Below are 144179 nucleotides of genomic sequence, written 5' to 3'. Positions count from 1 at the left end.
AAGGCTGCTGAAGGTGTTTGGAACTCATAAGTATGAAAACTAATTCCCACTGAGGCTCTGTTCATTTTGGAGGAGCTATGCAACATTGTGTCGAAAGAATTTCTCATGGATTTTATTCAGCATAAATTTCCTGGTCCCTCTAACGTCGCCTTGCTCTCTCCTGTAGGAAACTACAGTGACAGGTCAGCAGCTTGCTGGCCGCTCTCATTTCCCCCGGATATATCGGAGAGGTATCACAAGGTGCCGCAGATTTATGGCTCCCTAGACTTGCGGTGACCAATCTGATTCAGCAGATAATTGCTGGGTATGAGCCGTTATCAACTGGACAACCAAGGTACCTTGATTTATTACCCAGATTCTGAGGTTAACTTCATCAGGCGAGCTGTCGGAGCAGGAGGGGACAAGACGAGGAGAACAAGGGAGTTTAGTCCACAGCAGGTGGAGCTGACGGAATGTAAAAGTAAAACGTCTGGCAGCAGGCTGCTCAGCTCTCAGTGGCTGCATAGCTATTGATTGTAGGAACATGTGCCGGATAAAACGTACACATTGTGAATTCAGTGCGACAGCATATCGGCAACAAAGAATCTGGTCCTGAGAGTCTAAACAAATATGTAAATTAACTTAAAGTGCTCTAGAGAAGCAGATGTTTGATTGGCTGATGGTCACTAGGAGGGAAGGGAAACCATATAATGGCTCATTTAGGAAACCTTGACGTATAGAAAGAAATACATTTCATACAATGTAACCATTACTGCCCTCATACTGTACATCCATGCATCGTTTACGTTGGCATGGGTGTTTAACAATTCATCCAATTGAGCTACTGCTCCCCTTCAGCTGTTTCTTCTGTATCTGTGAGCTCTCAGAGGACATGCACAAATAAAAGCATGAATGCAAGTATGGACAAAAGGCTTTGTCCTTTTCTGCATCTAATGCTGAGCATGAATGAGCCAAGGTCGGCTGTCAAACATAGAAGAGAGGGAGAGAGAGATAATTTGAATGAGTACAACTTCCAGGCCCCTCTCTGCCTTCCTGCCAAGTCTTCAAAGCCCCTCCCTCGTACATGATATTTACCACAGTGACAGAAGAGGCCAGAAAAAACAACATGGAAAATTTACAAATGCAATAACACAACACTATAATCGAAAACTAGCTATCGTCAGCATGGGGTACATTTGATTTTGGATCAGAAGAGCCAGATTTGTTTGTTTTCACAAGGTTTTCTATTTTCATTACTTCTGTCAGATCATTTTCATGTATTCAATCAAGCTGCACTAAACTGAACACACCCAAAGATATCAGTTATATATATATGTCCTCTCACAATGTTAAAGAACGTAAAAATCCTGGATATGCACCAATATGCCTAAAGTCCTACCCTACCACCAATTGTAAAATTCAACAACTAAATGTTTCAGTGCCATTTAACTGTGAATGTTTATTGTTGCTGGTTGACGCTTGAGCAGAATGCATTATCACATTGTGTGGGAACTAATGCAACCGATTTGTGTGGGAGTAAAATGACATCAATGGTCTCAAGGATATCCCAGGGTAACCAGGGAGATCACACTCCTCTGTACCTCACTCCTCCGTTTGCCACAGGGCACAATGGAGTGCTCTCTCATCACTATCCTTCTCCCTTCCACTGTGACGACAGGCTCTTTAAAATGCCACCCACAAGGGCCAAAAGACGATTACCGCGATGTGATTGGCCCTGCTGCAGTGCTGTCTGGTTGCTATGGCGAGGCTAGGTTTTGAAAAAGCAGATATTCATACGTCTCGAGAGGATGTAGTGACGCCTATATGGCATGGCTGGTGGGTGATTTGTCATACGTCTCTTAAATCAGAGGCAGATCAGATTAATGTTTAATGAATTTTAATGATCGCTGTGAGGAAAATGGGTCACTCCGGCTTCGGCTGGGGAGCCATTGTTGCCGTCAGCGTTTGGAGAACTGAAAGACACCAGACTGAAACACTGCTCCATTTTGTCCCATTGTACTGGAAACTATAGGAACAGGTGTTCAGGAATGTCAACACTGACCTTCACGTTGTTTCCCGAAACTGCAACATAATACAATTAATATATCTGATTATAATGATCCAAACAAATTGTGTAAAGAAACTAAACTCCAGCTCTCACTGCAATCCGCTCCTACACCTTATAAAATCCATTGTGCTCTTGATTATCTATTAATTACTGAGTAAATGTTGCATTAGATACAGACGGTACATATGGACAGTGGTGCCATGCATGGGGAATTGATTTTCCTGCTCTCCGTTTCCAAAGGATAACCGAGAAGATGAATTATTTAGAAAGTTCACATCTCTCAATGGAGGGTTGACATTTAAGAAGGATTTTAGCCTCACTTGTTAGCATCTGACTGATAAACCCAGAGCTCTAGCTGCGCTCCGAAGATCGAGGGGGTGAAATGTCAAGTGCGATGGGGTTATTTTCTCAGGCCATATCGTCTGTTTTTGACTTGCGGATGCCTCAAACTGCCACGAAAAACTTCCAGACGCCTCACATTTGATCCGAGCGATTGTAAGCTCATTAATTGGCTGTAAATTGAAGCAAATGAAACTACTTCATCATCGCGGTTCCGCCTTGAGGTTCCGAACGCCAGAGTCTGTGCACAAATGAAAGGCTGCCGTCATGTAGTATTTAGGCCTTTGAGCACTGATCCAGTCGGAGAAGCTCAGGTGAATGTTCCTATAAATTACATTCACTTTCACGCTGCGGCCATGAAAACAAACTTGGCACTTGATTTTGACTCATTCGTGAGTTTTAAATCAGACAGACATGTTTTTTCCTCCATTGAAATCCCTAGAAATGTCTACATGGACTGTTTCATAGCTCTTCCATCACTGCTCTTATAGCATCCAGAATAATAACAAGAAGCTGAAGTATGTATCTCAAGATGGCTTGAATTGCAATATTCCCGCCATCAATTTGAAACAGAATAAAACATTTGCCCATTAAACATCATTTTCTTTTCAAGTATAATTCCCAGATTGCTGTATGTATAAAATTCACATCACCATACTTTCCGTTCATGCATTTTTGAGAAGAAAAGGATCCAAAGGCCGGTGATCCTTTGATCAGTCACTAGTTTGTTAGTTAGAGAATCAGGCTTCAGTTAAAAACAAACAAACATGCATTTCCTTCCCTCTTTCACTTTAAATTGATAAACCATCTGCTCCCGTGACAGTTCAGTGCAGAGTGTCGTTCTACTGCAGCGCTCAGATCCTGGCAGATGCTGCTGTCAGACTGCCAGCCGGAGGGCCGGAGACATGAACTGCTGGAGATGGTGTGTGTGTGTGTCTCCATTGCGACAACCTTCTCTGGGCCTCTTACTGCTGGAGCCTGATGGGGAGGAGTTTGGTTGACCCAGGTCTGGCCACACGATATAGGCATTTGGTTTTGCTGTGTTGTGATGTCTTTTCTTTCATTTCTTTAAGTTACAGCCCATTAGGGAACCCATTGTCACCACAGACTGTAAATACAACGCATCTCCACTAATGAGAAAATAAGCTAAAATATCTGGCACACGGAAGCTGCCATCTCTCCGCACTGGAGCAGCAGCAGGGCCGTACTGGGACAACAAACCAGCATTTTGGACCAGACTGACCAAATCCATTCTAAATCACTCCCATTTTTTTTTATACAATTATTTAATGATTCCGGCACATGGGGTGGTGTTTATCATGCGACACAGACAAAAAAGACAGCTGCGTCGGCGCGAAAGGCATATCAGCACAACGGGAAATTGCCTGCATGCCAGATGGCCAGTCCAGCTCAGCCCTGACCAGCGGTATCAAGGTCCCGTCGAAACATATACACTCGAACAATCACAAGTCATTCTGAACTGTCAGTCAAGAGTGTTTGACCAATTTTTCTATTATTAGCGCTTCATGGGAACATTTTGTGAATTAACTACTGATATTGAAGAGCAAACTCACATCTTTTGGGATATCTCAGTTTTTATTAACTTGAAGTTGAGTCTTTTTCTCTGGGCAAAAGCTGAATTTTGTTGGTTCACTGTCAATTAAGAAGTGTCCTGAGAGTATTTTCTACAGTCTGGATACTTAAAAGCATATTTTGAAAACGACTTGAATCCTAATTAAAGTAGTGTGGGAAAATCATGTCAATCATTTGTACCTCTTTAGCTGGTTTATACTTAATTTCTTCATGTAAAAGCAATCATAAAAATGTGAAACCCGAAGACAAGTTTAGGCCCTGCACTGAATGGATGACGCACCCTCAACTCCCACAATCAAGAAATGAGCAGCCATGATGCGCTGATGATGTAATTTTGTAACTGCCCTGGTAATCTAGGGATGGTTCGTGACCAATTGCAAGTTAGTCTCAGCTGTCAAATGTTCTAATGGTTCCGAGGTGAAAATCCCACATGTCACAAGGCAGACCTCTCAAACTGGGTTCATGAACCTGACGGTGATTTCAGTGAACTTCAGCAGCCTCCTCACACACCAGATCTTAATCCAATGGATACACCTTTAGGATGTGACAGAACAGGCGACTAGCAGCTGATTGTCTCTTTTAGTTTGGATATCAGTGGGGATTTTAGAAAACTAAAGCAGCCTTGATGGATTTTGACTGCAGACAGTTTGATTTCTCACAGAAGGAAAGTTGATGCCTTCCAATAGGATCATGTTTACTATGTTCACGAGTAAGCGGAAAGATGACTCCTGTAGTATTTACAACCTCAGACCTTCAATTGTGTCACAGAGTCGCAACTAAGCCATCCCACTTTAAAAGCCCCTTCAAAACCAATAAATCGGTTCCGAAGGCTCCAACCCAACCAAGGATGGAAGAGGTAAAGCGCAGCAAGCAAAGAAGCTTTCAACGCTTGTGTTTCATGCATATCACTCAACCAAACAGCAAATGGTACACAAACGAAAACCCAAGGGGCATTAAAACTTTCTCTTTGTATTCCCCTTCCTTCCTGTTGTTAGCCAACAGCAATAAAGGTGGGACAGACTGTAGAACGGACTGTTTCGGCCATCGCAGCCCACGAAAGAGACAGTCCCTGTGGGCTGGGTAGTTCACGTCCTCCGAAAGCAGCTACTGAATTGAGAAAAAGCTAATAAGTTTAGTATCAGCATCTCACGACTTAACTGCTTGAACACCAATTTGCCATGTTCCTCTCATTGAGTTCTATATGAAGAGAGTAAGTCTCAGTGATGAAGTTCATTATTAATTAGAGTGTCTGCTATTGAAAAGGCCTATGTAGTAAGAAATATAATAATTAAATACATGTTAAAGAGTTAATTCTTTGTCATGAGTAAAAAAAATCAAACTTTGTTTTTAGTATTAAAAAAACATATCTTTTAAACCAATTGAAGGTTTAATCAAGGTTGTCAGCTTTCTCTACACTTGATGTTTATTTAATTTGACTGGAGCTACAGTCTCCAGCTTGTCAGCTCATTATGCAGACTGACATGAAGGGGAGATATTCCAGAGAATAATAGCATATTTTCATTTGCCATACCGCCCTGTCTTTGGTCTGAGAAATGTAATTACCTCGGAGAAAACTAGATTTTCAAAGGACACATGCCCTGTGAAATATTCTGCAAAGAATTTCAGACATCCTGGTTGTTGGATTTCCTCCGTCCCGGAAAAAAAAAGTGAAAATGCAAAGAGACAAGTCAAAATCCAGCAAATACAAAGAGGAGCAGAGGAATAATCACAGCCCTCTGCGTTCTCTCTTGAAGTGTAAATAGGTCTTTTAAAGGCTGCTGAGATGCAACATGTTCCTTTTGATTTGAGAAACAGTTGTTTGGATGAAGGAGAGACAGACTTGCATGTTTGAGCATGCTGTGAGCTACTCTGTATGAGATGGCAACAGAATCCAGCGGCTGTTCGATTCTGGATAAACTCAGAACATCTCAAACACAAAGCTGCATAGTTATTTTTTATTTTGCTCAATAAAGGCCAAACCTCAGTCACACTGATGGACAGCACGATATGGCTGTGGCTGGTGAATGACGTGGTTAATATGCACTGTGCGAGGAGGAGGAGGAGCACACAGTGACTAATGCTGGAGCAACACAGAATAAAGCTCCAGGAGAAAAGATCAATCCGTCCCTCAGCATGTGTAAATATTCATGTCGATACAGTGAAACACAGAGGCTGTAATGCGTGCCGTAGCATGCAGGGAAATTAAAATGTCTCAACTCCACATGGGGACTGGTGACAGCTAAAGGTGTAGTGAAAACAAATCTCTATTTCTTCCAGTCTTATCTCACATGGGCAAAATGATGACCTTTTTAAATTGACACAATTCATAGATTTACCTTCCTTCAATCTTGTTTTGCCTTTTAGGTCGTGCACAGTGAGCCTCCACTGGATACAATGCTGGGTGGGTAGGGTTCGGAGTCAAGGTTCATCCTGGAGGAAGTTGTACATTTCAAACGGATCAGGCTGCATCACTTCTTCTCTCAGGGACAGTTTGAAATAAACTGACGGGCATCTTCCTCTCAGAAATAAATAACATATTCCCCTTCCAGATGCTGATTCCAATACCTGGACTGTGCACATCGACCAATTTACCAATCTGAAGCTTTTAAAAACAATAACTTATAAAGTATTTTAAAAGCCGTTTGCTTCTAACCCAATAAGTAAGTGATGCTTACAGTCATATATGATCTATTGGCAGTGCTGGCATCACTAATGCCACACCTAGAAACTAAAGTCTTGCACACAGTACTTGTGAGTTTATTTTTGTGAAATATTACCCAACTGCCATTTAACTAGCATTGGAAATCACTTATTTTTCTCTGTTCTAAAAATAGTAACTGTAAGTGGTGGTATAAGGTTTAAGATCATTTCAGTTTTATGTTGGTGAAACTGATGTACTATAAAGCCCTGGCTCTGGATTTTACTTTGAACAATAGTCCACTGTCAGTGTCTAGCATTGTTAATGGTCAGTTTGTGCTTCGAGATCCCGTTAGTTTTCTGCATCATGTTCCAATTCCTGTTTTTTTTTGTCATTTCTAACATTTCCTGACTTTTCACTTCCTGGAGCCTTTACGAAAGTCTAGTCGCTCCCCTTCAAATGCAACCCCTGAAGGTGGAGGCCCTCGAATTGGGACAAAGCTATTATCTAATGCAAGAATGTCAAGTTACCCTCATAAAACTGGAGAGCATTTACTTAACGCATTCTTTACTTGAATTGCCTGTCTCGCTGCATATAAAAACTAATTCTGCTTCAGACATCTGCATTTCCAAAAACTTCTTCCATCACTGTGATTCATGATTCCGAAACGCTTCTAATAGTACCTGCCGTATACAATATATCATTGAATAAGTAGATATTGAGTGGCTTCTACTCAGTCTATTTGTGTAAAATACCCTATCGTGGTGACCAGCATCAAGAGACAAGTGGTCCTCTTGCTTAATAATGTCTGAGAGACGTCACCATGATGCGCTCCGTTGTTGTGTTTCCCTCCATCATGCTGAGCGGAACATGACTCCAATCTTTGCTGCTTACCTCTGTATTGTTTGCATTTCTCTGTATGTCAGAGAGTTGATTGGTGTATAATTTCCTGGCTAAGAAAATAACCCACCATCAACTTCACCAAACACTCTGCATCTTTTCAGCCCTTAGTTAAAGCCGAGTCCAACACATCTGTATCCACTGCAGAGGTCTTTACTTAATGTTGCATGATAACCGTCCTACTATGTCTGTGTCTTTCCCCAAATATATACAGTGGATAATGTTCAAAACAGACTTCTACCTTATCACACTGTTATCCATGTGCTGCAAGGTGCAAACATCATGGTCAAAGTTGGTAATATCTTTAATTCACCCACAACATATACAGCACCTCGAAAGGGTATACAAAATGTCGCCCCCTGATTGCTGGCTTCAGTATTTATTATGAACAGCCCGTCCTCCGTGTTAGCCGATTGGACATGGACCAAACTAAAAAGTTTGGTTTGTGATTTTAGGAAGTTCGTATCACACTGCTCAAGTGTTCATGGTTCTGTTTGTTTACAATTAGTAATGTGACGATATAAAAAGGAGGTGAAGCATCATAATTGACAGATAGGACCTCAATATCACGTCTCCTTCCCCTGATTGCGTCTGCAAAGCCTGGTTCCAAATTATGTCCTAGACCCAAATTGCAAGGGTTTATATGTGAATAGTCAAAAGAATTGGAGATGCAACATCCATCTTTTGTTACAGTCTATGGATTCATTATTTTAATATAATGTGATAGTATATAAAATTCCTTTAGAGATGATGAAATTATTTTCCTATTCTTCAAATACTTTTCTAGCTAATGTAGAATATAAGTTAATACCAGAACTGTAGAAAGTACTCTCAGGACAGTTCTTGTTTGACAGTGAGCAAACAAAATACTGCTTTTGCTTGGAAATGCCAGTTAATAAAACTATAAAATATCCCAAATGTGTAGTTTGGTCTTAGATGTGAGATGTGCCCCTTGCAATAACCTGTTTAACTCACCCCCAGGATTTTATAAACAGTACATTTGATTGAATATATATCCGCTAAATTTAGTTAGATGTTCCCATGTAGCTCCAGCAGCTTCCATCCCTCTCTGGAGCAGAGCTTCCAGTGGCTGATTAAAACAAAAATTACCACAAATCTCTGTTAGATTCAACTTCTTGCAATTTTAACTGCTGGCAAACAAATACAAACTGAAACATTAAAATATGAAATCAGCAAGAAGTTAATTCCACTGTAATCTCATATCATCTTCCTATCAATAACATTACTCCTGCTGGAACGTTTCCTTTTTTGCTAGATAATTTGCAATCTAAGGGGAAAAGAAGTGGATTTAATGTCGTCATTGCTGGCCACAGGTTGGAAGTTTGTTTTTAGATAACTGCATGCAATATCTGCATTCAGCTCTGAACAACTTGAAAATTAGCCATTTTGATATCCAACTAGATTAAGTTTAGGCACAAAACTGCTCGGTTAGGTTTAGGTAAGATTGTTGTTTGGGTTTAGATATCGCATTTGTGCTAATATAAACAGATTTAAGTTGTGGAATGGTCATGGATAAAGAAACAAGCAGACTGTTGATTTAACACGGGAAACGAGAAGCAGTCCACTGTGATAAAGATCCATCAACTTACACCTAACCTAGACTTTGTTGCTCCTCATACGACTTCCTCCTTTGCTCCACTACAGGTCACCTAATGGTAAAAATGCAACTACGGGTTGTAATAATTTGTACTACAATAGCCTCTGTGGTTGTCTGTTATGATTAGACTGTCTTGAGAAGACAATCAAATTTGCAAAGGTTGTCGCGCTTTTTGAGAAAAGTGAACCCAAAAAATCTGGATCGCCCTCTGGTGGTCGGCTGCAGTATAGGTCAAAAACATGCGTAACATTAGAAGATGGTAAGCTGCAACGAGTGTTTAAGAACCATGGACTGTCTTCACTTATGGGGAGACATTATGTCATCCATCTACAAAGTGACTTGATTCCCCCTGGTGGCTGGCTGCAGTATAGGTCATAAACTCCACTCCTCCATGTTAGCAAATAGGACATAGAAAGTTGGTTTCTGTCATGTATCGCACTGATACTTGTTCAAGTGCCCATGTTTCTGATAAGTTTAGTCATTTGATATGGTATAGGTGGTCATGATAGACAGTTGAGTGACTCATAAGTGTATCGGTAGGATCTTTGATCTCAGCTCCTCATCACAATCCCAACGTCTCAGACTCTGGCTCAAATAACGTCGGAATGATGGGGGAATACGTATCTGTCACTTAGGCCACATTTTTTGAACAATGGAAGGAAGTGGAGATGAGTTATCCATCTTTAGATACAGTTTATGGTAGGAATTTCAAAAAACAAGAACTGATTTCTACTTTTCTTGTTTCCACAATGTCTAACCCTAAAGGGACGTCCCTGAGTCTGTGGGCTTCTATACCCTGCCCTTGATGAGGTGGCATATTCCCAGCTCTACCACATTCAGTATTGGTACGCTTGATAAGAGCTTATTTGATTGCTCTTCTTTTTAAACTCTTCAGTGAAGTAAGGACATTACGACACAATGATTTAATCAGAGGGTAAACACAATGCTCTGAGATCTCACCTGTTATCTTTAAATCCATCATCCAAAAGGGAACCACGGGAAGAAGAGTTTTCATTTTAGATAGTCATCTTCTGTCTATTTAACCGGGCCGATGATTGTCACCCTCATTCTGCAGCTGTCGTCCGTCAAACCTCTTCCCAGACGCAGCTCCCACTGGGAGCAAGATATGGGCGATGATGTGTGGAAAGAGACAAGTAACACGTGTGCACTCTCAAGAGCAGGACACTCGCTGTCTCTGAGATATTGCGTTTGCGTATATTTCTTCCATTTTGATATTTTTGGTAGAGTTTGTCGCGCTACCTCGACAAAACCTGCGCCCTCCACCCCTCCCCACAGAACGTTAAGGTGCTGGCATGTTGACAAGAGCAGCTGCCTCAGTCAACCCCGCACACTGATAAGAAGCAGCACATCTAAAGACTGAATAATGGCCTGCTGTCCTTACGCCTGCAGATCACTCCCAAGCTGCAGGAGGGCAGGGGACAGGCAATCAGAGCTCAATCTCGGAGCATAGGGGAGAAGAGGAAAAAATCCAAAAAGTGGTCAGTGCAGGCAACGGGAGACAGGAGAGGATATATATGTGTGTATCTGTGCGTATGTATAATATTCAGCTGTGGAACGTCTTGGATGATACTGTAGTTTCCTCACTGGTATCCACTGATACAACACACATATTGTACACATGTGAATCTCCAGTGAATTCTCCATCCTTAATCAAACCTGTACGTATAATATTCTTGCTCTTTCAGCACAATGTTTTCTGTTTTTGGCAAGAAAGCGTAAATCCCTTATCTCTTGTCCCGTATACAGGTTTTGATGGACCGAAGCTCCACGGTCCAGAAAGCAGAAGTGTGTGTGAGCACAGCTGAGCATCGTTCATCCTCTGAAACATGCTCTGCACAGAACCACACTCAGCTACTGTTTGTCTGCAAACTATCCAAGGATGACAGTTTTATAATTCGACAGGGATGATGAGATTACACCTCATGATCTAAATTATAGCTCGTGTGAATACTGCATTTGAATATTTGTACAAGTCATCAATGTTTATATTGTCTACTTCGGCTTTCTACAGTACAGGAATGAAGATATGATGTAACACATTGCTTTTGCATGTATCCCATTCAAAACATGCTCAGAGATAATTTTATAAGTTTTTCAATAAATGGTCTTTATTGTAATGTGGTTTTAGATAAACTGAATTTAATTTGTCACCTCAGCGCTGTCACCGTTTTAATACACCAGATAAATACTGCAGCTTTTTGTTTTTTATAGGCAACTGATACTAAAACAAGGACAGGAACAAAGCTTTTATCAAGAAATCTGCATAAAAGTTGTTTACTCAGCAAAATTTTAACTTAATGGTTTTAGAGAATAGAACATTTGGAGTCTATCTTGTGGGGAGGTTCATCCTGGGGAACATGATTTTACCATCAGCACATGTCATAAACATACAGTCCTAACAATATGATCTGAAACCGGAGGGAATGAAATACTATTTGGGTCCATCTTCTGAGGACCACATCAAATTTAACAGGAACCTAGTACATTTGCTTTAAGTCCCACACAAACAGTTTCTAGGTGTGGCATTAGTGATGAATCTTAATTGTCGGCAGAGGAGGATTTCTAAAGCTTTATTAATATGCTGATATTTTATCCTGCAACCTTATGGTCATAGCTGTTCCTTGACTACACTATGATTCTTTCTGAAGAGTCACAGCTGTCTGAACTGCTGAGGATGGCATCCTTATATTGATAAATCTGTTGAACTGTCCTGTAATTACATCTGGCCAAAATGTCCTATGGTTAAAAAAAATCAGCAAATCTTATCTGTAAATTCTATTGAGAGCACTCGCAACCCAGAGATAATCCCTTTAATTACTGTTATTATTTATCATCTGCCAATATTTTTTATATATCATTATCTATGCATGCATTCATATTCATGCTCACTAAATAAGGGGAATTGATTTGAGCCCCCCTTCCCATGTCCTTCCTTCAAGACAAATATTACATTTACATTTGAACCCCAACTGTGAAGCTTAAAACTGTGAGTATGTGCTCTTTTCAAAAGACGTAATAAACACAACCTCCAGGCACGGATGAGACACACAGCAGACCCCTGTATGTGTACATGCTGTAGGTTTGTGCACAGCAGGGAATAAAGCTTGGAAATGAATGGCAAATCCCGATTGTGTACACACATGGGCAGAGGAAAATTTGTACCAAGAAATATTAAGCAAGGCTCTGTCGGAATGACAGTATAACGTTTTTATGAGAAGTAATTGCAAGAAAATTGCTGAGTGATGGACTGAAGTCATCTCCTGCTGCTTTCTCTCATGGAAACAGGTGTATTATCGTAGAGACAAAATGTTACAGGAGGCCTTTCACACGCCCACACAAGCCAGCCAACCCCACCCTTCCTCTTCGCCATGATGCGTTTCCCTAGCAGCGCTTTCAATGAAGTGTCACCAAGTATCAATCGGGTGCAGTCGACACGATCAAACATGTACTTCGAAACGATTTGGTCTCTCTGATGATATGTAGCCAGCTGCTATGGACTCTGTTTATCCCTTATGCATAATTCATTTCGAACGTATGACCCACAATGCATTCTCTATTCCTTAATGAGACAATGCTCATTATTTTCCCTCTGCTTTTCACGCAGCCTCACAACAAAACAAAATCAATCTGCATCAATCTGTGTACGTCAGGGGGAAAAAAAGGGGCAAATATTGCTGAGGTCCGTGTTTTCCCTCAGTATTTAAAATTCACAGGCTCCCTTCTGTGTGAGGCAGGGGGGAAAATCCGAGTGATCAATCTGATTTTATAACAAAGCCAGCTTGTTGTTTGATAAGTATACCGGGGCACTGATCTTCTCCAAAGGCTGGGGTGAGGATTTAGATCAATAGCAGATACCAAGAGACGGCTGCAGCCAAGACAAATGTTGTTTCTTCTTGACATGCACGGATGAATAATGGAGCCTAAATAGCTGGGCTTATGTTTCATCTCCTGAAAACAAACAAAAAAGGAGAATATTCTTTTGAAATTAGGACCCAGCCATAACATCAAAGTCCTGCTGATACTGGAGTAAGTCGCCTGTGCTTTTTGTAAAGGAACACAGCTCATTATGTGAGAGCGAGGGCCGGCAAGACCATTTTGTTGGGCGACGCATGTTTTTTTGTTTTATAAAAGGGATTTATTGGGCTTAATGGCAACTGAGACACACACCAAAAATATCTAGCAGTTGTTTACTGAACGTAACCACACACTGGTTGCTGGTCCTTCTCCACATTCTGCCCCCGGCCATGCTGAATCTTTTCATGGCAGAACATACAGAGAATCAATAGACAATCAGGTTATCAAGTTGTTTTCGCTCAGTTTGGTAATTATTACCTTTAATGTCTTGCAGGGCTCAGACAATGGCTTTTGGGAATTATCTGCATCTCTGCAGACACAAAATGAAACACCAAGACTTTTTTTTTTTTTAAATTTAGCATCAACAAGGACGTTTCTTTCGATTCTTACTGAGATCTGACACCAAGTCCCCTTCCGTTCTCTCTCTGGTGGATAACTTTTAATCAGGGTTGCTGACACCTAAAAGGTTCTATTCGTACGTTTTTTCCCTCATCAAAGGTGGTTTGTCTCTAATGGTGATGTTTGCTTGCCAAAAGCTTAATCTAAGGCTACGTTTGAGACAAAGAAGGGCTACAGGGAGATAGATGGGGCTAGCTGGTTAGCGTGCTAACTTTAGTTGAAGAAAACAAGTGTCAGAAATAGCGCATAAAGGTAGTCAGCTATCAATCAATTAACTAATTAAAACAAAACCTATCAGAAACGTGAACACTTAAACATATATTTATGTGATTAAGACCTAACTAAAATGACTGAAATTATCTTTGAGAATTTGATGTGTATTTAGACCTTTTTAGTTTAGTCCATGTCCCATCCACAAACGTACAAGAGAGATATGACATGTGCTGTAGCCAGCCACCTTAACTACAGATTAACCCTTTCATCACATTTAAAAATGTTTGATTTTAGAAACCGTATGTCTTGGATAATTATTTTATTTGTGTTCAGTGACGTTTCATGATTGTTTTTTATTAGTAACACCATTACCAAGTTAATTTTTAACCTCACAAATGAAGATCTTCAAATTTATTTTATAAAGTGATTGACCACTGGATAACTGGGATTTTGTTTGTGGTCGGTCAAAAACACTACCAAGATGGGATATGTGCCCTGTCAGGTTTCAGATGATTGATAAACGTAAAATAAGCAAAGGGATGATATTTGACATTGTTATCATTTTCACCTGACCCGACAGAAAAACTCAAACTAACGTTGAATCACAGTGTTTTCTTCAGTTAACATAACTGTCCCCCGCTCTGAGTCCTTATGATAATCTTAACCCTGGAGTGATCTCTCTCTCTTTCTCTCCCTCTGCGGGCTGCGACATCTGCCATGCCCTGGGCCTGGTTAGGGAGGAGGGATGTTTTGTGGACTGATGGCTGATGCGGTAGGTTGATCATTTTCCGAACAGGATGTCCTTCCCAAAGTCAAGTCACACTCCAGTTTCCAATTTCCCACCTCGTAAACAAGAGTGTGTGTGTGTGAGGCCACCTCTGGCGAGGTGTGACCCGGGATGCAAATGTGGAGGGATGTGTTGGGTCACAGGGATGTTGAACTGAATATCAGACTCCTGCAATGATTCGAGACAGAAGGAACCTTCATGTTTCTGTTCAGCTTGACAACAGTCACTCAGCCTGACCTCAGTCTTTATCAGGTGACGATGGAGTGGAAAAAATGACCTCCCTCTACTGGGTAACCCCGATTCGACTCCCCCAAGAGTCTGGTTCAGAACCTTGGTCGCCCTCAAATACACCAGTGGATATTCCATAAATTAGTGTTTCTCCGGGTGATTAAATTGGTCAAAGGTCAAGGTTGACAAGAATATACCCTTCAGGAGAGCTCCACAAATCATCAACAATCTCAAACTCCTATTGATCGGAAAATTGTTCCCCATCATAAGGAATGATCGGTGAAGTCAGAAAATGATGTCATGCATGTTCAACAAGACCTTTTTCCAGCTCTCTCTGCATCTATATGACTAAAGACAGGACTTTAATAGATTAAATAGACAGAAAAATAATGATTATATAGTAGGAACGATGTCATCGCAATTCATTAACTTTTGTACCAATAAGATTAGAGATGTATGCATCACTCATATCATGCTTTTCATTGAGTCACAAAAATGATATCTTGTCTCACCTTTAAATTATAAATATGAAAGAATAATGGAGGCCTCAGAATTTAAATATACTTTACAAGTTAGAACCTGGCAGGGAGATGATTTCAATCTGTTTCCTATTAAATGTTTTAAATCAACAAGACTGGAGGGTTTTCATAATGGTGAACTGGTCATAACAGCTGATACCACTGTTGTTGTGAGTTTTTGTTCCTGTATCATGAATATTCTGTTGACACTGTTCACACTGGGGGTGTTGAAATCCTCTCATCACAGAATACAGTCATCTACATATTACACATACATAAGCTCTATAGGATTTATCCCACTGTGTAATGGATACAATGAATTAACATGTTGAATAAAAATGAATGCAAGACGAAAATCACTTCTGTACACCTGCCAATCACACCTCGTCCTTACTCCTCATTAATTTATTTATAAAAACATAATCCAGTTATAACATTACTACAGTCACTGTTTATTTGTACTATAATTTCTGTGAGAAATGTTTACATGCTGCTAACATCCAAAATGAAACCTGATCTTGACCTGCATCTTTTCTTGCTGTTTCACAAGAAAGAAACTCCTGCCTTTGAATTCAAGGCCACATATTGATTTCTGTTTTCTAAATGCCCTTGCTACAGTGACAGATCTTTTTCTGCTTACAAAACCAAGAATGCGCACTGGAGCCCCTTCCTCCACCAAGGCTAACGCCCTAACTCACCATTGTGAAAGAAATTTTGGTATAAAATTCTTGGATATGTTTGTTTTTATCTGTATCTGCAACAAAATTGAATCCTACTTGGAACATGCCTCACCTCTCCACAAGATGTCATGCAATGTGTTTTTGTAATTTTTGAGTAACCCTGCAGAAAGACAAAATCAACTTGATGAAAAGCTGATATTCTGCAGAAAACAAAGTGGACTCTCTGACAACAGCAGCCATCAAGAGCGAATCAGTCACTTCTGTCTCCCCTTCTTCCAGCAATGTGCAGCCTCAGCGGAGCCCTGAGCACAGCCACTCGCTCCTCTGGGGGGTGCTTCCTGGATTTGGGGTTTGATGAGCTGCAGGGCTGTAATGGCTGTCCCCAGGTGTTTCATGTAGATCTGCCTCGTATAGTGCTCCTCTGACGGTGCATGTTGCGCATGTGGCTCCGCTGATTGAGGCCTCAAATTCTGCTCGGGGATGATTATGTCTGAGGCAGAGAGGGACAGCTGCCAACTGACGGAGCTTTCAGCCGCAGAAAGGGGAAATGTGGGGAGGGACGATAAAGCTGCTTTCTTTTATACATCCACGCACAGCACTTACATTCATTTGGCAGACCTGCCCATGCGTTCAGTAACATATAACTGCTCTCTCACAGATGGCAGACAAAAGCCTTTTCTTTTAGGGAGAAAGTAATTTTTCCCCTCATTTGATAAACCTATTCGAACATCCATGTGTGGCAGGTAGCGTTGTTGATTAGTACCACTGATTCAGGGATTACCTCACAGGTGCTGAGAGTTCTGGCTGTGCAATATTAGAATATTCCTTCTTTATATTCAATAATTGCTTTCCGATATCCTTAAGGATAGAAAGTCTGTCGTCCTAAAACCCAGAAGCCGGTCTTCAATTCACTGCGGCTCAATTACTGCAGGTCATTTTTACAGTTTTCAGAAAGAAGGCTGCAACAAGCTAGCCTGAAGTTGTCATACTCATAATTCTAGTCAGAATATGAGTCTGATACCGCTCCATTGGGCTGTGATTATGGGGCGTGTTTCAACCGAACCAGGAAAAAAAATGCGCTCAATTGGATAGACCTACAACCAATCAGAGCAACGTAGTATGTGACGTATGTTAAATAAGCGACCATCGGGGCCAGCTGATAAATTAAACTTTTTCCGAATCCCGCAGGAAGGACGGCAAAAACATCTTTTCGATCTACAAATGCCTTGATCGCGTTTCTCTGTTCCTCTTTTCAAAATGAATTCGCTGTCGATGTCTCCTAAAACAGACTCAATGGCAGCATCTACACATCAGATGCTCGGCTCTCCAGCGGCAGGCATGTTTGTGGAAAACAAAATCAACCCAAGCGCTCTTTGATGACGTAGTTGATTACGTAACTGTTGATCATCTGTCCATCATCGTATATAGCCCGCCCTGAAAATTTGATTGGTCCGAACCGCTTCTGTTCGGAGATAATTTATCCCCAACGGAGCGACTCCAGACCGAACTTCCCGACAATAAATGTTGTGGGCGGGGCTAAGTTAGTCTGGCACCCAGGCTAGCAACCAGCATCACCACAGGACAAACAAACAGCCCTTTCCAATCAGGCAGGTTGAGAACAGACGCTGCTCTGGTGTTTAGAAAGCAAAATTATTGATGAGTCAAAACCTTGTATGACGCTGCAGCTGCTCTTGTATATTCAACAACAAAATCGAGAGAAAACTATAGTCCACACAGATTTGAGGATTCGGTGTGTGTGCGTGTGTCAAACGGCAGAAATCACAGAGTCAAAGTGTGGATTTTGATTCAAGGTTCGCCCCGACATCCTCTCAGCAGCTTGGAGCCAGTAGATGTGAAAGCAAAAGAAAGAAGAACACAAGATTATAGGAGCTTGTTCTTTTAGCCCTGGTGTCCTACTTTGAAATTTGCTGCTGGCACGGCTCTGTGTGCAGTCAGCTGGTGCCACCGATCTGGTGCCGGTGTGTCAAACACACACTGTGCTGGTCATTAGTGGAACAACGGCTGAGCCTGATGATGAAGCCGAGTTCCGTTTTCAAAGGAATTTATTTAACCAAGAGAGCAGAGAAACAGTTTTTCAGCTTTATGATTAGATAAGGAGCCAACTCTGTTTGAGTCTCTACACATCTAAAAGGTAATTAAACGGCTCCACTGATGAATGTCAAACACAGGGAGATGATTTCACTCTGAGATGTGTTTATAAATGCCACAAACTTGTTTATGTCTGTGATGAGGGCAGCAAACTGCTGGAGGGGATTATTGTAATGAATGTAATGAACTTGCAGCTCAGCCACTTTGAAAAGTCCTGTGTTAAACTGAGGAGGTGTTTTATACAGGGCTTGATATCCATTTGACATTGTTTCACAAAGTTGCTAAATTTTGACTGAATTAAGTTTGATGTGATCAATTATGTGAAGACATTGGGTAAATTCTGAGATTCCGTCCAGTCAACTTAAAATAACATTTTGATCATATTGCAGCAACATTTTTCACATGATGCAACACTAAACTGAACTGTCTGCATGTCATATTTAGCATAGACGTACATTTTAACTGAAAAAAAGCGTGAATGCAAAGATGGGTTTGGGGATTTTAAGAATTGATATTCATAATTTTCTTCATTACATTGCATCATGATGGCATTTGGAGAACTCGTGGATCTGAGTTTGACAAATTCTGAGATAAAAAGTAGATATGTTTCAGTATCACACTGTAAGAAAAACTGCATATAAGACTTAAAATTTAAATTGTTATTCATATTTATTTTAACAATGGGACTGGGTGTAAGGTGACTGGATTATTTATATAGTGCTCCCCCCCTCTGCGTTCTAGTGTTTTTTAGGGTGCTAGGTTTATAGCATTTTGGAATCTATGTCTTGACCTTCAAATGCTTTGTTGTTCCTGCAGTGATCAGCGCTGTAGGCTGCTCTGCTGGAGATCAGTCCTGCAAGAACTACCACTTGAAATCAAGCAGGTCTAAAGGAAGGACAATTTAGCAACAGATTGTCTATCATGAATGGTCAATAGCTAAACAAGTTTTAATTACTTGTGTGAAATGTTCATTCACTTTGTGATATTAAGAAACGAATGAAAAATGTACATGAAATTTACATTTGCGTGCTACCCAGTGTGGATACTGGCTATTTAAGTTGATTTTTTTGGACATATGGTTTAAGTGGCCTGTTCAAGAACTTTGAGCCATTTGAAACATGTAAAGGAACATTTACTTTTGTTTATAATATATTGAGTTTGTTTTTTGACATGCCAACAAATCCGTTCGATAATATGTGATGTCTTTTAACTGACTGGGGGAAGTGTGATGGCCATAGAGATCATATGGCAGGATGTAGGTCACGGGTTCCCCGGCTCATCCGAAGCAATGGGATGCACCTGGGATCTCCCCCAGCTGGTGGCACTCAGCTGAGGCTGGGAGTTCGCTGTCAGTCAACACCTTCAGTTGCTTCTCTGAGTTTGTGTTGTTGGTTTTGCTTATCCGAAGAATTTGTTGTTTGCCCATTGTCATTTTCAGCCCCTTCTCTGTGACTCCCTTCCTTTTGGTTTAGGTCCAATTTTCCTGTTGTGTTACTTTGATAGATTTAGTGGATGCCTTTGAGAACCCAACAAACCATTTTGTTAGTTTTGTGTTTAAGGTTTTGTGTTTCTTGGAAGGGGGGGATGTAACAATGATAAGAGATTTAATCAACCATTCAAATAAAAGAGATCCGAGTCACGTACAAAAGCTTTCTTCTGGCAGTGACCTCAGAGAGACATTATCTGCTCACCTCTTCTCCGAGACGCCGTACATCTTCGTTGCAATAATCACATGACATTTACAGCAGAGTTTCTTTCACCAGCACAAAGACGTACAGTTAATTACGGTAACAATGTCGAACGGAGAAGACTGACTCTTAAGGTCGACTGTCTGGGTTACTTCGCTACGCTGTGGACTCTTCACATTCTCAGACCTTTCTGTTAGAGACCCCCCCCCACCCCCCCTTCACAAAGTGTCAGAAGATTTCCCAACCGAGGTGCATTAAAATGGACAAAGTGCTCACCAACTCCCATTAACTGAAGAATTTCTTGGAATCCGTGACCCTCTGGGAGGCCTGTCTGAGGAAGAAATAGCACTCCTAATTAAGTGAAGGGATTGTACACCGAGTCAGGAGTAGCGGAGCGAGTGGACATAAACGTTGACTAAAAAATAAAAGATTTTGCTGGGGAGGCACTTTTCTTTTATGAACCCCAGGGGTGGAGGAGAACAGGAAAGTCATCTGGTGTAACGTCTTATCGTCCACTGGCCTCATCACAAAATGCACAGCGCAGGAGTGTACGTTCGACAACCGCGCGGAGGACCAAGGGGGGAATGCTGAGGCGGCCACTGCGGCGCCTGCAGCTGATTAACTCCAATTGAGGACTCATTAACATTCCTGCCGGATCATCACATGCTCAGTTGTTGATGAAAATCAGTAGTGACAAGTCTATAATTATGGGACACTTCTGAATTGCCTGGATGACCGACTCCTTTCAGGATGAGGGCACGAAGGATAAAACCGCCAACTCGGAGAGATGAGGACAAAAACGACACTCGCAGACTTGGGCCAGTTTGCATTGATTGCTGTGTCAACATGTAATCTCAGCGTGGCACCGCAAGGGGAAGGTCGTCCAGGCAGGGGACGGCCCCCGGGAGGTGAATCTGAATTCTCAGTTAATGTTAGTAAAACGTAACGACGGCGAAGAAGGGAGGGAGGGGACCGGCTGCTTTCCCTCGCCCATCTCTCCCTCTCCACCCCCTCTTTCTGGTCCTGCTCCAGTGCCCTTGTCGCCGTCTCCTTTTCCCTCTGTGCTTCAGCCTGTCCCACTTTCACAGTGGGCAAGATTTACCACTTTGCAGACGAGGCGAACACACGTTCACCGAGATGAAGGCTATTTATTTTCCCTCTTCAACGTGTGGCAGATTGAGAGCTTGATATACAGGTTATCACGTGTGTATCTAGGTTTCCTCCACTGAGGATCACACAGGCATCCACATGCCGTACTTCAGCCCAGTTCTATCAGGGGGTTGCACTGCTTTTAGTGCCGACATTCTGCTGCTCAGTGTGTGTGCAGATGTGAAGCTTCAGAGGAGAAACACGGCACTTTATAAAATATTAAATCTCAGTGATTAGAGACAGTGTCTGGAGCATTCTCGGTTCTTGCCGTTCGTGTTAAGTGGGAAGAAGAATTTGTTCATTTGGAGCTGGGTGATGAACAGATGTGCTCGCGCAGCTTCCCTGGCATCGGCTGCCGGAGTCGACAGATGCCCCGGACCTTGTTCCACCTTGGACATGGCCATCGACGCCACCTGTGTGATTCTCACTGCTAATTGAACATCTACAGCCCACTAATGGCCTCCACTGCCGCTGTTAAGCACCTCCTCATGTCAAACGAGCACGAACCAGCAGAAATGACTCATCTATGGAACCTTTCCAGAACAAGAAGTTGGTCGTGTTTTCACAGTCTGATGGCAGACTCCTTTTTGCTCTACACAAACAGTGATGACATTTTTCTGTCTGCCTCAGCACTTTGGAGCTGGAGTCTCCGTCTTGGGGCTCAGTACATAAAAATGCAGGTCCACAAAATAATTAAAGTTGGGAAAGAAGAAGACAAACATTTTTTCTTCAAAAAGTGTGTTTACTGTCTTCACCCTGACTATTCTCCAATCTTTTTCCAAAAAAACGTTTTTGTTAAATCCCTAGATGAGAAGGGAACAAGTTGTACAAGAAAACTTAAACTTAAGAAACACAGGCAGGACAGAACCAGGACTATCCTATGGCCAAAGGCCATCACACAAGCCTAAATGATAAAGAAGTCTTTCACTCAATTGACATTTGCCATTGAAATACATTTTGTGTCCAAATTATATTTTAACCAGAGTACATTTACATCTGGTATTACTACTTGTCTCCACATTGACATTTGATTGAGATGTTTGCTCTGTCCAGCTCACATCACATCCTCAATGCATCTTTGATGCATTACCTGTTCTTTCATCTGGACAAGCTCGATACCATCTCAATCAAATCCCCCAAAATGGTTTTAAAAGTAAACATGAAATGGCACTGGCCTCACGCAGTAACTTGTTTTCCACTGTTAAACTAGCAGAAGTGCATCTGGATATAAAAATCACTTTGCCATGCACTTAAGACCATGATTGTTTTAACACCTAGTCTTAATGGTCCTCATTTCAGTCACTTTTTGATCCTAGTTCCCTTGTGTGATAAAACTAAACAGTATATGAGAATGAGAATAGCTTCTCTGGGAGCTTTATTAAAAATACTGTTTATGAGCACAGACAAAAAGATAAGAAGCCACTGTGAAAGTGCCTAAAATTGAATTTCTCAAATGACCAGCAGGTAGGAAAATTGATGATGATTGATGTTTATTTAGCAAAGTTTGGTCCTATTTAGAGTCTAATACCATGATGGAAAATTGTGATCATGGTGGTGGATTGTTGAACCAATTGTTCCCACATCTCATGTCTTGGCCACAATGTGTCTGCAGCTAACAGCTTCATCCTCTCTGTTCTTCACTTTGAGGTTTCTTCATGTGTGAGTGTATTCAGTGAAGAGTCACTCCTTTGTTGCTTTTAATGAGTTTTTCCTTATCTATATCAAAGAATACAGGATGTATCGTATGTTGTACTGACTTGACCTTAAAGTTGTAGTGTGGCGCCTTGATACATCCAGAATTGAGTTTGGATACCCGACTCGAGCTTGTCAGGACCCAATGAGGTGAATTTCGGACAAAAGATTTGAAAGGATTTTTGGGTCCAGGCAAAGTAATCCAGGGAAACATTGTGCTCAGGTTTGGACACAAAAATAGAATGCCTGCCAGGTTCAGATCAATTTTGACAAATTGTGATCTCAAATATGTCACATTTCCCGCTAACAAGCTTCCTGTCTTCAACATCTGTTTGACAACTCAAAACATTTTTACTTTTAATTAGCGACTGTGAGGAAAATGGGCAGGAGCTGGATGTGGTTGGTCGTAGTTGGATGATTTGGTGGCCGTGAGCACAGCTTTTATGGAGCAACCAGCATGGTTTGACAGAAGCGATACCTTAGGGTGAACTTGTGCTTCTGCCAGATCGGCTCAGAGGCGGTAGGGCAGAAAAATGAATGTCGTTGTCGGTGGTTGTGCAGCATATCACGTTTATAAACCACCTCAATGCATCATTCTCCGGCCCCCCGGCCTGGACCACTGCCCAGAACAAAGAGATTGAAAGTCATTTGAATCAGGGGTGCACTGCAGAACTTACATGAAATGGAAGCTACCGGCTGCACGGCCACTGAATACCAATCGGGCAGAGGAAGCCATCAGAGTGATTGGTTAAGAGATGGGAGACACTCTGGAAACAGCAGATCCCAAATTCGTTCTGACTTCCTCACTCTATTTCTTGCACATTCTGTCAAACAGCTAGGTTGGTTTAGTGTGGAGTTTTGCTCTTGCTTTGGTTTTCTCTACTGAAGATTGGGAATCCGCCAAAAATGATACATAGTCTTTTCTGGAGAAGACGTGGTGTCATCCACCTGATACCACATGACCATACCAAACTCATCCAGGTTTGTGAATACCTTTTTCACTCTTATACATTTTTATGCACGTTTGTTTTCTGAAGGATTGCGCATGACTAATGACCAAACTTTGTGGAAGGACATGGTGTATGAGGTTATGTTGATTGTTGTATATTTTGGTTCACTTCGTTTTGTTTTGTGCTACTTATGTCTCTTCTCGTTTCAGTCACCTAAAGTCTGTTTCTTTGTCTCAGTCCGTCACCAGTTTTTCTTAATGCCCCAGTGTCTAGCTGTTCCTGACTGTGTTTCGACATCAGCCTGCCTTTTGTCTCTGCCTTGCCCCGTTTGGATTGTTTGCTGGATCTATGTTAGGACAGTTTTTGAATTAAAAGGACTTTGATCTAACTTATCGCCCTTGAAGTTGTGCATTTGAGTCTATACACAAGGGCCAAGAAAGAACCCATAAAATGTTCGTGAAGTTGGCCCATGTCCAATCTGCTAACAAAAAGGAAGTGGGGTTAATGACCTTTTTTCCAGCTAGCCACCAGGGGGCGATCAATAGGTTTCGGCTGTTCTTACCTCACGACTGCTGAAGTTTTTACAGTTCATCATTTCACTGTGAAATAAGTCACTTTATACTAATTGCCACAGAAGATTTAACTGACATTTCAATGTGGCTTTAAGAGTGAAAAAAATAGACTCAACAAATAATGGGAAATGTGCCAAAACAATATTTTCATCTGTGTAAGGTACAAATGTAAATATGCGTGACTATTGTACATGGACAGCAATAAGCTGAGTATTGACCATTGTATATAAGATATTACTGCAATTACAACATTCACATGGGTTCCTAATAAAATATTCTCTTCATATTCTTGTTAACATATTGCAAGGCAACAGTCTGATTATGACTCATGTCAACAATATGTCTTTACTAGTTTACACTCAAGGGGCATGCGTTGTCAATCATTTGTTAACCGTCAAATGTTGATGTCACAAAATGCTGTGAAAACTACAATTGAATGTTATAACGCGACAAAGAATTATACATGATGACTTGAAATACGCCACTTGTCTTGATTAAATTATTGCTTATTTTTAGTGGGACCTTATTCAGGTTAAGGTAATCAGACAGTGCTGTTATGTTAGTGTCTTACTCAGACTAAGGATCGGGTTCATATTGGAGTTGGTGTCTTTGAGTTCTAGTCTAATGTTTTATTCTCTAGTTTCTCATGTGATGATTGGAAATTTCTCACATTGTACAAGAATAAACCCTAAAAAAATAATGTGGAATATGAAGAGTATATATTTTCGGTCATGGTCATTTTAAATGCGTTTTGTATGAGGAGTTACTGTCTCTGTTGGCTTGAATTGACTTTATGTTGGTTATTAAATAGATCTACTGTTAATATACCAGAGCTGGTTAATTCCATTTCAGGCTTGGAGCAGAAATGTGGCTCAACTTATAAACAAAAAAAACAAGCCCCACTGTTGTTGTATCCATAAAGTTTGTTAAGTGCACTTCCCAAATGGCTGTTATCTTATCTATCACATCATTGACTTCCACAACAGCAGTTGAGACGATGAAGTGCACTGTTTTTAAATTCCACAAGAACACAGAAGAGTTACTAAATCCTGCAGAGCTAATTGCTCTGCGAGGTCCGAGGAATAATGACTGCTCCAGCACGGTGGAGTGCCTCACTGGCACTAATAGGCTCCTTTGACATGCATTAGAAGCAGAACACTACTAAACAATAGTGCTGCTGCATGTGGCCAATGATGAATGTGTATATTTTTTTTTTCTGACAAATTGCTTAATTATTTTTCTCTGATCTTTTCATTGCACAATCAGTCCTCATCCCAGTGTACATAACATTGTCCTGCCACTTTTTGATGACAGGAGCCTCATATTTAATTTAGCTGCAGAATGAAGATGGAGGTGTTTGTTTACACATACTGAGACTGAAACAGCTGTTTGTAGAGAAAGTGTCAGTAGATGCTGATGACCCAATTCAAATAAGAAAGAGGGAAATTAACCTGCTGTAACTTCAGCTGAACCGCCCCAGGTTTGCAATAAATTAACAACCCTGTTGAAATAATACGATTAAACAGAACCTCTATTATTCAACCTAAATTAGGCTTTTTGGAAAAGTCATTCATCTCGGAGGTAATTAGCAAACACTACATCGGCTTTCACTGTGCACAGAGCAGTTGGTCAACTATTTATTATAAAATGATTCAATCAAGTGAAATTAGTTCTAGGGATTTAAAAAGAGGCTCATGCTCTACCCCAGGGATTAGACATAAGTATCTTTTAAAAAAAGTCAGGATTAGTAGTGAAAAACCAAAGTGTTCTTTAAACTCTTTAATGTTTTGGGATTTCTTTCCACTTTATTTTTACATATGTTTTCCAAGCCTTCACCTTTATTGACAGGACAGCACAAGCATGAAATGGAGGCGGAGAGAGTAAGCGAGACGTTTAGTTAACCATTGACTGTAAATAAAGATGGGCGTCATGACAGCTTCCCAAAAGGGAAGCCAAACCATTATGATATCCTGATTGTCATGATTGAAAGCTGAGACTGACCCATGATTAGTCGTGCGCATCGATTGACTGGACCTCGGTAAAGCATCTCCATCCCCAGATCGCTCCTGCAGGGACTCTGGCTCCAAATGCGCAACATTGGCGACATCCGTTTCCGGGAAATTTTGCATAGTTTCTGGAAAGTGGGATGAAGTGGTGATATGTCGTCCATCTTTATTCTCTGATTGGAAACAAACCTGCAGGAGGGCTGAAGTATATTGTCTACAAATGCAAACCCACATGAGCCCAAAACCAAACTTACATGGGAGTATTTATATTCTGCACGCACACAACAGTATCAGTGGGCAGGTGTAAATGTAATACAGGCTTTTGTGTCGACAGCAGTGGTTTATATGATTCACCGAGTTAACCACAGCTCCACAGACTTTTCAATTGCTGAAGAAAAATAAAGGGGATGTTGGAAGTGAACAATGGAAGGAGGCGCGCATCAGCCACTGTCCTCATAATTCAACAAGACAAGCAGGCAACAGTTGGGTGGTGTTGAGCAGCTTTGAGCGTGTACGGAAGTGCGATTTCGTGAACGTGTCAGACACGTGCATGTGCAGCCGCAGTTGTGCATAATTGTGTTTTTGCACTCGTGAATTTTGAGATTAAAGTAAACACCATACTCGAGCCTCCGTACAGGGGCTACAGCATGATTATGATTAATGTCAAAAAACAAAGCCACAGAACCAGGTTTCAGTGCAGCTGAAAAGTGGTCAGCATCAGAGATATTGGGGTTTTGCCGCCTTTCAGCTGATGATTGCATTTCTGTTTTTGGGTGCACAACATGCTCCGACTGTGATGTTGCTCAGGCCGCCCGCTGTGCATCCTGCTCTGAAATGGTATCACTGAGAGAGCATCCTGAAAATTACAAGTGGTTTTATTTATTTATTTCTCCATCCATCCATCCAAGCCTTTTTCCATGCCGTTGCTTTGTTTCCCCAAGATGACAAACATATTAGAGCTAATTGAATATGACCCGCTGACAGCTGTCTGAAATAATAAAGCCTCTTTTCCTCACATTTTCTCCCCCACGGCCTCCCTCTCCTGCACTTCGGTCCACATCAAAGAGCCTTATCGGTGCCAAATCTGGGGCTGAAGGAATTATTGATCACGCTGAGAGCCCGGGGAGAGACAGCATTAGGGAGCCAAAAGCCATGCTTTTAGAATCAGGAGAAAACAGTCCTACACTCTTTGTTTGTTTGTGTTCTTATTTCAAATAATTCTCCGAACACACAAATGCATGAAAGGGATTTAGACATGGAGAAATTTAACTTTTGTAATTAGAGAAACACAACAAAATGGAATTAAACGTAGCCCAAAGACTTTCTTAGTAAAATAGCAATTTCCTCTAATTTGGAACATGCAATAAAGGTTCGCTCGCCCTGCCATGATTTTTTTTTGGGGGGTTTGGCTTAATTCAATTATTGCGTGTCTTTGTTTGTCGATCAATTTTGTCTCTTTGTTAATGGTCCTTACTTTTCAAATTAAAATGTATAAAAAGAAAAGTGTAATGGTGTTTTCTGCACCTGTTCCACTTGCTCACCTGTCCTTTAAAATCGTAATCGTAATAGAGCGATGGAGGAGCTCAAGGCTTTTTAATTGTGACCACACTCATTCCTCAATCTGAATCACATGATTGTAAACTAAGTTTAAATTACAAAGCAAAGGAAGTGTTAAATGTTCTTTAAGTGGGACAAGTTTGTTGAGTTTCTGCAAGGCGAACCAGCTGGTGGCTTCTGTAGTGAAGCAGCTATTTAAAATGCAACGTGTTTGTGGGAGAGTCACTTTGTTCATCAAGCTGCTTTTCAAAGTGAACATATTAGGTGCTTTTCAGCAGCGCAGTTTTTAATTGTCGCAGAAAAAACAGCATCCAGAAAAAATTGACCCCTGGTGAACACTGCGTCGTGAAAACAGAAGGTCAAATTTCTGCCCAAACGGCTTCGACACCAGGCTCATTTGTCTGTCTCCACCAGGATGTTACAGTTTTTCTCGATTGCTTAAGGACGATTTTCAAAACAGGGCCCGGTTTTTCAAAACACTAAACACAATTAGCACAACCACACACCCAATCAGCAGAATACCTCAGATTCTTTGCAAAATGAAACGCTCTTGTAAAAACTATTCTCTAATTTATAAAAAACATTTTGTTACCATATGAAACACACACGTTTCATATGACCTAATTCTGTTTGAACCAGTTACACACTGCTGTTGCTTCCCTAAAACACTTTTAGCAATTCTACTTCTCAGTGATTAGAGAACTGTAAGTGAAGTACACAGAGAAAGTGCAAATATAGGATAAATTCACCAAACACTACACAAGACCAATGCTGCAGACTGATGAAGATATAATTATATCTACATATACCCAAAACAGTCAACATGGCAACATGGAGAATCACAACAAAACATGTCCCAGTTTCCATGCTCCTACAGTAGTGTTGATAAAACTGTAAGCTCAGCAAATAACAGACAAAGAGAAATGATGTATCCAGTACAGGTTACAATTACAGTAAAAAGATCTGAAACAAACTGAAACTACAGTACAGACAATTCTAGACATCATCTCTTCGCCTAGCTGGATCTGGCCAGAGAATTTTATCAACATCACAGGAGATAACCTCATTGGCAACACAACGTGGGAAGAATCGTCTTGAATGTCGACTCTGTCCTTGCACAGCTGCGGCGTCGATTTGGTTACAGGCCTCCTCCATGGCCTGAATGAGGGGTGCCTGAGCCTGGGGCCGGAGATTGTAAACCCTCCACTGCCATGCCGAGAAAAACTCTCCGATTGGCTTTAGAAACGGAGAGTATGGTGGAAGGTATAGTAAACTGTGGTTTGTGTTGAAACCAGTTCTGGCTCAGAGCAGAGCGGTGGAATGACACATTGTTGTGACGATGTTGTGCAATCGGTCCAAAAATGTGAGAATTTGAGGTGTGTTGTAAGGGTCTCGTCTATGTAAATGAATTCATGCGGGATTTCCTCACCATCCATCTGTGAAACGCTCTGAAATACAGTGAAAGACAAGACTGTGTAGTTCTGCATAGGTCTGGTATACAGTCATTTACCTGTAAAAAGGTTACGTATGCAGTATGCAACATTACAGTGCTAAAGTGAAAAATACATACCTCCACATACTCATGCCGCAGCTGTTTGACCCTCTTTGAATTCCGCTCAAAAGGCACTCGATAAAGTTGTTTCATTTCAACCTGATGTCTCTTCAGGATGCGTGCCAGTGTTGACTGAGAGACCTGAAGGACATTATTGAAAATGGCCTGGAATAAATCGATAATGTTGGCTTGAATTTCTCTGCGCGTTGTAGCATTATTGGCCAAAACCATGTTTGTGATCTCTCTCTTGATCTTGTGTGAATATGGGCCCCCTTCCTCCTTGTCGTTCTCGACCCTCAATCCTATGTAGAACAAAATACATGTAACCTACTGTAAAATATCACAGGATGGGGTATCAAAAGTGCTGATATGGCGCATACAATAAGCAGCTGATTACTGATTACTATAACTTAAGACAGATTTTTTTTTACCTGTTTTCTGTCGAAATGTCCTCATGACAGATGCCACTGTATATCTGCTAAGATTTGGCTGAAATCTTATTCCAGCCTCCCTCAGCGTCAATCCGTGGTTAACGATATGGTCCACTAGTGTTGCGTAAATGTCATTCGATAAATTTGGTCCTCTTCTTCTTTGAGCCCAATCTCCCACTGCTTCAGGTCTTCCTCTTCCTCTTCCTCCACCTCTACCTCGGCCACTACCTCTGGCACGGCCAGAGCCTCCGCCTCTTCCTCTTCCTCCTTCTCCTCTTCCTTGGATTTCCCCTCTCACCCTCAGTCTTCTTCCTTTTCTGACTCCTTCCATTTTGGTTGAAGCCAGATGAACTCACTTGCTGCATTTTTATAGTGTTTAAACCGGATTGGTGTTTCTACAATTAAGCAGTCATGTGTTTGTGCACCTGATGGCTTTGTTTAACCAATTGGCTCATAGGAGGAGTCATTTGACAGTCAGTGCTTTGGAATTACAAGGAAATGACATCATGATATTCTTCTGTGTCTAATGTATGCAAGTGTGGTCAGTGTTTTGCAAATCACTGTGTATTGTTTTGCAAAAAGCGTGAAGCTGACATTGTGCTTATAGTGGTGCAGATCCAGGCCCATGTTTTGCTCCTTGAGTGTAAGGTTTTGATAATTGTGTTTACTTATGATTTAAGTGTTTATGCAATCAAACAAACTGTAATAAAGATCCAGAAATGAAGCCCAAATATCCCAGACACGAACGCCACCATCATCCAGAGTCTGTGCAGTTGATTGAGTTTGACCAATCACAATTTTGGCGGGCATTGACGTTTCACTCCAATTTTGTATTACTAAAAAACTTGAACAGCCTAGTGAATTTGTTTGGTCCATGTCCCATCCACTAACATGGAGAAGCTGGGGTTAACGATCTATTCTTCGGCCATCACCAGGGGGTAATTAAAAAGCTTTGTCTTCACTTTTGGGGAGCTGCCAGTGTCAGCCAGTATATTTATAATGAAACTGTGTGTGTGTGTGTGTGTGTGTGTGTGTGTGTGTGTGTGTGTGTGTGTGTGTGTGTGTGTGTGTGTGTGTGTGTGTGTGTGTGTGTGTGTGTGTGTGTGTGTGTGTGTGTGTGTGTGTGTGTGTGTGTGTGTGTGTGTGTGTGTGTGTGTGTGTGTGTGTGTGTGTGTGTGTGTGTGTGTGTGTGTGTGTGTGTGTGTGTGTGTGTGTGTGCGCGCGTGTGTGTGCGTGTGTACGTGTGTGCCATTTGTCTTCAAGTGGAGACTGACAAAGGAGACCCTTGACACCAAACAGGCTAATGAAAGAGTAGCCGCACTGCCGACTGAGGAGGTTTTCTACTGGCCCTCAGATAATAATTAGCTTATGTTAATTTACTGCAGAAAAACATGAACCCATCACCCGCTGTGTGATCCTCGTGATTCAGACAGAAATGAGTGAATTTTGAAATATTTTGGTTCATTGTTGTGAAATATCCAATCTGGCAAGAAATGTGAGAGGAATTCTAGTCCATATGAAATGTGACTAATTAATGGAACCTCAAAACCATTTCAAGTCACCAATGGTAGTTTTTAATGGTTTCATTCATTTACTCACAGCGTTATCTCTGACAGATTTTATCCAATTTGCATTCATCTTGGCAGTGTGGGCAGGGGGTAGAGTCAGGACCTGCACTGTTGATTAATTTTCATAACCTTCAAAGGTCAAGGTCATAGCACGGGATTGAAATACCAACATATAAAAAGTGAAATTCTCTTTCATTCAGTTACAGATTGTGTTAATAAATATGTTCACATGTTTATTGATAACAATCAAACAGCAGTGATATAAACATCGGCACCACACCAAGGGCTCACAATAAATACATTCTGTGCATTGGGTTTTATCGTCTAATTTTACAGTTAAGTTATCATTGTTTTGTTTTTGCCCGCCTGTATCCGTCTTTTATTCAATTGTTTCTCAACTCTAATAACTAGTCGAGTGCCTGTTCTAAACCTTCCTGTTTATAATGGGCTGTTCTCTTGGCCTGTGTCCAGAGCCAGTTTAGAATTATTCCCTGTCCTCAGTGAGTCCTCCTCAAACAGTTCTATAGTATGTACCTTTTTAATGTTTATGTGGTGGACGTGTGCAGAGCTTTTTATCAAGTTTCTCCTGAAGTTATTTCATCCTACCTGGTTTATCTGACAATAAGATTATATTCAATTTTTTTTTTTTTTTTTTTAAATGTATCTGAATTTGCTTTACTGTAAAGGTGTGTGACTGATTTAATGAACTGGTGTTACTTTTTTCATTCACGTCGGTTATTCCAGAGGTTTTGTAAGCGACGGACACAACCTTCAGACCCAATTTATCAACTTTTCGAGATAAAAGCTCTGTAATTACCTTAATAAAAAGCATTGCAGCAGTAAAAGTAATGATGTGCCTTTTAATTTAAAGACAAATTGCCTAACCGGAAGTGATTCTGAATGGTAAAATGATTGTCATCAGCACCGATGACTCCTGTGAATGTCTATGTACATGCCACACACTGCTCAAACCCAAGATCTCCTCACTCTCACTTCCCCTCTCTCTCTCTCTGTGTGTGGACTGAGCATGTATTTGCATTTTAAGTTGTGCTTATTTCATAAAAATTCATGAGTCCAGACTGTTCACACTATTCGGACTCAGACAGTCACAATGCTATAGTCCCAGACAGTGTCCACATCGTGCCACGTCTCTTTATCTTCTGTCTTTTAACGAGTGCTGAGACCCAAATTAGAGACGGTGGACTGAGAGGAGATAATATCATAAGAAAATGTATTTAGAACTGATCCATATTCCATACAACACTTTGCTGTTGTTTTTTTAATCTTTATTGTCCGGAAGTGTATTATAAATGTTCTCTCAGGGCAAGAGACAAAAAAAATACAACTTCATTCATTACCTGTAGCACTTGAGAAATGTCCTTTCAAAACACTTTAGAATTACTTGGAGGAAACCCTGCAGAGAATGAACGGGATATTTCCGAAGCACTGTATCTTATTTTATTGATTTGCAATAAGACAAATCATTAGACAATCAACCTGCCTCCTGCTGCCGTCATGCCTTGTGCACTTAAGGACAAACCCTCATCAATCCAGACAGTCTACACACAGTATCCCCATGTTGTCATTGTAACTCACTTCCCTGCTCCCTGAGCTTATTTCCCTCCACTCAGATGATAACTTGTGCAGAGGGAGTATGGTGGTGGTGGTGAGGGGGATCAGGGAGCTATGAGCATTCTCTGCGGCGCATGTCTGCAAACATGGCAATGAACTTTAAGAGTAATTTATTCAGCAGACAGGAGCTGAGAAAGATTGATGTTCATATTTCATCCATCAATGGTTTTCATAATTCACTGGCCTGGTGGACGGGTGCAAGTCAGAGCTTGTCAAGCAAGCCGTGGCAAGTACATTCTCGATTCAGCTGGCTTATTGATAATCAAGTCTTGCCAGTAAGCAAGTCTTGTGGTACATTATGATCAGAGTGAACTTTGGTGTCTCAGGGCTGTTGAGGCAGTGGATCTACAGTCTGACAGGCAGCCTGAGCACACTGCACAAAGCCTGACAGCCATGTTGTCACATCCTGCCCACTGGTGACAAATGTACAAATCTCTAATCTACACACAATTGCAAATATTAATAAGAAAACTCTTTCCAACATTTGCCATTTTGCTTTAGCTTAGGTCATAATTGTCCTGGTCCTATTCATCACTTTCTAATACTTGCGTCTCAATTCAAGAACCTTTAAAATAACAGAGTTAGGAAGAACAGTGCATCCTTCCCAGATGAGACTGTCTTGTCTCAGAGAAACCGTCAGAGCGTATTGAGTTTTCCTCAACTCGTGAAATTAAAACAATCTCCAAGCAGTGTCCTTTAAAGAACAATATGTGATGAATACAATGTTAAAGATGCCCTGGTAAACAGTCTATAACTCTTTAGCGAGGCGTCTGATGTCAGATGATAGTGATGATGATGCTGCTTGTTACGTCTGAAGTTTCTTCGATCCCAGAGCAGAGGAAAATCCACTGACCACCGCACAGTTGTCAAAGTTCAAGGTTTTTATTGTCGAATCAAGGTAGGTTTGAGGATGAGATGGGGAGCAAAGAGCGAATGATCCGCTCGTAGAGTCTCGCCAGTGAGGAAGGAAGGTAGGAGAACCGGAGAGTGAATCCACTGTGTTGAAGAAAAGAAACTGTCAATGACCCCTTGCCACCGAATGAGCTGCAGCTGAGGCGGTGAGCTGACTACTGGTAGCAGATTTTCCAAGTTTTGAGGAGTACTGACTCTTTGCCGGAGTCCGTTTTGAAAACAATTGCTCACAGCATCAGGCTGTCTCAAAAAGAGAAGAGGAAGAGGGAAATCCTCAGCATGTAACTTCAGCTTATGAAGCTTGAATAGAAAGGCTGTTTTAACAAGCCTGTTGTTGCTTTGTGCCCCAATGATTTAGAGCCATATATTGTCTGGATAGTTGGTTCCACATTACACAGCAAATCAAATATCAGTGCATTTGGTTTATTCATCATGAATTGCACTCTTAGCTCAACACAACTGAACAGCTCTTTTATTGTGTTATTGTTTTGCAGATGTTTGTCACGTCATGTCATTGTCTTGTTTTCTTTTGTCTTTTTAATTGACCTAAACCACATTGCCTTTCTGAGTTGTACTGCATTGCATTTTCCTAAATGCCTGAAGGAGTTTTACAAACCTTTCAGCATATCCTGGTGTCATGCAGGCTTTTATAGTTGTAGAGTTCTTGCAGCTGAGAGGAATCTCCTGCACGAAGTCTCCTTCTGACTGAGGTATCTGGTTCTTAGCTGTTAGCTCACTCACCACAATAACATTGTATCTGTAAGAAAGAATTCTTGTGAAAGCTGCTTGTTTGACACCAAGTATTATCTTCATTCAAGAGCCCTGGAACATAAGCACCAGAGTGTAGTGCAACAAACATTCCTGTTACGTCGCTTGGGCATTGTCAAAATAACTTGTGTAAAATAATAACTGGGAGATCACAGACATAATGAAAAAATATTTAACTGATACAACAGGTTTTTAATCTTTTAATCGTGTTGATGTCTACATTAGATGATCCAGCTTGTTATTTCTTGTGGATGTGTTTTTTTTGGGTTATCTTTTTGTAGTCATTGTTTCCAGGATTCAGATGACCAATTCTCCCAAGATAGCACCTTGCTTTGCCCCTTCAGCCTCTATAATCCTTTAGCGGTTTTGTACTAAGATTCTGCCTAATTTGGTACTCTCACAGAGTTGCTAGATCAAACGTAACTTCAGAATAAATGAAAATATGGAGGCAGACTGCCTGCTTTGTCAGCAAGTTGTTTGTGTCATGTTTTACACAAAAAAAAAAATTAAACAAGCTTGCACGGTTGCCACAATTAAACAAGTTTGATGTTGTGTTTCTCTTCTGTCCATCTGGTAAGGTGATTCTTTTTCTTTTTTTTTTCGGTTCAACATATTTCAGATTTATATACAAATTCACAACATCTGACTGTTATGCTTCCCTGACAGCTCGCTCTCATTGTCTATTGTAACTATCAAACATGAGTGATATTCAGTCCAATAATCCTCCAGTGTGCAAAAGGCTTAAGGGGACATTTGGTGGCACATGATAGATTGAATGTAATTTAACAGCTGAGTCCCTCTGTAATTATCGCTGATAATATTTTATAAATAATAAATTGTGTATTTTATAAAACAGGGGTGTATTGTAACCCCAGAATGTGATGAGCCAAATGTATCAGCAGTATGTGTGTATTCTAGTGAATTATAAATTCAGAGGCTTCCTAATTGGTTGCTTTGCTGCTTTTCAGTTTGCATCAATTGGAACCATCTTATTGGCATTCTGCAGACTGTCTTAACCTGTCAGCCGTAAATAATTATATAAGAAAAATAATCAAAATGCAAGGAAGCTTAGGCCTGTCAGTTAACGTGTAATGAGCAATATTCAGCCTGCAAAGAAGAAAACCGAAACCAGTGGGGTAATTCCTTCTCCCGACTCCTTTCATTTTCATAAAGGGGGCAGTCATGTGACAACCCTGTTCTCCGCCTGACCCGGATGTTTGTGAGAACTTGACAAAGAAACTTTTCACAGGGCTCTCAGACAGAGGCACTCGGAGGCCACCATTCAGACTGGAGCTGTCATCGTTTTGGCTCTGCCACCGCAGAAGCAGAAGTCTTGGATTTGAGTTTCATATGTCCGCCAGCAGCCTGTTTGTAACAAGCAGCAGGTTTCGGGCCACGTGGGGATTCTTGCACAGAATGCCGCCTCGATTCAATTCTCCTTAACGTTACTTGACTAACTGCCTCCCAAATGTCCTGCTGAGACACTTGTTTGGATTTGTAACAGGGCAGATAAATTCTCTCTCGACGGGCGGCTCAGACACTGCGCCACCTCCAGATGACCACGGCTGACAGCTTATCATGGCCCACAAATTTTGTTTTGCTCATTGTTCATTGTTTTGACAGGGATGGATGTCTCAGTAAGGCATGGAGGACAAATGATGACAAATCCTGTCCCAAGATCCTGGAGACTGTCAAGGATTCTTTGGTTTTGATACTGGGGTATTTTTATTCTCACACTGAACGGGTCATTTAATCTCGTACGTCTTCGTACTTTAGTCTATACAGAGAGATATCATCTGTCAATCATAGAGAAGATTCAAACCCTTCAAGTACCAACACAACAATATTGAAATAGTTTGTCTGAAGAAAAATCGGTCGATCAAATTACCAATAAAATAAAATCAATGTTTTAATCAAGTTTTTTAAATTTAAAACACCCCTTTGACAATTCATATATTTTTGTAAAACAAGATTCTGTTTCTGTGAAGCATGATTCTTTTTTTACAAATTGGTAATTTAATAATTGTTTTTTGGGTCACAAGTAACTATCACAACATAGCAGACATTTGGCATTGTTCCATCCTCACAACAATACTTGCCAGGAACTCCACAGACTGATACCTTTTGTATTACATGTTGCTTGAACTTTCCCATGACTGCTGCAACATTATTTAGTTCTTTTAATTTTCTACTTAACATTTTTGTTGACAAATAGTCAATACAAAGATCAGATAGAAACATCACAACCATGCAACACAAAGACAAACTACATATAATACAATGTAGCTACTTGTTTAGAGTTCACTGCATCAACCAGTCCTACAAATCCAGTCTTCTTTGTTATGCCTACAGGGTTTATATCTTTTCAATTTATAATGGGAAAAAAAACAGAGCCTTCAACTAAATGTCTCATATTGATGTGCTCTTGTGTGAGTGTCCATGGCCTTTGTCTCTGTAATGCTGCTGCAGGGCTGAGGCTGCGTGCTCCATGAGTGCCAGTTCTAAGTCCTTCAGCCACTTATTTAAACAAATACAATTAGGTTTCCTCGCTTTCCAGGCCTTACCAATGATTCTTTTCACAGATAGCAATGCCAACATTATAAATCGTTGTGTTAGTGGAGTTTTAATCCATCCATTTTGTTTCCTAACAAGCATACTTAGGGATACTGATGCATCTTCATTTATTAAAGAGCTCAACTTATTTTTAACTACTTCCCAGAATGTCCTTACTTCTGGGCAGAGACATAACAATATGTATCAGTGATATGTAACCAGTGCCAACATAAGTCAGGAATATTGTATTTGTTTTGTCCAGCTTCTGTCGGGTTATTTATGTTCGGTATAAAATCTTCAACTGTATAAATTTGTATCTAACACAATTTGAGAGAGAATTTATGTGTCCTATTATGGTGTCCCATTGTTTCAGTGGTGTTTTCTCCAGATCATGTTCCCATTGGTATTTCATTTTATTCATGTCATTGCAGAAGGATAAAAGTGTATAAAGTTTGGATAGCGTTACTTTATTTGTTACAATCTCTTTGGGTAGTAAATGATAAACATTTTGATACATTTCTGCAATATATATTTCAACTGTAAATACTGCAGGAAACACAGACCATTACCGTTTTGATCTCCTTAAATGACATGCTTTCCTGCTCAAGGATTTCTCCCAAATATATCAACATTCTGTATTGTCCACTTATCGATTGTTTAAATTTTAAAATTTTATGAAGCTTCAGCTTTTCTCCTCTTCTTACACTTTGAAGGAAACCAGTGCAGTGTCTGTACCTCCCTGTTTGTTTGGCCTGTGGTGATGCTGATTGCAGCTTTCTTTCTGAAACAGTAAAAGGGATGTGCAAGGAAAAAGTCCACAGAACCCTGAAGCTGCACCAGCACTGTTCACCTGTTTATGCAAACTTCAGTGGAGCTCGACTCAGAACCATGAACCAGACAATAAGTTGTAGCTGTCATGAACGTGCGACTATCTTCACTAGTCCACTCCACCAGTAATACAGAGCGCTGGTCATCTGTTTATTCAAAGTTTAATATTGAGCGTATCATGTCTAAATTTTACCAACTTCGACGCTGCTTTTCTCTCTTTCCATAATAACCTCATTGAATCTTCACCTGCGACTGAACAGCTTTGCAGCCGTGACGCTTTTCCGTAACATTATGACGACTGTCAGCGAAAGTGCATGGGTCAACATTACCTTAACTGCCATCTCTAAACCATCATTGGCTAACGTCGTCTGTGTCTATGAACCAGACTCTATATCAGGTTTAATAGCTTAAACTAATGAAAGACCACCCTGTGACCTGCAGCAGTATAAGGTAATTATTTCTCCATAATTAAAGTGTAATGTGGTGTGTTTCCCTTTTTCTTTTTAAACTGGAAATAATTTATACACCGAGGCACATATTGTGCAAAGAGCCATTGTATTAGCCATGCTTATTACGCCCACGCATAGCTCATTCATAATTAAGCTGCATATCTTAATAGCTGCAGTTGAATTGTCTCACTCTACCGTGTGGATGTTTAATAGAGGATGGGTGGAGGTTGAATGGGTCTCGCTTTATGTTTCACCAACATTGGTGCGCTTGACTTCCAGTAGGTTGAATGTGGCTGAGGAATTACGCTGTTAACAAAATGTCACAAGACAATATCAGACAAAGGGCTGATGGATTTAAAGAAGTAAAAGAGAATGTGCATGTCGGAACAAATCATTTTAGTCCTTTAAAACAGGAGTTGCAATAAAATCTTCCATCTGACAGTTGAACACAGACGGCTGTTGAATAAATCAAGGCGTTATTCTGCCTGGTGCCCTGGGAGACAAACCTCCGCTGTAAATGTGAGACGTATGAGACCTCCTCTTTTTATTTTACACGGGTTAAAAATGTATCCACTCTAGTTTGGGCGTCTACCTCTAAAGTCGCCCTTAACCGGCTCTTCCTCGTTCTGGCAGACGGCCGCCTCCCTGGGCATGACTGCGATGAATGAAGTTTGATATGGAGTAGTGGTGTCGTCGGAGGGGAACAGCCTGGAGGCCCTCTCCGTCGGCGCCACATTCATCTCCCGGCTATCAGTTTGAGGAAGCTGCCCTTCAAAGCTCTCAGAGGGTGAAGCCGAGACGATGCAGATAGATAAAGCTCTATTGTGCCTGTCAACTGACGCTCATCACTGCGTGCTTCCCAGAGCTGCGGTAAAGATGGATGAGGTTGCCACGCACGCTCGCCAGCCGCCACATCCCACGTCTGCGGGACGCTGATGGAAGGTTGTGTTAAAGAGAGATAGGACTTCTGTCCGTCTCATACAGGTGTGAGTCGCCCCACTGTTCTCCATATGGATCCTGCACCAGACAGACAGTCCCCACTGCTCTTTGATCCAAATGGTCTAAAATGTTGGCTGTGCTGGTAAAGTGGCACTCCATGTATCACAGTGGCACCAGTACAATTATGCTGTTTATACTGGTCGCTGCCAAAGGCTCATGTGTGTAAGTACAGGGAATCTAAATGCAGGAGATGAGGTGTCATTCTCTGCAGCGACTCCCAGTGTAATTTCACGTATAGGCTACATGTCCTGCCTATTGTGCATGTGAGAATGACCACATTATTTTCTCACACATAATAATAACAACCAAGGCAAAGATGAGGAAATCATAGCAATTGAAACTGTTGAAATGTCAAGTAATCATTAATCAATGGAAGAAAAATGAAATTAAACAAATTAACTAATCAAATCAAATAAAATGGCGTTTACAAGAAATCCATTGTATAATTAGAAGGGCATGCCCTCGGTATTTATTTTCTGTCTGTTCTGTGGTGACTGTGTCCCAAACGTCCTAACTGGTTTCAGAATCTGGCAGAACTTTTGCAAGATCAGCCGGTTTGAGCGTGGTCACACAGTGTGATTAATTTCCTAAAAGATCAATGATGTGTCTATTGGACAATCGAATTTGAGGCTTTTCAGAAGTTTTACTCGTCTGTTTTGCAGTAAAAGCAGCGCCTTGGTTTAATTTCCCACATGGGTGCTGTCAGAACTCATTATAAACTGGAGTGAAGTTCTTTTTAATTTAGCTGGAGAGGTGTTTTACATTCTGTGACTAAAAATGTTCTCACGGCATAACAACAGACGAATCATACTATCTGTATTTTCCAGCCATCTGTGGCTCCGATTATTGCAGAAAGTAACACTCGCTGTTTGCATACGATCAGTGTGAGCAGCCATGTCACAATTGATCTAGTTAGAGTGAGCATAAGAGTCACAGGGTCTTGTAACGCAGAAAACTGATTAAGATGTGACACTTCACACGATGTAGCTGTGCTCATCTGCATATTCCACGCGCAGTCCACAGCAGAATAGACAGAGAAAATTATCTTTCACCAAAGTTCTGATGCTTATATATCAAATATTTCACAAACATACTAACTAACCCTTTTTGCAACACTTCCTGTAGACGATCCGTTTATATATAAAAGCACTGCGGCGTTTCTGTTTCTGTTGAATCCATTAATTTGCTTTTAAAAAAAATATTCATAGTTAAATATTAAAATGAGCACAGAATGCATTGCTTTAAACTGTATAGTACTGCTCTTTATTTGACTACACAGGACTTATTTTATAAAAGGATATACAGTACGTATGGAAATGTATTTCTTCAATGGAAGGATACAGCCATTGAAGAAATAACAGGACAAAATAAACGTTGCTTTAAGATTGCTGGTTAAAGCACATTGTTGTTGATTATATTTGTATCAATATCTATTGCTACATACAAATAAATACATTTGATAAGGAGCTCTTAGCCATTTATTTAACTTCAAGTTACTTATTTATTTATAACATTATTCAAATTCACAATATGTTAATACGTTTATACTTAATTGTACATTTACACAGTTTGAGTATAATTAACTTCAAACAACTGGAGGTAATGAACTTGCGTCTTAGCTAATTACTTTTTACGTTAACTTCCTTCTGGCACAAAGTGCACAGGGTCTATCCAACATTCTCCACAATTTATTTTTTCAACATACATGGTGCTGTACTGAATTATAACGGAGGGTAGGAGTTCAGCATCACATCCGAGATCACAAAGTTTGCCATGGAAATGGATACACCTCCAGTTGACTTGCATACCGACAAAGACCTATGTTGAAACAAGGTACCTTCAACAGGGATCAAGAGTATGTGTCCTGCATTTGATAACTGTACCTGTTCAGAATTAGTTGTGTGCATGCACGACCCAATACCCCTAATTGTGAAAATGCAATTTGTGGGAAACGTTGCAAAGAATGTGAAAGAATTCCTTGATCCAGCCATTTATGGATCTTATGGATGAACTTATTGAGCAAAGTGTTTTTACAGTACTTTGAAGTATCCTCAAATGATCTATTTTCTACAGTGAAAATACTGAAATGATCTATTTCACAGTGAAAATGTTGGACTTTACTTCTCCAAATCTATCCAGTAAAAATGTTGCTATTCAGTATATAAGTAGTCAGAGAGGTCCTGAACACCGGCATATCAGTCTCTCTCTGAACTTATTGAGCAAAGTGTTTTTACAGTACTTTGAAGTATCCTGAAATTATCTATTTTCTATAGTTAATGTAATGAGAAGTTTTTGCACACAAACAAAAGCAGATGAGAACATAAACTCGTTTGTGGAGACACTGATTAACTCTTGTTGATTTCACGTATTTTATTTTTATGAAAATATTTTGTCATTGAATTGAGAAGGAAAAAAGTTTTAATCCAAAGCACAGAACCTGGTTTAAAAAGACTAAATGTCAAAATTCTCAGAGTTGACATTTGCTCTGATAATGGTCAATTATACAAAACATTTATTTTATATGACCTTTATTTAAATATATAACTTAAAACTCTATGTGTCTTGCTCAAGGAAACCTCAGCAGTGGTAATGAGGAAAGGATAGCGCCTCTGTGACACTTCATTGGTCTGGCACGAACAGGGGTCCCTACAATTGTTTTATTTGACTATAGCCTTTTACTAATCAACAAATATGTTCAATTATTTCTCTCACCTTTTTTTGAAAATTGCAATCATCCTCAATGACCTGAGCAGCTGTTTGCTCTGAAATAAACAAAGTTTGCCAAATTGAATTAGATGAGTTCCCCACAGTTTTTTCTCATAAATATTGTGATAATGTCGAAAATTTGTAAAGGTAAATTATGAACAATTGTACATGTACTTCAGTTTAATATTGAGTTGGTTGTCAGACAACTGGTCGTGTATGGTTCATGTATCTGTGTGAGCATATACCTGCATAATAATGAGAATGCGACACAATCGATAAGCTGCTTTCCCTCCACAGAACATCTGGCATGACCTTCTATTACAGATCCAGCTAAATAAGAGTGGATGATAATGATTTTTTTTACTGGCCCCGGCCTCCACATTAATCTCTACGAGCAGGTGTTCACACACGCAGGCCTGTGTTTGCATTTGGTTTGTTAGCGTTGTGCTAGTCATCTCACTGCCGTCCCTACGCGGGGTTGTTTATTCTCTTCACATAATACACAGTGTAAGCAGCGTTGTGGCACTCTCGAGCGAGCAGAAATACAGACCAACACTTGGGTGAGATAAGAAAAGGTGAATGTGTGATGTTTTTACTTAAGTCTCCTATGCAAAATGTTACATACAGAAGTTACAGCCTTTGTACTGTTCATTTGATAATATAAGTTGTAAGCAAAAGGAGTATATGCTTAATAGATTGTTGTTTGTATAAAGATAATGAAATCAGAAGTCAGTATTTCCTCTGTGAGGATGGGTTCCTCCCTATGAAAAAACGTATGCTTTAGCCATGTTTTGTGTGAACTCCTCCAGTAGTTTTGTGTTTTAATTGTGCCTACAAGCAGACGAAAGCAGGTAATGACCTAAAAATCAACTAAACTTGACAGTTTGAGCTGCCTCAGCTCTCACCCAGAGAAAAACTGCATATGGATGAGGCATCAGTTCAGATAAGAGCATCAGCATCACAATAACCAATGAAAACACTGCACTTCTGATCGTGAGGTGTTATCTGCAGTGATGCAGGGTCAGGACCAAAGCCTCCGGAGTCCAAAGAGTAAACATTGAAAGCAGATACCAAAACCCAGAGCTGCTTGATTCCATAGAAATGTGTTTGCTGTTTTTTTTACTTCTCTTTTGTAGAAATAGGAGAGAAAAATTGAGATCCTGACACCGCTCACTCTTTCAAGCCTCTTTAAATAAATGCTTACTCATCTGTAGACAGACGTGGCTGGAAGTGGTGGTACCTCCACACTTTTGTCTTGGAAAATGTTGAATGCTCAGTTTTAATGCAAAGCTGCAGGCCTTTGGTTCGCCTTTAAATAGGACAAAGAAGCCGTTAAAAGAGCTGAATTATTGCTTAGTGGAGATAAATAAGTAGTTTATAGTTCTCCTTCACAAGCAGACTATTACTCTGGCTGTTATCGCAGGCATCTTCAATGTTATAATCCGTCATTGGGCCGATTTGAATGGAGAAAAGTTCTCATTGTGCTGTTTGGTGTTGTGTGTACCCCACTGATTATGGCCAAGAAAAAGCAAAGGAGGGACTTATCTGAGGAGATAAGGAGGAAAATAATTACCAAGTGTGGTCAGGGTGAGGACTGCAAGACCACGTCGAAGCGGATTGATGTTCCTGTGTCCACTGCTGCTAATATTATTAATAAGTAAAAGGACCGTGGGAGTGCAGCCAAGCCTCCATATATGTGACCACATGAGGGTAATTGACCCCAGATAGAAGAGGACACTTCAGATGGTTTGTTTTGTTGAATGGACCTCATTGCAGAAGACCAGGTTTTTTGACCTTTTACCTTTTATTCTACACTAGAGAAAGGTAACAAAAGAAAGAAGGAGGGGTGTGACATTTATTAAATGGTCAGTGCCAGGTGTCGAAATTATGACGAGGTGATTGTATACCTCATCTATGCCAATGAGGTGTACGACTTAACTGTTAGACTCTTTCATCACACAAGAAAACTCCACTTTCGAAATGGTAAAAATGTATGTTGCCTAAGCTTCAATGCTTCTTGGAGGATGTCCTTAGGTCAAAACTATAGACATAGATACTTCCATCAGCTCTCCAGAAATAAGGCCAGACTATCCTGTATACAAACATGGCCATCTTGCACCAATGACAGCATGTGGAGTCAGTCTGTGCAGTAGAGATCAGGGGATAATATCCAAACATGCACCCGACCAATCGTGAGTCACTCAGCAGTCAATCAAGACGTTTTAATATAATCAATAACATCAAATAATTCAATCAAACTTGTCAGACACATGAACACTCAGTGTGATAAGAATTACCTAAAGCGACAGAAACCAAAATGTGTTTGACGTTTACTCTGACTCTTTAGTTTGGTCCGTGTCCCAGGTGCTAACATGGAGGAGGAGGTAGTTTATGACCTACACTGCAGCAAGCCGCCAAGGCCCAGTTGTGTTGTGGTTACACAGTCCAGATGTTGCCATTCATATTGATGTTACTATTGTCATGGCAACTGAAAAACTAAGAGCCGAAAGTCAGTGGGAAGGGAAGAACAGGGTGGAGCTCTGCTGCTGTCCTGGTTCTGCCAGCTCACTGTGACATAGAGCCACATTAATCACAACCATCCAGTGGACAAGGGGAGAGTCCAAAATTAACATGTCCCCAAATTTAGCCCATTTTGACGACAGAGACGTTACTACCCCCTCCACAGGAATACCCTGGCCCAAATACTCCCCCTGTCTCCCCGAAGAAGTGAAGACATCCTTCAGCAGTGTTAAAGGTTAAAGTAATCCAAAAATAATTATCTACAAGAGAGACACTGCCACCAGGAATGTTTGGTTAAAATTAGACACAAAGCATATTGCTGAGCATATACTATTTTGGAAAGGTCAAATTAATTTATTATGTAAAGCTAATTAAACACACATCAATCTATGATAACCCCTGGTCTGACTGTGTGATTGCTTCAGGCAGATGAGGCAGAGATAACTCTGCAGAAAACAGCCTCTTTCCACACAAGGATACACTAAAGCTCAGTGTATTGATTTGGTATTGATTCAAGGTTCAAGACATAGCAAGACCTCCGCTCTTGGTTGCATATTTTTTTCTGGAAGAGCACTGCAGCAAATCACATACCGTTGTGTAGAGAATAAGACTGGAGGATAACACAGTTAGGATACAGTAGGGAGGGATTTTGCAACGTCGATGCCGTGATTCGCTTCTCGGCTGCAGGCCCCTGCTCGACGAGATGTAATTTTTGTCACACCAGATTGAGCACCTCTCAGTCCACCCTACAGGCGGCTGGCACTCTGTTAGTCATGGTGACAGAGAGTGCAGCCATTTATCAGCCTAGGCGATTTCTTAAATGAGGACGTATTGGCAGGTGTCCAGGCTGCGCGAGGCAGAATGAGGGACTTGGTGTCAGCTGCAGCCAAGAGCGCTGAGGGGACAGCGGACTTCTTTTAATGGGGAGAAGAAGTTCAGCATCGGTGGCCAAAGACACAAAGTCAGTAAATGTACGCGCTCCGAAATTTGCAATCACTGCATTGTCGCAATAGGCTCCTGCACGCTGAGCGCATTTTAATTGGCCACAAAGATGAAGCCTTGAGAAATAGACAGTGTAGACATACAAATGATGAACAGGAACTGTCGTGTAGAAATATTCCTGGGCCGTCTGTTCAAATATGATAACAAGACATTTTCCCTGTATAAATCAATAGAGCTGCCCTGTTATCAATTCTAATATTTTTTGCTAAGGAGGCAATGCAGTCAAACTGCAGAGGCCACATAATGAGAAATGGGACAAGCTCACTGATTAATTTATAACAAAAGAGTCAACAAAGGACAATGTATTTTATATCACCTGCTGGAGACAAGATATGTACGGGGGCTAAATTATATTTGTTGAGATACAAACATAGATGGATTACCTCTGTTCCCAAACAGTAAATTAAAATGCAGCGGATTCACCTCGGCAGACGCCACCTCCTGCTTCGTTTTTTTTCCCCTTTTAATTTATTTCCTTGTATATTTATTTATTTATTCGTTCAAGCAGGCAGCAGAATGGAATAATAAATAGTCCTCTTTGGTGGTGGGTTAAGACTCATTAAAAATTTCTATAAAGCATCAGAGCCAACTGAGGCTGTGTACCGTGTGAATAGCCTGCAAAATAAATATTGTGCCTCAGCCATATTTTCATTCAGGGATTTACATTAATAAGATAGTGGGCGTGCGGTAATCAGCTAATGGCATGCCGAGGGCTAATAGCCACGAGGTTGCTTTACAATTAGTGGTGATGTGGTGGACCGGTGTTTGATTGCAGGCAACAGCTAAGACGATTGACTGTTCATTACACAGAAACCATCTTCAAGTTGTTGTATTTTTTTATTTAACATGAAATGCTTACCCCCCTTAGGTGTAAGAAAACTCCAGCCAAACACAAGATGTACTAATAGACCTGTGATTCCTAACACTTAAAATAATCATTGAGGCTAAATATACAGACATCCAACTGTGGACAAACAAAGTCTACATCATTGCTCTGGGTTTTCAAGTTTTGTTTGTGTGCTTATTAGCAAGAGGAAGACCGTTCCCTTCTAGAACTCACACAATTCTAGCCAGTGCAGCCCCTTGAATACATCAATTAAACAAACCTCCAACAGACCTCCATTCAAAAGGCACATCATGTAAGCCCTTGCAGTAGGTTTTGTGAGTCCTTGTAACTTATCTCACCGCACAGTGTTTGTTCTACAGCTTTGAAAGTTCAAGCTGTAACCAGTGAGTCATGGAGAAAAATAATCAAATGTTAAACAGAAGATATTGATATTCCTGAGTTATTTCAGAAATAGTACAACATGGAAATGAAAAAAACTTAAAGTTTGTGGCTGTTTTCTTTTCACATTGCTCGAATGCAGCAAATGAACGTGTCGGCCTTGAGCTCAAATCTTCACTGGGGCTAGAAGGACAGCATGACAGAGTGGCTAGCATGGGTTTAGACTCATAGGACTTATTTATGTTCCTTTTACATACAAAAATACATATGTCAATTTCAAACAATGAAAGCACTTTCCTTAGGGTTTTCCTATCTTCATTCAACAGATTAGTCTTTCAGTACGAGAGCAGAACTGATTGATTACCTGTTCAGATTTTGTGAAGACTCCACTCAGAACCTTGTACTCACACTCAAATATACCTCGCTTGTGTCTACACCTCCTGCGCTCCAGCGTCAGCTTTTCTCCTCATACTCATGCTCGCTCTGTGCTCCTGTGACTTTTTGTGCTAAAAGTCTGTCAAAATCCCCCAACCAACAGAAGGTGCCAGGTGTAGTGTTGACAAGTGGCAGCTGCAACTTCATAACATGGGCGCTGACATGAAAAGCATGACGTGTGACGACGCACAAACACATCCAGTGTGGCCCCGGGATAACAAAGCCGGGTAAAACGAGAACGGACGCCAACATTTCCTAGGCTCGCTGGAAGTGTGGAGAGAACCAGCTGGCCAATCAGGGCAGACTGAGCTTAGGGGGGGCTTAAAGAGACAGGAGTGTTTCAGACAGAGGCTGAAAAGAGGAGCTGCAGCAATGGACAGAATGAGGAAAGCGATGTGTTTTCTGAACAATAGAGCATTGACAAGTAATTATGAGCTGATGATGAGCGGACTGCCTTCTTTAAAATGTCTGACCAAGTTATTTAATCTACCTGAAAAGGTTAAGCCAGTTTTCTAATTTCTTTATTGTTTCCCATTATTTCCAGTTTCACTTTTCTTTTCTGTTCAAAAATGTGGACAAATATGGACAAAACCATTGCAGGGTATAAACAGAAAACTGCGTCTATATCTGTACCTAATTATGAGCATAAAACTGCCTTTAGTCTTGTTTAATGTCATGTTTCACAGTTGTAACTGCTCATTCTTAACAGGCCTGTGAATGTTCTTTTTGCTGTTCTTGATAAATTAACGACATTTTCCCTCACTGCTAACATTCCCTCCCACTGATTGAACCCTTATGAAACTTATTGTTTTGCCCCCCGAGTCTTTAGGCTAATGTGAAGTTGCATGTGTTTGCTTATTTTCTTATTAAGAACCCCAGTGGCCAGTAATATCTACAAAACATTAAAAAAGGGAACATGAATCATACCAGGGTTGCAGATATGTGAAACAAGGTAACAGAGGAAACGCAAACCAGGTCAAAAGAGAAAATGTAATGAGGATGCGTCTGTTCTGGAAGCATTTTTTCGTGTTTTTCTGAATCAAAGCTGCAGCTCAGAAGGATGTCGCAGCAGGGTGCTGCTTCCTATCAGCAGGGAGGGAAACTGATTCCTCTCTTTTCAAATCTTCAGTTTGACTTTAAAGCCCCATTGGACCAGACCTCCTCTGACCCCTGCATTAATGCTTCTCGTGATGCTTGCTTAAAAAACCTTTTCAGGTATGTGGTCACGCTTTCGATTTAGGCATTATTACAATGAATGCATGAAAGCATGTCTTAATGACAATCTGGGCCAACAGAGCTATTCAAATTCATAACCTGGGCACCTGCGTCACATGCGTCCGATTATGTGATCTTTATTTCCTATGGAAATTGAGGGCAGGACAAAATAATTTAATACCAGACCTCTAACCGAATCTCCCTGGAAAATAATTAAATCTAATAGCTTTGCATTTATAAATTATTAAATGGTTAAATTCTCTTTCTAATCTTAAAGTTTGCATAACATTTTCTCTTATTTTAAACAAATATAGCCCAGTTAAAAAGTTGTGCTGCAGAAGTTTTGACTGCTGTTCTTGGATTGCTGCCTCCAGTGATGAATGAAGAGACAAAGCGGGGTTTTGACCTGCGAACACCCAGCTGAGTTTTGCCTTCGGCCTCTCCTGAAGAACCATCAGAGATGTTTTACAGACTTGTTTTGTTGGGATTTCTTTTTTTAAATTTCCAATCCCTAGTCTCTGTTTTCTCGTTACGCTCTATCTCCAGAGGGTGATACCGAGGTGGCAGACATACAAGCAGCGGTGCAATACATCCGCCTTTGCATTAAAAGATGAAAAGAGAGAGACCCTGCCTCTCCTCCCCCAGCCCCTTTATGGTGGATTAATGATTTATTGCTCTGGCTTCTCATCTTACTTGGAGGGGGGTCAGTTTAACAAGCGCGCTTGTATTCTCCCCCGGCCTTCTGATAGTTCTCACTCACAGAGAAATGTGTTATGGTGCCACTGCGTGCAGCACAGCTGTGACCCAGTTCAGAGAATTTCTCGCCAGAACAGCCTCAGCGGGGAGCGGAGAAATCCAGCATGAAAACCAAACCCGATGGGCACGGCTCACTCTGCACACTGCTCCAAAAACCTCAGTCCTGCTCCTCTGCCATCTTCAGCACGTCAGGCAAAAGAATGTCAGGAAAAGTGACTTAATTTCCCTGCGCTGTAATGATGATGCGAGTTGGGTAATTTAGGTCACGTGCCAATTGCTCGTCTGATCTGTAACGACACATTGCTCCATTCATTGGACACATACTGTAGCCCTTGGAACAGATGTGTGGGTGATTGAACTGAATTTGTTTAATTTTATTTGTATAGCGGCAATTCAGATATACATAATTACTATGTAAAGTGCCTTGAAAGTCTGTTGAGACCTTTAGTAATGATAGAGAAACGCAACAGTTTCAACAACGAGCAGACATTAGGGACTGTGGAGAGAAAAAAAATTCCCTTTATCAAGAAGAAACCTCTATAACCATACTCGATCTGGGGGCGGCCATTTTCCTCGTCCAGTTGGGGATAGCAGAGAGAAATGGGGAAGAGAGGAGAGGTGGGTGGAAAAGTGCTAGGTAAACAAAGTGCTGTAGAAATGTGTGAATGGGTGAATGTGAGGTGCCTTGAGTGCTTTATAAATGCTGTTCATTTACCTCCAGAGGGGAAAAAAACACCTTTTCACGTATTGTTCAGCAGCTAGTTCGAGGTTCAATGGTTTGCGATGCCACCAGTGTTTGTCCTTGTGGAATTGAATTTGTTCCTGTATTTTCCCAGACACAGGCCCAGGAGATGCACACACATGTCCACTGTAGATTCACAGAAGAGTGGAGCGTTCAACGGGTTCAAATGATGTCTAAAGCACAAGATGGCTGCACCTGTGCCTGGGATTTTTCAGCTTCATTTGTACATTGGCAGGAAGTGGAGACGTGTCGTCCATCTTTATTTACAGTCCATGGTAGTTTTTTCCAGGTCGTACATTCCACATAACTTTCATGCAGGAGTCGCCACACATGACCCATCTTCATTATCAAGTCTGAATCAAGTCTAGACAAGACATCCACTAGAGGGACACACAAGAGCCAAGAGGTTTTGATAACATCAAACATGGCAACAGTTTAAGAAGTCCTTGTGCACAGATGACACAGTTTCTTACCAACTCTTAACGTCTCTCCTCAAAAAGTTCCGCCATTGTTGAAACTCCTTCCCTCTCGCTTGAACAATAGACTGCACTCTCCCTCACTTTTGTCATCTCTTGGAACATTGGTAATCGTGTCTTCTCTGGAACTGCCCAAAAATCTGCAACCCCATCGGAAAATTGTGTTGAAAAGTGTGTTGTGTCTTTAGGCCTTGTTTAGAAAACATGTGATCAGATATGATTTGGTGCAGGTATAGTGCTGCAGTGCCATCATTGTGATGATAGAACAGTTTTTTCGATCAGAAATTGTGAGACATAAAGGACACAAGATTTGTATGGCATTTACAGTTTTTTTGCACTGCATCCACCCTTCATCAGATTTGGTAAAAATATTGTTTTTATTATTCAGCTAGTTCTTTCTCCATTTCATTTGCACCTACAAAATCATGCAAAATTGTATTTGATTTTACCCATGGGCAATGTTACATCAAAATCAAAGTGAACTAAAATCGCCATAACAGACTGGTTTGAGTCCACTTGGCTAAAAATCTAAATTCATCATTATATAAATAAATTCGCTGTATTTTAGGTCTCAAAAGCACAATGAAGATCAATATACTGATTCTTTTGAATGTAAAATATATGCAATTTATAAAACAGCTTAAAGATTCATATATATTTTCTACTTGGAAGCAAACTTTTCTGAGAGCTTGTGGACTTTGTATTAATGCCTCAATAACCTTCGGGATGTTCTCTGTGATTACGGGTGCTTTGGTGCTTCACCAACATCATAGCCATAATCCCTGGCAAGAACACCCTCCTGGGTATTTTTGCTTGAGGCAATAACAAACACATAATCAATACAGTTTGAGTTTATGGCTCTTATTTTCCTCTAGGACCTAATACAAACAAAACGGTGTGCATGTACAAAAATATCTGTCTAGTCTCTGCAACCCCATGTACCACGTTTAGTCTCCAGTATAATCTGTTCAAATTCGTATGCATGTAAACCGTTTTCTGTATTTCTTCAATCGCACTATATCTATAAACGGGAATTGGAATATGAAGCATGACTCACGAAGGAGCCCATTGAATTTAGTTGTGGATCCGGATCAGGGGGCAGATGCAGGATACATTTTCCAACTGTTTTAACATTTATGAGTGTGTGTGTAATCTGGTGCTTAATTCAATTTAAGGTGTCAATTGTAAGGCGAGGGTGTTAACATTGGCAGAGGTACTGTATGTGCTTCTCGAGCACCCTTCTAGCCCGTTGGGACGAGATGCAACATTAGCGAGCTTCTCCCTTTAGAGCCAGGTGTGCTTGTCATCCCGGATGTTACTGTTTTCAAGACATGTGACTGATGAAGCACAATGTGATACGTTGATAAACGTATGGGAAAGGCCCTTAGTCTGCAAAAATGTTCCACGCTCAGTCAGAAGAAGGGGAGGATCTTGGTGAGTTTGCCAGGTTAATAGGTTTTTACATTTTTTTTCAATAATCTATATTTCAATCCAAATCTTAAAGCAATCTTCTCTTTTTAATTATATGTTCTATTTGTTTCAGACATGTCTTGAACCCGATTGGTGTTCACCTGCAGAGAATCTGTGTAGATGTGTTTGATTAGAACTGTTTTGAAGCAAAGATCATTCCTAAAGATTTCAGTGTTTCCTCAAACACAGTTGACTCGGTTTAACGATTTTATAATTGCAGAATTTTGGAGCCTGTAGACTCTCCCTGGCCTTTTCCCTCCGATCAAAATGTTTTCATTTCGTCATTACAGATCATCGAAAATTTACTGTAGTGGGCATTTAAAATGTGATCGACAACACAAAGCGAAGAAATCTTAATATTTTCTGAAGCCACTGCTACAAACGTGACCTTTCCAGAAATTTAAGAATAGTGTTTTGAAAGAAAAAAAATAACACTCTCCAAGAACCAAAGACCAACAAATGGGATTTAAAGGTTTTCCTCTTTAATGATTTGTTGCTGAATGTTTTAAATCGCAGTTGATTTAATGACAGCAGCAATTTTGAATTCTTAAGTATATGAACATCTAAATCAATTAGATCTGAAACCACCTTTCCAAAGCGTTTGACTCTCTGCTCTCTGTGGGCATACGGATGTTTTTTCCTTCACTAATTTATAGTCTGCAGTATTGCTCTCTTAAATAGCTGTGAAATGGCTTTTTATTTAGTCATTTAATTCACAGCCCTATCTGTTCAGCCTTCACAATAACCTTCAGTTTCTCCCACCCTCTTTTACTACGGATAATGTTTTACTGTCAGGTCGTATATATTTGGGTGGATTTTGGTCGTCATTGCTGTCACATTTTTAATTCTACCTGTTAATTATGAAGACTCTTGATATATTTAAATTCCATCAAAGCAGCACAAGTCAAGTATAATCAAAGTCTCCATTTTAAAAAGAGTGTTTCAACTGAAAAAAATCAAGCATAGTCACTTACATCTCAGATTGTTTGATTCCTTACTTTTAGTTTGAGCTCTCGTTGCCTCTGTGATTAAATTGAAATGACTTGGGGAACTGTTTTTCATTTGTCATTGAAATTCTTAATGGACATAATGAATATATTGTTCCAAAGCCTTTTGAGAACACGTGGGTTTTAAGGAGTTTTTAAGTGTCCAGATATGGGGGACTGTACGTGGATCTCTGCCGGGAGAGATGGGATCTCAGGCAGCTGAAAAGAAAGGAGATAATGTTATCCCACAATTCCTTGCGGCAGCACTTTATAGTTTCAGCAAGATAAAGAGAGAAACAACGGAACACATATATGAAAATCCTCACATGACTGGTTGAGCTGCTAATAAATTTAAATAGGTTCATCCTTTTCAAGTCCACGTTGAATGTGTCATTGTCACTGTAGGGCCTAGACATAATTGTTGTTTTACAAAATTCCATCTACTTAAATGAATTTTCTTTAATCATCAAATGTATAGAAAAAGCCTCAAAGTGCAATTGTCTTCTTCGCATCTTTCTCTGACCTCATGAAGTCTTCCATGGAAGTCGAGGAACCGTGGTTAGGAAAGGACAGTATTTAGATTTTTCCACCGCAGCTAATGTCAGAGTCTTTTTATTTTTGGCCTGGTAAAGTCCTGCAGTGGTGTCGGCTCTGCTGAACCCAGCTGGTCAAATATAGGAAAAAAGAAACTGAATGACACCCAGTAGAGCTTATACCCTGTAGACCATATACCAATTAAATTTCCTTAACACGTCAGAATTGATTTGATTGATTTTTTTTTCGATCAAGAAGTGAGTGATGTTCTGAGGAATCATTGAAAATGTCAAAAAAGCTATCACGATTTTATGGAGAGAGATAGAAAGCATGCGCTGGTTCTGCACCAACATTTAAAGAACTCTATCTTGGCACATATATTGTGTGTGGAAAATCTGTTCAGTAGTTTTTTTTTCATTATCCTGCTGAAAAACAAATAAACAAATGGACAAACGGGGCTGAAAAACAAGCTAAAAGAAAAGCGGCTTGTACTGACGGCCCCTTATAGGATTGTGGCACTTGTCCGGCCCAGCAGGGAGCGATGCCATCACTGCGGAGACGTCCAGGTTAGGGCTGTTGTTCAATCACTGCTCTTGACTGTCATTGCCGCTGCCTGTGGCCTTTTGATTGAATGTATTCGAACACAGAGTTCCCCTTAATGGCCCCTTTCATGTGACAGTGATCTATGTACAGGTAATTACGCCTGGCTGTGATGGATAGTGCTGTCAGATTAACCATGATTATCCTGAGATTAAACATGTTTCAGAAATCCCAAATGTCAAAAACTATTACAAGGTCACAGGACGACTTGGTTCTCTGCTTCAAACACATTTCTCTTCACGTTAAAAACAGTCAAGGCCATGTTATGTGAAAAACACCACTCCATGGAATCTGACAGGACGCACGTGGCTCTTTATGAAGAGCCATGTGAGGCCTCGCTGGTGATGACTAAACCTCATAGCGCGGTCGTCACGTTGTAGAGTGTGAAAACACACTCATCTGATGTTTAGTCTGACAGGTCTGACTGACTGAAGCCTGTCAGAACAGCGACAGATGACACTGTCAGTGACGTGGCGTCTTCTGTCAGCGTCTGTAAAGAAAACAACCCAGGAAATGGAGGAAGTAATACCCAGTGCCCTTTTCTGTTAGTGATTTGTCTTCCTGGCATGAACGTCCTAATGAACATGGAGTTCCTTTTAGACCCCGGGGAGGCATTTATCTCAACTGTCATCAGGAGAAAAAATGTCTTCTTAATTGACCTCCATTGTGCAATAAAGGTTATGTGCAGTATAACAAAAATAATAAAAAGAAATCTCAAGGTTGTTCTCTGAAAGCTGAGCTGGGCCCCCGCCAGCCAACCAGGCAGGAGGAAGCCAGAGTTTCCTGAAGTGAGAGGACATCCGCCAGAGAGACGAGGCCTATAAGTCTAATTGGTCTGATTAGAGGGAGTCTTAAGCCAGCACTTTTGATTAAGTGGAGTGATGGAGGCGATAAAGGCCGACTGGCAGGTGGTGCTGGTGCGTTAAGTGGGCAAAATGAAGCGAACTTCACTCTTGGCTGGAATGAGTGGGATCCTGTCTTGTGTTTTAGTTGCCGTGCACAGTGATATGTGACCATATCTGTCATCATCTCACACCAGCGCCGGCTCCGTGCGTCCTCCTGCTGCAGCCGTTCACCGACTGACACATAAGTGAGGGCGGACGCAGGGAGGTTTCTGCCTCAAGAGTTTCACATTTTCCTCCTCAGCCGACATTTAATAATCTTTTTATTTTTATTGTTTTGTGTTCATGCTGCTGGACCCAAACTTTTTCTCTGCGCCCTCTGCAATATGTACAGTTCAACATTTCCATTTTGTGTGTTTGTGTGTGTGCATATAATAAGCAGATTACATTTCATTTTCCCTATGAGACACACCAACAAGTTAAAATTTTGTTTAAAAACAATAAGTGGGGAAAGGAGAAGGACCAGTGAGGCTCTGCAGGTGTAAAACATAATCTTTCTATTTCCTGCACCTCTGGTGATGTTTTGATGTATTTTGAAAGGAGACACTTCAGTAGTCTCATCACTGCAGATTGTACACACAAACATAAACACACATCACACATAAGAATTTATTCATGCACAAATGCACTCTCATGCAGATGCTGCAGTCAGTCTCAGGAGTATTGATAGGGAATCACTGATTACATTTACATAAACAGCAAATATTCAAACTAGTAACTTATTCAGAACAAGAGTGCCACTTAGTAGAGTTAATACCTTCGCCAAGGTCCAACAGTCATCTTACATTCAATCAAGCTGCACCAAATTGTACACACCACTAGAGATTATTCCCTTAATATACCAAGTTTTTATTTTGTCCTCATTATTGTCATGGCAGTGGGGATGTGTCTGGGATCTCCCCCAGCTGGTGTCAGTCAGCTGAGGCTGGGAGGGTTTATACAGAGATTTAGTTTCCTTGTTCAGGTGGTTGTTTGCTAGTCAACACCTTCAGTTGCTTCTGTGAGTTTGTGTTGTTGAGTTTGTGTTGTTGGTTTTGCTTATTCTAAGAGTTTGTCATGTGCCCATTTTTATTTACCCCCACCCCCCCCCCCTTTTCTCTGTGATTCCCACTAACTTTTGGCTTAGGTTCAATTCTTCTGTTATTCGATCCTTTTGGTATATTTAGTGATCGACAGTTGGGAACTATATTCCCACCTTTGGCTTTTAGGACCTGTTTCTTGAGGGGAAAACGTAACAAATTATTCTCTCTGGAAAAATATAGCTTTATATCGTTATGTCAAAGAAAGTGTTTTAAATTCCAGGATCTGACCATCTGATCTGGATCCACATCAAAATTTAAGAATGCCTTGAGGAAATTCGCTCAGAATCATGGATAAACAGATCAGATGTTGGTGGCCAAAGGTCAAGGTCACGGTGACTTCACAATGCATATTTAATTACTTGTGAAGCTGATATCTCTGGAACGCCATCTAAGAATCCTTTCACATTTGTCACAAACATTAATTTGGACTCACGGAGGAACAGATTCGATTGTGATGGTTAAAGTTCAAGGTCCCATGACCACGCATTGTTTAGAATGCAATTTATCAGGAATGCCCAAAAGGAATTTAATTATATGTGGACCAAACATTCACTTGGACTCAAGGATGACTTACATAGAATGTGGTGTTTGAGTCAAAGTGACAACTGATCAAAATTTGAAGAATTTCCCTCAAGCAAAGTGATCACATTTCAGTGGTCAAAGGTCACAGAGACCTTATATGAACCTGACAAAAAATATGTAGATGGAAACTACTCTGGTTTGCAGAGGCATACAACCACTGTGCAGTTATTCTAGTATTTAGTATGTTTGTGTTAAGTATGCCCTTAAAAACAAGATGGTTAATTTCAATGGGCTGAAATAAATGTTTATATTTCGGATTTTGTGGCTGCCGCATAAATCAGCCAAATAAGCGTGATTTATTCATTTGAGAGTGACACAGTTCAATAAATACTTTGGGAATTAATGCAAGTCACCTTTCTACTTTTTGTAGGATACATATAGTGGTAATATATATTGTATTTAAAAATGCATTTCAACACAAACTTGGGGGAGTGAAACATTTTAAGAAAAGTTAAGGGGAAGAGTCTTAATGACATTTCTCTCTCTGGTAAATAAACTGACGACTAAAAAAGTCATTGCCTCCACAGCTCCTCTTTAAACATTCTGTATTTAACAAACAATATGTGTGCCAGGAGGGCTCTCTCAATCAACAGAAGACCTAGTTTGATGATGTCGTGAAGCAGCATTGCGTCAAGGAAGTTGTTTTCACCACCAACGCCAATGAAAATGTATCTGACGTGACTCAGGCACAAATCAAAGTATTAAGGGTTTTCGTTCATGTTAAGCAGCACAGCAATGAATATTGTCGATCCATTATGAGAGACCAATACAAAAACAGACCTGCTAGCATTGTGTTTTTCCTTCATCATTTGTCGTTTGAAGTTATGACTGAACCCGGTAATGCTGGAAAATGTACACACACTAATCGACCACATACCTCGTCGTTTTAAAACATTTTAATGAGTAATTGTTAGAGATTATATCTTTAAAGACAAAAGTGAGATGGCACCATTTGATCTTATAGTGTACAGGATATGAGAACGTGAATTTAATTCCATACACGCCTGTATCTAGACACGTTTATGAGACAATACCAAAACCAAGTTACACAACTCCACTGTTCTGCAGCCAAAGCCTGGACACAATATCTCTGAATCAACTGCTCCAGTCTTTGAGTAGAAGTACTGCTGCTCATTCTAACAAACACTGTCCACTCACCATGTGAGGAAGAGGAAGGCTCAGGAGTATCCTCTTTTCATAATACGCGTCAAGTCCTTATTGCCTCCAGGTTATTAAAAGTAAATGTTATATTGACATTTCAATCACTCAGCCTTATTGCTTTCTCCAAGACACTAACAGCCAGCGCTTGCAACTGAGGAAATTATCCTCGGACCCCTGTTTTCAGTTACATGCAAAGCTTACTCTGCAAGAGCAAAGGTCACGCTGAGAGTCTGTGAATGTTTTTGTAGCTCGCCTTAACCCTAGTGTAATTAGCTTTCCACGACAACTCACACTTCTCTGGAGTCTCTGGAGAGGTTAAAGCAACCTGCTGTAACAAATGCAGCTGGAGGTTTCGCTGAGCACACACACACTGCGTGGACAAATTCAATGCAAATGTGGATTTTTCATTTCCTGTGTTCTGCCTCTGTGCTGCATATCCAAGTGTAAGATGGTGGTTTAATTGGAAAAATGTCATTTATTTCCTTTTCAACGCGAATGTGTGTTTATGAAACCCTCAGCATCTATGCCATCCTTAATAAACCTCTGCTTCCTCTCAGTCTCTGCCCGGTGACAGTTTCCAAAGCTGTGACATTTATATCCAAATGGTAATTGATTCAGAGGAGCCTGTTAGTATGCAGCAACAATTTAACAACTCTTCTCTTGGGGGGAGGGATCAAGCCCTGGAAAGGGGAGACAAGATTTCATTTGGGCTTTTTTTTTGTTTTGTAGGCAGCTCCTCTCTCTTCCTCTTCCTCCTCCACCCCCCTCGAGATGTGAGATCAGATTTGAAAAAGAGAGGCGGCTTTGTTTTTCGCACATTTTGCTTCACTCGACACAACTGCAGCTCATGCTGTGGGACGCCGCTGAGGCTGTTATTGATTGGATGCCACTGACAGAATGGACTTTGTCACAGTCGGCACTCTCTGCCTGGGCTGCAGGCTGTGTTTACTGGTGCGTCCTACCTGCGACATGGAGGCACCGACACCAGCGGACAACAAAGACGACAGCGACAACAACAACAACAACAACAAGACGAGGGACTGTGAGCAGCAGTAATCCACCCCAGATAGTGTCAGGCCTGCTGAGCAGAAGTAATGGCATCGCATCCAACGCACACACTGACTGCATGCAAGCCTCTGCAGAATCGCAGAGAGTTGTCATTCATGATTAGCGCTCGTGATCTCTGCAGCCATGGACCGTTACAATTATGACACACTTAACAGGAACAAATGAAGGAATGATTGACCATAAATTGTGACCTCTAGCGACTGGCAGCCGGGTTTATTGTCAGGCCAGAGTGTGCGTTTTCTGTGTAACATCTGCTAACACGGGTGAAGGTAATCGCTAATTATGAAAGACGCGACTAACAAAACAGAAACAAATCCTAGAGTTTAAAAAGGAGCAATTGCTTTTGTCTCTGTTCATTACAGCAGCCGGAGCTCCTCCTAGAAAACAGTCGCCCCAGCACTCGATTTGAAGTTGGGCTATAGAGCAGAGGTGAAATGAGTTTAGCGCCACAATCTCAGCTAAACAAGACAAATGCACTGTGATCTACGGTTTACACCTTCTAATCTAGCCTCCCTCTGGATCATTAGTGTTGCACAAGTGATGATAAGGAGGGAATAATCAGCTCTCTCAGCTGTAAGGCCTCGGTTTCCTCAGGCGTCCTTCTTTCATTACACTCAATTTTCCCATGGAATCCTGCGAACCAGCACGATGAGGAGGCACAACTCCTCTTTCCATTAGAACAATAACCTTAAAAAAAATATATTATTATTTGGTTTTGTGTGTGTGCCAGACATATATCAGTGACATAGTGTCCCTCTAAAGACCAGTGTTCTCTCTTAAAACGTCACTTTATTTGCCTTCCTTCTGACGGCCAGATGTCGTCTAATAAATGTGTGGTTATTTGTCACAAAACACCTGTGATGGTGTGATGCACGCACACACACACACACACACACACACACACATACACACACACACACGCACACACAGAGTCTGCTCTTTTTGTTTTAGTCTTTGCAATCAACAATCTCCTCTGAGAAAATCTCAGTAATTTCCTCTCCCTCCCTCACACACTGATTCTGCACCTTGAGTTCATATACCCTGCTTCTACGCAGCATCTTAAAAACACACAAATAAGCAAACAAACAAACAACTATGCGAAAAGTCTAATTTCCCTTGACCCTACTTTGCATTCTTTAGGTATTCATTACGTATTCTTTGAGGTACGACTCATCCCCTCACACATGGTTTGGTGTAGTTTATAATCCACTAACATGCATCGCAGAGCAGTGAGGTGTGTCGAACCGAAACAAATTACAGGAATCAACACAGTCTCTCTGGATGCCCAGCTTTAGTAAGTTTGTTGAAAAGACAGAGTTCGGCGTCTGAAACTTTCTTTTTCTTTATCGAGTCTGATGACTCCTGCAGATCCCCTGTCAATACTAATTTGAGTCCGGTTGTAATATTAAACTGGCAGGAGAGGAAGAGGCAATTTAGTTTAAATAAAGGGAGATTCAACACCATACTTGTTTTGTCAGGACCCTCAGACTTTCTTCATTTTACGGTCCAAATGAACTGACCAAAATTCATCCTGACCAAGACATGTGGTCATTGTCTGGATCAAACAGAACCGTGGTTAGATTGGTTTGCAGTGTGAAAACACTTTTGTGGACAATTGAGACTTTCTGCAGCCCGCAGGATTGCTCGTAATCTTCACCTCCGACGATATAAAGTTTGAATGATGAGGACCTTCCTTTTTCTGGTAGTTATACCACAATGTAACACTGGCAACGGAACAAACAAAGTGAACCAGTTCATTCAATCTATCATTAAAACAAAAAGACAACTACCCACCCAACTTACTTCACACGCCGACATCAGACACACAGTCCTCCCACAAACGAATCAATGTCAAGTACAGGTAGACGCATCCCGACAGGACGAACGCACATCATACAACATTCTTTAGTTTGTGCCCTAAATTAAAATGTGAAACCAAAACTAACCTGATCAAAAGTAAACAATGTGACAAAGTCATGAAGCTTGATTCTGAGTTTTAAGTGTGAAGTTTTCAAGCTTTGAAACATCTCAATGATCCCAGGCAACCCAAAACCTTTTATCCATATTGTTGCTGCTTTAAGTTAAGAGGCACAGTATGGAGGATCAGACACCTTCAAGGTCATCGGGATATGTGCTGCACAGCCTCTTTAATGATGCACATGCAGTCGCACCAATATGGTGATAAGATGCTCTTGCATCGAGTTTTGAGCTCTTGAAACATTGAAGCCTCCTGGCTCATTAACAAAGGCGACAGAACGGACCCTTGAACAGGGCTGCTGTCAGAGGAGAGCAAATTCCCCTCTGCAGCAGAACTGGGGCAGACATTTTGGTCGGTGCACTGAGCTAAGCCAAATCATTACCCAAGTAAAATCCCTGAATTGAAACACAAAATATAGACCAGCTAGATCCTGCAGAGCAGAGATGGGACCAAGTCATTGTGTGCAGGAGTTCTCGAGTCTCAACTCCTGAGTCCTGAACTTGTAAAAAGGTGACATAGCGTAGACTTTTTGTTCGCGCCATAGCTTCAAATTTTCAACGAGGTTGAATGCTGATTTTCTACATCTGTAATTTTGGAACCACACAGTTTGCAGACTGCAGTGTGTTTTGTGTTGACAACGTTCTCACTCTTGGATGCAAATTAATAATCATTGATGTGTTTTTTGTCCATTTGTGACTCATTAACTTCATGATTTTCTACTGAAACTCAGAAACCATTGTTGATCAGGGTAAGTGAGTTGCTATAGGAGAGGCATAGCAGTCAATCGCTTGGGGCACGTAGCAGAGAGCAGCCGCCAAGAGCAACCGATTAAGTTAGTCCACAGCAATGACTAATTTAGCCCCTGTCCCAATTCGCCCCTTAGCCCAATCACTTTGGCCCCATGCAACTAACTCTCTGCCAAAATACAAGAATGTTAAATGTGTGTGTAAAATGTGTCTGGGATGGTAGTGAAGGTTTAAACTTAAAATTTACTTCTTTACTATTATGTTTGTGTCTGCACAGTATGAACTTTGCTTATAGTTTTGATTCTAAAAATACAATTTTGAAGAGTAAAATAATGTTGTCTGGGGTGTGTATGTTTAGTTTGATGTAGAGCTACACAGGTTCCTTCTCCCCTGTTGCCCCCAAAGTCCCTGTAACACTCCTGATCTGAGGATTGTGTGTCGCTTGATGGGAATGAATAGTATTCATTGATTCAGCAAATTGATCAATTCTTAGCCTAATTTTTGAATAACATACTTTTAAATCTTGGGGTTTGGTTGAAGGCATCAAGTATTTTCAAGTCAAAAGGCTCAAGTCCAAGTGAAGTCAGGAGTCTTGACTGAGTGTGGAGTCAAATGTATGACTCAACTCCCACTCAACATGTCATGTGACCACAGTCCTCAGCCCGAAAGTGGGACAAAAATCTGTGATACTGATCAACGTGACGGATACATGGTGACTGCTTTCAACAGCCGTCCCCCTTTGGTGTGAGGAGCTGGATCACTTTCCCAGTGAGATTGTTTTGTGCCGCTGCTGTGGTAAGCAAACTCCGAGCTCAAGATCTCTTTGGTGTCATCCACTATTTCTTTCTTCTGTGGAATTATGGTCTCATTATTCTTCAGCCAATGTCGACCCTGCCGTTACCTGTCAGCGCTTTTTGCTGAGGCTTGCGAACTCCGAGCTGTTTAACACTAATGGACAATCCCTCTTCCCTTTGTGCGCAACATGCCATCTGATGTGGCATTCTGACTGACAGAGGAATGGAGGGCCAATTTGCAAATGCTGTCTTCCAGAGCATCCAGTGTGCAAAGACATTCATCAAAAGCTCTGTGCACTTTTTCTTGTCTCCTTGTCATATTATCTGTACAGCGCTGTCAGGGGCGCTGTCGAGTTTTTTTTATTCTTTTAAAAGGCCTGCAGGGGTAGATCACATGACTGGTTTAAAGTATGGGTGAACAATTAAAGTCCACTTCTTCTTCCTCCTCTTCTGTTTCAGATAAGCAGTGTGAATTAAGGTGCTTTGGACAACTAAGTCCTGATTACATGCATTCAACCAGAATTCAACCTGAAGATTCTAGAGCCCGTCACAGGTTTACAATGGGTAGAAACTGTAGGATGATGGCAATGGTAAAAACATCTATGAGAAGGGGCAATTTGTGGTTCAGTATCTTGCCCAAGGGCACTTTGGCATGCAGACTAGGGAAGACTCGGATCAAACTGCCGACAATATGCTTAGAGGACGACCGCGCTAACCCCTGAGCCACAGCCGCTGGTTTCCATCTTTTTTAACTTGACCATTTAAACCAATGCAAACTCCACAACAACCTCTTATCAAAGTTTCCAGGAAGCAAATACATCATAAGACTAAAATTAAACATAATTTTCAAGCTGAAGCTATTCAGTATGTTACAAGAACGAAGCTAAACAAACACAAATAAAACTCTTTATCAAGCATCTGCTCAGCTTCATCTTGTGACCCCATTAAATTTAATTTTTAATTTAATTTAATTTTTATTATACATATCTTAAATAACAACAACCTTTTCATCTATTTTCCATAATTAAAATACAAACAATATGTTAACAAATACAGTTATACAGTTTCACAATACAGTAAAACAAATAAAGTATATATGAAAGAAGGGTGGTGTAGCCTGCTTCCATTTGATTAAAATTAGTTTTCTATAACTAAGAGCAACAAAAGAATAGCAATTTGACCAAGGCCTCAGGTAGATGACAGCCTCACAATGGATACCAAAGTTTGCTGGGAGAGTATATTATGAATTTATAGGTATTTTAAGAATCTTTGATTGGGCATCAAACTCCGGTTGCCGGACAAAACCAGGTTCTGCTAGTGTTGCAGGAAACTTTTTACAAGTCGATGAGAACGTTCTTGAAAATATATTTGACCATTCGCATCAATATCCAATAACAATGCCTGTTAATAACAGTATTGATAATAAATGCAATATTGTGTCCAGGTGATGGTGAAAGAAAGAAAGAGATTGAGGAGCTGATGAAAATAATCTATATTCTAACTGTCCAGGTGTCTCTGTCCGTCCCGACCTGTCTCCACCTGCAAAAAGGAAGAAAGCAAAAGACAGCAGAGGGAGCAGTGAGTGAGTCCCAGGCTGTCATAGTATCTGTGTCTATCTTGTTTGTTACAGCAACAGGAAAGCCCTTGACAGGCAACCTGTTTGTGGACAAGCCAGTAAGAGCTCACACTGTACAGGACAACTTTATTTGAAGTTCCAGGGCTTCCAGCTGTCTGGAAACTGTCGGGGAGAGGTTTTAAGGGAATTGTGTCCAAAAGGACTTCATATATATATACTGCAGCCATGGACACATTCAGTCTGGGGTTTGAATATGTCTGAATTTATATAAACTCCTTGTAGTTTGAAGAAACACTGGAATAAGATGTTGGCTGTTAAATGACTCAAGGGGAAACTTAATGTAATATACAGCATGTATATTACATTAAGTTCCAAACTGACCAAACTGACCAGTAGACAAACGTTTAGTGAGTCATAAACAGTGTTGGTCAAGATACTTCTAAAAAGTAATTAGTTACAGTTACAAATTACTTCTCCCAAAAAGTAATTGAGTTAGTAACTCAGTTACCACATTGTTAGAGTAATTAGTTACTCAGCAAAGTAACTGTGGCGTTATTTTTCATGTTTTATAACGCTGTTACGTTCTGTAACATCTTTAACGTCAAAGATGTTTATATTAACTGATTGAAGAATAAAAACACTATATACAGTATTTTAGAACATTTGGTATTTATTTGAACTCAATAGATTGCAGCCTGCCATATGATGCATAGAATTAAAACATATAAAAATAAATATTGAAAATAAAATTCAAGTGCAAATGTAAACTTGGGTAAAAAGAAACAAAGGAAAATCTGGCCATTAAGTAGTGCCATTATCTGTACTTGTATACCATTGCACAATAAACATAACACTATCCAACTCTTAAATATTCAGTAGAGTAACAAAATTAAATATTGAAAATAAAATAATATTCACACACTTTGCATTCAAGTACAAAACCAAATACCCAAAAAAGTAAACTTGGGTAAAAAAGAAACAATCGAAAATTTGACCTTTAAGTAGTGCAATTCTCTGAACCTGTATATTATTGCACAATAAACAGAGCACTATCCAACTCTCAATGTAGCTTAACATGTTGTTCATTCTCAGTGAAAATGATCAATGCATTAATCTATCTATACTGAAATACTCCTCTCATCTAACAATTAAACCAGTGGTTGTAACGTAGGAGGAGAAGCTTTTCAAATCTTTTGTCCGACAGCCTGTTCCTCTTCGGAGAGAAAACAAGTTTGCCCAGGCTGAACAGTCTCTCAACAGGTGCACTAGATGGAGTAGCAGCATTGTAACGTAGTGGAATTTTCTTGATGAGAGAAAATCCACCAGGAGAGTATAAGTTTTGTTCTGAAGATCTAATATAGTCTGCCACCTGGTTTTCTGCTGAAGAGGTGTCCTCATCCTCCTCAATAGCAAAGAAATCGCTCTCTTTGGCTGAATCTGTGTGATGTGAAGATGTGCTGCTGGTACCTGGCTGTGGTTCTTCATGGACAATTTTACGGCACTCTGCCAGCAAACTTGCCTTAGCCTTATCCTTTAACTCCTGTGACCGCAGCCAGCGAAGTTTGAATTTCCCTGGCTCGTCGCCATTGTCGCTGTCTTGAGCTGTAGTCAGAGCGTGCAGTGAGACAGCGTGAGCAGGGCATCCGCGCGCCCACCCAGCCAATCATCATCGCGTTTGCAACGGTGTCGTCATCCCCACGCCCTGCTCTCTCCACGCAGCTGGGGTGTAATATGACACCGCACGCTTCATTCAACCAAATTGTAGTAACGCGCCACTTTACATTATCAATAACGATAACGGCGTTGTAACGATGACAAAAGTAATTAATTAGATTACTCCGTTACTGAAAAAGAACTCCGTTAGTAACGCCGTTATACTTAAACGCCGTTACTCCCAACACTGGTCATAAAACAAGAGTGTTTTGTGCCCTACAAGTCAGGCTTCGAAATAAAGGCTACTTTTATAAAGATTGGTGTGTTTATAGCTGTTAAAGGTATAGGGTTGGTAAGTTCTTTCTGAAGCTCTTTCTTGAAATTCTTTCCACATTCCAATAGCCAGCATTAACTAAAGTCAAATAAGAAATAAAGCTGTGTCAGTGGCCCTCGCCACAGAGGCAGAGGAGAGATGGAGAGACACACACTCATGAATCAGAGAAGATAGTTCGAAGTTGGCGAACACTATTCTTTAGCATCTTAAGTCGCATTGACAGTTTCCACCATCTCTAAGCTCCACCAGCTCATTCTCTCTTTATTTCCAATCACAACCTGATACACTCGCAGGCTGTCAACGTTTGAAATGTCCTCTCTCTCCCTCCTGTCAGTTCTGTATCAGATCATTGAGGGAACGCCCTCTGCCCCTGCACCACCTCAACTCATCATCATCTCCCCTTAACCCTCCAATCAGAATCCTCCATGAGCAATCCTTCTTCGTACTTCATTCTTCATCATCACCACCAGCATCTCTGTTCTGGAGGAACGCCGCCTTCATTTCCAGAATTTCAGATTCATAGGACTGCTTCTTTGTCGTTCTATTTTCTTTCAGGGTCTCACCAACGTTTATTTCTCTGTTCATTCCTCTTTCTTTTTTGATTGAAATAACTTCAGGTTAAATGTTGCAGAAGGTCCCAATAAGTACGATAACTCTGACTTATTAGAGGCTGCATCAAACATCTCTACGATAATGACACATATCTCTCGAACAGTGCTCACCTTGATCAAATCGCTCTCAAGCTGCCTGAAACAGCCACATCTTGGCAGAAGGTTTCGTCAGTGCACCAGATGGATGAGCTTTGACACACCGGATGATGACTGAGTGAATGAGGACAACAAAGTATTTGAAAGTCAATTTGACATAACTTCCTCTCTCTGTCAAATTACCTGGGTGTTTCAACATGGTGATTTTCACCATCTGGTGCAGCCAGATTTGACCAAATTAAAATGCAGTTATGAATACGATTAAAAACAACCATTGAAGTGAGGAATACATTATTTGTCATTAATACTCTTGACACTCAAGATTTTTGTCCTTGTGATGCCTTTGCAGAGATGGAGCAGTGCTTGACTAAAGTTAATGATCTATAATTACAACATGCAGGCTCGAAAAGCGCCATTTAGATTGAGAACGTGTTAAAATCCTTTTATGAAACAACGGCCTGTATAAGTGTAAACAAGTAGAAATAGTTAGATTCCTTCAAACTCAGGATTTGGAGAATATCATCACACTGAAATTGTTTTTCAGGAAAAATGTATCTCTTTGAATTTTAAGAATAATGTCCACCCAGAGAGAAAAGTGGGTTCTTAATATGAAGTTAGAATATATATGAAAAAAACTGATTATGGTATAAGAAAAGTAAATACCATGCAGTAATAAATCTTTAAGTAAACTTGAAAAACTTCAAGTCAGAATTCTGAGAGGAAAGTGGCATCTGGGAAGTTTTGTGACAAGAAAATCTGCTAATAAAGTCATGCAAGTAATAAAGTAATAACTCATAACAAGCTTTGTCAGAATTTTGAGAATAACGTAGAAATTCAAGGAGTAAAGTGCATTCCCCAAAAAAAAAGAATCTGAAAGCCAACATTTTTAAGATTGGGTGATATGAAAAAACACCTATAGCTGCCAGTTTTGCAGAGGCCAGGATGTCTGCAGTCGGTCTAGCTGTGGGTCTTTGCTGCTTCCCCGCTCTGACTGCTTGCTTGGTGAGGCAGGATTGCTTGGTCCGATTGACTCCTGCGCTGTCGACTTCAGCTTCAGCCTCTAGGATCTGGTCCTGCCTCCGTCAGTTAACTGTTCCTCCCCCAGTGCCTTTCAGCAGCTGCTTAAAATGTGCGCCACTGTCCCATGTTTGAAATACAGTTGACATGTGGGTGACTCCACTTTGGAAGTTGAATATGGTTTTGTAAATAAAGTTTATATTTTCTGAATAGTTTTAATATAAAAAGTATTCTAAAGAACCTGACTTTGATCTGGACACCCATTCACTTATTTTTTTTGTTACTGTTAATGCTTCTATCATACCACAACTGCTGCTATCTTTACCTGTTATTTACTACATCCTGTGAATGTACATTACTTTCCATGAAGTATTTTTGCACTATTCGTGTTTGCACTACTCTCATCCGGCGTGTGCCTTATGACAACTGTACTGTAGCTTTGAGTACTTATATGTTCTGTCTACTTATATGTTTCCATCGGGGATCAGAGAGAAACAGCATTTCAATCCTGTCCATGTCCTGTACAAATGGCAGAATGAAAATAAAGTAGACTTTGACAAAATAAGACAGTAAAACAGATTCTTAACATAAATTGGGGGCATCTGAATTACAGCAAATATGAGGCAGGTTCAGAATTAAACTTTAAAAATCATTCAAAGGTCAGAGTGTAGAATTAAACGTTTCCATGCATCCAGCAGGTTTATATAAAGACAGATTAACATTTACCCTTTTGCATGCCAGACATTTTTAAACAACCAAATCCTTTCCTCTCCTCCCTGCGCACCGGGACAGCGTTTGATTTGTAATTCCAAGATAAACCAGGCGAATACACAAGGCGCGCATCGCGGGGCGTGATTGGTGACTCGTGAGTGGATGCAGCTTGAGTGCGCGCTGGAGCGTGAATGGACACCGGCGGCAGCGCCTCATCGCCTCTCACACAGACAACTTCCATAATACACTGTTGTCTTCCTGTGCTTTTCCACCTCCGCCAGTTATCGAGTGGAGCCCGGAGGCATATGGCCGAAGAGGGAGGAGGAGGAGGGGGGAGATCGGGATTGATAATTAACTGAGGTGCCTGAATCGGTGACGAGAGAGAGAGAGAGAGAGAGAGAGAGAGAGAGAGAGAGAGAGAGAGAGAGAGAGAAAGAGAGAGAGAGAGAGGCGGGCCGGAGAGGAGAGAGAGAGGAAAGGAGAGAGAGGGAGAGGGAGGTCTTGGCTTTTGTGTTGCTGAGGCTCTTTGATTCAGTGGCAGTGGCTGACACATCCCTGTTTTACCGGCCACCACTAACCCGGTAAGTCTTCATCATCATCCACTTTTTTTATTTCCACCTAACACTTTATCTTTTTTCAATCTCTCGTTTGAAAAACAAACTGAAGTTAAGGCTCTGTTTTCAAGCGTAAAGTAAAGTTTATGCGTAAAATAATACGACTAAATGCTCAACATATGCGTATTTTTTAACCGATGTGCAATTCAGGAAAGCTGAGAGTGTTTGAGTTTTACCTTAATGTTAATATGTGTTTTATTTAAAGTGGAAATATCACAGAGTGAGATCGAACGTGTGTAGTTTTTTAACCGAGGACCTCAAACCAAACCTAATGGAAAGTTGGGCGCTGTCCGTGGTGCTGAAAGTGTTCTCCGGTCCAACTATCGCTAATAATCGATCCAGATGCTCTCCGTTACGTCTGTTTATTTATAAAGTTTGTCGTTGATAGATGACCAAACCTTAAGTTCAGTTTGCCGACTAATGCACCGTGTATTCACACATCTCTTCTACGCAGCGTAACTAAGAGACTCGGTCATACTCACGAACAACCGCTCATGGTAAAGAAAAGGCCAATTTCCCTGGAGGACATCGGGTCGTTGTCACGTCTCTGCAGCCCAAAAGCAAAGAAGACGCCTGTTCAAAGCGAATTTCTGTAAGAAAACGAGCTCAGTGGTGGATGACGACAAAGTCTGAAGATACACAAGATGCGAGAAAGCTGCCAGTCAAAGTTCGTCAGTGAGAGCTCGACGCGTAAAGGAGCATCTGCGATGAAGAAACCCGCAAGAAGCTCCACTCGGTAAGAGGTGGAAGAGTGACGCTGAGAGAGACAAGACAGAAGAGTGGAGGCAAAAGGACAAACACCAGCGCGTCCTCAAATGATGGGGATAAAGCACCTTCTGCTTCTTTTGATTTACTTAGACCCACTGAATGTCCTGTGCTCCGCCACCCTCAACAAGAAGACCCGAACCCCGCCGAGGAGGCCCCCAAAGGTGAAGGAGGTCAACGGCAGCACCACAGCGGTCCCGGCAGCCGCGGCCGCCCCGGGGAAGATCACGCAGCTCCAGGCTCCCTCGGTCGTCCAGCACGACACCTGCCTGGGCTACTACGACGTGAGCGGGCAGTACGACAAAGAGTTCGCCTGCAACAACACCGACCACCGCTTCTGCTGCGGCAGCTGCTTCCTGCGCTTCTGCTGCGCGGACCGGGGGAAGCGGCTGGAGCAGAGGACCTGCACCAACTACAATACCCCAGACTGGATCAAAACCCAGCCCCCGTCTCCGGCGCCCACAGGTGACACGTACGACCCGGAGCTGGACCAGACCAACGCCACGGTGTACATCACCTGCGGGGTCATAGCGCTCATCATTGCCATTGGGATTTCTGCAAAAGTTGCCTATGATAAAGCCACCAAGCCTCAGGAAATGAATGTGCACAGGTAAGATTTTTTCAATGCTGTGGGATGATGAATGAAAAAAGTAGAAAATAAATGTGTATTTCATCTTGTGTGAGGTCCTAGTGGGAACCAGTAGGTTTGTGCACTCTAGCAGATGTTTGCCTGTCCAGATGTGGGTAAATCTGAAACTTTACAGGTATTTCACACCTCTGAAGATGTTAGAAGTGATGTAATCCCATTTGTATGAATTCATACTGTAAAGCTTTATCCAAGGGTTTTTAGTTGGAGGCAGGATCCACACGCATGCTCCTGATTCAGTTCCAAGTGTGTTAATTCCAGTGTGTCATTACCATAGTATAAAATACCTTCTATATCTTAGCCTGTAGTGAAACTGCATTCAAATGGAGGGAAAGGTGTCACTATAATGAGAATTGTTTTCCCCTTCCAATAGCGTTAAAGTGAAAATCTAAGGGTGTGTACATTAAGCTACGTTCCTGGCAACTCATCTGATTTACAGAAGCCTACAGAACTTACAGCTTCAATATCGCATGTTCCATTCAGCCCGTGACCTTCAAAACACGCCTCCCCAGAGCTTCCCTGTCAAAAATGTCAAGCTTGTATCCATTTTCATGGTACATGTCCCATTCAGTGTAGATGCTTGGATGGGGAGGGGTGGTATTTTATTATATACGTTAAACCTCGGGTGGGATGGAACAAATGCCACTGAAAACCATAATCATCTTCATCCTGAAGGGAGCTGTCTCCTCTTCATTGACAATATTTCTTTTTACCTTGAGGCACTGAATTGTTCAATGAGCATTAAAGCCGCATAAAAAAAGACATCCTGTAGCTGATTCAGTCAACAGCTGCAAACTGCTAGAGGGGATATTATATATCCCACTGTCATCAGGACACCGAATGTTTTCCTTGTTTTGTATTATTTCGTACAAGGAACTGCTGTTTCCTGCTTCTGCGTCCAAAAAAAAGCGGCTTTAATCCAATAAACCAATAATTCCAATTCAAAGGTTAATGAGTTCTTCAGTGAGGAACGACAACTGTCACAAGATTTTAGTACGAATGTTGCTTACTTGTAATTGGTGTTACCCGTCTTTGTTCAAGTGAGCTTCTTCCATTTCAAAACTGTGAGATAAGAACAAAGAAAAACACAAATAATTTACTGGATGGATGAATACGTCTCTCATGTGGAGTAATTCTAAACTGTTTGCTTAATTTGTTGGTGTCCTTTTCCTGATCCTTTGCCCAGAGAAAGAGGCTGTTTGAGGAAATACATTATCAGGGTCTTTAAAGGTGGATGAATCCTCTACCTCTCCTTTAAATTGATTGAAACTTCTACTTGGTTCCTCTTTTCATATACGAATTTCATGCTTCAATTGTCTTTCATTTTAGGCTTCAGGAATTATGAGTGTCTTGAATATTTCCCATCTCAATTAACAAAATTACCAGCCAGTTAATTAATCATAAAAACTGCATATATAGAACAGGTCAGCTACAAAGTGAAAGCAGCAATGATCTTTGCTTTTAAAAAGGTATGCGGCAATTTAAATGAAAGGAATTGAATTCTAGGATGAGCCAGGATAATATCATCTAACTCTGTGGTTCCTGACACTGCTACAGAGCATTAAAGTGACATAGTGAAAAGATTAACTGATTGGGTTCAGTCTCGCCCCTTTCATCTGGTCATTTTCCGCCTCAGGCAGCAGTTTTTAGTGAGGAAGATCGTACGCTAATAAAGAAAAAACGGTTCCAACACAAGCCAGCAGACAGACACAGTTTTTGACAGAACTATTGAACATGTTGGAGCTAAAGAGATATATCTCTGAAGAGTCCATATCTTTAAAAAAGAGTGAATGTTGTAGAAATACATTCTAACATTACACCAAATTTCTAGATTTTTCTTAATTGACAAGTTTGACAAATGAACTTCAAAGGTATTAAAGGTTTAAGTTTTGAGAATGGCAGGAAAGACAACTTAAACATGCAATTTTCCTGTGGTCTGTTTCCAGGTAGAATCCATGCATTGGTTTCAATCTTATCTTATCATGAATGTCCTTCCTCAAGAAAAGCTACGAATGTGTTTGACTACCAACCTGCACAATTAAGATTAAATTGAGAAATACATACACATGTCCAAGCTGCATTTTGTGCCATGCATGCTGGGATATTCTCAATACACTGCTTCAGTGTAGATGGAAATTGTAGAAGGGGGTGAACGGGTGTTGAGTTCGGTGTTGGGTCGGAAGGAAATTCCATTTTTTCCACCCACTGATCAAGAAAAAAATCTTAGACACTTAGTCATTGCTCTTATCCCAGCGTCACTTGAGTCACCTGCTGTTATCCAAAGTTCATTTTGGACAGCTCAGAGGAGGACGTCTTGTTTCTCAGCCAGAGCCCTGATGGTTGATACAATGAAGATAATTGAGCATTGTTTTGCACCGTAAATTTCAGTGCCTGCTGCTTTGAAAATGTGAAGTGAGATTACTCATCTTTGTTGCACAGAGGAACACATGAATACGTTCATGATGGATACAAGTAAAGTCAATTCAAGCCCTGACTGTGACACACAGGATCTCTCAGATCAGCTATATATTAAATTCAAACTCCGCTTATTACTGTTAGTGCTTTTCTCAAAAGTTGACAATTCTCTGCTTTTATAGCCACATGGACTTAATACAGTATTTTTTTATTTGAAACAAAACATAAAATCTCCTCATGGTGCATTTTTATTTTCCATCTATTCTCTGAGAAATGAAGAGATGAGGAAGTTTATGTCTACTTACTGGGTCCTCTATCCTAGCCAAGGGGCGCACTTTCAAGTGGATCTGCTTAATGCCGTTTACTTCAGTGTGAGCTGTGGCCATGCGAGTTTGGAGAGAGGACGATTAAATGAGGAGGCATGGCTTCCTGGGTGCTCAATAGTGTAATTTCTTCTTTTTATGATTTGTTTATTCTCACCCCCATTGGGCGCATTGAGCAGTCATAATGAGGTCTGCTGGAATAAACCTCAGAGGCTGGCAGCGGACATCCACGCTGACAGCTGTGACCAAAGGGAAGTAGTGGAACATAGGATTAGCTTTATATTTGGCAAGGGTGTGCTCCTTATAAGTGGGAGGCTTCTTTGTTAATTTCCTGTGCTTCTCCAAAGTGATTTAGACTGATGGAGCACTGTGAGCAGACTACTGAGCTGTTGGCAGACCTTTGCTGTTTGGTCTGTGACCTTCACCGAAACACAAGTAATGCCGAGTGAGAGCTAAAGCCAATGATTTGAACAGGCCGTATTGATCACCTTCTGCAGAGCCAACTGAGGTGCAATTTATGCCAGCTAGGTGAGAATAATGTTTTGGTCTCTGACTGTGAGACATAGAAATTGAGGTAAAAGCTATAGGAGGACTGAGAATGGGTAAAAGAAAAAGCAGCATAATGACTGAAAGTTCAATGTCAAAGATGGTGAAATATTCTATACAAAGTTGTTCGGATTTAACAATTTATGCTTTGCAATAATATACTGGTGTGTCTAAATGTGCTGTACAATATAAAATAACAGAGCTCAATGGAAATACCAAAGATACGTTCAAGGTCATCGTAACTTCCACACTAGAGAGCGCTAACGAGATGGTAGTCATGGTTTTGCTGTACTTTTTCACAGTTCATCACAACTTTGCACAGTCTAGAAACAGTTCCACCTTCAAAGGGTAATGCTGGTTACATTCTATACTCAGTAATGCCACTGGATACATGAAACTAAAAGAAGCAACACTGATTATTTTCCAAACCTCTTTGTAGCTGCCAGACCCAAAACCACATTTGTTCCTACTGAAGACATTCATATTTTAAAATCGGTCACAATTGTGACATTTCCTTAGTTTAATTTAATTTCTGTAATATTCATAAAATAACTAGACACTAGTTTTTAACAAATAATGCTTAACTTGATATTCAAACACATTTGATGTGAAATAAAACATTCTCAGGAGCAGGACAGAGAACATTGTAATAAAAATAAAATTGTTCTTTATTCTGTGTAATAAATGAAAATATCCCTTTATGCATAAGTGTTTCTCAATGATGTGTAAATAGTTTTTGGACATCAATAAAGCTCTTTAGCACAGCTGAATAACATCTACTGGGCTTGAATTTACACACACACTAAATATATATTTGGATTTATTTGTTGTTTAGGACTTGTTTATAGTTTTTTATCTTCTTAAAATGCTGCTTTGAACCTTTTAATGTTCATTTATCTAGTATTAACAGAAAAGGAGTTTGTTATGGATGATGGCGTTCCCCAAGGATCGATTTATGGCCCAATGTTGCTTTCAAATGAAATGCATCTTCTCAATGAGGTTTTACAGACTAGGTTAGGTTTGGGCTTTTTTTTCTATAGATACATTTAACATTGTTTAGTAGCTGTATGTTCTTTTGATTTATATGCAGAGCGTTTTAAAGCACTTGATCATAAGTTGCTCATTTTTTTCCTTTCTTACTAAAGCAGCTTACATATGATGGGCCTGTTCTTGTAAACTATACCTCCTGCTGCTCATGACATAGCAGCCAACTAGGACAATTCAAAATCAGGTCGCCTCTGTCTGAAAAAGAGGTGGCTAAAGTGTGCTCCTCCTGGAAGGGAAATGCTATTAATATGCAATTTATCTCCCAAAGTCACTGAGTTATAGAAAAGTAGACTATGCGGAGGCTTTAGGTTGACATTGACATTGTTAAATTGGCATTTCATGTCCTTTAAGAAAATGCAAAGCCATCCAGCACTCCACCTCACAGACTGATCCTGTGGCTCCAGATATTTTGAAATTGTGTTGATGAAATATCACTTTTATGTTGTGGCTTCAAAGAAGAGACGCAACGTACACTTTTTGTAAATGGCCCTTGAGCTCTGGTCTGGGAAAAATAACAGAACGGGTCTCTACCGTGCTATTGAAAGTGTCTAACTTCCTTGTAACTGTTGTTGTATTTAGCCTTTCTGCCTTACTCCAAACCTCCATGCTTTAATGGAACTGTGGCAAAATGAATTAGGAAGACCTTGATGGGGCGGCCTTTAAGGAGAACAAAAATGAGAAATGTTTGTAATTGAAAAGGGAAATATTTCTGTTTAGATCTTTTCATTTGTGTTTTTCTTTTCATTTTCAGAGCCCTGGCTGACATTCTGAGGCAACAAGGACCAGTTCCAATATCTCAGTATGAAGATGAGAACATTGCAGCATTTGACGGGTCACCCAAAGACGAAACACCAGTCAGAACCTTGAAGAATCATTACACACCTGTTCACGCCAAGCCATCCAACCACGGTGAGTGATGCTTTTATATAGATCAATAGTTCAACCTCTGTATGTTTGAAGGCCATATGATTAACCCTGTGTGTAGAATTCGTACGGAGAGACTCTCAATGCTCTCTCATCGTCATCCTGTGATTGACATCCTCTGAAGCAGATAGATGGGCTGCGAGTCTTAAGCTTCCATAGGAAGAAACGTGTAAGAAAATATATAGCAAATTAAATGCAAAAGCCTAGATGAGTCCTGCTCTTCCACACGTTGTTTTTACACAAGCCTACTCAGCACTGGCTCAAAATTTAGATGCAAATTATCATGTTCTGCGAGAGACGCAAGTTTTTTGTCCGGAGATAATTTTGTCGTGCAAACGCTGTGCCTCCTACTTTTATCCCGTCGGCCTCCAGATTCCTGCTCCAGGGATCAGCTCGTTTGCTAAGTGCCCTAGTATGGTGTCCCAGATTCAACAGTGTTATGTTTCACTCTCGTGTCACCCTGCCTCCACCCTCCTCTTCAGAAGCACCAGCACCCATCATGGAGGGAAAGTGTCAGAGGACAGCTGATATAGACCGAACTGCAGGATGTGAGCTGCTTTTCTCACGTCTCTACAGCAGAATGAATTGAATTTACTGGTGTAGGTTTAGGAGAAACTACTTTTGCCTGTGTTATGAAAGCCTAAGAAAAGTCGATTACGACATGGTCACTAATCCAGATGGTCTTCAATTATGTTCTCCTCGCCTTATGTTAGCTGTAATACTTTAGGACGCAGTTAGGTGATTTTACCGAATCACCAAATGTCTCTTGAAGGTAACAATCCGGTCCTTTTCCTTTATTTTTAACACAACTAGTGCAGTGTTCTAAACCTTTGTAATGGTTTAGATTAGAACAGAGAAATGCTCCCAAGCTTCTTCAGAATTATTCCTTGCATTAGTGAGTCCTCCTCAAACAGTTCTTAAATATCCTGTCAGTTTTTCTTGTTTGTATGCTGGCTTCTGTGTCCAGACACCTGGTTTGTCTGCAGTCAAAATTTTATAGTAACTGTTTTTCATGAAATCATTTTATAAATGTTGAACACATGTGTCCAAATTGCACCAAATTTGAAAACGCATTTCCCAGGAGCACTATGAATACACAGTCCAAGTTTAAAGCAGTAAAGTTGAACAGTTTTTACATACATGCAAACATATGCAGTATTTATAGGGTTCAAGATGTTTCCAAACAAATACAGGAACGCAGATAATATGTGATAATCAAAGGTTGGTTTTCAATAAGCCGAAGCAGAATTCAGAAAAGATGAAACAAAAAAAGGCTAAACGAACTGTGCGAGATTTTAGTGCCACTAAGACTGAATTATCAACTACCCAACTTGTTGTTCCAGGCCCCCTGGAGCTATAAGCCTGCTGTAATTAAATTTCCCTCAATTTGTTTGATGATTCTGCATGCACCACAAACATCATGAGCTGAGTGTATGATCCGCAGCACTTGCATTATTACTTGTTATTAAAGACGGGCCTAGAATACAATTACTTTATATAGCATCTATGGAATGTGAACAGTTTACAGAAAAAAATTTAATTACTCGCTGCAGAAATATGGGCTTGACGTACCAGCACAACCTGATCTCCACTGGTGTATTAATCTGGCCCGAAACCTGAAGGGGCTTGCACTTCATCCACAGAAAACACAAGAAAGAGAATTATACCTTAATGGCCCAACGGTCCAACATCTTATCTCTTGAAAAAGCTGCAGGATCACAAAGGCAAAGACCGCACAGCAGCAAAACCAAATAAATTGCAGCATGTTTTAAAATCCGTCTCTCAAAACCACTCAAATGAAAACCTTTTATGAAGCTCTGCAGTTCACTTAGCGCATAAAAATGGTTTAATACATAGACGAAGATTCCCTCCTGACAAATGATTTAGAACAGTTTTGCTGAAGTGCTGTGAATTGCTGTGTGCTCAACTTTTTAAAGTCGATTTTACCCCACGGTACCTTTTTGTGAGACTCAACGTGGAATAAGTTTTAATCCTTGTGTCTGAATCTCAAAGCCACGCAGCAGCGTTTTGCTCATAATGTGAAACACCCACAGAAAAGATGTCGTAATTGTCCAGCCTGTGTCATATTAGCCCGCTATTGTCTGATGTGTGAACAGTAGCACGACACATTGAAAGGGGAGGGTCCAATGGGAAGACATGACTCAGATTTAATGACAAATGTATGAAGATTTAAAAAAATGTGTAGAATGGATAAAGTTGAACAACAATATGACAAATCCTGAATTTCACATGTCTTAAGCTGTTGTTGAGCTTCTATAACTATAGATTTGAAGGTTATTTTCAGTATTAGCTGTGTAGTATTAATCTGCAAGTTATGTTCGTCAGTCACAATGAACCTGAGGACTTTTTGAACATTTTGTAATGTTTTTGCTTCTTCAGAAGGTTCAAACTTCGTTTATAAGGTTAAAATAATTATACAATTCATGTTTAAGTTAGGTTGAGGTTGAAACAAAGGAAAAATTTCACTCAGTTTTTCATTTGAATGTAGGAGTTTACTATATATGAAGATAACCTTGCTGTTTATGTGGCAGGTCACTTGGACTGGATAAAGGTCAAAGCTGTATGCTATTTTTATTTGCAAATTCAGAAAACTAATGTTAAAAGCTATTTTACTATATAACAGTACAAATTGTACTTTAACTGAAATAAAATTGAATATATATATATCTTATATACCTTATATATAAGGTTAATGGATGAAGGGGAGAGAGATAGATTTGGATAGATTTCTGGGACACTGAGCATCAAAGAATATGAACGATACCTTGTCTAACCTGTTGATCATTTCTCTGTATAAAAAATGCAAAGATGGAGAAAAAAAAACACAATGTGCAGCAATGATTGGTTTTGTCGCAGCAGTGTGTGATGTGAACTCATCCCACTTTGCTGTTCCCCAAAAATATATCATACTCAGATGAAGCTCTGATAGTGTGCGTCTTGTGGTGTGGATTGCTCCTCCAGAACTGTCCTATAGAGTGAGCATTATCTCTTCAATATCCCAGAGCTCTGTTCTGTTCTCTCATTTTGTGCTCTAAATTTGGTTTCTCTGCTGCTGTGGAAGTAGGTGACTAATGTCCTCCACACTTTGGAGACAGATAGAGCAATTATCTCTTTAGGACACTGACAGCAACTGGATATGAGAAACATTTTGGAATGACGTTTTTAGAGGATGACGTCATGTTATGGAGATGAGTGTGGATATTTCGGTCTACTTGTACAGCAGCAATTAGAAACATTTTGAACAGATAGACGTGTATTTATTTGAGAAAGCAATCTTTTGCCATCACACCAACCAGTCTTATAGAATTTATGGGAGATCATGGTTGTTCAGGATCATTCCTCAGGTGATGGATGGGTAGATCTTTATTTCCTTCCCTTGTGAGAGTTATGAGCCTTCTATATCTGTATTGTTGGTATGATGCTACAGCCAAGTAGCCTGTTAGCTTATTGGAACATAAAGACTAGAAACAAGAGGAAACAACAAGCGTGGCTCTGTCCAATGTTAACAACATGTTGAATCTCATGTGTTTCCTCTACTCAGATGTGTGGGACTGTTTCCTGGATGTTTGCACCAGTCGACTCTCGGCTCCTTGCCAATCATGTGTAGTTGCCAGACAACCAGATGAGAAAATTGCTGCTCCCGTCCAAGAAAAAATCCCACACACAACCCCTGTAAAACAGTTCAGATATAGTCAAAGTAATGAGCAAATGTTTGTCCAATATTCTGGGCTCTGTTAGTCAGATTCATTTACCCTCAAAGACGAGGAAAACAGAGACAGAAGGAGAGTATTTAAAAGAAGCAGTTCTAAGTCAGAGGCTGGACTGGACAAAAACACACAGACATGGTGAGTGTGTTGGAGTCTGTACTGATGGTGCCTTGTTTTTTTGGGGCAAATCAACCCAAATCGTGTAGTGGTTAAATAAACTTGAATTACCCATCTGTACTTCTGACCAACATGATGGATGGATGCATAGTTTTAGAAACCCATCTACCCCTCACCTTTCTGACGCCCAACAGGGGATGTCTGGACTCGACCATTTCTGTCATTTTCCAGCACTTCGTGCCATGATTACTCCGGTTTGTGAGAGTGAGACAGGTGACAGATATTTTTCCTCTCTCCCCAGCTCTCAACACATTAAGCTTTGTGGCACTTTCAATGCGAACGTACAAGTGCAACATTATAAATGCTCTCCCTGCGACCCGCCCACCTCCCCACCCATCCTCTGTCACAACCAGGTTTTTACTCCACCTTCCAGTGGCACGTTCAGTACAACTATAAACACATTTGATTTCCAACCTGATGCGACAGCACGTCAGAACTAGTTCTGGGAAACCATAAACAAACCCTTAGAGGTGCTGGCAGGTCAATTTTGTGTTCTGTTTAGACCAAGCCAGCTTCTCTACTTCCCCCGAAGCTCTTTTTGTTCATATTTATGGTACAGAGAGTGACACCGTACTATTTAACGATTTATTTAGGACTTCCATTCATTGGAATTAATAAGCATCTTAAATAGAAAACTGCCACAGATCAAATGTACATACACATAAACGAATAGAGGTCTTGTACAGTTTTAAACAACTATCCTCTCTGGAGATTAAATGATAACTTTTATAGCACTTATCTAAATAAGGTTGCGAAGTGCAATAAAAATAAAAAGGAACAAATAAAAGGTAAGGGACACATTCAATTCCATTTTAACTGCCAAATCATAGCATATATAGCACGAAACCTCTGGCAGAACCAGACTCAGTATGGGTGGCCATCTCCCTCGACTGGTTGTGGCAAGCAGAGCAAAATGGAAAAGAAGGGGGGGCAGGAACAGTTGCGTGACCATCATATTGAAGCTCCTTCAGATTGGTTGTAATGAAAATAATAATATTCAGTTGTAGTGTCATTAAGGTGTTTTGTCCTTTTAATCATCGTTGCAAGCCGATCCTGAGGGTACGCTGAAGCTGTAACCTGATTGGCTACAGGTTGGTATGGCAGTACTAAAGCCATGTGATGTGGTTGAGGTAAAGTTTTCCTGAAGGATGATGTTTGAGTTTCTATCTCTGAAACAAAACAGTTTTCTATTCATTCCTGAACGTTAGATGAAAAGCGGTTATTCGTTTAAAGGAGGGTTAGATTATTTTTCATTGCAAGTGTAGATAAGGTGATTTTGATGAACGTTTCTCTAGATAAGGGGCTTTAGGTCGGCACTGGCACATGGGAGCAATTTATATCACAGTCAGCATCTTCTGATTTCAGCTCCAAAGTGTTGTCCTTGGAGCAATGCAGAGGTTATGAATCATCAGCATTTCATTCTGGGAGACACCACACTGATACTACACTGTATCATCCACATGGACACAACACTGTGCTGTTTAAACAATCACATCTTTTCTTTTGGGTATTTCTTGATTTCTTCGATGGTCCCAAATGATCGACAGTGGTCAGGGTGCATCAGTAATCGGGTTATAGTCGTCCTCAGGGTTTGATAATATGAAAGAAGCCATGGAGCTTAGGCTTTAGTGCCAAACCTTGTTGTGATGAAGACAAGGCCCAGTGGTCCCACGTGTTTCTTCTAATTATGATGATTTGAAATGCTCTTCGATCGCTGCTTCTCGAGGCCCAAAGGTCTGAGTGATGTTATTGACTTTGAAGTGGTTCCTTGGAGACAGAGGCATTTAACTGTTTGCCGGTTAACGTCGAGTGAAAGGAGGAGATGTGATCTGATGAAGCAGCTCCACAGTTTCGGGATCTTTTTTTTCCTCAGTTCATCAACACTGTGTTCTTTAATTTCTTTGAAGAATTGTCTGTGATTGGCAGGACAATTGAATGTTGTCAGGGACCTTGTCTTGCTCCTCGTGTTCACGCTGTACTCTCAATTATAGCAGAGGTTCGGAGGTGCGTTACCAGTGATGTGGTACAAATTGCATTACACCGTGATCCTATAACGCAGTGGAAATCCAAAAGTGTGTATACCTGAGGTGTACTGCATTGCATTCTTACACGTAACTCCCCAAAGACTTATAAGGGGGTTAAATCGATTCTGAAATCAAGTGTAACAAAGCCAATTATCTTTCCCCTTGGTGGGCTAAAAGCACCGCAATTTCAGTATCTAATTAATTTAAACTTTTCCTTTACTGTGAAGAAAGAGAAATGTTTGATAAACAGGGGCTGAAGCCTGCGGATTGCATCTCTGGCATCCTTAAGCAATATATCGATGAGGTGATGATCCCACCTGAGAGTCACTTTAGTCTTCATACCATTTTAGCTCTGTTTAGTATTCTTGTCGTATGTGGCTGCTCTTTTTTACAAAATGGCAGAACTGACTGGGGAATGGAGTAAAGATACTTCTCGGTATTAAAGCACAGTCACACCCCAGCTTCTAAAATGGTGGAGTTTTGCAGTTAAATCAGTTTCAATTTGTGTTGTTGGTGGATTTACATTTTCAAACAAAGACAGTTTAAATCACTGACACTTATGTCTGATGCTGACCACAAACTGTCCTCTCATTGAAGATCTTTTATGGATCACTGAGCACATTTAGAATCCAAGATGAAAGAAGCTATGGTAAAGAGGAAAAAGTGTGAATGGCCACTGATTTTGGAAGAGTTTTTCCTCGTTCTGTTTTACCATATCAAAATATCCTCATTACTACTTCACAGAAAACCATAATCGACTCTTCAAATAATGTAGCGCCCCTATAGGTTTATGCAAATGTTATCCTTATCCTACTATTGTTTGTATTATGTTAGTGATGTGAAATAGAGCGGCAGCTGAATCAAAACATTTGAAACAATAACATATTTGTTCTGCTACCTACGCGCTGATAAGTTTGGATGGATATTGGGTGTTACCCATACTAATCTTCTGCAAATGTTTAACTCATGCTTGACTCGTGAAATTATAGCTTTTGAATATTTTGCTTAAATTCTCTGCCATTTTGCTTTTGTCTTACCAGGCCACTATGGGAAAGAGAACCTTCGCAGCGGAGGCCAAGACATGCACAACTTCATCTCCTCTGGGTTTGTGACACTTGGACGTGGCCACTTAAAAGGTAAATGCCTATCTTCATTATTTGTACTTCACAGTGCCATGAAAACCAACTTAAGAATGATAACACGTTTACTCTCAGAGCTTCTGAGTCATGCTGTCATCCTCTTTCTGCCAAATTATTGTGCGGTCTAATAATCAAAGAATGTGACTTTTGTTTCAGCTCAGTGAAAGTTGGACATTATGACACATCATGGCTTGAAGTGACATCTTGCAAAGTCCACGCACACATTTGTTATCTATGGTTAAATCCACACTTCCAATGACAAAGTCACACTTCTGCACTTGATAAGCAGCCAGTGTGAATACAGCCGGGCACAGCCGTTGATTTCCATTGGGATCTAATAAATCAGAAGCGGTCGTGGAGTGAGAATGAGCTGTAAACAAAAGGCTTGTTGTTGTTGTTTTTTACAGCGCAGCACTCCATCGACGAATCGCAGATGTCCTGGCAGGGCGATCTGGACATCCCCATGTCCTACGGTACGTTCTTCATGTTATTCAAGTGTTCCGCTTTTCTGCTGGAGAGAAAAGCAACACAACCTGCTTTCTGCTCGCACCTGATAAGAAAACTCCCCCACACTACACACACACACAGACCAGTTGAGTGCCCTTGGCCTGTAATCACAGCACAGCACGTCATTGGTAGCAGGTCGCCAGAGTCATAATATTTTATTTATTTCTTACAATAGGTGGTTTTGTATTTCCACTGGTGCTTGCCCGACAGCAGGTTTGAATGAATGCAGGCGGCCAGCAGTTAAGTTTTATTTAGGTGACTTCTGTGGAGGCGAGGGCGTCGGATATACAACAGGGCTGTCATGATGATTAACAGTATGAGTCTGGGAAACTGATAAACACATTTTAGGGGGTTGCAAGGGTAAGTAGTAAGTTTCAGACTTTCAACTTCATAGCGTCTGCCCCTGATTGAGAGCGACAATCTGGTATAATTGTATTTGTATAATCAGTTCTTGTGGGTTTGCGCTGCAGCTTGCAGAGATCCGTCACAGTTTGCGTTAGATGGTGACAGCTCCCAAGTTGACGATGTTTGGCTTTCTGTTCCGCTGCGGTGACGGAGCTGCTCATGCTGACTCCCCAGTGCTTCTATTTGTTGTCGAGGTCTCCAGCATGGCTGAGGTTTAAACAGGTTTCATCAAATCTTGATCCAGTTTTTCAGTCCACTCTGAATCCTGATTCTTTTGAATCCCTAATTGTGTCCACATATACTCAACCAGAAAATGAGCAGGGGATATGAAATGTTGATGACATCATGTATTGGATTTATTTTTCACAATGAATAATAACGTAATGATAATTACGGATATTATATATAATTATATAATTTCTGGCCATTTCTTCCAACCCGTCTCCATACACCAGTGGTGGAGGGGAAATATAAATAATTTGATGAAATGTACTGGAGCAAAATCTAAACTAGGCGCGGTCTAATGTTATCTCCCCATCCCGATTGGATATATGAACCAATTCCCCTCTCGTTATCAATCCCATATATAAATACAATGTGAGCATTGAAAAATAAAAGTGGAGTAGAAAGTAGATATTTATTATTGTAAATGTAGTGGGGTAAGAGTGAAAAGTATTTGAAAATAAATCAATTACAAAAATGTACGTAATAAGAGTAAGTGGGTAAATGTACTTTGATACATCCCAATACTGCCAAGTACAAGAGATAATTTTCCAAAACTATTACACTGATATGTCTTAATACGTCTTATTGTATTGGATGAATGAAAGTTTAACTGGAAGATTATAGCAGAGGCATCAATTGTATTTAGAGAATATTCATTTCCATGCAGGCCTTGCTAGACTACAAAACAACTGTAACCTCTACCTGTGACTGAAGAAAGAAAAATTCAAAGAGTATTTTTGACTTGTTTCGACTTTCCCCCGGGTTTAAAAATTAAATTATAACGTGTTAGTTTCTGGGAGTTTTTCCAGCCTGCTAAAGCGATCGATGGAAGCCTGTTGTAAGTTCCCACGCTCTGTGCTATAAGTTCACAAAGGTCTGTCTTGTTGGTGAGCTCATGCTCAAGCTTGTCTAAGCAGTGCCCCATCTGGGATAAGACGAGCACTTTTTTTTCTTGCTTGCTGTAGTTTTTTTGGATTCACATCAGGTTCTGCTTCAAGTGACAGAAAAAGTGCCCGGAGCAAAAAATATGTTTCCCTTTAGGAAACTGTTTTGGCACGAGGTGTATTTTACTAAGTTGATTATCTTTACGTCCAAGATTTTGAAGATACCCTTCCTCTTGCTTCTTGCCTTTCCTTACTACATTTCCTTGCTACCTTCTTTCCCTTCAAACTCTATCTCAGATTTCCTTACATCTCTTTATTTCTCTTTGTGTTCTTTCAGTCCTTTCTACATCTATAACTTGAACATACTTTTTTCTCCTTTTCCCTTTTTTTATGTATTCCTTCCTTCCTCTCTATCAACCTGTCAGGCTGACTCAAAAGTCTCAAAGCTTGGTTTCGTTTCTGGACATTATTGAATCTTGACGATAGTTCTTTGTGCCCCTATCTCATCTAACACCAACGACAGCAACAGTGGGAGACTGTCACTGGAAGACAAGACAATCTTACAAGTATAGACGTATAAAAGATTAATGATCCATCCCCTTTAAAAGAAAACTGTTAAGAAATTTGATGACTTGAACAAACATCAGTGTGATAAGAGATAACCGAAATGACAAACTATCTTTGAAAAACATTTATTTGACATGTATTTTCACTTTTCTGCAGCCGGCCACCAGGAGACAATCAAGACAATTCACTTCACTTAAACACAAGTTTTGTAATGGAAACTCTGGATCATATAAAATACGGTGTTGGTGAAAATGTTCAGTAGAAAAAGCAACACCTGACCAGTCACCGTACTTGTGCCATCTCCATTGCAGCTTTAGCCATGACATGATTTTATACTAGAATTGCACTCAGAAGAGCACATATCTTTTCCAAGGCTCAATGGTAATTATAAATTCAGTGAAATGTTACACGTTTATAGATGTCGGTCATCTTAACATACATTTTCATCAAGATCATGAATTATTCTCTGAGAAATCAAAGAAAAAGTTGAAAAACGCCCTATTGCAAAAATGTTAAAAGAATTTCTTGGATCTGCAGCCTGATCTCGATCGACAGCCACATGTTGTGGGTTTTTCCCCGACCCAAACAGCCTCCTTCCACCAAGTGGTAATCCTTCCAGTAGTTTTTATGTAATGCTGCCAACTGACAAACGAACAGATTCGGAAGAAAACATAACCTCTTTGGCAGAAGTAATAAGGAAATTAAGGAATCGCTCATTTTTCGAGCCGCAGGTCAAATACATATAGACTTCTCATTTAAAATCTGGTTAAATTAATATCATTTAACAGTGTGGTTCCACTTACTGACATTGTTTTACCATTTTCTAGACATTTAATGTCACCTGCTTTAAAGAAATGACATACATTAATTCTTGGTGACACTTTACAACCCTTAGGCTACGTTAGTGTCACTCACTGAAGAAAGCTATGAAATGAAATGTCGTAAATAAACGCACATTTCACATTAAAGTAAATATTTAACAGGAGGCTTGAAGACATCATCTCTCGTGATCTGTACGTTGAATCCTTTCGACAAAGACTCATATTTAAGATGTTGTCAGAGGCAGCGACTCCCCCCCCCAACTGTACCTGTCGCCCTCCTTCTGCACCTATTAGGTGACAGGCTTTAGCGGCCTGATGGCGTTAGCTGTCACTTCAAAGCGGAGGTCCTGTCAGGCTCCATCGTACATGTCTGAGTTTAACAGCTGGCTGTCAGCAGGATTCGTGTTCACACACACACACACACACACACACACACACACACACACATACGCTCACACACTCACCTCCTGTCAGGAGGAAGCAGACTGACAGATGTGCAGCATGTCACTGCTCACTGCGTCCCACCCTCGCTCCAGCGCTGCTGTGCAAACATCGCCCCTCTTATTTCTGCAGACAGCAGATCATATCTACAGTGAATGTGTCATGTGACAGGTCATCTGACTCTGGGCTCATCATTCTGTTTATAGATGAACGGAGTGGAGGAGGAGAAATAATGGCAATAATATCTAGCCCAGTAAATGATTTTGATAATCATCGGGTGCTGATCTCTCTCATGGCAGCCACTTTCTTTGAATCACTTCCGCTTTAGCATATCTTCTACTAAGCAACATTTGTTGTGTAACTGCAATGCTTTATGTCCAGCTGAATTACAGAGCTTTTATTTTGAAAAGTTGCGATCTTGGGTCCGACATTTGTGTTGATGGCTTAACAGACCTCTGAAATAGCAGAAATGCAGTGTATGACAAAATATCAGTCAATCATTCAAACTTATATATGCACACCACACATGTATACAGTAATAAATTTAGTTTTATCTAATGAAAAACATTAAATATAGATAGACTGGAACCCAGTTGATCTTAGTTTCACAATGGCTTCATTGTAGAAAAACCAAGTGGGATGAGCACAAGGATTCCTTACTTTACTTTGAACCATAGAACGTTTATAAAAAGCTCTGCACACAACGTCCAGCACACAAACAATAAACCAAAATAACAGTATATTGTAGAACTGTTTAAGGAGGACTCACTAATGATGAGGAATAACTCTGAATAAGCTCTGGAGCATTAACACAGGACAACAGAACAGCCCATTACAAACGGGCAGGTTTAGAATATTCACTGCACTAGTCTCTTCAAACTCATAAAATCCAGCATAATCTCTTTCCTGTCCTCCCTTGTATCTCTTGTTCCCCTACTGCTTTCCTTTTTTCTCTACCTCCTTCATGCCTCAGAAATTGAAGTGTTCACTCACGATACATTTATCAGGTAAATGTTATCACCAATAACTTTATATATAATTTAGACCCTTCCTACATTTTTCCTTGCGTTCTTCCTTCCCCATGTTTTTTTTTCCATTTTCTCTTCCTTTCCCTACCTGCCTTCGTCCTCTATCCTTCTCTATTCTATTACTTGTACATCCTTATTTTTGGTTCTTGAAACCAATTTTATTCCGTTCAATCCTAATTGTAAATTTTTTCTTATCACCATTCAATGGTTTCCATCCTTCCTTCTGTTCACTCCTCATCCCTCTTTTCCTCACTTCTCTCCTTCCGGCCCTTCATTATTCTCTCTCTTTTTTCCTTTATTTCCATTTTGTGTTTTGATGTGTAAAACATTAAATATGAAGAAACAAGGTTATGACTATTTATTAAATATAAATATTCGATTATTTCTACAGCACATGTTAACAGGTCAGGACAATCTATGTAGGGGTTAGATTGTATTTGGATGGTTTCATATTAGTGTGCATTGAAGACTATTTCTTTTCACCGCGTCGTGATCAGGCTGCTTTTATTTGCTGTAACACAGCGTGCGCCTCAGATAAACACATTTACATTCACATCCACTCCCTGTAAATCCACTGTTTTCTAAGAAAAACCACGTCTGTGTACAAACGGCTGCGACCTCAAACTCAACTGTGTGTGTCTGTGTGTAACATGGCATTGTTTGTGTAAGAGCGTTGTATTGAAAGGAACAGTACAAACGGTACAGATGCGAATGTACGTCACAGACTAACAAGCTGCTAAACAAAGCTTCAAGTAATGTTGTCATTAATATTCATGCATCCGTGATACGACACAACACTGTCGAGCTTTGTGTGAATCCACGGAGACGCACAATCAACCACCGCTCGAGTGTGTGGCTCTCGCAGTAAAGTGACTGTGTGAGGCCACCGCCAAGGCTACGAGAGACGGATTTATGTTGGATATCAGTGAGAGCTGGGAGAGAATGGTTGTGCTCACTGGCCCCCGTCTGTCCGTCTCTATTCGAAGTGATGGATTGTTTTCAGCGAAGGGGGCGTTTAAAAGCCCCGGACCCGAGCGGGTTCATTTTGATGGAAGCCAAACAGCTGCCACAGTAGATGTCTGAGCAGAATAAAATTCCTAAACCTGAACGAGAAGCTGAAAGAGTTGAGAGATCAATATCTGCCTCCTGAAGCCCCTAAGTGTTAGACAGAGTTTGGTCTTGTACAGGATCGGGCTGCTGTTATTACAGTTTTTTTTTTCTTTGCAACAACAAATCCTTTTATTATACCAAAACCCAAAACAACAATACCGCCTGACTTCTCTTTCCTATCTCTGGCACTCAGATGCCGCTCCGCTGGTTCGTTCTTAACAAACTCAAATCTTTTGAAACAGCTCTTTAACCTTAGCTTTCGTTTTACAGGAATTTCCAGGACAACTGTGAACTGTACTTATATTTATATTCTTCAATATAATGACACTCAAACAGGAGCAAATAGTAGTTTGTTATGAGACTGTTCTTCAGTTGGGGAAGAGTGTGCTTTGCTGCATCTATTGATCATTTATGTTCTAAAATCCATCAATAACCAACACTTTCTCTGTCAAATCGCCCAAATATATCACTTATTCAAAACATTCTTTCAAGCAGACATCGTGCAGAGACTTATGTGTGACTGTCAGAAGATGGAACGTTAAAGAAGATCAATGCCGGTTTTCTGCCAAGGCTGATGTGTTGGCTCGTGCTTGCTGTGAACCCACTGACGTCTTGTGCAGATTGTTCACTGACGTGGGCGGGAGATTAGTCTATAGGAGGTCAGGTTGGTGGTCACAGTAAATGTCTCATAACCAAGTTGTTGAAAGTTATAAAACTGAACAAAAACCTTTTATCATAATGGTTGTATAGGGAGTATATTGGTCATGTGATCTTTATTTTAAAATGACTTGCTGAACTTCATGTAAACAGCCTCAAATTAAATGTATGTGTTCGTAGGATTCAAAACCACTGGGCCCAGGCAGCACATCACCCTCCACTCTATTGCAACTTCACTGGCTTCTGCTCCTGCATCCTTCAAAAAAAAGCCCTCCTCCTACAGATATTTTGAATAACTTGTGTTTAAACTAACTTAAACTGGGATTTATACCAAAGCCTTTTCAAGTGCAGATATTCAAAAACTCTGGTTTCTATGTAAAACCGAGTTTGGGAAAGAATTACGTCACAGATTACTTTGCCGCATGCCCTCAGCAACAACAACACACAATGGGGGCCACATGCCACTTTCTCTAGATTTGGTTGGCACTAATGGGTCTAATTCCAAGAATGCACCGCACCACATCACCGACATTTCTGTCTCGCCAAATATTACTTGGACCACAGCATTCTTCGCTGGTATTTTGCGGATCACCACCTACTGGTCCATGCCTGTTTAAGGGAATGTAATTGTTTTTGTGTTCTCATCTGGATGGAGATATTTTGTAGAACAAAGTTTTCACATTCAAAAGGAGAAAAACAAATCTGCCGTAGTGTAGACAAGGCATAAAACCCACCTGTTAGCTATGTAGTCTAGCTTCATCGTCTGCTGATATTTTGTGTTCTTGGTTTATTTGTTACCTTAAACGACACTATACAAATCTAACTTGATGTTGTTATTATTATTATTATTATTATTAGTGTCTATCAAATAAAACACAAGTGCTCAATGAATAACAATGACAACAAGTGGGAAAAGCGGCTGAATTTAAAAACGTTTCATTTTTTTGGCTTAAAAATGACTTTGATTCACCAAATATGATATAGAAAAGAACGAAGACTAATTTTTTTGCAGCATTTCACGAAACCAACCAATCACATCTCTAAATTGTGCGAGGTTAAACAAACACATTTAGCAATCTCTAGCATCTCCCATATGTTGTGTACAAACATTCCCCTCGTCCTCAGGGCTTTTTCATTTCTCTCCTTGTCTTCTCCGCCAGTGGCATCCACTGATGTGCATCCTGCTTAATTACTTTTTCATGAATTGCTCCCTGTTTTCCTCCGGAGGGAATTGCTTTTCCCTCCTCATCCCCAATCCACTTAAGGTGACCTTGTCTTATTGGGACGCACTCTTGCAGCACCCCCACCTCCCTGCGCTCTTATCCCTCCAGACCTACAGTGTCTGTGCATGGGCATGAGTGCGGACTGTGTGGCTGAGCCTGAGTGCAAATGGAGGGGAGTTAAAGTGTGCCAAGGAGGTATCACTTGTCCGGTTCGCCTCCATTACCGAGTCCTTACGCGTCTCTCTCTCTCTCTACAGAGCTGGTGTTGGTGGCTCTAAACTCGAATAGACAGTAACTGAAAACCTTGAGGATCATTGATCGATAAATCCTGTGCCCTGACATCATCAGCACACTGCACACTCATGTTTACCAACTTGCCCATGATGCTTAATATTGATTCATAGAGATCAAACTGTGAGTCAAGCTCTTGCTTGATCGGATGCTCGCTCAACCTCCCGCTGCCGCTGTCCACTCTGAAGTTTGTCCCTTTTAGCAGAATGATGTTTATCTGCTCCAGCTACCAGCATTTCATTTCCACAAACCAAAGAGGCTTATCTCTTTTATAGCCCCTGTTCATGGTTTAAACGGATTTAAAGGGAGAGGTTGACTAGTGGCAGAAACTTGGACTATGGGCAGAAAAGGTCTCTGGTTCGTCTCTGGTTCGACTCCACGGAGAAACAACAAAAAGTCAAACCTGGATTGATCTGTCCAAAAATCCAAGAGGATTCTCCCTACCCTGTCTAGTGCCCCTGAGCAAGGCACCTTACTCCCCTAACATCTGCTCCCCGGGCGCCGTACACGGCTGCCCACTGCTCTGTGTGTCTGGCACCAGATGGTTAAATTTCCCCTTGCATGAGTGTGCCTGTGCATGTCTGTGCATGTGTGTGGGATAAATAAATGTATCTTAACTATGACTTTGAATATGACTTTATACAGCTCTTTGGTCCCGATTGCCTTAATGTTCAGATATTGTATTGTGGTCCTTGAATCACTTGTGTAATGTCTTCAGAAAGACTTCATGAAAACCTTTTACAAATGAATCAGAATGTGACAGTAGAGCAAATACCTCTGCCAAGGCCCAGCTGTCCCCTTTTGAAACCATACTTAAATTCCCTAGTTTCAGATATTTTTCATTTGGATCTGCACACTCAAATATCTGTCCCAAAAAACGCAATAATAAATAGGACAAACAAATAACACATCCTTTCACCAAAACTTTAATTAAGTTTAATGGTAATCTATTCAGATGTGTTGGTGTAATCTTTCTTATAATCACACAAACAAAGAAATCACTCAGTTGAAGTGAAATGAGTTAAATGGTTGCGCTTCATAAAGTAAAATTATGGAGGAAACTGATGCTTACAGGTATGTGTGGATAGATTTTTTAATGTAAAGATATGTATAATCATACGCACAGAAAAAAGTCTATCATGATCACATCCAAATTCTTTTCAATGATTGATGAGTTGTATTCATTCGACAGACCAGGATATCCAGGAAGTATGTTCAAATTGAAATAAATTTAGTCCAGTGCAGACACAGGAGGTGGTGTGCTGAAAGTTCAGGGTGATGGACGGACATCGTGTTAGCCTTTTAATGTTGAAGGCCACAGTTCAACAACCATGTCCTGTAAATAACCTTCATTTTAGTCTCTCCCTAACTCTCGCCACTCCCTTACCATGGTCTATATACTAAAATTACACTATTTCCCTATTGCTAACCATAATAATCAGATGCTAAATAAAGTACGATTAAACTGGAGTAGCATCAGTAGAGCGTATATCTCCGACAAGGCCCAACAATCCCCTAAATTAAATCAAGCTGCACCTAATTACACAAACTCATGGATATCAATTAATCTTAATTATGCCCTGATTTTCATCAACATCCATGAAATCTTCTAAATCAATAGAAACTTTGAAAAAAAACACTATATTGTAATGTTAAAGAAAGAAAAACAAATGTGTAAGTTGCGCATATCGCACCCTTCCACCATGTCTTATGGTAATCAGATCTGTAGTTTTTGTGTAATCTTGCTGACAAACAAATAAACCAACCAACCAACGAACAGACAGGGGTGAAAAGAGGTAACTAAGAGAAATGTCTTTTCTGGTTCCTTTTTATCTGCCAACCGATAAATCAGCCGGACTCTCTTCTCTGCATCGAGACGTGGACACAGAGTCAGAACTTCAGCTTCAAACCTTGCGCAGATCAGAGCGTTCAGAGAGCTGCGACTCAAAGACGAGACATCAGATAGAGAGTGAGGCTGCGCCGACAGCTTCCTGTCACAGAGCTGTGAACTTCACATCCTGGTGATTTGTGTGACAGTGGGAACTCGCTAAGGCAGATATGAACCCAGACGCACACACAGAGAGCTGAACATTTTGACCAAACAACGCACGTCTCCGATGTACCGACAAGTTCTTTTTTTTTCGCAAAGGGTGAAAAGCGAAGAGACTGAAATATTTATTAACTGATCGAGGTCGTGCAGCAGAGGAGGTATTTGTGCAGTTTGCTTGTGATTAGACAAGTAGGTGATAATAAGGTTAAATGAGCAAATGTACATTGTGAATTTGATTTAAAAAACAACAACCCAAACTAAATGAATAATGCATTTGTCTGCTACTTTCATGAGTTGAATGTCGAAGAATAAAATAATTTTGGTGCAGGGGTCAAATGTGGATAAAGAACAACAAAAAACTCAGAGGGACACGTCGCTGTTGGGTTGAAGTGATACTGCTGAAAACAGTTTTTATCCAAATTCTGGATAAAAATATGGAGAATAACATTTAAAAAATACTTAAAATGTCTGCTTAAATATCCCATGCACGCCAGCACTGCGGGTACTTACGTGAGGTGGTCACCCAACAACTTAAACAGACCAGAATGAGAAATGTTCTCTGACAGGCGCAAAGAAAACGAGAGTGAGAGTGACAATGCTGTGAGAGGGATGTGAGATCATGGTTGGCATGGTCTTAGATAAACATTGTGCAGGGACTTTTAAACAGAGAAGCTGCAGTTTGAAGTCTAACCATCTGGTAGTTTTTTTTGTTTTGGTGTTGATATCCCAAGTGAAAACTAAAAAATTTGATATAAGAAATCGTATTATAAGATATGATGACACAGGAGTTGCATTTACCCCAATATTGTATAGAGAAATCTGATGATTCTGCTCTTCAGGCTGAATATTGTGTGTTGGAGAGGAAACAGAAGCGAGAGAGAGAGAGAGAGAGGGAAAGAGACTGTGAAAGTGTTTCCAACAAATGGACAAAGAAAATTAAAGGTTTAAAACCCTATCGGGCAAAAGCACAAGCATTTAAGGCCTCTATTACAAGGTTATTAACTGTAAATCAATCATTTGTAGAACAACATTTTGTAAAATGAGAAGACATTTCACTGCTGTGTTGAAAGTTGATCCTGATTCGTGTGTCTCTGTTTTCTCCTGTTGTGTTCTACTATGTGAGTAAATGAAAATGCTGGGAGGAGACAGACGTGAGATCAAGAGATAAGATAAAAATACATAAACACTTAACACACTGAAATGGGTTATTAAATGGAAATAGTTATTTGCACCTGAACCCAAAATTGAGAAGTGTAATTGTTGTGAAGGATATTATAAAGCCTCAAGAATATCTATATTCACATAAATCAGAGGTTGTACATCCTCCAGTTACGACCTTGTAGCATCTTTGTAAACTTCACACCCCCATTCTGTCGCTGGGCAGATTTCAGGAATCAAGGCTGTGATTGGTCTTTCATTGGGTCATTTTAAGTCAGAGCAGCGTTCGTCAATCTGCGTCTTTCTCAATGAGCGTGATTCAGAGCAGAAAGGAGGCGGTTTTCTCTCCGTGCACAGATCTGCAACCGTCAAACGCACAATATGAACTGATTCTTCTCCTTATCTCGTCCGTCCGTTTAATGGGAGGCTAATGAAGCTGATTTGGTCCGTTAGATGAAACTCACTCCCAATCCCACAAGACGGCCAAGAGTGAATAATGTGACTCATACAGCCCTGTCACACACGACACACGGCCTATTACCAGCCGCTCGTCATGCATTATGTAGTGCATGTTTGTAGACTGAAATCACATCTGAAGAGCTAACTGGAAGTGGAAGGTCACACTGTGCTGTCACACATTCAATCCCAACTCACCTTTTCCAAGCGTTCTTTATCTCAAATTGGAAAATGTATAAATGTCCTTTATCCTTTTTCATATCATGAATCTCATATTGGTTGCTATATTTTTTCGTATAATCCCTGAATATTAATGTGAAAATGATCCCACTGATTTATTATGTGGGAATATATTTGTTCTATGTAGGCGTTATTCAAGATGTTTGTGTAAAGTATAGCACAAAAGATACTTATTACTTCTCATGAGCCAAGTCTACAGCATCTTTAAATCGAAATAGTGAAGAGGTGGGAGTGAATGTCAGGTCATGTGGAAGGTTTGGGATCATAGACTCAATATGAAGATCGAAAACAGGTCTCCACCTCAGCCCACTATCCAGAAATGAATATCCTTGATATGATGATGTAATTTGGAGCCGGAATCTGCAAAGTAGTGATTGGAGGATGGAGGTGCAGAAGCGAGGCTCCACGGATAGACATGCTCGACCAATCGTGGGTCAGTCTCAGCTGAAGTTTCACCCCATTCCTATATAATCAAATAACTTATTAAACACAAACTTTTTAGAAACACAAACACATACAGCTGAACTGTCTCAAATGACAGGAATCATCTTCGAGAAATACTAATTTGACTTTAACTATTTTTGTTGGTCTATTTCTCATCCGCTAACGTGGCGGAGGAGGAATTTATGATTATGTTAATTCATGAATCTATTCTGCAGCCAGCCACCAGGCGGCGATTAAGATGCTTTGATTTGACTGTTCGGGGCTGTCTTGTTGTCCATCTTTATATAAAATCAATGGTCCCCAACATGTGAGTGAAAGACAGTTTGTGAGAAACTGGAAAAGTTTTGTACGTTTGTATGGTTACAGCTCCAAAATATGATATTTTCTCTTCTGAAAGATTAAAAAGTGAAGTTCGTAAAGTTATAGCTGAAATACTGATTATCATAGATATTGTTATAAATCATTTTTAGATGTTTTTTTGTATTTTCATTGTGTAAATGCATCTTTACGTGACATATCAGCTGCTTGCCTGTAAAAGACATTTCATTGAATACATCTATTACTGTTGCATTTCAATGATATTCATTTTTACGGACGGACTGTGCTATATCCAATACACATTAGTTCACCTGCTCAGACATTTAAACCTGAACGAGTCAGGCTCCACTTTCGTATCCTCTCTTCTGAAGGCCGCTGGCTGTGCCACCGTGAAATACCATTAGCGGCATAACAAAGTTGCGAATTAAAGAGGCAGCGGTGAGAAAGCACAATATGACACGTGAAATCCTGTTAGGATGCAGATTAGCGTTATCTCCGCTGCACTTGTCAATATCTATTATGAGTGGAGATCAAGGACGGGGCAGAGCTGGACATGGAAATGCTTCTGTCAGCACAGTGGCCGCAGCCCAGCACCAATACTAAAAAGACGACAGCTTGTATTGGTATGCAAAGAAATAGTTGTGAAACAGTAGGAAGGCTGGCCCGAGGCGGCATTGTTTTTATCATGCTGGACGTAATCTTCCTTGTCATGGGGTTGCATTCACACCGGAGGCTGCAGAATAGAAGAACAGTTAAAGAAATAAAAATGTTTTAGGGAAAAAAACGTGATGATCGAGGATGTAGAAAACGAGCGTAAGTGCAGCGAAAGGAGGGTGAGGGAGTTAGTGGACTAGTCATGAAGGACAATGTCTTAATTGGGAAAATAAATAAAGCTCATTTTTCAGAATACTCGCACCAGCTTAACTGCACAATGAAAAGATTCCAATCCACATATAACATTTTACTGATTTTAGGAGAGAATGACATAACTCTCCCGCTGTTCGTCATGATCTGACCTTCTTTGTTTAGGAAGCTGGTCCAGGCACACTTTCAGGTTGAGGCATGCGAGTCCCTCCAGATAAAACTGTTGGCCCTCCCCATGTCCAGTACCCAGTAAAAGGCTAAAAGACAAAGAAAAAGATGAGCTCATAGTCATATATCTAAGATGAAGCCCTACAAGCTGCCAACGGGCTCCGACCGATGTCGACCCAGATGTCACATGTCTTGGTTTGCAGTTACCAACGTTAAGAATTTGTTTGGTAAATGTTGCTCCCAGTAGTTGGTTTACTGTAAGCACTGCAGTAACCTCTATCAAACAGATTGTACATGTCAAAATGCAGATTATGTCGGCGAGGGACACGATTTTTGGTTCAGGTAAGAGGTTAGGTAACTTCTGGATTCTGTTTGTAGTTTGAACCAATCACACGCAGTGGGCACAGTAAATGGGGACAGGAAGACAGAGTCTTGGCCTAGATAACTGCTGTCTACAAAGGAAGCACCAAAATATTGGCTGTTGCCCCCAAAGGCTAATTCATCACTGCATGACAGCCAAAGGGCTCAGAGATTGCCAACGCAGGAAAGGGTAACTTTATTCAATTGTGCTTCTCGTTGTGGGTTTAGTACACGTTTTCACTGGGCATGGCAACACCTCACTGAAAACAGGGAGGGAAAAGAGAGCTGTAGTCGATGGTAGGCCAGGATTGTGGCCTGCAAAGTATTTGTTTTGTTTTGAGCTCATTGTGCTCTAGTGACCTAACTTAGTGATAGTTACCTATCGTATTGTATTGTATAATATCGTATTGTATTTAAATATAGAAGTTGCAAATTATGGCTGCCCAATTATGACCACACATTAAAAAATGTGGTATTAATTACAGTTTATTACAGTTTAAACCCCATTGTGTGCTGTTTCTCCTATATGTGTGAAAAAGATGCCATTTTGAGATAAGTGGCTTTTAAAGGAGCAAAATCCTACTTTGTTTGACTGTAGCACATATTTACAAGCACAATGATCTAATCTGGAGTCTTCCCTCGCCGACAATCAGAGCACAATCATACACAGTAAATGAAAGACTGGGTGAGGGCACAATAAGCTCATCAGAGACAGAGAAAAACCACTGCACAAACAAATCAGAGCCGAGTTGGGTGATTTTTGATCCACATCAAACCACCCCCTCTCCCCCACTCCTCTCTACACGATGCTTGTGCGACTGCTCAAGTGTCAAATTACAAGCGGCAGCGAGCTCTCACTCCCAGCACACAAACGGATGGTAATTGTATACAAAATGGCATCAGAAATTACAATTGTAACTCATCTGCAGGTGTTTTCCGAGACGGCCGTGGTCTGCCATTAAATGCTCCCACTGAATGTTTGTGTGCTAGAAGCCGAGCCGCCCACCGGTTTCCTGTGACCCTTCAGGGCCGGCCTGCATTTCAATACATCCTACACACCAGACATCATTCATAAATCTGGTACTTTAAAAGCAAAAGTTGTGAAGGAGCAGGCAAAAAATTAAAAAAATAAAATGTTTGTACAGCACCATGCTGTTACCCTTAGATCAGGGATTGCTGGCGTACCACCCAGCAAATCTGTGGAGTAAGACAGTGGTGTTAAAGGCTGAGAGTGGGTAGCAGTGTTCGGCCTGTGATTAGCAACCATCCCTCGTGTGTTGTCCTGGAAAAATCAAGCGGCACACGGTGCCCCGCATGACAAAGTAGCAAAGACAGAATAAGGAAGGAAAGAAAACGGGAGACTTCTGAGGCTTGGTTATTCTAAGAGGGGCCTTTTTGCACCTAATGTGACGCATGTATCCGAGATGTGTCAACAAGCTGTGTGGCCACTCAGCGCACAATAAGAGTCGACACAAGCTGGGTGCCTCCAGGAATGCATGATGGCTCATTATAATATTTACCCATTTTGCTCTCATTCATCATCGAAGATAATGTGGTTTCCGCAGCTCTATCAGAATTATCGTGAGTGCGTGCTGCTCAGTTTAATATGCAGCCCACAGCAGCTCTGTCACCTCACAGTAGAATGGTTCTGGACTGCCCTGATCCAGTTCCACCAACAGCGCTAATGAGTTTGAGTCTATAAATGCTAAGATCCACTTCAAGTGTAGAGAACAGATGGATGAACTCTGGGAAGTGTTTTAGTTTTTAACTAACGCCAGGTTTGTAGAGGACCAGGTTCCAGGTCACACTTGAAATACAAAGTTTTTCTAAAGTTGAAGGCAGGAAGACAGATATGCTTTGAAGGTCATGTCTGAAAAGCTCTCTATTTGCATTTGAAGCCACATTCAGGTCCTGAAATTGATCTGACAGCCGATAGTCTCAAATTCTCTAATGAGCTGCATATCGAGATAAATTTAAGTATTTTCCGTTGAAATGAGATGAAAAAGACATGTCTTTATGGAGCCGTAATGATGCATGCGGCTGTCTCATCGTCGCTTATCGCCATGATTTGAGCTTTAATATGCTGCAGAGCCGTGGCCCTATCAGATCAGATGTGGCTCCGGGCGAGCAGCGCCTTCATGGGTGGAAGGGATATAGGCGAGGAGGAGGAGGGGCTGAGCGGCTGCGGCTCGGGGTGCATCATATTCTTCCCATTTCTCTCCAGTTCCAGACAACAGGCCCCGGTGAAATGACTGTGGGGGCCGCCAACTGTGAAATTAATTGAACTTGTGATCCGAGGGGTATAGACCAGCATCCGGCCCGAGGAGGCGAGTGTGCATCCACGCTTACATTAGCCCATGACAAGGGAACAGCCAAGCCCAGAGGCAGTGACCGGATCCGTGGTCAGTTTACTCGACAAGATGTCTGCGGACACGGCTCAGCTTCACTTGACTTGTGTGACATTGGAGCGGAGTGTGTGAGACGTGTTGTCTTGCTGTTGGCTCTTGTTTAGGGGCATTCTTTTGGTGAGGATTGGGATTTATTCATTGATCCATCAGGTCAACCTGACGATGAGTCTGCAGATCATAGTTCTGATCTCAGGACACGTTTCCTTGCTGGAGATTACGTCCAGTTCAAATCTAAAAAATCCAGAGGATAATCCACCTAATTACAGTTTAATCCCTATTTTTCACTATGAACATAGTATCTAACTCTAATGATAAGATTGCTCCTCAAAACCTAATTACATAATATAAGAGTGTAGGTACAGAAAGTGACTGAAGTATAATGTGAGATAACGGGAGGTATCTGACAGGTTTTCAGCAAACTAACATCAAAAAGAAAGGTTAAGTTGAAACCATGACCTGAATTCTGTGTTGTAAATATTCATCTCTCTTTAATAATCTGCTCTTTCTAACCAAGAATATTCAGGCATGCTTGCTTACATTTTTACCTCAAAACTTGTGTTTTAGATCATCTCGAAAAATTGTGACCCAAGTTGTGATCGAGGTGATTAACACTAAAATCGTTCTTTAGTGTATTCACACTTTGGATATTCTTAACTCTGAGTACCTGTAGATCTATTAACTGCAACCAAAAAGATTAAAACAATATTTTTGATGAAGCTAGAGGGTAAATGTTTTTTTAAATTTAAAACAGACAAATATGTCCATCATGATCTCTGCAAGTGTCCAGGTGGACTGAAGTGTGAAAGGAGGTTGGGTCTGATCCTCTTTCACAAGCTCTCTCCTATAATTCTTTGATTCAATGCTTGTCGGCCCTATCAAAGCCAGACCATGTATAGTCCATGCTCAGAGAAAGCAGATTTAATTTCGGGTTAATGCCGTCAGTGTCAGCTTTGGACTATTAACTGAAAAGCAGCAGTAAGAGAAGTTTACTGGCAGAGGAAGCACCTGATGGGTTCATTTCTTCACAGGAGCTCAGTCTTGCAATGTGTTTGCCTTCGTGCTATTTATAATGAGATTCTTATTCCTCCTGTAGTTCTACCATATGAGAAGCTTACTGTGATTTGATCTACTTTTTGCATTTCTTCTCACTAACAATGACCAACTGATATTTTTTTTGTCCTTTGGGCCAATCTCAAAATTAACAGTAACAGACACCTTTAAGTCTGGATTAACCATTACAGCTTGATTTAATTCGCTCCCGAAAGTGATCGTCGCTGGAGGGAAACATGAAAATCAATGGGAACATGAAAGGCATGCAGATTCAGGGTAACATCTGCCATCATGTTTCCAACTGTTGTCGTCTATGAGCCTGATGAAATTGAATCAGTGTGCGGTAAATGAAGCTGTCATACATTTCCCTAATTTTTCCTTCTGGCCTCGCACCAGAGATAGAGCTGGAGTGAGGAGAGTAGGCCATCTCTATCAGCGTTCTGCTTTAAGCACTTTGTGTCCCTGAAGTTTCCTGGCTCTGCGGTCCCCGGCCCTGTGGATACAATGCAATCTGCGCTGCCCCACATTAGATAAGTATCCTCCAGCTCTCATCCAGGTCACATTGCACCGCAGAGTCCAGCAGGGCTTCCAAGACTCCGCAGCAGCTGCTCAGGTGGAGGAAACACTGCGTACGTGACAAAGAGCCTGTTGGTCAGAATGATCCAGGTCAGTCAAATTGCACCACCGATCGTTGGTTGTTAGTTATTAGATACATGTCTGTCATGATGTTCACCTCTAATGTGATGAGGTTCCATCCTCACTAATCCAACAGAAATACTGACTGCATCAATAAAATGATGTCTTTTCTTGTCTGTTATTAAAATTATCTATCCGATCAGAGAATTGGGGAAACACTCAAGCAGTTCTTAAGTCTAAAAAATCGAAGACAAAATTGTAGGTAGAATCCAACTACTTCCAAGTATCGTGTCAGGTTCTTGAAAACATGTTCAGTTCATTTTTAGGTTAAGTCCAAATTGAATCACGTCCAACCAAGACCAAGTTGGGTCTCAATTCGTTTTTCAATAATGTCGAGTCAGGTCTAAGCTTTTGCCTAAACCAGGGTAATGCAAGTCATGACTTCAGGCCAAGTGTGAGCCAAACCTCATCTAACCAAGTCTCAGGTCGAAGGCAGCATGTCTAAGTAAAGTCTTAAATACTGGTAAACCTTTCTCATGTCCAGGGTTCTTGAAGGTGAGTCCCTGTGGAGCCACATCCAACTGGGATCAGGTTGAGTTTAAAGTAAGAAGACAAATACTCAGTGCCACTAGCACCTGCTACTTGGATAAAAAAAAAAAGCTTCATCAGTTACACCTCCACCTGTCTTCATATCCAGAGCAAATTGTTTCGTAGACAGCCTATGGGCGTTGCAAAGCCCAATGAAATCGGCCTCTAGCACGACTGAATAAAGTTACCCTGCTATTAGGAGAACACACAGCGAATCAGTCCAGCTAGCTGCTGTACACTCTGGTAACATTGATCTGTTGTGTCTCATCCATGGGGTTGATGCTCTGTCAGAGCCTGAGCCTCTGTGTGAGACGCTTTGGTTGGTAAATGTGTGCTTGTCTCTCTGTTTCCTGATTGACAGCGCTGGGGTGGGCTGGTAACGTGGGTTCACTGTTTGTTTATCTGAAAGGAGTCTCAGTGCGGAAAAGTTCAGAAAATGACCATGTCTCAAGTCATTTAGGTCCCGTCTAAAGTCCTGTCCAACCAAGTTCTAGTCGAGTCTAAAGTGACTGAAGGCAAGTCCAAGTCACCTCACCTCCATAAGACAGTTGAGTCATATGGCTGTATTTAAATTCTCTGAATGCCAAGCAAACGCGTCATGATTTCAACTTGTTGTCCTCGTATCCTTTTCAGCCGCAACTAAGTCCCTTTAATACATATGACTTAATATTTGAATAAACTATTTGTGCGGCTCTGACAATCTGCCTGCTTTGTCGTAATGTCTGTTATTTATTATTTTACCCGTTTAACACTTGACAAATATAGACTCAAGGCTTTAGGAAACCAATTATCATGTAACTGAGACCATTCAAGAATAAGATATCTTGGTGGAATAAAGAATAAGTAAATAAATGCTTCTTGGTGATAATGTGAATACACAAATATATGAGAATCCAAAAACAGCTGCTGCATTTATTGAACACCAAGTGTCCAGAAAGCATTTAGACTATTCTACAAAAAGCTGTGAACTAATTTCCTCTCTGTCTCTCTGATGGAAAAAGAAAAGAAAGAACCTCACTGTGATATTCATTTATTTATAGAAGTCAGAGTATGGTGATATTTAATAAGAACTCTTTGAATATGTCGTTCAAATGTCATGACCTTCAAGGAAACACTCGCCTTTGTTACAGAGAGCCATGGCTGCCTGCTTGCTTTAATCAATTAAACGTGTAATCTTTTAAGCTCATTCATTTTGATATCTGTGATATGCATAATAATGACCTCATCACTGGAGGCGTCTGTATTGTGTCAGGGAGATTGGATGCAAACACACACTTTTATCATCTGTAAATCCTCCTCCGGAAAGGCAGAGGAGGAAAAGAAACAATCGGCGGGAGGCGGCTCGGAGGCTGCGACAGAGAAACCAGACATGAAATTGAAACCGGTCTGAGTCATTCAAGGCATGAACACACATCCAACCGTATGTGGCATCCGTGCTATTGGCTCCTGGTCGACTGCAGGGTGTATAAAAGAAAATTCACTTTTTCAATGACACGTCCTCCCTCTACATATAAAACATGTCATCTGGAGGCTTTTGACGAAGCCAGCTGCCAAAAGGAAATAGAGAAATGACCTCTTTAAAAGAGAACAGGCCTTGGACTTGTTCTCTTTGAACCTGTTTCTTCAGACTCTGTCTCATTGAACACAGTTCAGAGCACTCTGCTTTTTAGAAAAATATATCCAGATTTTAGCACAATAATTTAAACACCTTTCTCTATGAAATTGAATATCGTATGAGGAAGTAGCTCATTGCGTTATTCAACAGAATGCATTAAAGATCTTTTTTGCAGATAACAAATTCATGCTTTTGCTAATGGCAGCAGGCTGTCTGACTGTCAGAGCTGAGTGTTTCTATCCACTGTGTTCTCACTGCTTTTCACACCCTTGACTTTCTTCCATCCTGTCTCATGTCCTAATATTTGAGAACAGGTTTCCCAGACTAGATTTAGTTATCGTGTAAAATGTCCCCTAAACCCAGAGCACGACATTTGTGTTTTCACAGATTTGTTTTGGAAAAGTGCAAGACTTAATAACCGTGTTGAAAGTTCTGATTCCCTAAAGGAACATTAATTATTCAGATGAATGCTGCCTGCCAGTGGATACATGTGGATTATTATTTAAGAACAATGTACAACACACACACACAAAGCTGGTTTCATGATAGATTGTATCTAAAGGAAGACGGTACGACAGGGCACATTGATAATGTCAAATCTTCTGGGTCACCCCCTGGTGGCGCGCTGCAGACTTGGTCATAAACCCTGCCTCCTCTATATTAGCATATCGGACATAAACTAAACCTAAATCATCAAAGTACATTTTAAGTACATTTTAGGTTCTTATCACACTGGTGTATGTTCGAGTGTTGGTGTTCCTGATAAGTTTGGTTTTAATTAGTTATTCCATGAAATGAAAACCAGGTGGCTCGACTCTACAGTTACTACCATGCACACTCGACTCCAAATGACAGTAAGCTAGATAGATTCATTTTATTGTTCTCATCAGTGGAAATTTGACCCTGGCTTCTCCCACAAACAGCACAAGTACTTACATGACACAGCACCCTTAAAAACAAAAACAAATTAACAATACTGCAAACGATACAATCGTGCAACATACAAATGTGGAATGGACAGGTACCAGCAAGTTGTGCTCCTGCATGAATAGATAAATTATCTCAGAGAGAAAATCTTCCAGAAGAGAAAATGTCAATGATGTCAAATGCACCAGATTGGGGCACCTGCATCATATATTATCAGACATTTTGCCTTCACTTTCATACAGTCGGAGGAAGCGGTGTAGTGGCTACTTTATTTACTGTCTAAGATTTTGGAGAAAGAAAATACACACAACATGAACTGGAGTTCCGATTTGTCATACTGTGTATTTTGACAGGACGAAATGACGTTTGGATTATTTTTAGTTTGATATTGGACGATATCTCGTCTTAAAATATGTGCAATCACATCGCAGACAGGATGATAATCAATGTATTCATTTGGTGACACCTCTTGTTTCCCTGCGCTTTAAGTTTTGAGGCATGAATGAAAAGAGAGTTAACATTAAACAGCCTGGATGCTACTGATTGAATGGATCTCTGTTTACTGGGTTTGACAACTCTATTAAATGCTCGCGAGGGGACAGCTTGCTCATGGGTAATGGAGGTGATTTTTGTCATTGTTGCTTTATGTCGCATGAGTCGGCCACAGAGCCTCGTTGGAAAGAAACAATTTAGCCCTGTGAGTCTGCCTTAAAACTTTCAGTTGAAGCAAATGTTATATTTGTACCTTGGGGGACAACCTAATGTTTTTAATATTTTCATCCGAAACAATAGAGTTAAAACTCATGTTAAAGAACCTAAGAATGGATGTCAGAGCTGAGCCCAGCAGCATAAGGGCTCTTAGGGGGGTTTAAACCTTAGCTGGTAAATGCAGGTTTTTTAAAACGTGGATAAACCTAAAAAAAAAGGCAATTTAGAGGAGTCGCCGTCTTGTCTTTCTTTGTTCCCCCTGAACGACAATTGAGAGTGTCAGGTTTCCATCAGTGCTGATCAGAAGTTGGAGCCGATTGAAACCTGTGTCTACTGCAGAGGCATCTGACCCGGGAGTGAATTTGTGGATCTTTTGACCATCTGTCTGTTTAATTGACAGCTGCAAGCCCCCTCAGTCAACTCCGATTCCAGACCTGGTCTGTGTTACTTGATTCTGTATATGTACATGAGTTGATAAAAATAAGAAACTATGGAAGGAATTAATGCAAATATATTTTGGTGTTAACGACTGCCAGGAGCACTGACTTTGCATCATGCACTTGTGCCAGAGTTGATCAAAACAAGCAGCTCAACATGCGTTCTGTTGTCTGGGTTACCAACTTGTTTCAACCGATGAGTGGGAAAGCGTAGGTTCAGTTACCAGTCGCTCCCTAGTGGCCTAGGCCCCTAATTAAAGAGGAAGAGAAAAACAAGGATTTAGATTAAAAAAAATACAAGGATGACCTTTTTGTTGACAAATTTGGTAAATACGGAAAGAAATTAACTCGTATTTTTCATTTCGATGGATTTTCAAGCCTAAAGAAGTCTTAGGATTTATTCAATAACATTAACTGCATATGGTAATGTCGAAACTGAGTTTGAACCTATTTCAATGCTTTTTTTTTATTCTGCAAAAAAACACGAGTAAAAATCTGCTGCAGGATCCTTTGGTGAATTCCTGCAACATAATGAGTGTTTTTAACTTCTCCTCCGACAGTAAAGTCTTGTCCTACAGTCACTTCCACACTGCGTCCGTTGCCGCTTGTCCATTCTTTTAGTAAAGATAATCAGATTGTTCCTCCACCGTGCAGTGAAATAATACGAACATGATCCCGGTCCGATGATCCCTGCAGCAGTCCTGACTGGCCCCACTGCTGTGCACAGATGGTGTTTCCTCTCTGTGACACCATCCGGGATCCTTGTTGGCTTGAAAAACAGGTTTGTTTGTGTGCTGGTGAAAAAGACAAGTTCCATCTGCTCTTTCTGCTGCAGCCGGACTGACAGAAAGTGAAAGAACCCTATGGATCCTTATTAACAACTTCATGTAGTCATGTTTTGCTTGAACCAACTTCTGTGGTGGCAAGACAAAGTTCAAACGATCTGCTCTCTTAATTGCTATATTTTTTAAAAATGTAGATTTTACACTTACAAAAGTTTAATAAATCATTACGGTGAGAGCCGATTTTATTCGAGGCTCACAGCTTCACAACGGCCTCAATGAATAAACTGTTTGTATGAATTTATCTCAACAAGTTTTACTTTAGCTGTAAAGGGTTTGAGCATTCCTGAAAAAAGAAACAGGATTTGTCAGAGATTTATTCAACACCTACACTCCAAAACATTTACACCCGTCCTTTGGTAAGAGTTGTTTTCTTCATGGAGGGAAATGCAATTAGCCAAGCAGTCAGCAGGGATCTCAAATGAAATGTTTCCTTTCTGTTCTTTTTTTCTTTTTCTTTTGATGAGTTCATTAGATTTCAGAGGAGCGTGGTGCGACTGCGGAGGAACCCCTTTGGCAAACAAGAGATGTACACGCAGTTTAACAAAACAAAACTGGCACAGAGCAAGTAAAATACATTTGAAGAGAGATTAGAGAAGGTTAACAGACGCTCCTGCAGGATTGTACAGGATCAGTCAAACGTGTGCAGTTCTGCGTGTCTATCTTTTAATTCGCCTCTTTATTTCACTCCACTGTCTGTCATCATGTCACCACTCATACTTTTTTTATCTGTGGCTTTGTACTAGTGCTGTGATAAATTGACTTGTGATGATCTCAAACCATATCTTTTACTCTGCAGCCATTGTGGCAATTAAAATGTCACAGTGAGAGAAGAAGGCGGCGCGATGCAAATCAGAGAGAAAGCGAAAGGAAATGAAATTCGGAGGCGGCATACTTACCACTTGACCCCATTATGAAGAGTGAGCAGAGAGGTGTGTCTCTTCTTTAACGGCCTTTTGCCCCGACGGTGTTCATTTCAGAATGACCTTTTGGTTTTTATGGCTGCGATATCCACACTGTCAAGATCAGACGTTGAATTAATAACATTCTGATAGATATCACTCTTCCCTGACTCTCAGATATTATTTTCTCAGGATTACATAATTCTGTAGACCAGAGTCTTGTTACTCCTTAATTCACCTGTCCCTCACTTCGCAAAAATCAAGAAATTACAATTAAAAATAGTTTATCTGGTTAAAAATAAAAGGATCACCCTAGCAAAACTGAACTCAAAGTGAATATTTTTAGTATTTAAAAATCTTTTCTTCACATCCATAATATATGGTGAGTAACTTGGTGAGTGCAGCAATATTTTATGGTCCATAAAGTTGTTACTGTCCAGGCAGTTAGTTCTTTCCCTCACGTGAGAACTTATCTTTCATTCTGCAGTCTGTGTACCAGTCACTCAGACTCACCACCACATATATAGAATAATTCTGTGGAAATCACTGTGCATTTTACTGTAGAGTGTGGATCCCCAACCCAAGCCCACTTGGACCCACTGGGCTGGAGTCAGACAAAAATCTTGAAATTGCTGCCAGTTGTTTTCTGTTTTATTTTGTAAGGTCTTGTGTGTTTCTCTCTTCCTTTGTCTGGTTTCCCTCCTCTGTTGATAATCCTGCCCATAATTAATTATACATCTGTCTTTTAAATCTAATCCATGAATTTCCTCTTCCTCTATGCTACTCTCTCAGTGGTTTCTCAGTGTTCTACTAGCTTTTATTCCTAGTGATCATAAACTTTGCGTTATGTTTTTTTGCCCGCGACTTTTGAGATTTTTTTCAATACCACTTTAATAATATATTTTGGATACATCGTGTCAGTAAAATCAATCCTCATCTTTTGTTGGTGCACCCCAAGTTATTCCTCATCAATCACCTTCCTGTCTTCCTCTAACACTATAGTATACATGATCCCAAAGTTAAGTGTGTTGATTAATTTGACATTTTATATTCAACATAAAATATCACAATAAATTTAAAATTTTGGCAGCTTTAGTAGCTACTACTGCAGGATCAGCCTATGTTGATGTTGATCAGTGGTGAAATAAACAATCTATAAAAACCCAATGACACTTGAGGCCCTGTGGATTTTTCCTGCTTCCCTCAATATCAAATTGGGCCTTAGGCTTGTTGAGATTCAACACACTGATTCCACTGCTTATACAGCTTTGAATGTTATCAAATGTCTTTCGAAAGATAAGCTACAAGTGTGAATCTCTGATAGAATTATTCGTGCATGAGCCAATAAAATAAAACCGGGATGATACATGATGTTTTCAGTTTAAAACGCCATTAATTGAGGTTTTTCAGACAACCAACCGTTCCTCACTTACTCCTTAGGCATATACAAGTTACAACTAGGGTCGTTTTCACACCAGAAAGTCAATCTTCATGACTAAGCTGAAAATCTGTACCAAACAGAGTAGGTGTGAAAGTGCCCTATATGATCAGCTAAAGGCGTCATTAAGCTCTCTAGCTACTCGCCAGTTTACAGTATATGCTTCTTTTTTTTTTGCTCATTAGTTCATGTGCAGCGGTTTTAATGAACCAGATATCAGTATGTGGAAACAAGCTTGATGAGAGTAACTGTGTGTGTTTGCATGCATACATGCAACATCCTAATTTAAACCCACAAAATTATTTTAATGCGTTTTACTGTTCATGTGAGTTGTTGCTGGTCGGTATGTAATAACCATGGCAACACACCTTTATGTCTGAGATGTAAAGGACCGAAGGGAGGTTAGATATGAACCAACATGGTGTGATATGGACGGGGGGGTCGTACACATTGAGCATGCTGATGCCCGGCATTGGCTGCAGACGCTGAGCCGCCCTGCGGCCCTCTGCCGCATCCTGTTTACAAGCTCCCTGTCAGGAGTGGCTGTCAGATACCGATGAGGCTGGAAGGTTCAAGAGTAAATAAATAAATAAGGTGGAGAGGTGAGGACACCGTCTTTAACACTACTGGGAAAAATAAATGCTTTACAGTCAGACAGATTTAGGTTGTTTGTGGCTGGATTTACTTGGTCATGGGGGGGGTCAAAACGTACAGTGTGAATCGCTGAGCAAGCACTCTTCCAAGGAGAGTGTGGCCGGCTGAAAGGATTTAGTTTGTGAAAAGCATTCTCATTACCTCTGGGTTAAAGGGAAATGAAAAGATCCTGACTTTTTAAGTCTCAAAGAATATTTGTTCCAATACAATCCAAACTCCAGCACTTTATCTCCACACTTGTGATAAATGACCAAAATGTAGAGCTATTTCTAATTGGAGCAAAAAAATAAAATGCCTGGACCCCCAGTGACATAGCTTAATGTGGCATAGATGACAATAGGACCCCCAATTGCAGCATTTCTCAGCAAAAATCTGACTGGAGCATCCATTTCAGAAGACATAAGTTTCAATACTTGCTAAAGTACACAAAGTTGTACTTATGTAACTTGTGAAACTCAACTAGACCCTTTGGTCATTTTTCAAACTCACCAAACTTTCCTTAGATTTTAAATGGAGCTTTGGCATCAGATATGTCAGAGTGAATATCAGGGAAATGGTTTTCAAAGTGAGGCATGAGGCATCTAGAATTTTTATATCTGAAGAGATGGTGCAGCCCTCGAGAACATTAAGTGTAATATCATCAAATGTAGTCGCAGTTCAAACCCTCTGAGACAAAACTGAGACAACTGTGGCCTCCGATGACAACCCTCATTAACATGGATTTAGCAAGTTACATGTTGGGCAGCAACAGCGGGCTCTACTCTTGTAAATCAGCATCATTTAGAGAAGGCTGGATTAGCTATCAGCAGTTCCCGCTTGCAGTGTATCAGTTGATGCATGAACAGATATCACGAGATCACTCAGATTCTAAGAAAACCAACATTTTGAGGATTCTTAGGCGATTTCAGATGTTCCGAAGTCCAGCGTCAATGCTCTGCAAATTACAGCAATCGTGTGCTCTGGGTTTTAAAGCCCTTTTCTCACCTCTATGAACTGTGTGTCACACCTACTGCTGCTGCAACTGTTGACTGTGTTGATAAATGGGTCAAATCAAATGGCCAAAGACTACCGGCCTGTTGTTTCCAGAACTAACACCTGTGCCCTTCGTCTCAAGCACAAAATCTCTGCTCTCTCATATCAAAACAGTTTTTCATACGAGAAAGCAGAAATTTCAAATGATTTCACCTTTCCACTCTGATGCTCTTTCCTGTTGGGTTCAGGTAACCAATATTGTTCCCAGGGATCATAAACTATGAAAACATATCTGATTGCAATACTGATTTTTTTTATATGATTTTTATTTAATACGTAAAGGAAAGACTCAATCATACTGCAGTAAAGGCAGGAAATGCATGTTTGAGTTCCTTCATGCAGTTTTAATAGAAACAGGAGACATAGCGAATATTTGTGACTATATAACTTTTGGTTTTTCATGCAGAGAAAAAAACCTCTATCAATATGATGAGAGGAGATCTGACTGCTCAGTCCCACACACCGAACTGATACACACCTGAACTCAGGATATTACCCATGATCCCTGGCTTCCTGAACCAGAAGAGCTGGAGCTGTAATAACCAATACACCAAACTCTGTTTAGAATTCCTCTTTAGCTGAGCCACAGTTGCATTGCTCTTGCTGGACCTGATTCTAACAATTGAAGCTGCGACTATCAGTCAGTTCCACACTTATCACAAGAGATCGTTCCAACTCAGCAGGAGTGGGAATGAAAGAGGGAACATCCTCCCTATTGTAAGTCAGTGAAGCATCCAACTTGTTTTGAAGCTGCTATCATCTATCAGTCTGTATGGCCACGCCCTGCTGATTACCTTATCACCCGCACCATTACGGGGTGGTCAAGTGTTTAGAGCTTAATTGAAGACTGAGCTAATAGACATTAAACTATCATTTGTGTTCCATTGTCTGATGAAGGCTGCGGTTTTGGCAACAATTCAACTGGCTGCGAGCAATTCCATTTAAAGTCCTAAATTAGGGGAATTGATTCTGTGTTAAGCTCAGTCACAAGAGACGAGCAGTACAAATTAGAAAAAGGAGGTGATTCATCTCTAATATTTGGGGCAGTCCTGCCTCCACTCAGAAATAAAAACCCACCGTATCTGTTCCGGTCCTCGCAAATTTTATTCTTCTCAAACTAATTAATAGTCCTTTTTTTTTCAGTGTGATACATACGATAGAGGATCAAGGTAAAGTGATAGAAAATTGCTGGTGTTTCATTGTATAATGCAGACCATTACCAGGGCGAGCAGGAGCCACTGAGACTATCACGACTCACATTAGTTTAGACCAGGCTTCTTTCATTGTTCCCCAGGGGCACATTCATCTTATGCCAGTCACCAAATATTGACTGTAATGGTGATAAATGCAACCTGCATTGTACAACACTTTGCAGCTTTTATTGTGCTCTCCTGTATAAGCCCAGTTCATTACTGGAATTCATTATATGTGCAGGACAGACTGGGTAATGCTGCAAGAATTGAAAGGCCCCAATTTACTTTTAACAATATGCAAGGCTCCCCTAATCCCTCGCAGTAGACTTCATCAGTGAAACGGACGGCCCTGAATATGAAGCCCATGAATCTTTAACCACCGCCGCTCCGTTCGCTTGTTTTAAAAAACCCAGTTGGGAGAAGTTGCTTTGTTAGCGCTTCTAAAATTCAAGGTAGAAGCTCTGGAGTTAATCCTCGGCTGTGTCCGCTCCCTGCTCAGTCAGCTGGGTCGCTGTGCAGCAGGTGAAATGATGACATTTTGCTCCCGATATCTTGCATGGCTCTATCCCGCCTGGTTTAATAAGCAAACCTGCAGTTAGCTGGATCCTGCATTATCCCGTGTTGGTTTATGTAAGTCGCGTCCCGCCAGCGTGGACAGGTTTGCCGTGCAGCGTGCTACACCCCGAGCTGCGTGTGCTGCCCTAGTTTAAGGTGTATTTTAAGACTTCCCACACGGCTTCATTTGCCCTCGTCTCCTTCTCAAGTTCAGTCTTTTTTTTCCTTCTGAAGCATCTTGGTGTCAGACCAAAGAAGGCTCGTGTTTGGTTCCTCGTCTCGTTACTTCCATCCACCCATCTATAGCTATACCTCATTTATACTTTGGGGGTTGGCCCCAATTGGGCAAGAAGGGGTGTACACCCTCTAGGGGTTGTCAGCGAATCGCAGGGCTAATATACAGATCCATCTGAGCTCTTTGTGATCTGTCTCTAAAGTCATGGGTTTAAGGTCTTACGATTGTTAAAGGTGACATATTATGAAAATTCCACTTTTGTAGTGCTTCTACTCGTTAATTTGGGTATCTGGCATGTCTACCGTCCCAAAAACTGTGGAAAAAAACAACTCCCGCGATTTGTTGTGGTTCCTCTATGTCAGAAACGATACGCTAGATGGCGTCGAATGGGATTGCGACCTGCGCCAACGTCATAGTCACACCATACCCATGTAGGGAGTCTCGCTACATGGCCTTGGACCACCATCGCCATCATCACCACGGGAGCCGGTGAGATGATGGTGGGGGGTCCGTGTGCTCCGGGGTGAGCAAAATATGTTTCAGACATTTCATTAAGACCCCAATGAACCATATCAACTGCGTTAAAATGGGCATAATATGACACCTTTAAAGGTACATGATATACATTTTTGCTATTCCTACACAGCCAACATTAGCATTAACCCTTTTTTACTTTCCTCTCAGCACAAACTTTGTGAGATCAGCCTCAAACAGCATTCCTTTACTCACCGAGTTCTGTCTTCAGCATTGTAAACAACACTTTCCAAGGGCAGACACTAGCATCCAGTCTGTCCTAAATAACTAGTGCTGCTCAGATCAATACATCTTGTCTGGTTAAACTTTGCTTGAAGCTCTTGGCAAAAACAAACCATCACAAGAAAGAAATCCCATTTGGTGGAAGGCAAAACTTACAGATATATATATTATATACTATTAAATATGACAAAATAATAAAAGTATAATATAATAATGATATGGATTCTAATGAAATGACATGTATAATTTAAGGTCTGAATGAAATTTTAATACTTCACATTAAAAGCCTGTTTCAGGAAAGTGAGTGCAAATTAAAGGTTAAAGTGAAGAGACACGTTTTTATCTTTTTTTTGAAATATATCTAGCGAGCTGGCCTGCCCATATCTACAGGGCGCTCGTTCTTTGGCTTTGGGTTGTAATGTAATCACTGTGTATAAAAATGAATGTACAGGAAGTGTAGCCAACAAGGAGGGAGCTGAAACCTGTATTCTCTTGAATTACCAACAGAGGGCCACTCTGGTTTTAAAAGAAGTCGGTTTCTCGCTTGATCTATAACGTCGGTAAATTTGAGGCTTCAAAACCACAGCTCACAGACCAATTGGTGATATCAAGGTTTACACTTATGGAGGGTTTACACTTAATTAAAAATATATTCATTTGTATTAAAGTGAAATAACTTGTGTAACACTCCTGAGAGTTGATTATAACCACATTAACATGTCTGGTTTGGTCTGTTATTATCGACCACATGTGATTAAACAGATAATGAATTTTGAATACTATAATGAGAATTCACCTATTGACACAGCTGCTTTTTAAGCACACACTGTGTAGAAATGACACAGCACATTCAGTTGTGTGGAGCAGAGCACTGCAACACTGATTTAATGATGTGACCCAGCAGTTGCTCAGTTAATGTTTTTATCACTTATCACCATTTTAATCTTTGGATGTGCTTCAGATGAATGTAATTTCAATAACGCTCCACTCAAACAGCAGTGAAATCATCTTAATGGCTTTCTTTTGACTTCTGGAGGAATTTAATTAGCTGGATATTATTTCAAATCGTCTTATTCCCACTGGGATGTGTTATTTTGTGCTCCTCTCTGTGACCTGATGTGACGATGGCTGCTCCCTCCTCAGACCGGATCCTGTCGCACGAACATATATTTCATCAAACACAATCGCACACTGGAAATGTTTAATGCATTTGAAATGTGCTTTAAATCTGCCGAGGTGATTATAGGTTTTTGACCATGTCAGCAGTAGAGCAGGTGCCGAGCAGCTCATAATGGAGGCTCATTACTTCACCTACTCCTGATCAGCATTTCCGTAGAAGTTGGGAAGGATCGGTTGTAATTAAATTTAAAATCTCCTCATCCTACAAATGTTTGAAGAGCTTGTCGACCATTGTAAAGTTCACTCTTGACCTTTATTCTTTAAGCAAACATTTGACCAGAGTAAAACTAACCATACAAAGTCCTTTTTTTTCTAAGGCCCATTTTACCAAACACTGTGGATTTCAATGTAGCCCAAAATTGTGAGCCATGCATGTTGGGTTTTATTAAACCCCACCTCCTAAAACCCGTACAATTTTCGATGCAGAACGCAATAAATTTGCAGATCCAGGATTTAATTTCACTTTCCACAGCAGGGGTGCACATGCACAAGGACGTTGTTCTTATATGCATCAGATTCTGAGTGGCAGGTACACAGACCAAAGCGTTGCATGCCACCTACCTCTCCACCCACCAAAAGATCTCTTATGTGATAATGAGGAGTGTAAAAGGCATGTTCCCTGGCGGTAGTTTGATGCTAACAACAGAGTGAAACGTGTCTCAGCGGTACCTTGATACCTCAAGTCCACACCACGATCACAACTGAGCAGACTTCAAATGCGCAAGATGGCAGTGGAAACACAACGTCCATCTTAACCCTAGAACACTAACGTAAAATGAGTTACACCATCACTAACGTCGGGTAAATTTTACCCGATATAATATACCCGATAAAAAATACTTCTCATCAAAATATATTAATGTACAACAATACATGGCAATTTGAAGTACTCTTCTTTTATATTCCCCTATACAACATCTCATAAAACAAAAAAAAAGGTATCATGGGGTACCCTATAAAAAGGCTCTAAAATAAGTGCAAAATTAGGCAGTCGTTAAAGAAAAATTCCTCAATAAATAAATAAGAGAGCTGGGAACTTATTCTTCGGTCCAGCCGTTCCTGGGACAGGTCCGTTGAAGGCACAGTCTCCCTGCATCATTTACAACTCATATCATATTAAAAAAAAAAATGACCCTCTAACACTAACTAGCCTACCTTCTATGACATCAGTGAGCAGCATGAAGCTACCCAAGTACCCACGCCACTCAGACAGCAGCAACACAATGAAAATCCCATGACCACACTTGCTCGGGTAAAAAACACCCCACGTTAGTGTTCTAGGGTTAATTTACTGTCTGTGACCAAACATGAAACAGCCTCAGACTAAAGTGCACACAAGGATGTGGACACATGCCTTGAAAGTGCAGGATTTTTGAAGGGACACATCAACTAATTAATCCCATCGATCCCCAGCAGACTCTCAGACTTGTGGTCTATAAACAGTATTCTGTACGACAGCAGCTTGTTTTTCCTCGAGTGATAAAACATTAACTAGCTCCTCTTGTTAGTCCCTGAGAGCGCCTGTTTTCCTCGTCAGGAGCAAGCCGCTGACAGAGAGCAGCCTGAATCAGTTTGTGGACTCCAGCCATGCGCTGCCCGCTAGGATTCCATCTCCAAGCAGTCATAACCCCAGCCACCCCTCAGATAAATGGGTCTGGCACCTGAAATGAACAGAAAAAGCGAGAGGTGGAAAAACTAGCCACTCTGAGGGCTTGTTAGGGCATCACTTTGTCATGTGAGAAGAGCCTGGATGCTGCCGCCCCACCCCCCGCCCCACCCCCTTTCCCCGTAGTGGCAGAGGTGTGTTTTTTTAAGTCCGCTGCCCCCCCCCCCCCCGACTCTTTCTTCCTATTCATCTGTCACTTTTGGCTAGGTTCAGTTTTTATTTAGTTTTCATCTATCAGGTACCCGAAGTGCAATTTTTTCTTTTCTCTTTCCCCTCTTTTTTTATAAAGTGCTGTCTGTGTGATTGTCACAGCGTGTTAGCCTGACGACCAGATTTGCAGTAAACACACAGAGAATTCATCGCTCAGTTAATCCAATCTCCTTTTCAGACTGAACAATACATTTTAGGTTCAAGTGAAAAAGAAAAAGGTGGGAGGGGGAGGGGGGGACATGCAAATAAAAAATAAAGCAGCTACTTCCTGGGTCTAATTAAAAAGCCTGATATGTTTGGTTCGATTGGGACTGAGAGACATGAAAGCAAAGATCAAACTGTCAGTGTCGGAGGCTCCCTGACAGCGGGGGGGGGGCTTCAGATGGGAGACGAGCGGAAGCAGCCACTTGATTTACTCCGCCATGTGAGACACTTGGAACGTGCAACCAACTCCAAACAAATTAGACTCCCAAATCTGAGTCGTCCTCTTCATCTCTTACTGTAAATGAGAGTGCATCCTCCACATAGAAAGAAATGCAAATCACAGGGAGCTGGATCTTTTCATCCTTTTTTTCCCCCTGCATTTTCATTGGATTTCTTTTGCGACTGTGATTCCTGCAGGATGTCTGATCCTGTGTCTCCTGTGTTTTTAGGTGCGTTTAAATCCAGCATTGACTCTAAACTGCATGTATTTGAAATGCAGAGACAGTAGCTGTTTTAAGTGGAAGTAGCAGGACTCCCTGTGACAAATGTCATTACAGCAGGAGGCGTAAGTGGTTTTGATTTCACCAGCGCTCGGTGAAAACCATCCCTCTGACTGATTTGCCGTTTGATCGATTGCACAGTGACATGGCAACCATGAGAAGGTTAAAAGTAGCCATTTTAACTTTTGCTGTGTTTCTTTGGTAACCAACGCAAACACAAAGAAGTGTGAAGTAATGCATCCATCTGAGGTTACGGTTAAACCCATGGACTTTCCAGGTTAACGATCAATGAAACACTATCTTGTCATTCATAGAGCGAAAAATTAAAATAAACATTTAACAGCTTCAGATTCAGTTTTTTATGCTTGTGTTTATTTTACATAGAACGTTTCAACTTTAAGTATGAAAAGAGGATTGTCCATTTCAAACGATGCAACTGTCTCTACCCACGCACTTTCATACATCCTTTATGTCGGCGTTGTCGTTAACAAAATACATCCATGAGACAAACATGATGAGAGTGGAGGGGGTTGCGATAATGCAGCGAACCCCTATGCCAACTGGCAAAGTCTATTTACAGATGAATATATCTTTGAATGTCTTCCTTGTGTGTCGTTCTGCTTGAACTACTGGTTACACTGCCCCCTATGACTTCAAGTGGTATGGCTCCACTACCTCTGATTATTTCGTATCTGTAAACTTTCAGAAACATTCGTACAAAATGAATGCAGAGTACGGACAGACGTCTTTCTTTGTAAGACACTGCTTTACATGAACTGTCTTCTAGTCAGTGCAGAAGATGCAGCGAACCCAACTCTGAGAGGAGAGCAGAGTTTCACTCTCCGTACTTCACCATCCCTCTCTTTGATGCTGCCTAGGTCAGAAAATGTCTCGGTTCCCTCGGAGGTTTGCATCCACCCTCCGGTCTCACCTGTATTTTCTCATTCTCTTTGATTGGCAGTGTTGGATTTCTTCACCTGTGCGTATAACCGAGTGCCCCCATCTGCTCGCTGACCTCTCCTTTTGTAGCAACCAGGAACTTCTTCAAAAGCCCTGATGCAAAGGCAGAAAATCACTCCTCTGTTTTCACACACATGCATTCTCTTTCAGTCCTCGCTTTCATCTTGTGCCCATTAAAATAAATCACTTCTCCTGCGATGATCGGGTTCCACCTCAGTTCTCTTCCTCGTGGACGATGAAATAACACTGCATAGAGTCAATATCGCATTTCAAGCAGGAGACCATGTACGAAAACAAGGCAACAGAAAGAAACCATTCTCCGGGGTTATATACAAATAAGGTATCTTTCTGCAGCGGGCTTCCCTGCTGTTGTATAATTAGCAGTCACTCCTGCTGACAGGACCGTGGGGGGGTGCTTTGAGCAGCAGGTCGACTACCAACAACTGTGGACACACAGCGAGTACAAAAAGGCCTCCCTGAGAAACAAGTCAATTATCTCGCTTCCTCAAAGTACTGCAGCGTAGTTTCTTGTCGTTATGGCTGTGTGGTCATTTACCAGCACAGTGCTGCTGGTGCACAAACACTGCACATGTGGAGAGACATTATAAAACACGGCAAAGTGGAAATACAGCTCAACAGTGTTGTATCTGGTGCATCTACGTCAATGTGTTCCAGCTCCTTTGCTCTCCTGTTGACCATGGTCGATGGTTGCATGGTCAGACATCACCAGAAGGGTTGCAGCCCAAAAAATCGTGTCCCTCCCACAGACTGCATCACACCTTCAGTGATATAATTTGTGCCGTCAACAGTGATGATGATCCTGTAATGCACATTTGACCTCGGATTTTGACCAATTACAAGCAAATATGTATACTGATATCATTGCTGTGACATCGGTCAAGCTGAACCAGGATACTCAACAACATGGCCTAGGGGGTAGAGTGGTCGTCCTCCAACAAGAGGGTTGGCGGCAAGATACCGAACCCCTAAATGGCCCCTCATAGATGTTGAGTGCACTTATTGTAAGTCGCTTTGGATAAAAGCGTCCGCCTAATGACATGTAATGTAATGTACGATGCAGTATGAGTAACAGTCCCCTACATTCCAGGATTATAACAGAACCATTGTGATTCTGTGGTCAAACCTGCAACCACACCTTTGGCAAGCACTTTACACCTGCAGCTCATTGTCAAGCTGGAGGCATGTTGGCAGAGCAGACGAGCCCCGAGGCTCCTGGGGCTTGAAGCCAAAGTTTTAATAAGCAGTCTGACTGTGTACCTGTTGAGGCGCAGCCTGACTAGAGGGCATGTTCGACACAAGGCTGCACAGGGTGAGAAAATGTTCTGAACACATTCGTGCAGGGCCCTCGGGCGGGGTCGATTTCACACAGAACAGCAGGCAGAAGGATCACAAACTTGATCATGTCCCCAACTTCTGAAAACACAATCAAGAAATTGTTTCCTAGTTGTTATGAAAATGGGATTTGTGGCATCTATTAAAAAAAGGTCGTCCTGTTTGTTAATCCGTTTGGGTTCATCTTGACATTTTGAAAAGTCCCGCTGCGCTGAAATGTTAACGAGTTGTGGCATTATCACTCAAGTGTTCATTTGAGATTGTTATGAGGGCGGTCAATACTGTGGATGACGGCAATTAGGCCCGCGGCCTGTCTGAGGGATTGCAGCGCTGCACTCGCTTTGTCTCTGCTTCCGTTGGAAAAATACTGATCTTTCTCCGACTCTTTATGAAGCAGTATTAATCACAAGTCTCACAATAAACACCATTAGACGAATGCAATCGTGGCGTCTCTCAATGCGAACCACCTCAGTGTTCAGCCGTTAATTAGCATCATCATCCAGAATTGTTTGCTTGTCGCGAATGATCATTTAATTAGGTAACTTCAGACGGAGGATCCAAATATTGAGGATTGTTCATAACAAGATCAGCAGCAGATGGCTCATGCAGCGGCTTAAGGAAGCAGTAGAAGCAAGTATCAATCACATTTCTATGTAAATAGATGTAATTATCTGTTCTAATCATCCCACTCTTGAGACAGGGAGGGGAGAAAAGAGGCGTTTGCTGCTCGAGTTCTGTGAAAGTGGCAGAAGTGTGAAGGGGACAAAGCCACTCAAAGACACGCAGCACCGAGCCAAGAAATGCTCCACTGATGGGAGCGGCTGTAAAATAACACCCACTTACTGAAACGCTTCCTGATAAAAGATTCTCAGAGGAGTCGGTAAACGGTCGGAGACACTGATGCCGTTTCTTTTGTTTTTTCCTGTCGGAACACCAGGCTCAGGTCAGCCGCTGGAGGAGAGGACAGGGAGCTCAGACATCTCCAGAGGGAAAGTTTTCTCTTTGTAAACAGGTCTTTGTCTGTAATTCACACTATTTCAACGTCCTTTTTTCCAAAAAGTGTTTTTTTGACACTTATCCAGATATAATATCTTGGAATACTTAATACTTTCAAATAAAAAGTCCAGACACAGCCTACTTACAGCTGTAATAAACCCACGACTTTGGCAGAAAGTTGATAGAGTTAAAAAACACAGTGATTGTTGCCCAAAGACAGTCAAGTCCAAATGATCATAACTGATGTGCAACTGTTTACTTGCACACAGATCATATTACTTCCAGGGATTAATGATACAACACTGATATGTTTGTTGTTATCACAAACAGGAGCTTTAAATGTCACCATTTCAACAAACAACAATCTTTTATGAATGATTAATGTTTGAAGCACATCAGCAATACTAATATTCTCACTAATGCTTATGTTACTTAATGTTTTGTCTAGTATGTACACTACATGTCTTTCTATATTCAAAAACACAGTCTATATAGGGAAATCTCTGTTCTCCGTACACAGTATTATATCATTATATCATTATTCAGTGAAAAGAAAACACTGGAATCAGCTCATAAAAGCCCAAATGTTCACTAGGTTTTTAATTGGATGTCCTAAACTCCCTCCAGGTTGAGGACGTGACCTTGACTTCTTCAATGTTAACTATAGCTCTGGACAGAGTGTATTTCACAAGCAGATCTTTGTTTTCACTCCTTGTCCCTCAGTGGTCATCTATCCCTCTGCACGCTCCGGTGAGCTCGGGACTTTGTCTGAAATTTCTTATTTCTGACAAGAAGTCACAAGGTCAGCCTAAAGGGAGCGGGGAAGACAACAGGCGCTGCCTTCTCTTGACTGGAAAAAGCGTGTCGGTAGTGCATGACGCGCCCAGGAGCTGTGACACACAATCCCTAATCAATACGGGAGAAACAGAGATCCTCGGCTCCAGGCCTCATGGGAAGTCGTCATGTGTCATGCCGAGCCAGTCACCTCAGTTCTCCTGTCCCTGTCTTTGGGGAGAAAGGAGAGAGGGAGCGGTGTCTGAACCACAGAGACATATAGATGGGACTAAAAAAAGGGAAGAGAAAGGGACAAATGCACAATTCAGGGATGACCTGGACTGTACAGAGCCACTTGTTTCCTCCATCTCCGAAGTGTGTCTCTGCATAACAGCAGCTTAACAAAGAGCATTACTCAGTCGCCTGAATTCCCAGCCCTTTATGAATTTTACATGAGCCAACAGTTGTGTCTGATCAAAGTGTGAACTCAAATTAGCCGAGTCTCAACCGGAGACGCTTCCACAAAACTGAAGCAAAAGGATGTGAACGTTCAGATTTAGCATTCTGCACGCGCTGGTCGTTAAATGCCAGCTAGCAGCCAAGTTGGGCTCATAATTGCAAAGTCATTAAAAGATCTCGGTTGTAATTTTCCAGTTTGTGCCATTTTCACAAAGCCTGCCTCCTCTCCTTCGTTTAATCATTTTGATCAGCCTGCTTATCAAGAGTTGCTTTGTAGCAAACTACAGGCGTAATTACAGGAAAACACGGAGCATAATTATGGAAAATAACCCACTGGATAATTCACTTTTGGAATAGTCTGCTACCCTTTACACCAAACATGGTCTTAAAATGCTGTGTGTTACCTTCACCATTTATTGTCTTCTTTTTCTGTGCAGTGAGCCTCCATAAACGCTGCTTCTTAAGTTTTGAACCATCAAAGTTTCATCATTAAACTACCTCCAGTTCTGAGCTCTTCACTGTAAATGTTCTCTAAGTGCAAAATACTCTTCTGGTTGCCAAAAAAAGTTCAACAATGAAAGAAAAGTTTTATTTAATGAGTTCACTATATATCTATAAGTAGGTAGGCACTCAGAAAGTAAACTCATGCAATTTCAGAACCAAGGGGCATGAAGCTGCTGCTGTAACAGCCTTCATGCTGCTGCTCTCTAGCTTCCAACCACATTGTGGAACCTGGCTGCAGGGACCTGCTGCCACTGAGCCACAGGAGCGGCAATGAGGTTGATGGCTGATGTGTTTACACATAAGTAGTCATTATTTGTCGTAATTGATTAGTCTTCAAGCGCTTGTTATTAGATATTATTGCATGGACAAGCAATAAATATAGTCGTAATAGCTCATAAAAAGCAGGTATGTTTTATTTTACTTGCACTGCTTGGACTGTAGATCAATAACTTATCTACCCATACAACATTTTTTAGTGTATCTTTTTATCATAGAAAATATACAAAAAGTATAATAAAAAAAATATCCTCCTGAGAAAAATATATGTTCTGCAGTTTCATCAATGTAGCCATTTTATTTTTTAGAAGGATAAATATGAGTAATAATTTTCTATGGCTTTGTTTCAGGGAGTAAAAGAAATAACGAATGCATTGATTTTTGGTTTGACTTGTTTTTGTCTTTTAAATGAAAAACTCTTATATTTCATCTCTAGGATTAGGAAAGCTCTCTAGTGCTAAGCTTCCACTCAGAGATAAACATATTCGTTGTACATCATCACCAAGTGATGAGGCAAACAGCTCTGCTGTCAGCTGAATTGTTTGTAATAGTGTCAATATTGGATTTTATTTTGATGTAAATAGTATCAGTGGTTGTGCATTTGCAGCCATTTGTCAAACAATTTGTTGACATGTGTAGTTTTATAAATATCAGTGTCACAAAGTTTCTGAGTTGGAGTCTGACACCAAAAATTTTTCTTACTTGTTCACTTGACATGAACGCTGCCTTAAATTATTATATTATTAAATATATTATTATATTATCTTTCAACCCAGTTTCAGTTTTCATCTGTTGAATGTGTCTGTTAATGTCACTAACATAACCCTTTGCAACACTTCCTCTACCAAAAAAAAGCACTGTAGCATTCTTATTAAATTAATCCATTCATTTGTTTTAACAAGGATTTTATTGTTAAGTATTTGCAGGGACCATAAGATGCACCGCTTCATAAGGTGCAGTCCTGTCATTCAATGGAATACATAGGTCACTTTTATTCGAGGAAATAGTCAAACCAGAAACCTCACGTAGCAAAATCCCGTGATACGCAGCCGATCACCGGTGCTGCAAATGTACCCAGTGTTGCCCAGGCATGAGACCGATATTTTACAGATGAAGCAGTTGCAGAGTGCCAATGTCAAAACTAAAAGTTGCTCACCCAGCAAAGAAATTGAAACTGTCGCCACGGCATTTGAAAAATACGTGCGTGCAGACATTTCTTGTTGCGTTAATGAGGTGAAGTCTGCGAGTTCAGGAAGTCAACGCCAGTCCGCCGTCCCGCTCCTCTCTGCAAACATCAACTGTCACTTCATTGTTTTTCATGCCACCTCCTTCCCAGCATCCACCTCTGAGTCTATACCTTCCCCTGGGGAGGGGAGCTGTCATGAGGTTGGTGTTTACTCATGAGGAGTGACAAGGTCAGAAGCTGCGCTGCTCTGTGCTCACATTCAACCTGTCCCACGATCACTGGCTGCCTGATGCTGCAGTTTACTTGTGAGTTTCAGAGAGTGAGAAGGAAACTGTTGACATCATGATAATAAATAAGGATAAATATTATCCTTCCAGCTAATATTGTAAACCGCCGTTATGGGTTTTGGCAGCCTACGGAATATAAAAGATTTTATTGTTTCACTTTGCAGGTACCTTACTCACCACATCCACATTGAAGGCAGTCTCTTGCAGATGTTTTTCATGAAGTGAAATTTTCAGTCAAAATGTGTTTTTGTCTGAGTTTGAGGTCAGAGCTTTGTGCCGTCACGTTCTCACCGAGAAAACTATTATTCATCAAACCGATTTGGTCAATGGGGATATTGTCGAACCAACAAAATAGCACATTACATGTAACATTATGATTCTTCTTAATGGGCCAAACTGTTTGTGTCCCTCTCTGTTATGTTTTTTATCTATCTAGCAGATTCTTGTCACAGTGCAGGTTTTTCTCCACTGTTCAGGACGTTATTTCATCCTCAGCTTTTCACTCGGTTCCTTCATCAGTACCAGAACATCCGTGGCGGATCTCACCAATGCTGAGGCTGTTATATGAGATAATCGGGCTCAGGAGGTTGAGCGGGTTATCTACTTGTCGGAGGGTTTGATTCCTGTCACGCGCAATCCACGTGTGTCCTTGGGCAAGACGCTGAATCCTAAATTGCTCCCTCATGTAAACGCTTTGCTTTGAGTGGTCATTAAAAATGGAAAAGTGCTGTATAAATACAATTTCTGTTTACCATTAATCCTCATGAATCACATGTCAAAATATCACACACGGGAGCAGTGTCCTCATACATTTATGTGCAGCATTGAGTTTATGTTCCTACGTCTTGGATAATTCAGTATCTCAGCAGGAGCAAAGAAGTTGTATCATCCATCAAAGGCTGTTGTAAAACACTGTGGTATGATGTAGCAGCAGTTTGGTTGACTCTGAAGACCCCGCCCCGGCTGTTAACTCGGCTGCCTCTGTTTTCCTCCTCTTGATTCACGGAGTCCTTTATTCCACAGCAAGGATAACGGCAGCTTTGTGTGATGTTACTTCTGACATATCGAGGAAGACATCAGATAAATCTGTGCTTATCCTTGTTAGTAATTCACAGACTCCGAGGAAGCTGCGCTCCCCGAGACGCCGTCGGTCAAGCTCATGACACCGCATGGGTACGGCTGAGAGAGTGGATCAGGGCTCTCTGCTGTACACACCTGACCCTGCGCTGAAGAAATGTTTTTTTTTCTCGCAATGAAATATGCAGGAAAGAGGGACTTGTTTGTTTCACAGCTGCAGCTTTTGAAATGGAAAATTAAATGATTTGTTGTCAGCAGAGGAAAAGACTGGTAAAAACATTTTGTATTAAAAAAAAAAAAAAATGCTCGGGATTTTCAGGACGTGGCTCACTTGTAAACAGAATTAATATTCATTCATGTGCAGAGAAAAATACTATAATTGCCTTGAGTGCACAAAGTGGAAAATGCTACAGGGGATGTGCAATTTAATGTGTTTCATTGAAGAGAGGACAGGAGAGAATGCTGAGACAAAACACAAGTCATCAAAGATGAACCAGCTGATAATAAAGGAGACCAATGATGCATTTTCAGGTTTTTATCTCCTCAAGTGTGTTTTCTTTGTGACTGTAAAAGCTCTGCAAAGTTAAAAAGCACAGTTCCTCTTCATAAACCACTGAAGCTCCTGAAACACCTCAGACATGTGATTGATACTTCTGTATTAATGTGTTCTCATGTGCCAATTTAATAATATATTAATACATTTCTTTTATTGATATTTATTTATTTATTTTGACCCTAAAGAAATCCCACTTTTAGCTCAAAACAAACTGAATAGCTCTTTTATTGTGTTTCAATTTTTGTGGACATGTGTGTCTGTATCTTTTTATCGTCTTCTTTTTCTTGCCCTAAATCAACTGTCTTCGAGATTTATAAACTTGTATTGTACTGTATTGTATAACCACACAATGTATCCAGAATTGTGTCTCAATTCAGGAGCTGCATACTTTGCAGGAAACATTCTAAGCGGCCATCGATAACCGCCTCCTTTGTCGGCAGCGTAGACCGCAAAGGCCGAAACCGAAATGTGACGGTCTGGTACAGAGGTTTTCTGTGATGGGCATGACCAGCTCATAATGCCCTTGCTTGTTGCTGAGCGAGAGTTGAAGTTTGAAAGTTTTCATGCCTGTTTTTTTGACATGTGTACCATTAGCTGTTTGGTTGGATGCTCCCATCACTTGCCTGCGTTTGTCACTCAGGTGCAATGAATCCTGGGATATGCTGGACCAAGTGGGATCCAGCCTAGTTGTGCTGTCGTGACGCAATCGGTCTTCAAAAACAGCCTCCAAAGGAATTCGGTCCCTGAATTGAGACAAAGAAAAGGTTTGCGAGAGAGAGCAACATTTCCTGCATGCGCTGGAAGCAATTGAACAGTCGCAACAGAGTTGGCCAGTTGGCCAATCAGAGCAGTACAAGCTTTGTCAGAGGCGTTGGCTTAAAGAGGCAGGAGCTAAAACCAAGTGTTTCAGACAGAGGTTGAAAAGAGGAGCTGCACTAATGGGCAGTTTGAGGAAAGTGATATGTTTTCTGAACATTAGGCCAAATTGAATTGATCAACCTGAATATGAGCAGAATATATCTTGTATTTTGGTTCATATAGACATATTGTTATTAAACATTATATTGTTGTGTTGAACTTGGCAAAAGTTTGAAATAAAGGTGAACATATGAAAACGTAACGACTGTGATATCAGGCGTCAGAACCTAAAGTTTAATGTGACATCAGCTCATCATATATTTATTTTTACAGACCTATTATAACAGCTGCAATTGAAAAATATGGGACTATTTTACTGTCGACATACATCTTTAGATTTACATTTTAACCTGTTCACATCGGTCTTATGTGTGTTATCCTCACTGTACTGGAGAACCAGTGGAAGTTCAAAAATAAATGCTTCAAAGCAACTTTAATTCCCAGAGCACATAATGATTTTTTTGTCCCTGGAGCTCAAACCATTTTAGAGACAATTTATTCAAATGGGCCTATTTGATACTGGAAGAAAAAGGATTTGGGTGAGGTGTCACTTCTAAGTGATGACGATGAATTGCAACTGTGTGATTTTTTTCTGATAATCAGTGTGGAAATGTCTCTTATTCTTTCCAGTTGCAAATTTCTCCGCTGGGGTTTAATGCTTGTCACAGATCCATTAGAGATTAAAGTCCGCAGTTTTTCGAAGGTGAAGACACAAAATGGCTGCATGCTCCATCTTTCTGTGTGACTTTCCATCACACTTTCATATGCACAAGGACAAAACAGGGTGTTCTCTCCCACCAGGTGCTTCACACTCTGCCAGGCTAATGACATAGCTTGGGCTCTCTCCATAGCCGGCGTCTGTCCGTCAGCTTCCCTGGAGCAAAGCATTTAAAATGGATCTGGGTCACAGTGGGATCCCCTCTGTCCACCCACTCGAAACCTGGAAGCATTTGATTCATTTGTGACAGAGTCACCCATCGACAAGACACATGCTTGGCTGTCAGCGAGAGCTGTTGCATTATGTATTAACACTTAGCAGGTATGTTCTCCTCCAGATACTTCACATGGTGCGAACTCGGTGTCAGAGGGATTCAGGATGTCAGCGCCTCAGTGTGTGAAAGATTAAACTGATATATAGGAGAAGAGGAGGAAATCCCCTAATGTCCTTGTGATGTATATAGCGCTGCACAATGATTTGAGCATTTTTGTTAAGGTTTATTAATCTGTATTATATTATTGTTAAAATGAAAAACAGTTTTTTGCACTTGATATAAAATTGACCAAAAACCTGTGTCCACTTTTAAAATCAAGTTTTTACCAAAGACTGTAAATAAAGACTTACGACTGGACAGCTTCCAAAAGAGAAGCCAAATCATCAAGTCAAAAACTACGCCTCATCCATGTTAGCAGATGAGACATGGACCATCTAAAATATCAAAGTGCACATTAAATATTTTTGTCTCACAGATGGTTTCTGTCATTCAGGTTGCCATGGTTCCATTGCTCATCACTGTCACTCAGACTCTTGCTCTAAATGACGTAATAGGTGCAAGATGGCAGTTTTCATATCCAGAATATTTTGGCTTCATTTCCCAACAGTAGAAGAAGGTGGAGATGCATCATCCATGTGCATTTACAATCAATGGTTTATACAGAATAAGATACATAGATATAAAACTTGGTCAGTGATGGATTGATCAGGATGCTGTGGTCAGGGGTTTTGTAATCTGCTTGCAGAGTTACTCAGATTTACGTGAAACAGACACTGTACAAGTAAAATGTCAGATTAAAAATATACCGCAAAGGAATCAAGGACTTTTTATAAAGATGGATGACATCTGGTGGTGCAAACCTTGCCTCCTTCATGTTAGTAGATGGGACATGGCGCAAACTAAATCGTCAAAGTAGTAGTAGTGGTTCTTATCACACTGATTTTTTCGGGGTAATAGTTAGTTATTTGATGATATAAAAACAGTGGGAGGTGTCACAATCAACAGCTGAGCCTGTCTTGTGATTGTTCAGATGTGTGTGTATCGACAGGAGCTCAATAGCTCCAGCTCACAATCACAAATGCACAGACTCTTGCTCCAAATGACCTAAACAGAACAAATGGCAGCGCCTAGGGTATTTCATTTTGGTGCGATGGGGGGAGGAGAAGTGTCATCCATCTTTATTGTCAGTCATTTGTTGGACATCATCAAAGCTCTTGTAGCTGAATGGGAAAAATTCTCCCAACTGTTTCCATCATAAGACCACAGGAATTGAGGCTGTTACAGCACCAGAATAATCACAGTTAACGTCATAATGAAATATCACATGTTCAGGTGCTCATACATTTATGTATTTTGTATATATAACGGTACATGTTCTGCATATAATGGATTTTTGAGCAGGTGAAATAGCAAAAACAAAAGAGGAGTGACACAAATTCACAAACACCATCTATCCATGGTTGTTGCAAAGATGGCGTTATATTGCAACATCACTTATCTTCCTGCTCTTGTGGGTTTGGAGGTACTGAAAGGGATTTCAGTTATGCACGCTGACCCCGTCTCTGTTCATGTTGGTGCGTATGAGAAGACAGAGCAGGGTATGTGCGTCAGATAGCTTTATGACCAAACACTCCTCGAGACCGTTGTGTGCGGGTCCTTAAGTTGTTGTCAGATTGCTGCGGTATGCTCGAGGAGGAAACGTCAAATTTTCAGGCTTCTCGCTGCGGAATTTCGGGTTCCACTTGAGTCAACACTCCAGCCTCAGAAAATAAGTGTATTTGTGTCTTGAATGTTTTTTCTCTGACGGTTTTGTGTTGTGTGATTGCTCACTGTCCCGGGGCTGAATCGGCTGCATCATCGTGGGCCCGGACCAGACTGTGCTTTGAAATGCACATTCCTCGTAAACAAATTACATATTATTACTTTTTTGTGTGCTGAATGAACTGCCTGGGATGCTGCACAAGAGCAATAACGTTGAAATATCAGATAAAATTGGGTTGTACACATGTAAGGCCAGAATGGGGGATTACAGCAAAGAAAAAGTGTCCTTGCTTGGTGATAAACTTTTTAACCATCTGCTACATTTTAATGTAGTGAATTTCAAATGCATTGAGATTCACTGACGGCAAAGGTTATTTATTTGGTGACGTAACCATTTTTTTTCGACTTCATAGCAAATTAATTTAGTAACAGTCGGATCCATCCAATGTTGTCAGTCCAAAGCGCAAAGAGCTCATACACGTTGTCTGAAGCTATGAGAGCTTGTTTTTTATTGTCATTAGCTCTCTTACAGGAAGATAGATGAACATATTAAAATGCAAATAAGGTGCAGCCATCATATATCCACGCTTTCTATGCTCTGCTTTCAGAAAAAGCTGATCTAATTGAATGAAGGCAATATTTTCCTCTCTGAAATTATTTGAACTCCCGTTGCTGCTCAGCGATGGAATCTGGTTTGTTCTCTGGCCGCTCAAACAACACGTAACGATGTTAGTGCAACATCAAATGAGTCACTTACAGGGAAGATGGATCACCGTGAGGTGGAGCCATGTTCCGTGTTCCTTTTTTCATAAAGAGGCTGTAATCAATCATTTTGGCAAAGCAGAGCTTCACTGTGGATTCCGTCAGATTGAAGAAGCACTCACGGAGCCACAACCGAGCAGTGACAGTTTAATGTTTACTGGAGACGCACAGAACAAATCAAAGCTTCATATCTGAGGATGCAGCGAACACTGAATGATGCTGATGGAAACGCCACCTGATCAATGATGGAGACAATTGCTGCAGAGCTTATTGTGCTGACCTTAAAAAGAGAGTGAGGTTTTTTGACTATGATTAAGGGAAGAGTATTTATCCACATATGGCCAATTGTAATGTACTAAGGGAGAGATGTATATTAAAAAAATGTCAGCGGTCTTTCCTCTAGTGTGTTATATAGGTTTTTATGTATGTAAAAGATCTGCAAAGTTAAAAAGCAGAAAGTCCACCCCACAGAAGACACTGCTCCTGAAGCCGTGATGTGTCCTCTATCCCAAAACTTCCATGGAGTCAGGATGTCACCTGACAAGATTCCACACATTTGCATAAGGCACGGCCAGCGGCTAGTCTGACACGCCCCCTAGCAAACCCAGGTTAACTGAGAACAGAAGCTGAAGTTTTCTACATGTGCTAGAAGCAGTTGCCCACTCATAACTCAGTGAGCTGACCAATCATCTGGAAGGGGGGCTTAAAGAGACAGGAGCAGAAAAAGAGACTGGAGTTTCAGACATCGGCTGAATGGAGGAGCTGCAGCAATGGACAATATAATGAAAGTGATGTGTTTTTATTAGAGCATCTAAACCTTTTTAGGTAATAACCCAAATTAAAATCATCAACCTGGATATGCACAGAATATGTCTTCTTTAAAGTCTGAATTTTTTTTATAGAGCTGATCTGAAGTCATTGAGGAAGCAAGAGAAATCACTCATGGTCTGAGGAGTTTTTGTTGGGTATTAAGTTGTTCCTTTCAGGCGAGGTCCTGCACTTGATTCCTAATCTGTTAACTGTTGCTTGACTGTGAGCTTCCAATTTTGCAGGAAAAGTAACTGGATTAAACCGTGGATTGCGTTATGCTTTGATGTTTTACATTCAAATGTCACCCACATCGTTTTGGGGTTTGTGGAGAAATATCTTAAACTGACCACTTGATAACAAAAAGATCAAAAGGGAAAAACTATATTTTTAAAAGAGGTTTTGATTGACGTGACCCTTTAGCATGACCCTTTAAGGACAGGAACCTGACACATTCCTGTGAGTTGAACACACTATTTTGAAATCCAGTGGTAACTCTCGGTGTTTTTCTCACAATAGGAAACCACCACCATGACTATCAGCACAGCCACCTGGATCTGACAGCGCTCACACCTAAACTAGGTAAGAAGAACTGTCATGTTGTGTTGTCCTTAACATGGGATGTTTCATTACATGTGCCTCAGAAATTCACCATGCTTGAACATGAGGATACACATTTGTAATACTCGCCAGCAAAGTATCCGTCCAAATCTTTCCGTCTTTTCAAGTTCTGTGAACGTTTAAGAAAGACCTGGTGGTTGCCGTCGACCTGACTTGACTTGTTAAAATGATATGCATTGTTATCTGTCTCTAAATGAAAGAAAGCCAAACAGATCTTGCGGCAGACTATTTCCATTTTCAAGGACAAAAGTATATCTCTCCCAGGGAAATTAAAATCTGAGAGAACGATAAAGGAGTCTGGAGAGAAAATGAAAAGCAAAAAGTGCAGGATAATCAAAGGATCATCTCAGCAGTTTCCTGAAGTTATTGCAAACCAAATTACTGCTACGGCGTCCTATGTATTTCTCTGAATGCGATTTCCCGTGAAAGGGGAGCAGCGCTCACTGTGGAATTACTGAACGGTCCTGCAACTAAACGGCAATGAAATGAAACACAGTGTAATTACAGAGGGAATCAGGCATTGTTTGTTACAAAAATCCCCTATGTGCTCTTCTAAAAACTGCAGCGGCAGATGTTTGGTGTCAGTGTCTCACAAGTTAAATATGAGAGACACTCACTGGATCACAGTACATCGTTTTCCACCATTAATGGAACGCTGTCTCCTAAACAGGGCGGTCTTTACTGGGAAAATGGGTTTCAAAAGGGCTTTCAGTGCCAAATAAAACTCTTCAGGCTTTGGCTTTTGAAATGTATTTAGCTTCTGACGAGGATCGTAGCTGTATAATTCAAGAGTTGCCGGTTTGGATTTTCCATCAACCCTGGGCAGCATTATTTTTGCAACATTGGCTCTGAATAAGGCCGACCTCTGCTATGGGAGGCTTGGTTAAAAACTGTGCACGTTGATTGTGATTGATCCTTTTTTTCTCACTTGGATTTGTTAGCCCACCGACAAATGAGATACGGTAAGTGATACACATGCACATGGTGTTTATGTGTATTTGTTTCCTCATCTCTTCTACCACACATATCATGTAGATATCAAAATTCTTTACCCGCATACTGGAGGTCATTTTTTATTCTCCTCTCCTCTTTTCTTTTTTTTTATAAGCGCTTGTGTATTTTTCACAGTCTCCAAACTTCACGCCTCTGCATTATAATCCATGACCTTTACTCCGATCTCAAAATCTTTTTCTTTGCTCATGAAGTTTTTTTGCCCCCTTCACTCCTCTAACCAGCTTTATCCTCCCCACTCCACCCCCTCCATCCCCTCCACCCCACACCCACACGTCTTTAGACATTGAAAGTTTCCCCTCTACACCATATGTTCCTTGGTGTTGTGTGTCCCTGTCCTCCTTGCTGCAGTATAGTCGCCCAGACCTATTTTTGTCCCTGCCCGTATCACACCCCTCCCCACCCACTGTGCCTCATGACCCATGACGGGCCGTCCCGAATACTGAAGCCACAGGAGCTCCACACGCAGTGCAAGCAGCCTTAATGGGGCCATATCAGCGACATCTCAAAATGAACTGATGAAGACGTTTTGCTGCAGTAAAGCAACAGTTTGAATCAGACTAAATTATTTGCTGGAATTCATCAGTTCAGCCAAATACAGCACGTCGTCGTTTTAGTCAATAGTCCACGCATAACCTTTGTCAACACACACATATGGATGTGCACAAAGAAATGACCTGAGTTTAGTTTGTATATGTTCCAAATCCCAACAACTGTTGGGATCAAACAAGATGGTGGATGTTCCAACTTCCTGATGGGAGGTTCGAAGTCATCTGGACATGTAAAAAATATATTAAAAAAAAATATGAATTGTGAAGGCTTCAAGAGGCAATATAGGTAACCATGAATCATGTTGTATGAAAGTTGCTTTTTCTTCTTGTCATATTCAATGACTTATTATATTACGTATATGATTCAGCTTTTCTGGAATAATGAATGATCATGAAAACAAATATATGAAAAAACAAGCCCATATTAATGGGATACAAACTACTTACAACCTTTGCGTTGGGTGTTTCTTTTTCATAGTTGTTCTAAACATGACTCTAGGAGTAAACACAGACAATTTAAAGTAACTCCCTATATCAAGTCATAGTTTTTATATCCATACCAATTTATTTTAGTCCAAACAAAACCACTGCAACATTGTGCTGCATGCCCAGGAAACGCAGCCAGCCTTCTCAGTCAGATTCATAAAAACTGACCTCCAGTTCATCCATCAGCCGGTGTGTAAGTTCAGGTCACCTTAAAACTGCAGCCCCCCCCCCTCCCGTTTCTGCCTGACTGTCTACTGACTGCACTGCACCGCTTCCTCCTCTGTCGCCTGTAGAAAGACCCCAGCGGATGAACAACATCCTGACCTCAGCCACAGAGCCCTACGACGTGTCCCTCTCCAGATCCTTCCAGAACCTCAGCCATCTGCCGCCCTCCTACGAGCTAGCCCTCAAGCCTGACTTAAGTAAATACTCCTCCTCTCTGCACAGATTAAGTAGGTGGTCCGCCAGTTCATCCTCCATCGCCGTGTTTTGCCCGATGCAGTTGAAAAACAAAAAAGAGACGGGGAATGACGTCACCCTCATGCCCTGCGCATTCAAGGGTCGTCGCATTCACCGGGTCTGGTCTGTTGAAATGTCTGAATGTCCATTACAGACACGTGCAACATTATAAGTATCTCCAGATGTTTGGCACCTGATCTTTTCACCTTTTTAAGGGCTTCTTAAAATGCCCGACAACTTGCTGGAGCCTCCATACTCATTCCCATAAACTCACTTATTGGCCCATCGACTGACAACTAATCGGCATGTAATTTGGCTCCATCTGCGGCCCATGTCATGTTGCTAATGTCTCTTAATGACATATTAAGAGACAATTTTTTCTCAGCTGAATGGCTCCTTTACTCCGACAGGATGGTGCTTTCATGTCTCAGTGATGCTACAGTTCATTATCTCTGCTGTGACATTTTCAGCTCAAAGATGGAGTTGATGCTGCCATTTCAACCTCATGACGAGCGCATGCCTGCCTAATATTCTTTTTTTTTTTCATTCAAGTTTTTTATTTATTTAAGCGAGGGATGAAAACAAGTTTTATCTTAGCCTGGAAGTTTAGCCTGGAACAGACTCTTTGAACAGACGATTTTAGTGGTACTGTGCGATTTTAGAATTTAAGCAATCTAAGGATAGATTAATGGACATATTAGCTGATTTTGAGATGTAAAGAAAGTCATTGAAGAAAAAGATAAGTAAATAGCAAACAACAGTATTCTTTTCTTTTTTCTATTCTTTTTTAACGTCAACACAGTGGATGCTGCTATAGTTAGCCACAGCTCATACCTGTTCATTGATGAGCATCGCTCGTCTATAGCAAAGTAAAGACTTTAAGAAAGTTCTTGTAAAATCAGTTAAATGTTCTTTTCAGATTCAGATCCAACATTTATAGTTGATGACCATTTTCTATATATTGTATTGTCGAGCAATGAGGATTTTTTTTTTACAGCTAGTCCCCTCACGTAAAGTTCCTTTCAATCACTCAACCAATCAAATGGAGCCGTCTGTCCTCACGAGTGTTAATCTATATATTTATTTTCATACGCTCATGTAAACAGACAATGAATAGGTGCTGCTACGTGTCCCTTTCAGTTGTGTTGACTGAATCAAGCACTACAATATGAACACACTGTATGTTAGCCTGTGTATTATATTGTTATAACATATAACAAAATTGTTTACAGTAAAACATTTCTTTCAGAAACTGCTTCCTTTAACATCCAGAAGCTTTTCTGAGTTTAAAATGTCAGTAGAAACATTACAGAGGCCTTGATCCAGGTCTTTTGTGTCGTGTTCTTTTATTACTAAGAAGCACAATGCAGCATTCACTGTCCTTGAATCTTAACAGGAGTTGCACAAGGGAGGAAGCTATTTAAATGTGGCTTCAGCCCCTTTCTAGTGGCCCAGTTGTGTGATCAGGGCAATCTCCTCTCAGTGCATTCAGCACTCCTCCTTTATACATTTGCCTTTTTCTCTCTCTGATCAAATCGAGGTTATCTTGCCGGAGCCTTGGACACACATTGAATATCTCAAAGATTAATCACGTTGAACTACAAAGAGTCTTTTCACACTAGAGACAGAGGACCAGTATAATTTGTCAAATGAGCGGGCAAAAGTTTTCCCTTGAAAAAAAGGCTAAGGTTTGAGCACGAGTGAGGTCTTCGGAAATGAGCCTTTATAAAAGTTATTAGATTGCTGTTTTAATTAAACCATCTAGAGAGAAGATGGGGACTCCAATAAATCAGAATAGTTTATTTGCAAATTTTAAATGCTAAAGGATTGTGTGTGTGTGTGTGTGTGTGTGTGTGTGTGTGTGTGTGTGTGTGTGTGTGTGTGTGTGTGTGTGTGTGTGTGTGTGTGTGTGTGTGTGTCTGTGTGTGTGTGTGTGTGTGTGACTCCTCTTCCATTCTACCCATCCTTCTGTGATGACAGAAAAGACAAAAATCGAGGACCGGCTCTAAAATATCCCATTGAGCTCCTCCCTCACCTTTCAGAACACCAGCCATGTCTTAATCCCCACAACAACGACAAAAAGAAAATAGAATACATCACGATACTGCTGCTTTCCTCCATTCATGCTCCAAACATCTCGAAAAGATCACTTTATAATTGATGTTCCACCAGTTCCACGAGTGAAAGTGCATTATACGATTACAGTCCTCCGCGATCAATGGCTGACACATAAATATACTGGCTATATTGAATCTAATCTTGCAGAGTGGGAGCTGGGGGCTTAATTAGCCGCTGTTAGCAATTTCCTACGTATGCAGCTCCGATGCTCGCTCGGGACCCCTTCGCCCCTCACAATCATGTTAATTGTAAAGTGCTGCGTTTTATCAGCGCCGCAGAGGTGAGATCAAGCAATGTGCATCCGTCATTTCAGCGTATACAGCGTAACGTGTGTGTAAATAAAAAGCATAAATCAAGAGGCACCTCTAGAAAAACACACCGTGTATTTGTAGCTGACACATTTTGAGCCAATTCCCCCTTAAAATGTATATTATTTTAAGATAATTATAGTTAGCTTTCATCGTTTGCTTAACTGAAACCTTTTTTTTATTTTTTGTTCATACTGATTGCTGCTAATGTAACTTCAATTCTCCCTCCATGTTTGCACATTGTCATGATAACGTGAAGATATTGTATTTAAAGCACTGACTCTTATCAGTCTGGCAAGTGTCTCTTTTTAATAGAAATTAGTGGAGTGCTCGCTCTAAATCTGAGTGTTTGGAATGGGCTGTTTGTTTGGCCTGTTGGGAGGCTGAAACTGTAAAAGTGACTGGCAGTAATTGAATTGTGACAAGTAAAGACCAGCTACGGGACTCTGTGGGAGTCTGAAGAACCCTGAAGCTGCACAACTGCTGCATAAACAGCTGTTCATCTGTTTATTCATAGTTCAGCGATGCCCAACTCACTGGGGAATTGTTTGTCGTTGCCATTGTTGTGAACGAGTTGTTGTCATGATCAACAACGTAACCTACATTAATGTTACACAGCGGTTGCTGCTACAGGGAGTCGCCAATTTATTGAACATACTGCATGTCCACATCGAACTAAATTCCACAATGCACTTCCTTGGATCCAGTATACATCCCAAGTGTCAATAAAATGAACAGTTCTCAAAGAACATTTCATTCAGCTATTAATCCCAGTTGCAGTTCTTTATTTTCAGTTGCTGTAAAGTAGCTATCAATGATTATCGACACTGCCTGCCAAAGTTAAACGATAAAGTCCTTCCTGGCAGCTCTGTAAGCGTTTATTTTGAAGGAAAATGCAACGAAGAATTCTGCAAAGATTTTTTTTTGCGTTAATATTTCCGAAGGTCCATCAATGCAGCTCGTCGGTAGACATCAGAAGACATTTAGGCTTTATAAGACGGTGTAAATTACATCGTTTAGAGTCGAATATGAATGTCAGGTCTTATTGGACATTTGGATGATCTTTTTCATGGTTTTAAGATAGTTCATTAAAATCTTTAGTTGTATTGGATTCGGCTGCTGCACTTCTTACACTTTTCGGACTCAAACACTTTACCCACTCCTCCACTAGCATAGTGGTGAGTAGATAATGAGTGAGTATCATTTTTGGGTGAACTATCCCTTGATGTAAAAAATAAACAAGGAAGAAAAGCAGGCAAACAAGAATGCAGACGCCCCTTTGTTTTAATGCTGCACCTAACCTGGGGTAAATGTGACCACTCTTCACTCTATTTGCCCATGTCAGCTACACCCCGGACTATTTTCTGAGACATACGCTTGGATCCTCTTATATAATATTTTTCTGCCATGTGAGTGTATAATCACTGCAGATCTCTCACAGTGACTGGATCCTTGATTTTGACCTATTTGTGGAGCTACGGGCCATGGCTTGTCAATTGTCTGCACATTTGTCGCCTCTGGTTGCGTTTGGTTGACATTTTCTGCCATAATGTCACATCTAAACCAATTCTATGGGGGGAAACACTCGAGCACTCAGCCCCAGGCGGAAGTCAGACCACTGTCATTAGGAATGCTCAGAGCAGTGGACGTGAAACCCCTCATGGAGGGACAATAAGGTGACATTCTGTATCCAGGCGTGACACTTCTCCCTGAGCATACAGACAAACAATTCCCATTTGATTTAGTATGGAACTAAAATAGTTATCCAACCTTTGTGTTCCTTAATAATTAACGACTGCAGAGGTAACAATCCCTCAGCTGAAGCAGCCAATCACAGTGTCTCAGTGGTTGCGTCCTCTTGAGTATCTGAGTTGCCAAAAAAAAAAAGGGTTGACAGAACTCTGCAGACAAGTGATTCCTGCCTGTGGTAAGTACAGTCGTAATGACTTCACCATTACGACACACACAACCCACAGGAAGACCGTCTTTCTGGCAGAGATATCTGGCAGAGATATTAAACAACACATGAGCTGTTGAGGACTGTGGCACCACAATGAGGCCTCGTCCTTTTTTCATGAGCAATAAGGATTTAAAGCTGTTTTAACAGAATTCAACCTCTGTTGTGCTCAACCTATTTAAACTATTTAAGAACTAAAAGGAGTATTTTGGCAGTTGGTTTATGTCACCAGAGAATACACAGCACAGGTAGAGGTTCTCTGAAGCTCATTTGAACAGAACCCTGAGGGCAACCCTTCAGGCCAGAGAAAACATCCACCCAAACACAGGAGCTCTGTCCACAGGGACCATCCCTGTGATGTGACTGTGTCACCAATTGATCAGGTAGTGAATCAATTTATATAATGACAGTTTCCACTGAGGGACTCCACAAAGCCTCAGGAGAAACCATCAGTTGTGTTCAATGAAGGGCATTGGCACAGGTGGGCTTCAACCCTGAGGTTGGCCAATGGCCTCTCTCCACGTTTAGGGAAATGACTACTGGTGGACATGAGGAAAAATGTCTGGGTCTTTAATGTCCTCTATGGTGAAATAAAGGGCACAAAACATTAATAATTGTATTGCTTGAATACAAAACCTAATTTTATTCAAATTCTAAAGCATATTCCAAAAGAATCCAAGGATGTGTTTATTTATTTAAAGCAAAACCAGTTATCCTAATACCATCTCTCATCACACCCGTTTCCTTACTTCTTAGTTGATAAGGATGTGGAGGAGTACTACACAAGGAAACATCATCATCCTGACTTCGGTGGCCGGGGACCGACCCACATGGTGAAGCTGAATGCTGATCCTGTGCAGCATCAGCAGCACCAGCAGCACCAGCAGCACCAGCAGCATCAGCAGCATCAGCAGCTCCAGCAGCAGCACCAGCAGCACCAGCACCAGCAGCAGCGGCAGCGGCCCCGCAGAGTCCAGAGGGCTATGTCCCAGGACCACGTCCTGTCTCCTCCCAGGACACCGCGACGCGGAGACTATGGCTTATCTTCATATGGCGGGATGGCAGCAGCTGCGTATGGAAGCAGCCGACACCTCTCAGAGGAGCAGCTGCTGTCAGCGGACCGCCTCCTTTCCCAGGATCCCTTGCTGTCCCCTGCAATGAGGCGTGACAAGTTCCGGGAGAAGGCAATGTCACGTGCCATGTCTCACGCCGACATGCTGATGCCAACCACGCCGGTCATGGACCGCCATAAGATAGCGAAGATGCACTCTCAACCCAGTGCCTCTAATGATTCCTACAACACACTGACGGTCAACCACCAAGCGCCCACGTCTAAGAGGCAGGCGTTTGCCTCCCGACGAACACACACAGTGGACCACCTACAGTACATTCCCGGCCACCAACACACATACCGCACTGCCAGTAAGAACGAGGTAACTGTTTAACCACTGAGTAGAAGGAATCCTGTGACACACCACGGACAATTATCTCGTTAGAACAACCTCCTGCGTTAAACACTTCCTGCTTTTTAGCACAAGCTTCCTGTGTCATCCATATTTTTGGGTAACTAGAATCCACCCTAGCAAAGACTTTTCTCTCTTAGAGCATCATAAGGGCTTTGAGTGTTGACACAGAGGGATCCTTCATGTCAAACAAGGGACAGTGTGAAGAAAATATTTTTTAAACTGGACGTTGGACTGGAAGGGAATTGTATCAACTTTATAAATATATAAATATATTTACTATTTGTATTTTCAGTCCTTGTTATAGCTTTAGAGATTCTTATTGACTCATGTAAGCACTTCAAATGGTGCCTCTAAAAATCGTCCCCTTTCAGTGATGAAGTGGATTTGTGGGTTAAAAAGCACAATTAATGAATTCACTTTTGTTTGTTTAGTTGTACTCTCTTCTTTGATTTAAAAATGGCCAGAACATATCAGCTCATTAGTGAAAACAGAGGTTATTTCTGTTGCATACAATAGATGATTGTAAATAGGCTATATTAGCAGCATTCAAAGAAAAAAGCTGGTCCTTTGGCGTTATTATTTAACTTTTACTTCTCCCACCTGGAATCTATAATGGGTTCACAATTAATTATTTTAATTCTAGATAAGTCAAAGATCCCGAATAAATATTTCCACGAATATCAAAGAAATATGTGGCTCTAATATGTATAAGGGGAATTTTTGTTTTCTTTCCTAACTGTGCTTGTAGCATAGAACGGTTGTGTATGAAGTAACCTCTCACTCCTGTCGATTGGCACCTTCAGTCTGCAGATGTTGATCCACAGACTAAAATGGTTGGTTTTTATGGTTGGATTTGTTGAATTTACCTAATTTCTTACTTCTTACTTTATTACTTTTTCATCCATGTGTTGACTCTCGCCTGCCCCCCCTGCTTTATTTGTGATTGGCCAGCTGCCTTCATCTCTACATATCAGGTAATCTGTGTCGGAACTAAGCGGCGTATAGGTCCAGTCGTAGTTTTGTGTCGATGTGATGACTGAAACAATCAATACTGAAGAGAACGTCATAACTGCTAGTCAATCAAGCATTATTTAAAACTGTGAACTGTTTGTCCAAATGTTTTCATTAAAGCAATGCCTTATTTTATTGAATCCCATATGCTCTTAATTGCAACAATCATGCTTTTGTCTCGTCTCCTTGTCTTGGCTCATTGTGCAATATTCCTGATTGTGATTTACCAGCAGAACCAGCAGTAAAAGCCTGTTCAGCGATAGATGATACGGTATACACAGTATACCTCGAAAAGACTCAATTCAATTGCAGAAGTCTAAAACTCTTAAAACTAAAACAAGCGGTTTTAGTTTTAAGAGTTTTAGTTTTGTTTCAGATTTACAGGCTTGTATTTAGTGCTTTTGTTTTCATTTTATCAGAAGGATGACTTGGAAAGTAGAAGTCTTCATGGTTCCGCTTGCATCCTTGATCAAGGCCAATCCGGGTTGGACAGGGTCTAAATATTAGTCAGTGTTTTCAGGTTGGGTAGAATGTCTTCATTATGTCTAGTTCCTTAGAGGGTCCCTTCGGACTCCCTATCAGCTACATGGTCATAATATTTCATTATCAAAGTTCCTACAACTTTATAGATGGATCATCATGGTGCTGGAGGAACCACATTATTTGAAGACCTGGAGCAAGCCTCATAAAGTCCCAACTCAAGATTTGGTCAGATACCCTATCAAGACAATTCAGTCCAAACTCAAGGCAATTCAGAATTGAGCAGTCCCAAGGTGAGTCGATTTTGTCCCAAGTCAGGGCAATTAAAACTGAGTAGTCCTAAGGTAAGATGATTCAGTTCCAAGTCAAGACAATTCAGGCCCAACTCAATTCCAAGTTATGTCAAGTCCTTGTAAGTGAATGCAATTAGGTGACAGGTCAGGTCCCCAGTCAATGAAATTCAGAACTACTCAGTCCCAAATCAGAACAATTAAATCCCAAGTACCAAATCTATCCTGTTTCAAATTCCATGTGAAATTACTCCAGTCCCTCGTCAAATCTCGAGTCAATTTAATTCAGTCCCAAGTCAAGAACATTAAGTCCCAGGTGAAGCCTTAAGGTAAGATAAATTAATTCAGAGTCAATAATTAGTCAAGTCAACTAAGTTTCTTTAGTCCCTGGTAAAATCCTTTATCAAGACGACAAACAAAGTCCAATTGATTTTGACCTGTGAACAACTCTACAGTGTAAAACAGTATTCAGGAGGGAAATCTTCCTTATTGTAGACTCTCAATATCAATTCTAAATATCAGAATATAATATCATTTTTGTTCAAGTAAAACATCAGGGACATTGCTGCTGAATACAATTGTTTATCTGTGATCAGAACTGTCTTATTACAGTGGCAGCAAAGCAATGTCTCAAAAAACATAATTCTTTGGTTTTGTTGAAATACGCTCACGCAATGTTGCATGTTTTTGTTCGTCAATTGTCATTCATTGACAGCGAAGGGATCAGAAAAGTCGGCCAAATCTCTCTTGAGTTTAAATAATTTATTTCTCGATGTTACACTTTAATTTATATTAAATGATGTCAATTAGAGATCATCTTTTCCCCAAAATTCTTGTTGTGTACATAGTTTATTTTTTTGGAGAGTGCTTGTTAGGTAATGAATTGCATTTTATAGCTATGAGTAAAAGAAGGGTGTTAATGGTTAAGTAGACTACAAATACAACTGTCCTTGCCAATGCACTTGGCTCAGCTGATCACACTTTCTGCTCCTTCTTTTCACTTAATTAATAATGATGTCATCCCAAGAGCCTTTTTCTCAATGTGCAATATTTCCTGTTTATGCAGTATAACTCTATAGTCACTTTTTAAAATGTTGTGAGGTTAATTTGCTCTCATAAAGGCTTTGTTGTCCTTGCTCTTCATGTTTTTTTTTTTATAATACAGCTAAATGTGGTATGAATGAAAACAGGTGTCGGTGTAATTGCACAAATAACTGAATACTAATTTAAAAGCTTCAAAACAACAAATATTGACTTCTTGTGCAGTTTTGTTTGTTTTCAAATCATTAAAGCACATCCTGTGTATAGTGTATACATCAATTTAAATGGTATCACAATTTCAAATGACAGGATTCAGAGAGACTATGAACCCCATTTGTGTGTGTAACACTATAGGTGCTAGTGATTACTTAGCTACGGCATTTATTTAAAATCTGTGTTTTTGATGTAACATATCTACATTTTAACAAAAATTTTAACTATTTTGAAACATACCAATTTCCCTTTTGTACATTTGATTATAAAGCCATTTAAATTAGTTCATTACTAGAATACTATTAGCCTGAGTAACTTTTGCTGTAGTTTTACATGTTAGCAAACATAAAAAAGGATTAAACTCAAAAGCCATCAGAAATGACTGTTGCAAGCAACAACTACCCAAGAGTTGAAAAGTCTATGTCTGCCCTTGGATTTTATCAACAACTGCTGACCTTAAACCAGTGTCAGTTGTGAAGTTCTTCAAATGACAGCCTCCATGATAACCATTAAGATAAACCAAGGTCTCTTTCTCACAGAGAATTTAGTATTACAGTCCCCATGACGGATTGTGTATAACAGGCTTGATGTTCTCTATACTTCATTATTTCTATGTATCCTTAAGGTGTACCAGAGGGGCAAGTGAGTGTGTCACAATAAGGTTATCTTTTTTAAATTATTACTGTTATTATTATTATTATTAGTAGTAGTAGTATTAGTAGTAGCCTTCAGTTGTGATAAAAACTCACAAGGTGTTTAGTTTGTACAGTCTGGGCTACTGTAAATAACATGGCGGCCTCCATAGAGAGGACCCCCTCCCGATGTAAATATAAAGTATGTAAATATAAAGGGCCCATTCTAGGGTAAAGAAACACAACAATTTGTACAATTTAGGTGAAATACACTAGGGAAAACATCACTAGGATTATTTTAATATTAGGTTTCTGCCAATAAATCCCTTTCACCTAAATCTTGAACTTTGGACCTTTAACCCTAGCCCAAATCAGATTTGAAAGTGTATTTATATCTGTAAACGTGGAAGCAAATCTGTAAACGCATACATGGAGATTAATGTCTGAAAGTCTAAGTATTTGGCTTCAAGAGCTGAAAATACAGACAAGTCATCAGTTTCTGCTCAGGCTTCATCTCAATTAGTTTTTTTTACAGGTTACAGGTCTGTGTTTTCAGGAGCTGCAGCCTTGATACCACTTGAAGGGTGTGCCACGGCAGAAGTGTAGCAAAAGCCATTAGGGTTAGGGTTACTCAGCAGAGAAATCAAAGCAATTTAATACATCAAAGCAATCTATAACCACTGACACTGGGACATTAAGGAATTATTTTCTTAATGACATATAGAGTTATTATATAAAGCCTGGGTGGAGTTGACTAGTAAGTCAAAATGTTATTCTTTTTGATTAACAAATTCAGAGTAATCACCTGTAAAACTAAAGCATAGACAAGCCCTCAACACACAGAGCTGCTGGAGGAAAGAGAAAGGACAAAACTGAGGGTAAATGAGTGCGGTAAAGAAAAGTTCAAACTGATAGAAGAGCGGTGCACACAGTTTTATACTTAGGCCTTGGAGGCAGAAGAACTCAAACAGATGAACTGGAATATGGAAAGTAAAAATCAGGAGCTCAGTGAAAAACTGGAGATGATGAAAGAAAAGTTCAAAATGACAGAAGAGCGGTGCAAGGATTTCCGTCTTATCGGTCATCTGGCAACAAGGAACTCAAAATGTGTTGCACTGT

At 40.7% G+C, this 144179-nt stretch overlaps 1 protein-coding gene across 6 annotated transcripts; it reads left to right on the top strand.

Annotated features, from left to right (window-relative positions):
* Positions 1-69877: 69877 nt before the first annotated feature.
* Positions 69878-139372, top strand: LOC133023762 (protein shisa-6). Of its 6 annotated transcripts, none has more exons than XM_061090825.1 (9): positions 69878-70437; positions 75556-75713; positions 82698-82793; positions 83204-83269; positions 130936-130998; positions 131979-131999; positions 133379-133507; positions 138684-138781; positions 138869-139372. In XM_061090825.1, exons 1-9 carry the CDS (start codon positions 69878-69880, stop codon positions 139370-139372), a joined length of 1695 nt encoding a protein of 564 aa, XP_060946808.1. The 6 variants fall into 6 exon arrangements, with proteins under 6 accessions (XP_060946808.1, XP_060946806.1, XP_060946810.1 ...); XM_061090827.1 differs by having other exon boundaries at positions 69881-70437; positions 138878-139372; XM_061090824.1 differs by having other exon boundaries at positions 69881-70437; positions 133379-133537; positions 138833-139372.
* The last annotated feature ends 4807 nt before the right edge of the window (positions 139373-144179 follow it).

Source organism: Limanda limanda, chromosome 17 (genome assembly GCF_963576545.1).
Source record: "Limanda limanda chromosome 17, fLimLim1.1, whole genome shotgun sequence".
Lineage (NCBI taxonomy): Eukaryota > Metazoa > Chordata > Actinopteri > Pleuronectiformes > Pleuronectidae > Limanda > Limanda limanda.
Note: the sequence above shows the minus strand (reverse complement) of the source record. Positions and strands in the feature narration are given on the sequence as shown.

Coding starts and splice junctions, on each gene's coding strand:
- LOC133023762 (XM_061090823.1), top strand. CDS start 69,878: ATGATGGGGATAAAGCACCTTCTGCTTCTTTTGATTTACTTAGACCCA. Junction 75,714..82,697: donor CGCCAAGCCATCCAACCACG/GTGAGTGATGCT, acceptor TTGTCTTACCAG/GCCACTATGGGAAAGAGAAC. Junction 133,538..138,683: donor CTCCTCTCTGCACAGATTAA/GTAGGTGGTCCG, acceptor CTTACTTCTTAG/TTGATAAGGATGTGGAGGAG.